This window comes from Mytilus trossulus, unplaced genomic scaffold, assembly GCF_036588685.1.
Source record: "Mytilus trossulus isolate FHL-02 unplaced genomic scaffold, PNRI_Mtr1.1.1.hap1 h1tg000103l__unscaffolded, whole genome shotgun sequence".
Lineage (NCBI taxonomy): Eukaryota > Metazoa > Mollusca > Bivalvia > Mytilida > Mytilidae > Mytilus > Mytilus trossulus.
The window spans coordinates 1,578,720-1,722,898 of NW_026963296.1; the positions used below are offsets into that span (position 1 = coordinate 1,578,720).

At 33.0% G+C, this 144,179-nt stretch overlaps 2 protein-coding genes and 1 long non-coding RNA gene across 5 annotated transcripts; 2 read left to right on the top strand and 1 right to left on the bottom strand.

Moving 5' to 3' along the window:
- The first annotated feature begins 8,516 nt into the window (after positions 1-8,516).
- On the top strand, positions 8,517-49,963 carry LOC134699974 (uncharacterized). Of its 3 annotated transcripts, XR_010103713.1 has the most exons (8): positions 8,517-8,632; positions 32,339-32,400; positions 37,951-38,037; positions 41,896-42,141; positions 45,419-45,501; positions 45,746-45,769; positions 47,657-47,740; positions 49,865-49,963. It is a non-coding gene; the product is annotated as an uncharacterized LOC134699974 (long non-coding RNA). The 3 variants fall into 3 exon arrangements; XR_010103714.1 differs by lacking the exon at positions 41,896-42,141; XR_010103712.1 differs by lacking the exons at positions 41,896-42,141; positions 45,419-45,501 and having other exon boundaries at positions 8,521-8,632.
- A 1,709-nt stretch (positions 49,964-51,672) lies between these two features.
- Positions 51,673-97,474, top strand: LOC134699960 (uncharacterized). The gene is made up of 12 exons (XM_063561362.1): positions 51,673-51,765; positions 52,884-52,991; positions 57,206-57,277; positions 64,276-64,327; positions 84,764-85,024; positions 88,106-88,543; positions 89,450-89,607; positions 90,126-91,352; positions 92,128-92,208; positions 95,583-95,663; positions 96,005-96,458; positions 96,959-97,474. The coding sequence occupies exons 1-12, from the start codon at positions 51,688-51,690 to the stop codon at positions 97,009-97,011; spliced, it is 3,063 nt and encodes a 1,020-aa protein (XP_063417432.1). The 5' UTR covers positions 51,673-51,687; the 3' UTR covers positions 97,012-97,474.
- A 15,337-nt stretch (positions 97,475-112,811) lies between these two features.
- LOC134699933 (biogenesis of lysosome-related organelles complex 1 subunit 5-like) lies at positions 112,812-124,162 on the bottom strand. The gene is made up of 5 exons (XM_063561332.1): positions 124,101-124,162; positions 118,387-118,469; positions 117,683-117,812; positions 116,904-116,956; positions 112,812-113,021 (listed from the first exon to the last, which is right to left on the bottom strand). The coding sequence occupies exons 1-5, from the start codon at positions 124,123-124,125 to the stop codon at positions 112,842-112,844; spliced, it is 471 nt and encodes a 156-aa protein (XP_063417402.1). The 5' UTR covers positions 124,126-124,162; the 3' UTR covers positions 112,812-112,841.
- Positions 124,163-144,179: the final 20,017 nt, after the last annotated feature.

Sequence of the window (144,179 nt, forward strand, 5' to 3'; positions counted from 1 at the left end):
TTCTGATTTTTTTTATTTAATATAGGATTTCGATATATTTTTCTCTAAATGAACTTTATCTTATACTTAATAGAAAAATGAAATAAAAAAATGGGGTCACCGTTCATTTACGCTCACAATCTGCCTCCAAAAGAAGCATGCATTTTTGTTAATGTCCTTTTTTTCTGTTGAACTAATAGGAGAAATATTGGTAATATCAAAATTAAAAAAGAACTAAATTACAGAAATCCCTTAAGTTTTACAATTATTTAGTTTGTGTACAGCTTATTCGAAAACATTAATAAAAAATATAGGTCACCGATGAGTTAAAAAAAGATATTTCAATTTTAATGCCAAAAAATTACATTTTTGCACCAAAGGGAGATAATTTGGAGCTTTTTCAATGATATCTACATTTTCAAAGTCAGTTGGGGCCAACACGAATTGACTTTTTGGAATGATTTTTGTGCAATATGATAAAGTAACAACTTGTTAAGGTAATTGATAAAATTTGTAATGAAAAAATAAATCTTTATTTTTTTTCTGAAAATCTTATACCCGCGAGCCTCCTTAATGATGAACTCGTGATAGAAACCAGGTTTAACACTTAATATTTCAGACGCGCTTATTGTCATCACAAGAATCGCCAGTGACGCTCAAATTAAAAAAAAAACCTGATAGCCAAATTAATTATTTCTGATTTTTTAATTTCATCGACATTGATTATTTGTCATGTAATAAAATAAACGCAATCTTGCGTCCTTAGTGACTAAATGTTAAATTTAGGAACATTCAAACCTAGTAAACTTTTTATAGCTGAATATGCGGTATATGGGCTTTGCTCATTGTTGAAGGCCGTAAGGTGACCTATAGTTGTTTGGGCTCTTGTGGAGAGTTGTCTCATTGGCAATCATACCACATCTTCTTTTTTATATATACACTGCAATTAAAAAGTACGTATTGTTATTATAAACATCGGAAAATATATTAATGAAAAACATATTCTTATTCATTTAAGATGTTTATTATATTATATCATATTAAAATTTATGTTACTTGTATGCTGGAGAAATTTGTGAAAAAAAACCGTTCAGTTACACCAATCTCACGTTAGGGAGTCAAATGATGACAGCTGCCAAACAAACAATATTTTGCTTAAGAATCGGTTTTATTTAAATATAAAAAATAGTGAGAGGCCAAAAAATTCCAAAAAGATTTTGAGACCCTCGTTGATAATCAATTGTAAATGAAAAGCAGTATCACATTTTACCTTTATGTTTGTTTATTAATGCTTAATCAAAGATTGATCAAATGTATTGAAACAATCCTTATTTGCCTCTTATAGTTGATGAGCTTCCCTCGAATTTATTTTGTAACCCGGATTTGTTTTCACTCAATCGATTTATGACTTTTGAACAGAGGTATACTACTGTTGCCTTTATTAATTTCCTCTTCCTAGATTGTTTTCATTATTGAGTCAAGGAAAGTAAACACTGTATTAGTGTCGTTCGTCATAGCACTATTCTAAAAAATAAATCATCAGAAACTCTACAAACAAAACAGGTGTAAAAAGTAAAATCACAAAAATACTGAACTCAGAGGAAAATCAATTTGGAAAGTCCATAATCACATGGCAAAATCAAAAAACAAAACGCATCAAAAACGAATGGACAAGAACTGTCATATTCCTGACTTGGTACAGGCATTTTCAAATGTAGAAAATGGTGGATTAAACCTGGTTCTATAGCGCTAACCCTCTCACTTTAATAACAGTCTCATCAAATTCCGTTACATTTACATGATGCGTTAAATAAACAGTCACAATCAATAAAATAGTCAAAATATGGGAACATCAGTCATCATCGTATAACAATTTAACAGGACACAACAACATATACTATCTACGAACACATGGATTGAAAGTATGAGAACGCGTGAAGGGCTTTATCACCTAAAGGAACTCCGTCAATGAGATAATACGATATAAACTGTACTGGAATGGTGATCAGATGCACAAGTGATATCGGAAAAGTTCCTTAAGTCGTTACTACAATAATAATCCCCTTCGCTTTTCATGAGTGCCACATGTGCAGCAGGATCGGAGTACCCTTCTGGAGCACTTTTGATCATTCTTTGTGTTTGATAGAGTTTTTGTTGCTTAGTCTTTAGTGATCATGTTGTGTGTACTATTATATGTCTAATATTTATCCTTTCATTCATTCTTAGTGCAGTGTTTATGAGTTCATCAATCTTCAGTGGATTCAATCAACAATATGACAACTGGACACATTACACAAATTCGTCACGTCCAATTTGAATTGTTTTATTACTCTTTCATTTCAAAATAATATTTAGACCAACATTTGAATATATATATGCTCTTTATTGAAAGCTTTATCGTACTGAATGATCTTGGTGCTTATATGACTGTTCCATCATGGAATTATTGCAGTTTCAGGAGCTTAAAGCACCAAGACGACCTAGGTGGTGTTTAAAATAGACGTACCTTTATAGAGGTATATTTGCGAAAATACCAATCAACGGACTGTAAATTTCCCGAGCAACTAAATTTGCATCCAAGCTCATTTGTTCTACCAGGGTAATCATTTGTTAAATGATTCCGCACAATAATGTGGCCCGTCTTTTTAACACGATCACTGACCGGTAAAATACAAAAGACAAACTATTACAGTAGAAATTTGTGTAAGTTGTTTTGTGTTATCTTTCCCTCATTCCCCCTCTTCCTAGCCGTAGCTGTGTACGCTTAATACTTATGTTATTATATCACATGCTGATATTGATACATAAAATTGAGAATGGAAATGGGGAATGTGTCAAAGAGACAACAACCCGACCATAGAACAGACAACCGCAGAAGGTCACCAACAGGTCTTCAATGTAGCGAGAAATTCTCGCACCCGGAGGCGTCCTTCAGCTGGCCCCTAAACAAATATATATACATGTATACTAGTTCAGTGATAATGAACGCCATACTAAACTCCAAATTGTACACAAGAAACTAAAATTAAAAATAATACAAGACTAACAAAGGTCATAGGATACATATAATCTTTATGATTGTTTGGTCATTTTTGATTATATAAAATTTATGAGATCCAATTTCTTGTTTGTTGTTTATTTTAGTTAGATCAGAAAATATTTATTTTAGTACGAATGATACTGATGTCGAAAATAAAAATGAGCCATCATTGTCCCTTTACGTCTAGTAGCAGAGTGACACATCAAAACATGGTCGCTTATTATGAGAGTTTATTAGACCGACACACATAAAGGCTGAAAATCCACATACATGACATGAGTTAAAATTTCATTTACTGCCATTTTATATTAGTCCTGTCGTAGAATTTTCTATGGTGCATATTTATGTTTTAAATTGCTATATATAGTGTATACGTAGTTTCCGATTTTTGGTTTTTCGCCATCTGACACGGAAATACTTACAATGAATTCCCGAAGGATGATTATAACATGGTTTTACAATAAAAACGAAACCACAATAAGTACAGTAGGCTTCTATGCAACGCCTATCTTAATATTAGACGATAATACAAATTAAATGAATTGGAAGATTTTCGAATGCATGTGGCATTTTTTTAATTGTATTTTACAGTTTGTCGAAGTGTATAAAATTTCTTGCATATTGCATTCATAGTATAATTTCACAAAGCATATCTGAATGGTAACTGCGCAAGCAATTGTATAGGGGAGGGGTCTCATTGACTTTGTTTTCGATTTTCAAGCAAAATGACTTGACTTTTCACGTGTAATGCTTACAAACTAGAGGCTCTGAAGAGCTTGTGTCGCTCATCTCTATTTACTGATGCTATGGAAATCATGTAAAACAAGGTTTAAATCATAATTAATAGTATTAGATATTAGATATTATAACGATATCTAAGATATTAACAAAAAACTGCAAAATTTCCGTAAAATTACTAACTCAGGGGCAGCAACCCAACAACGGGTTATCAGATTCGTCTGGAAATTTCAGGGCAGATATATATCTAAATCTGATGAATATTTTTGCCACCTGTCAGATTTGCTCCAAATGCTTTAGTTTCAGAGGTATACACCAAATACTGCATTTTACCCCTAAGTTCTATTTCTAACCATGTCGGCCATGATGGTTGGAAAGCAGGGTAATCAGACACATGTTTTTTTAACAAGATACCATTATAATGAGTATGGCCAATTATGGTTAAATTTGTCTTAGTAGTTTCAGAGAAGATGTTTTTTTTTTAAATTTACGAAAAATTGTTAAAAATTTAATATAAAGGGTAATAACTCCAAAAGGGGTCGACTGACAATTTGTTCATGTCAACTTATTTGTAGATTTTACTTTGCTGAACATTATGGCTGTTTACAGTTTACCTTTATCTATAATCATATTCAAGATAATAACCAAAAACTGCATAATTTCCTTAAAATTACCAGTCCAGTGGCAACAACCTAATAATGGGTTGTCGGATTCGTCTGAAAATTTAAGGGCGGATAGATCTTAACCTGATGAACATGTTAGAGGGAAATTCCGCGATTTTTTACTAATCATCTAATTATGTTCATCTTAACATAAAAAACACATTTACAAAGTTTTAAATTTATATTCCTTCTAATAACGGAGAAAATCAAGTATTTGTAACTTTTTTGGTTGAATTCTCGAGTGGGTCGTGACGTTTTAGCCCGATTTGTTGAATTCTGGGAAAAAATAAAATATGTTTAACTCTTATAGCTTATCGACAATATACGTAATTAAAAGCGTACAGCTGACGAATGGTCGTAGTTATTAACCACAATATAAGAATGAACGAAAATGAATATGCATATACCATTTTGTATTGATTGAATTAAACTCCTATAAAATTATCTCTAGTAAATGTTTTCGAATAAATTTCATTAATTATTGTTGAGATTTTTTACTGATATTGAACTGAAAATATTTCAGTTCTATTTACCGTTATTGTTTTGATAATCATTTCAATGCAACTAATGTGTGAGCAGAGTGTGTATATTATTTTGTAAAGGTCACTGTATATTTCTCGGCTTGAGGTCAATTCGTTTACCTTGTAGCTATTTAGCCGCAGGTGTGAGTTCAAGCGTACACAGGTATGAATGTTGTTATTTGGAAAGGATAGACAGAAAGGATTAGAAAGAGTATGCTGTATTTAATACACTAAGATTAAATACACGATGAGAATAAAGAAACAATAATTAAATTGTGTAAATTAATTGAAAATAAAATTCAGATTCATAATTCCGAAAGTGTATGAATAAAAGGAAACAATTTTGGATTACTTTCTTAGCGGCAATTGGCGTAAAGATTCAAATATGAAGCAAAAAATAGTAGTTTTAATCTTTAATAAAAACTAAATGCAATATTTCCCAATTTGATATACCATTGCACATCTGTTTGATATCATTGACTTTACCGGAATTTCTTAACTTGTATTCAAATCTGGCTGTGTTTAATGCTCATAAAACTATCGCAATTTTAAAGTTTTTAATTGAAAAAAATAATAACATACAACATGCATGATTTTTTTTTTAGTTTCTTTTTAACATTTCATTCTTACATAATTAAATTCATTTGACAAAATATTATACACGAACTTTTTGTGAAAAGAATATCAATGATCTAAGCTAAGGCATTATTTATTTTTTTGAGGATTTTTGTATATTTTTTTTTAATTCTATGATAATATTTGTGCAATCACTACACAAATGTACCACTTGAGATATTGTCTATTTATTGACTAACATAGTAAAACATGTCAAGTTATATAATCGTTAAACAGGAAGAGATAGAGTTTATGTTAAAAGTCAAACACACATCGGAAAACCATTTCCGGAATATGAAACTACCTGGCGAATGTTGAATATGATAGCCGTCATTAATCCAAATAAGTAATACAGTAGTTGTAATGAAACTTATATTTTAGTCATGCATAACTGAGACTGACGAATTTAGAATAGTTCGTCCATACATCGTTGTTCTTGAAACAATCATTATTAGTATACATGTAACTTTCCTGACGTATAAGCGCCATTGAGGATGAGCTCTAGAGAAAGCAGAATAGTAGCGTTTCGTTAGTTTGTTTGTTGGGAAAGGAGAGGAAATGCAACCACTTGTACAGATAAACGACAGAATTACCATACAAGCATTTATAGTCAACACAACCAGAAATAGTTCCCATCGTTGGACGGGGAATATGAAGGCTTCCAAGAATGAACAAGTGACATGTCTAACTCTGAACAGTTAGAAATCGGACTATCGACATCGACCGCTTGTTCTTGATATTTGAAACTGCATGCATATATACGTATACGTTTATGATAGTGATGAGTTCTTGCGTCTGACAAAAACTAAATTCCGTCATGGTTATATCTTGCCATAAGTTTATATTGGTTTGTAAGGTGCTTACTCAAAATCGTTATTTGAAGATGTAGATTCATTTCAATACAGAAATTTCGTCTATAAATTAAGTTTCACAAGTGTATACCACGGAGAAGCTCTGAAGGTACATTACTCCCATTTTGTTTGGGTGTGAACCATCGATGTTTACAGCAATATCAAAGAATAAGATGATGATGGTAGAAAGAACTATGGGCGTCATGTGGCAAATATTACATGCATATCGGACCATGAGTTGTCAATCTGTATGAAGAGATTTCCAATACAACCATATTATTGAGAAGGAATGTTTACATGCTATACTCTCTTACTAGTATTACAGGGTTCTTGTGGCGTCCACCTTAGACACACATCTTTTTAACGATGTTTAAAAAAAAGACAGAACCAATTTAATGTCATATTTTCCTTGAATACCAAGAAAGAAAATAAATCCCGAAATTAATTTGAAACTTTGATACTCAATAGTTTCCCCGCAAAATATTCACATCCCTTGGGGATAATTAGTGTTCGTCCAGTGGCATATATAACAATTGTGATGACGAATTCCTTCCTTTGTTCGAGAACAATCTTATTGAAATATAAATCTGTGATTTTACTATGTCCACAACTTCGATGAACCAAAGCAAATTATACATCGACCTGTATTTAAATCAAATTGGTTCTCTTCTTCTTCTTCTTCTTCTTCTTCTTCTTCTTCTTCTTCTTCTTCTTCTTCTTCTTCTTCTTCTTCTTCTTCTTCTTCTTCTTCTGGTATACACTAGTCTATCGACATTCGATGATTACATACTGTTGGTATACGTGGACTAGTCTATTTACAAAACTTTTACCCAAATTTATTCAAAATATATGTTTTTTTCTTATGTTCAATGTATACATGTACATATTTTAAATTGCGCTATAGTTTCGTAACTTTCTACCCAGTCGTAAAAACGAATCGTCGACAAGTGCGTACATTTTTTTAAATCATTATTTCTGGTATGTTCCAATCTGTCCTTCACTATTAACAATGAGTATATTTTACATTTTCCCAAATTCACCCTTGGAAAAAATATTTAAATAGATTTTAATTTCATCAAATCTTATTTTTTGGGTATTATTTATATTTTTATGAATAATATTCTTTACACCAGAAATGTTATTTATAAACAAGCGTATGAGTTTAGTAATTACAAGTAAGACCAAGTTGTTTATTATACATCTGATAAATCAAAATGGAAAGTTATAAGTTATCGGCCGTGTACACTGATCAATACCTGCAGAAGTGAAACGATGCATGAACTTACAAGCCCGACAGGAAATCGCTTGAATACCTGGACGTTTCACCTCACACCCCTCACAATACCTTTGGAAGTAATACCTTTAGCCATGCTGGTGATCAGATGAGGGAAGATCAGAATTTATTTGAAAAAACTTTATTACTTTAAAGAATTATGAACAAATTAGATTTTCGAAAACAAATTTCACGGAACACTTATTTATGATTTCAACTTTAACATTTTACCTAATTCCAATATTCACAGTTTAAAAACAACAGACCATGGTAATTTAAAAAAATAAGAATATTCTCCGTATCAAGTTAGTTAGCCGGATAAAACAACCGTACGATTGACAAGATATCGACACGCAATTACGACTACATCAGTAAATGTAGTTTTGTTCCTTTGTGGTTTATAAACATATCGTTGTTATAAATCGGGAAAGAAGACAAAATGGCCGAACGCACAAAATTGATACTCTTAATTTAAAATCGATGGTGATCGCTTATCTAGCGGAATAAAACTTTAATATCTATGAATTTGAGCATTTTTATACAGAATGAACATAATATCAATTTTTGATTTTTTTGCGAAGTTTCCCTTTAAACGCTGGGAAATTAAACTCTTCAATATTTTACTCGTTCTCCGCGGGAACGCTACTGGTCAGAAGTGCACAAGAACCGTGACAATCTAGCAAAAATGAAATTAAATTTCCTACAAATGTATATATCATGTTATCATTTCCCTCTTAACGACTAATCAAATTCGACATTTTGCAATAAGAATTATGTGTTAAATAAGTTTGAAATGGCGCTATGCAAATACATTTATTGCGTACAAATCTCAATCGATTAGTCAACAGTACGTCAGTTTTCACTACATATATTCACTTCCTGTGTTCATTACTAATCGAACTCTTCCTTCAAACTGAGGCCTTTTAAGGCAACAAGACGTACTGCCCAGAACGGTAAATATGATTAATTACATTGTATATGATCATTTTCCCTCACTATGTTCAGATTTTATTTCAACTTTAAAGAAAGATAATTAAAGATCTTTTCAAGCAATGGTAAAAAAGGAAAATTAAGAAATGTACTGTTTTCAAACGTTTCTAAAAAAAGCCTTAACATATGATTTTGTAAAGCATATACATAAATGAAATAAATATTATAATGATTTTTAAAGTAAACAATCACAATGAAATGGACAACCGGAAGATTTCATTAACGACATTTTGTTAGGAAAAGAATGAATTATTTTGTTGAAGCCTATCGAATAAGGCAGAAATCAAGCCTTAAGCTTATAGTTCTGAAAAATATCAAACCCCTGTCAAAAACTGTATAGGTACATGATTGTCAACAGACATTTTAAGTTATCAACATTTATTTTACTTCAATTCATGAGAAAAGAGCTAATTCCTGGAGAAACGGAAACCTCTTATCATACATGTAATAACATCAAGGAAGACGGAAATTCGAAATTAAAATTTAAACTTTGAACTGTGTTATAGTTTTACATTATTAAAACGGAAATGTTTTCATCAACAATATATCAATTTTGAGAAAAATCTATGCATTGGTGTTTGGCGATTTGATCATGTTTAGACAAATTTAAGAACGTTTTCGCCTATTTAATGTGGTTTCTACACGAATGTGCATCTTCTTTTAAAGATCACTTTAGTTATATTTCAGAAAATTAAACATAAACCCATAACTTTTTTCCATTTTCAGTTATAGTACAACGAGCCAAAGTTTATGCAAAATGTTAACAAAATCTGTTACATACCTCATTTTAAATACTGCATACCTTTAAATATTAATTGAAAGTATTGTTTATAAAAACTACCGACAGAGTGTTATATAGACAATAACTGTTTAGTGTCAGCTGTATTTGTAGGAGGCTGAGAAACAGGTGTAATGCGAGCTTTAGCGATTGCCGAGCTATTACTCCTGTTTCGAGCCGAGTACAAATACAGCTGATATTTAAAGACACAAAACAGCTATTGTCTTTATCCTGCAATTAGTTTTGATATTATTTTTGCTTTGAAAGACAGAAAAACTCACATTTATTGCATTTATTTTCGATTTAAAATCCTTTGAGGCCCGCGTAATAATAAAATCACACATTCAGCTGAAGACGGCATGAGACGGGTTCGCAGAAAATAATTTCGAATGGTCAACTATAATTAATACATCGTTTAAAGTAAATACATATTTATTATAACATAACAATTAATTTCAACAGTAAAAATAAATAACAAAACATTGTCCGATTTAAAAACAAAAGTGTATGATTTGTCCTACGCTTCAAAATTTTGAACTGAACATGACATTCACTGAACATGCTGAAATTGACATTTTTGCATGGTTGTTTTTGTGTGGTACACGTTTACACATTCAATGTTTTCACTCGATGATTGGCGCCGTAGAAAATGGAGTTAAATCCTGCTGTTCAAGTAAGTCTGTGAGCAGAAAATGGGATTAATTCGTATTGCTCTAAAGAAATGCTTGAAAACAAACAGAACGTAAATTAATTTATAGTTCACATAAGTTTAAGCAATACGTTATTGGAATGCGACTGCAATATACATTATGGAGTCTACACAAACGTAGTCCGGCGGTGGGTTGGTTCTAAAGCGATATCTGCATAGTATACAAATACAGCCTAGCGATATATGTTGGGCTTTATCTGTATAATAAGACACCCAATTGCAGGATAAAATATTAGTTACATAGTGTGTTAGTGAGGTCACTAGCACACTATGTAACGAATTTATCTTACCGACTATTTTTATTTGTTGAATTTAGACTAAAGTTGTCTTATTTGCTATCATAACACATCTTCTTATTTCTGTATTAAAGTGTTCAAGTGTTCAATTTTAAGAACCTTCTTCAATTGGTCTGCACTTAAAAAATAGTGTAAACGATAAATATCTATTATATAACAATATTAAACGGAGCTTTCAATACTTTTAAATAATCAAACAGTGTCGTATATCTACTACTAACCGTGTATTGAAATAAGTCCCGCCTCCCTACTAACCTAATATGGAATATACACGGTCACCTCGAGGTCGCTTTTAACCAAACATATTCCTAGAAATGTATAGGAGGTAAGATAAGTATGAGTATTTGTATTGTGCATTGCCTAACAATGTATTTTCAACACACTATTAAGATAAATAAGAACTGAATGTTAAAAAATATTTACAATGCGATAAAAAATAAACGCAATATTTCGCTATAGACAAACTAGCTTCACCGAGCGTGCATCTATCCAGGTGAAATCGGATGCAGATAAGAAACTTTTGCAGCTCATTTTACATGAATTTTGCTGCCTTGTAAATGATTCAAATTAAGTTTTGAAAAAGTTCTTGTATTGTGCTACATATAGTGGTGGATCCAGAAATTTGCATAAAGGGGGGTGGGGGCACTGACTAGCTAAGAGGGGTCCGATCCAGGTTCTTAAAAGAGGGACACTGACTGCCATAGAGGGGCCCGATCCAGTCATGCTTCAGTGATTCACTATATAATCAACCAATTTTTACAACAATAGAGGGGGCAATAGAAGGGGGGCAGGGCATTTCGCATTGAAATGCAACGAATATAGTATCGAAATAGATAACTGATGCGCTCGATTTTGCACTTCAGTAGAACGGTTCCTCAGTTTGGTGTCACACCACCAAATCATCCAATGAGCATTAAGAACAAGTAAAACCTACTCTGACAAAACTTGTTCAGTAGAACAGTTCCTCAGTTTGGTGTCACACCATCAAATCATCCAATGAGCATTACGAACATGTAAAACCATCTCTCACAAAACTTGTTCAGTAGAACAGTTCCTCAGTTTGGTGTCACACCATCAAATCATCCAATGAGCATTAAGAACATGTAAAACCATCTCTGACAAAACTTGTTCAGTAGAACGGTTCCTCAGTTTGGTGTCACACCACCAAATCATCCAATGAGCATTAAGAACAAGTAAAACCTACTCTGACAAAACTTGTTCAGTAGAACAGTTCCTCAGTCTGGTGTCACAACACCAAATCCTCCAATGAGCATTACGAACATGACAAACATACTTTGACAAAACTTGTTCAGTAGAACGGTTCCTCAGTTTGGTGTCACACCACCAAATCATCCAATGAGCATTAAGAACAAGTAAAACCTACTCTGACAAAACTTGTTCAGTAGAACAGTTCCTCAGTATGGTGTCACACCATCAAATCCTCCAATTGGTCTATAGTGCTTCGATTTTGACGGAAACCAATTTGTTCGTCGACTTATATGTTATTGTCATCTATCCATTGCACAAGCCTTTCATTTAAAATATTACAATAAAGTTTATAGGAAACACACGCTTATGCAATTCCTCTGTAAGACAAGGGGTCGCGCGGATCTGTCATGTTTGCTTTAGGTATAGGATTGATAATAATTTTGTCTTTTAATTGGTGTTAATTGCAATATATTAGTAAAAACTGATAGCTTTATTGACGATTAAGAAGATCTGCCACACTGCAATATTTTGGCCTTAATGTTATTTCTTAAAAATGCAACGACCCATTTTAGAAAAGTAAAACCTGGAAATTATTTTGAAGAATAAATTCATCGTTTGTGTTGTATGAAATAATTATTTATGGTGACAACACCAGTGTTTAGTTTTAAATATTTCACGGTTTTACTTCGATTGACATCAGAAGAAGTGTGATGTCTTTTGCGTCACTTTTAAATTTACGACAGGCTCCCGTTCTAGAACAAAAACTATTTGTAATATGCTTTATTCAACTCAAATGTTCGGATTTGTGTACCAAATTCTATTGTCAAACTTTAGAAGAAGAAATTAAAAGCAATAAAAAAACTTCGGGCTTTGGAAAGTATGTTTTTTTCTGATTTTGTTCTACATGCCTATAGTTTGTATAATATCAAGCATCGTCACAGAAAATAGGTATTTCGTTGATTTCGGTGAATGATAGAGCTGAGAATATAAATTTATTTGTGAAAATTGCAGGCACATTTTCATTGTCTTGTTTTACTTTTTAGTTGATGATTAAATTGAGAATGGAAATGGGGAATATGTCAAAGAGACAAGAACCCGACCAAATATGTTAAAGGATGGCTGCTTAACGTCAAGTGGCAAATACATATGCATATATAAAGGACGAAAACATGCTGATGGAATATAAATATTGACACTGCTTTGTACTGGAACGACACCACTTAGCCGGATGTGTTACATGCTATATCACAACGGTAACTGTCCGCACTACCGGCGCAGGACGACACATATATACATGTATATACCACCTTACTCATACACATTATTCTGACTCCGAGACTACCAGTCTTTGCTCTTACTTCTAAATACCACGTGCTTAGTGGAGAAGCAGCAAATGTCAATCATAAAGTTTTTTGTTTGACACGGTCAGGGTTCGAACCAAAGACCTCCTGCATTCGAGACGAATGCGCTACCACGAGACTATGGAGGTGGTGTTTTAAATGAAATATATAGGATCTAAAATATATATATATTTTTTTTTTATTTTGTAAACTTTATAAAATATTAGTATAACAAGTCCTCTCGGCAATTCTAGAAGTGTATTATGCATTTCTTGCTTCTGCCCCTCCCCTTTTTCCATCCCCCACACACCCTCACACATACACATATTTCAGTTCTTTGCTACGCCACTGCTTATATATACCTCCTTTAATTTTTATGATTATAACGAAAATATGAAATATTAGGAAAGAAGATTTTTTAAAAGTAACGGGAGATAATGCTCTACTTTTAGCAATTTTAAATCAGAAAAATCGATGTAAGTTTCTTAAGGTAATGACATTCAATCAGTATCGGTATATATTCTTTACATACATTAGGTTTAAAAATACCGTTGAATGATCATATTTGTCAGATCAGTTTATGTTGTACCCTGTCCAAATGTACTTTTTGATGATGATGCTAAACTATGACTGTCGTAAAATGTCTGTTTATGAATATGGACAACATTTTGTATTCTCGTGTGCTCTTTACAGGTCATGAACTTTACTTGGAATAATCAATTCAGTGGTACAAAATGTATGTCCTTTAAAAAGTAAAACGCTTTTTGCAGAGAAAAAACAGATTTCAAAACGTCTGTTTTTATATTAAAGGTACTAAGTATATGCATAAACTCGTCATAGATTTTGATTAACTCAATACCTATACTACACAACGATTCTAAAATAAGAATTTTAGGATTAAAATATCTTTAACTTGATGTTCCCAGTACTAAAAGTGCATGCTATTAGGAAAATAAGGAGAAACTGTATCATTTTCGAGCATAAATAGACAATTTTATCATGTTTGAGGAAATGGTGTATTTTCAAAAATTATAGTGAACCTAAATTACTTAAGGAAGAGACCGATTTCATTGAACAGCAACTCCTCTACAAAAACAAAAAAAATTAGAAATACTAGTGATATGAAGTAAAAAATGAAGTGTTTTATACTCCTTGAATTTGTCTTTTAAATAAATATTTTTCGCCAATTTTTGAAAAAATATTCAAATTCGGAGACCGTTATCGATCCGTGTCTTATACGCTTTTATTCATGCTCAGTGGACGTAAGACCCGTGAAATTTAAGACACAATTTATGTTAAATATGATTAATCTAAATCAACCAGCAGCATATCAATGCAAAATTTGATGAATCGTCACTTATCCTCTATATTTGTCGAGGTTGGGGTGCGAATGCACGGACGCAAAAGTTTTTTTTCCCCCGTTTTTATTGGACAAAAACTTTATTCTGTTTCAATTGGAAACAATTGCGTCTCAGTCACATACAGGAAAAGATAATTATTATTGAAAACGGAGAGTTAAATTGTTCCCTTTATTTTCAATGAAAACAGAATTCTCTTTTCAATTTAACATCTATAATATTTTTTTGAGACATCTGAAATGAACCAAAATATTACTACAATACGCATAAGAAATCAAAAAGATAGGTTAGTAAAAGCGGTAACACAGGAGAGAAGGACGGACTGTCAATTGAAAAAAGATAAGACAGATATTGGTGCACATTTTGATTTACAACAGGCCACTTACGGACAACTCAAAGAGGTTTTGCAGTTGCAAGACTTCTTAAGAGCATGAATCTCCCTTTGTGAGTTATAAGTTTTGTGTCCATATTTATACATTCGGTCAACACCGTGGACTGAAAGGACAGACTGATATAGGACTTGCTTATATTTTATCACAATATGGCACTTATTCTCTATGACTATGACGTCAAGGAACAACGTCACAGCCGAAAACAACATAAATAATAATAAATAAATAATAATAAATAAGCTTTATTTAGAGTCGGCATGGTATATAAAACATAGACAAAACATAAGCTCTATAATGAGCTTTTAACCGATCCTTGGCAGTCAAATGTACTGTTTCTGCATCGGCCAAATCGGCCCTATGGCAGAAAGAAGGTTAAACAAATCTACCGAATAACAAAAAAAGTTATGAGCATGTATATGTCGTCCGGTCAACCGTCCTGTCACTATCCGGACAATCGTCCTGTCATTAGTGCAACCCGGTGGCGATGATACACAGTGATCCCGAACCCTTTAAAAGATCAATTGAAGAAAGAAAAAAAATCAAGCATATTCTGATGACGTCTGTTGAAATTAAACCTATTATTTGTAGATATTCCCTAGTGTTGTTCTTTAGACAGCAAAACTTGAAAAAAGTCCTATCAGAAAAATTTCCGGAAACAAGTCCTGAAACGAGTTATATATTATGCATAGTAGGTACATAGTTTCCCGCCGCCTGTCAAAGTATGTTTTCTGTAACGAATGTGAAAGAAATGGTAAGAATAGACGGTTTTTGTCAAACATACTCAAAGATATATCAAATATGTTGTGAATACACAAAGAAGTTTGTTAAAATAAGACGTGCAAGTTGAAATGCTGGTCCCAGCTGGTGTAGTGGCCTTTTTTTTACCTTAGGGCCCCTATACTTTAGAGCTATATCCTACCGTAGTCTAAGGTCGTTCATCTTGTCAGTTCGTTAGGTATTTGTGTTTGAACTTAACACACGGGGAAACTCTGCATTGATGTCACTACGGTACTTCTGGCGTAGAAAAACAGTGCAAAATACGTTTTTTCTCCACTTTTGAATAAAAAAACATTTCTAAAGGTAAGTTTTCATTGTTGTTCTCAATTATTGCCAAAAAATGCCAATTTTCTAATGCCCGTTTCAATCCCAACTTCCGAATATTTAAAAACATTCTAGAACTTCACAAAATCCCCATTTCCGGCCTCCATTGCTTTGTGTACATTCCATTCAGCGTCATCAATCTTGTGGCAGGCAATACAGGTCAAGCAAATCGTATTTTTAGGAATTTATAAATGACATGCTCCTTACCTCTTTCTCAATTTTCCCGCGAAAAAAGCCCAACCAAAATAAAAGGAAAACCATATGAAAAAACGATGTCCATGCCATAATTTTGAACAGGCATATAGAGTTGGTTAATAAAAAACAATTTACATTTATTTTTCATAGAATTTTCTTTTTATTCATTATAAAAAGATCGATATTCTGACCATCACGACTGTAGGTAAATATTCATACAAAATTCCCTTGATGTCAAAAGGGATGGCAAAACAAGAGTTTTCCTGTTGAATAAAACCCAGAACTATTGCAAAATATTTTGAAGCAATATCCCAGAAAGAAATAACGTAATTGCCGTAGACTGAAAAATCCCCTAATTGACAGTAGAGCAATTTGATTGGATATAACGAATTGACATCACGTGATTTTGACGCCATTGAAATTTTAATGTAAACAAACAAGGTCAGAAGGTTCCGTATGGGACATCATCGTACATTTAGTTACTGACAAACAATTACGAGTTATCAAGCTTGCCAGTGCATGGTTATAAAAAATTAAAGCTAAGTCTACAGAAAAAATAAGAAAAAAAATAGCCTTAGTATAACGACTTAGCATTACACCTGGATACTTAACTACCCCCACCCCAAACCTAACCCTAACCAATACATAAATCACCACTAGCCCTAACCCTAAAACCTAACCCTAACCTAGAACATCCCCTAATCTACAAGTAGTACCCCTGACTGACAGTGAGGCCACTTTTAGAAAGTTTGCTATAGCTTGCTATAGTAATAAACTTTCTTAAGGCATCGGCCTTTAACCGGAAGTGAGACAGACTATCTTACTTTAGGAAGTGTTTCCTACTTCTAGATAATGTAGTACTGGTGTTTGAAAACTAAGAATAGAAAGATGGTTTTGACATTTTGAGCTCTTCTATTTTGATAGCATACAGCTTAAATTAAAATGTACTGAATTTTCATCGATAAATCAAATAATTCAAGTTTGTTTTGAAAATGGCGATCACTAATACTACTACGCGGAAAGTAAAATCAATACACACACGAGACAGCAGTTTCTACGTTATTCTTTTATCCGTATTCTCCAGACATGCGTCAGATCCATATATGTGTGCCTCCAAACAGGAGTACTATATTCCTGGTTTCAAAGGTTTCATACCTTTCTCCGGTTGAAGAGGAAATTAATACCAAGTTTGAAATTTTTCATGAATGAACATTTTACCACGCTGACTCTGATTTTTACAAATGATAAATGAATACGTAAAAGCCAGAGAGTATCGGAAGTAATATGGTATCTCATCTCAGCCCACAACAAACTCGGCCTTTTCCATATTCGGCATTAGAAAATCAGACTATAACAAAATTTGTAATTATACTGCTTGCTACGTGTATAAACATGATTAAGACTCCTAAACAAAGTTTTTGCTCAGTTCTTATTATTTTTCTTCTTGTGGTCTATTTAGGTGTATTTTGAGGGGCCAACAGAAGGCTATATATATAATCCTATTGGATTTAAAAAAAAAATGAATGACTTAGGTCCGAGACCACAATTATTCCGTAGTGCATTTCTTTAAGAACATAAATCAAAATTTAAAAAATCCCACCAGCGCTTTCTCAATGAAATTTTCACAGTGTGTTGTACTACTTTTGGGACAAATTATATCAAAATTATAGAAAACTTCATCGACTCTAACTCAAAATATGGACAATTTTATGTTTAGGGCGTCTTTTGACAGCTTCCGAAGTGCTCATTTTTAACCTTTTTTAGCTGGACCAAATCACTACTTTCATTTAAAATTCTGGACCCAATTTTTTTTACAGTGTAATTTCACCCCGTACTTGCAATTTGAGGCATAAAACATGGAGAAATATATTTGGAAGGGGTTTAAAAATTAATGGCAAATAACCCACTGTCAACACTAGGGACTATATTAGTGGACAACGAAAATCAAGGGAAGACAATTGTGGTCTCGGACCACTAGTCTATAATTTGAAAACAGTAAGTGACAGACACACATGGTTTTCAGTAATGATCACAGGACCATAAAACAAATCAAATTAAATTCAGGTTTAGTCCATGGGATCAACCCGACCAACCCCTCATGTTTGAGAACTTAAAAACAGTCAAGATCCCCACTCCTAAACCATATATATTCTTATATGGTACAATAAAACAAATCAAATGAAATAAAAGGCAAGTTCCCTGGGGTCACTCCCATGCCCTTGTTGTTTGAGAACTTGGTAACAGTTGAGTTCCCCACCCATAAACCATATATATTTTTGTATTGGACAATGAAATAAGTCAAATGAAATATATAGGAACTCCAGAGGGTCAGTCATCCCAACCCTTTCATTTTGAAAACTTGTCAAGTCAAGATCCCCACCCCTAAACCATATATATTTTTTTTATGAGGCAACAAAACAAATTAAATGAAATAATAAAAGTGGTAGTCGGGTCAGCTCCACCCCTTCATGTTTGAGAACATGGAAATGGTCAAGATCCCCACCCCTAAACCATATATAGTGTGTATGGGGCAACAAAACAAATCAAAAGAAATAAAGTGGGAGTCCCTTTGGGTCAGCCCGGGCACTCGTCTTGTTTGAGAACTTGAAAATGGTCAAGATCCCCTACCCTTAACCATATACATTCTTGTACTGGACAATAAAACAAATCAAATGAAATAGAAGGCAAGTCCCCAGGTGTCACTCACACCCCTTTTTGTTTGAGAACTCGTAAAGAGTTGAGATCCCCACCCCTTAACCATATATATTCTTGTATTGGATAATAAAATAAATCAAATGAAATAAAAGGCTAGTCCCCTAGGGTCACTCTTACCCCTCCATGTATCTCCTGTCTGTAAACTATCTAGATCCCCACCCCTAAATCATGAATATAATTATTGCTGTACATGATTTCAAAAAGATTTGATTGACATACAGGTGTAATACCTATAGCATGTATAGTCTGGCTCAAGCTTTGCAGTCCGTCAAAAAATTGCGATTGTTTTTTTATTTGAGCAAATATTTGTTTCAAACAGTGATTTTCTTAAAGAAAATAAAATTACAACACGTTACCCAAAGTAATCAAAGGGAAATAACTCCTATGAAATACACTGACTTTGACTTGCAACCACTGCCGCTATGAACTACGTGTTTTGGCAAAGAAAATAAAAATTAAAGGCAGGCCTGTGATTAGGGTTCTGTTACCCCATCCTTTACAAAATATTTATATTTTAAAAACGTTTACCTTTTCAAACATTCCGTAAAAATGTTACCTTTTCTCAAACAGTGTAGTACAGGTACTAAAGTTTCAAAAGACAGAAATTGGTTGAAAAAAACAACTCGGAACACCCAGAGAGATGACGGACGAAGAGGTTATGGGAACTTTATTGACCTTATCATATATTTCTGATAGTTTTCCCGACCGATTCACATATATATATTTCCAAGCATAAATCTGTTATCTATTCTAGTGGCACGTTCTATCACCTTGTATAGTAAATGCCCCCCTTTTTTCCTCATCAAAGATTACCATAACTGTTACAGTTCTGTATCTAAAAATTAACATTCGTCACTTCCTCTGATTAATTTGCATTTTCCTTGACTTCCATAATTGCGAATCCACCTCAACGTTTTTTTATGTATGTCTAAAAGATTTTATAATTCCTTAAAAGTAATTATCATTAGAACTTTGTTTACTCTCCAGGATTTAATAAAAAAAAGACTTGTTCAAGTTGTTCCGCTAGGGAGGCTACTCTATTCCTTTGCGAATGAATCCATAGGTGAGAGAATTGCGACTCCAATAGAATATATTTTGTTTGATAAAACGTGTTCGTTTTTATCCGATAGTTTTTTTTTATCATGTTTATAATCATGATAATTATTTTAATTAATATCAATAATTTATTGAAGTTCCGTAAGCATCTATATCAAGATAACAAAAATCCGGTACATATTGACAGGAAAATGTTAGGTGTTGTGTGTATTCTTACCGATAAGGATCGCTAAGGCTTTATAGCTCAAAAGGTTATGTCTTAGCTGGGACTATTATACTAACGTTAGTAAAATAGTCTTAAGCCTAGGCTCTTGGTGATTCTTTCCTCTTGAATTAATGAGAAAACATTCAGAAGTATGGAGTGAATACGGATCACTTTACATTCAATTTGTTATATAATAGAATGCATATTTTTTTAAATTACACACTGAGTATAATTTCAGGAATACTGTGGTTAACAGTAAAAAACTGAAATATACACGTGCAGGTCCGTATAAAAAAAGATGTGGTATAATTACAAATTTTCATTATTTTATCATAATTGATACCCACACTAAATATTCAAATGCATCTACAGTTGAAAACCAACAATTAATTCATCCGTCTCAGGGATGATTCCACTTTATAGTTTAGGGCCCCTTAGCAGCCCTTATATCTGCCAGCAGCCCCAAAAAAAATGTTGGTGAATATAAATTCCCAATTCCGGAAAATTAAATAAAAATCGGTATTTCCGGAAAAGTTTCAGTCACTGATTACGGCAACTATAATTTTTCATAGTTTGTCATCAAAACGTAGTAAAATCCGGATAAGAATACAGCATGTACAGATTACGATCGCATTTTATTAACAACAATTTAATTATGTCAACGTGAGGTAAATAATTTTAGCAGCCAGATTCAATTGAATAAAATTTGATGGGAGTATTTGAATTCGCAAAAGTAGATCGCTCAGCAGGTTGATCAAAAACATGCTTTTTGTCAAAATTGGTGTCAAAGCAGACCTCGGCAAAGAACAAATTCAAATTTTGATATAACATTGATAAATAAATTTAAGGGGCGCCAATCTTATAAAAGCAGATTGCCCAGCAGAGCCGGTTGTGTAACTTGATTAAAACTTGTTTTGTAAAAGAAATTACTTTATATTTTGCTCTATTTCCTCAAAAGACAACAGTTTGAGCGTTTTTGAAAATAATGTTGATGATGGACCATTCATGAAATGAGGTCCCCCCTCCACTGAAATACGATGTCATCATTATGGAACTGTTTCAAAAGATATAAAAATGATCCAAATAATTTTAAAGTTCACTGGTGCCTGGTGCAATTGCTGTAAATATCTTATCAATTAAGTATATCACCTTTTGTAATTGCTTTTCTGAATTCATCAATTGGCCAGTTCAATTTGAAATCCATTTGAATCAAGGTATTAACGTTTATAAAGATGATCTGTTGAAAAAATACAGAATGGATGATTTTTTTCAGTGGTTAATATGGCAAGCCGTTTTGTTATTTAATCTAACTCCAAGATATCTCATAAACTTCATAAGATATCTTATATAATAGTTTGTAAGATATCTTATAAAGTTTATAAGATATCTTACATAGTTCATGAGATATGTTATAAAATTTATGAGATATCTTATATAGTTTATAAGAAATCTCATATAGTTTTCTTTATCAAATATCTTATAAATTGTATTAGATATCTTATAAACAATATGATATATCTTATAAACTATATATAAGATATCTTATATACTATATATAAGATATCTAAGATAAGATTCTTATTTATAAAGTATATTTATAAGATATCTTATATCTCTAATTCTTCATTTATTTATCCCTTTCTGTACCCATTGTATAAAAAACATTTAATCAACGTGTGGTTCGTTTGATCTCAGTACTTCATTGGTTAAAATCCGATTATGACGTCAAATGTTCTTGCTTTCCTCAGAATTTTAGTAATTATAGTTTCAGTGGAAAATGTAACAAATTTTATGAAAATCGTTAAAAATTTACTATAATTTTCATGTCGGGGCGGGACCTTTTAAAACCGACTATTTTTCACTGTTAAAGGTCTTGTGGTTGTCTATATGTGGCGCTTATATCTTTTTGATTTGGCCTCTCTTGAACAGTTTTGTCATTGGCAATCATAATACATTTTTGTGCATTGTTCGAAACATAAACATATGTAAATTTCGGTGAAGACATATGAATGTGTTCTTTACAAAATTATACTTTGCATTTGTGTAACAATTTTTCATTAATAATTCATTTTCGTCGAGCCGTCGAGAGAGACATATGGAACATGTATTCTGTTGTCGACGGTGGAGATGTCCACAAATATGCACTCTGTGGGTAAAGATTTTTAAATGTTGATAACTTTCTTAAACTATCATGCATTTCTCCCATACTTTGACAGAAGCTTGTTTATGATCATTAGATACAGGTAGTATCCAGAAGTTAAAAAAAAACCCAAAAAAACCCTACTTTTTTGTCCGTTTGTTAATCATATAAAGACTTAGTTTTCCTGCCAATTAACATTTCATTCACTTTGTGGTTACAGCTGAATGCATTGAGTGTGTAGACAAAGGTAATATATTTGGTGAAACAGATACATTGGATTTGTTACCTGTCGGGCTAGTCTAATATTAAAGGAGGGTAGTTTACCTAACATAATAATGACTTCACTGTCCAGGTAAAAAGCAAGCTAACAAAAGATATTACCTTTGTCTACACATTCTATGCAATCGGCTGTAAAGATTTTAAAATCTTAATAACTTTCTGAAACAATCCTAGATTTCTACCAAACTTGGACAGAAGCTAATTGTTTATGATAAAAAAAAATAGTATCTAGTATCTAGTTTTTCTGTATGTTACTTATAAATGGACTGAGTTTTTCTTTCAGGCAACATAACATACAGTCTGCCGTTAAAGTTCTTAACACATTTATAAGATTTATAAAGTAATGTAGGCAGGACACTGCCACTGGATCCGCCACTACAGAAGTCTAAAAGTCTGAACTTTTACTCCACATTCTCCAAAAGTATGACTTGTGTCTTAATTTTTCTTGACAAATTCTCATTTATATCAAATTTGTATGAAATTTACTTGACATATTCTCGACATTCTGAATAGGGTCTTAAAATGTCTTGACATATTCTTGACATTTGAAAACTGTCTTGAAATTTCTCAACATGTTCTCGACATTCCTATTTTTTCTCAGTATGGCTTTACATCATGTACATATTCTGAGCATTTTGAATTGTGTCTTAAATTTACTTGACAGTTCTGAGTTTTACAAATCATGACCAATATTCATGGGGAGCGTCTAAACACCACCCAGGCCGCCTTGGTGCACTAAGCTCATAAAACTGCACTAAGCCCATGATGGGATGGTGCTATGGATAAAATAAACATACTATCGGACGTAGTTTTTCATGAAGATTATTTATCTGAATTTTTTAGTCTTTAAAAATTGTAGTTAAGTCGTAATTTGATTTTTTCTGTCATCAAAGGTTTTGTCCGACGGCACGTGCCAGTAGTTAACCAGGTAATAAAATCAGTGATCCATGAAGAAATAAAGAAACAACACGGCTTATATATAATTACACTTTCTTGTTTGCCGTGTTATATATTTAGTTTATGCGGGTATTTTGTTTTTGTAGGATTTAAAACAAAACTTTGTATTTCTTTATTTTGTGTGTGTATTTTCGGGTTATTTTGACTTTATGATACTTTTGTTTGTTTTTAATCAATACTTCATCGTAATTCGAAAGTGCACGACAAACGACTATTATCATAAATTCATTAAATAAGAGCCTTCCCAGTGCAGAAATAATCAAATCAAATAATGTTATTGCCATATAAATCTGTGAGATGTACGGTTTAGTATTATTTAAGTTTAAGCATGTCATCTTTAGAAGTACCTTTCCACTCCGAATTGATTTCCATTTTCTATAAAAGTTATATATAGGGCAGTTAAGAAAAAAGTGTCTTTCGTCATATATATATCTCATTACAGAATTTGCAATATCTCTGGGTTATGTTTTACGTAAAATTCTTGTTTCAAGTTTATCTTAATATTTTTGTATATGAAAATTTAATTACTTTTTTTTTCCAATAGATTATTGAAAAAGACATTGCAATTAACTTTAATTTGCTTTGTTATGTTATTTAATGCTGTACCTGTATTTTGTACAGTTGTTATTATTTCTGGATCAATATCTAATTCTGTTAAAATATATGTAAATGGGAAGAGGAAGAACTTTTTTTTTAAATTCTATGGAGAAGTTCATTGATTTATTTATTCTGGAAACCGAAAATTGTTGAAGAAAAATATTAATTTTCCCTATATATTCAATGTAATATAGTACCCTATCGGAACATTTTAAAAATTGTTTTTTCTTGAAAACGAATTCGTTTTTTTTTGGTTTTTTTGTTGTTTTTTTTACATTTTCTGATATATATTTTCAATATCTAATTGTGTTTTCTTAATTCGAAAAAATCTATGGACTGGTCATTTACTTATTTTTGACCTTAACATACATATATATACAGAAAGTACCTAGAGCATTTGATGAAAATATCTCTCTAAAAAGGGTCAGATTCAGATTCAATATTTTATTAAAATCTGTACACTTGTAATATAGATCCTGAGACAAATTGTTATATATATGTGTTATAGTAGTCTCAGATAGATCTAATCATTTTAATAAAAAAAAAAAAAAAAACATTGAATAAAACAGCAAGTTTGTAAATTAAAATACAAGTGCCATCCTATAAAGACATATGAGAGACTATAGAAATCACTCTATAATCATGATAATTATCATTTAATGAAGCTGGCTTGTCATGTTTTGGATTTTTTTGTCAGATTTTTCGGAATCCTCTGTTTTTTTCCATTTGAATGCGTTAAACAAATTTGCCTGTTGTTGAAAATGGGTTGCATTGAACCCCAAGGGACGCCACATTTTAACTCTTATATTTGAAATAAGTCTGTGTAAATTTGTATTTATTCCTGCAATTATTGAAACACTAAATGTTGAAGAATATAAGGAAAGAAATAGACAACAATATACTCCGCATCGAGTAAAATTTAAGCCAATTTCTATTGTTTTTACTATTATTTCCGCAAATCTTTTATTTCGAAAAGCGCAAACAAACACTTTTTCCAAAAAAAAATATTCTCACAAAGCATCACAGGAAACAGACCTTTTATTATTTCTAATTAGGAACAAAGAAAATAATTCACTAGTTAAAAGATAAGCCCTCAGAACTGATTGGATCAATTAACAAGGTGATCAGACATATACACAAGTAGAGCACGCGTCACGTTAAAAGTCTTAATAACTTTTAAATCTCTTTATATCATCGAACCAACTTTTGACATATGTTTTTGAATATAATGATTTATCTTAATTAATGAACTTGGTGCATATATAACCTTTGCTTCATATCCTTAGTGCAGTATTTTTAAATTCGTCAAGCTTCATTGGATTCAATCAACAAAATGACAACTTGACACATTACACAAAATCGGCGCGTGCCATATAAAATGTTAATAACTCTTTTATTTCTGAATATATTTATACCAAAATTTAAATATATGCTCTTTATTCAAATCTGTATCGTACTGAACGACCTTGGTGCTTATTTGACTAGTCCATCATGGGCTTAGTGCACTTCCTGGAGCTTAGTGCACCAAGGCGGCCTAGGTGGTGTTTAGACGCACCGATATTCATGATATAACTTTAATCTTTATTTCTCTTTATATAATATGCTGTTGTTTCAAGTTACACTTCAAAAATAGAAGTTGGGCATGTAAAATAATTTAAAATTTGGGTTTATAAAATATCTTTACAAATGCATATATGGCTATGAAATCTAATGTATAAAATAATTCAAATGTGGGTGTGTTAATTAATATAAAACAATTTAAAATTGGGCTTTTAAATAATTACAAATTTTGATTCCTAAAAGGCTAAATCTTATAAATTAAATGATTAAAACCAAACATACTGTAGACATATTTCAATCTACATTAATTCATAATATTCAATATTTATATGGTAAATAAATATTGTACCAAAATGTGGCTTATATAAATTTATAGCAAATCATTCATTTAACAGAAGAAAACATTGTGTAATGTCATCTGTTGGAATATACATTAAGTTTATCAAATGGACAGGATGTTCCCACACAATTAAGGTATTCCACACCCCAGAGTACAAAAGTCACAGAAAAAAAGTCATGGAAAAAAAGTCACAGGAAAAAAGGTCACAGGAAAAAAGTCACAATATATTAATATATTTTTTGTATGAAATAGTCATATGGTCTGCACATACAGTTATTAATAGGAGAAACTTTCCAAATAATTTTTTTTTTTTATGGAAATGGTTATATGGTCGCACATATATATGAATATATTGGAAAACATTCACAATGTTGGCATGACACGGGTTATGTTCTTCTCATATATGTTATGATGGTATGATACTAAACCCCTTACGGGAAGGATTGTGCCTGATGTTCATATGATGAAATCGCATTGTTGGCATGACACGGGTTATGTTCTTCTCATATATGTTATGATGGTATGATACTAAACCCCTTACGGGAAGGATTGTGCCTGATGTTCATATGATGAAATCATAATCTTTCAGTCAGTTTAATTGAAGTCTGGAGCTGGCATGTCAGTTAACTGCTAGTAGTCTGTTGTTATTTATGTATTATTGTCATTTTGTTTATTTTCTTTGGTTACATCTTCTGACATCAGACTCGGACTTCTCTTGAACTGAATTTTAATGTGCGTATTGTTATGCTTTTACTTTTCTACACTGGTTAGAGGTATAGGGGGAGGGTTGAGATCTCACAAACATGTTTAACCCCGCCGCATTTTTGCGCCTGTCCCAAGTCAGGAGCCTCTGGCCTTTGTTAGTCTTGTATTATTTAAATTTTAGTTTCTTGTGTACAATTTGGAAATTAGTATGGCGTTCATTATCACTGAACTAGTATATATTTGTTTAGGGGCCAGCTGAAGGACGCCTCCGGGTGCGGGAATTTCTCGCTACATTGAAGACCTGTTGGTGACCTTCTGCTGTTGTGTTTTTTTTTTATTTTGGTCGGGTTGTTGTCTCTTTGACACATTCCCCATTTCCATTCTCAATTTTATTATACAATAAATATTTTGTATGGAAATTGACATTTTTTAATTCATTTTATACGACTAGCTTTGGAAATTTAGATATAAATTGCAAAACATTAAAATGAAACGTGTACATGCTGGTGTACTATTGATACATGCATGTTTTCAAGGATTTGTTGTAATTATTTTTGTTTTATATATATATATCTCTTATGAAATGAAAGAGATGTGAGTTAAACAGCAACAATTTCCTTCAATTCGAATTCAAGTTAGAAGTTCATATATGACTTGATCACAAGTTATTTTGATTTTTGAAGATAAAGTATTATTCCTTCAATTCAGTGTTAAACAAACAACTCATTGCCATTAATACTAACAGGGACTGTTGATATTGATGTGTGGCTTCTTGTGACAACTTCTCCCTTTTGTAGACCTACCAATGAAATACAACTTAAGCTCAATATTAAATGAAAGGAAACAACCAGCTTTCCCTGTTTGATAAAAAGTCAATTTTGAAAAAAAGAACATATTATATTACGCTTTTATTAGTTTATACTAGAACACACCCGCGAAATCGCAGGCATATACAGCTTATGAACTGTTGTAGGATGATTTTTGTCGAGCCTGCAACTTTTGTTGCAGAAAGCTCGACATAGGGATTGTGATCCGGCGGCGGCGGTGGCGGCGTTAGCTAACTTCTTAAAAGGTTTATATTTTAAAAGGTAGAAGACCTGGATGCTTCATACTTTTTATATAGATGCCTCATGTTACGAACTTTCCGTCAGTCACATGTCCAATGTCCTTGACCTCATTTTTATGGTTCAGTGACTACTTGAAAAAAAAGTTAAGATTTTTTGTAATGTTAAATTCTCTCTTATTATAAGTAATTGGATAATTATATTTGGTGGTGCGTACCTTGCAAGGTCCTCATGCCCGTCAAACAGTTCTCACTTGACCTCGACCTCATTTCATGGATCAGTGAACAAGGTTAAGTTTTGGTGGTCAAGTCCATATTTCAGATACTTTAAGCAATAGGTCTAGTATATTCGGTGTATGGAAGGACTGTAAGGTGTACATGTCCAACTGGCAGGTGTCATCTGACCTTGACCTCATTTTCATGGTTCAGTGGTTATAGTTAAGTTTTTGTGTTTTGGTCTGATTTCATATACTATATGCAATAGGTTTACTATATTTGGTGTATGGAATGATTGTAAGGTGTACATGTCTAGCTGACAGTTGTCATCTGACCTTGACCTCATTTTCATGGTTTAGGGGTCAAAGTTAAGTTTTTGAGTTTTGATCTATTTTTCTAATACTTTATGCATTAGGTCAACTATATTTGGTGTATAGAAATATTTTATGATCTATATGTCTGTGACACAGGTTTTATTTGACCTTAACCTCATTTTCACGGTCCATTACTAAGTGTTAAGTGTTTGTGTTTTGGTCTGTTTTTCTTAATTTATAAGCAATAAGTCAACTATATTTGTTGTATTGAAGAATTGTTAGCTGTACATGTCTGCCTGACATGGTTCATCTGACCTTGACCTCATTTTCATGGTTCATTGATCAGTGTATTGTTTTCTTGGTTAATGTTGAGTTTATGTGACAGTTGTAATAAAGCTTTATATTTTGATCCATCAACATAATATCAATGATTAGTAAAGAAGGTGAGACATTTCAGCGTGTGCACTCTTGTTTGTAAAAGATATTATGTATGGAGAATTACATAATGGGTATCAAAAGCCCTCTCCCTTTTTCTAAAGTCTGATATTTGTTTCCTTTCTGTTAAATTCAATTATATTTGTGTTTCTGGCCTACGATCACAATTATTCTTCTCCTTTGCTACAATGCTTCTTTTGGTAAAAGTCAAATCAAATTAAAAATTTGCACCTTTTCAAACATGAAATAAATGTAACTGCTTATATATAGACCATTATTAGTCTAAAAAATATGCTTCTATGACAATCCATCAGTGCTTTTTTTTTGAGAGCCTTATTAACATGCCAATGGTAGGATTTGAATCATGTATAAATGACTAATACCGACTAAGGCTTATTTGAGGGGTTGTCGGAGGGGTCCTGATCCTGAAATCCCGGGCTTAAAACCATGAAATCCTGAGATGCAGAATTTAAAGAAATTCATATCCTGAAATCGAAAAATATATTCCCGGATCCAGTAAGGATCAATCCCCAAATCCCGACGCCCTGAAAAAGGTCCTGCCTCCCTCTAATCTCTATCTTACTTTCATTTTTGCCAAATCACTATTTTCCCTTATAACAATAAATTTGTATGCCCCAATTATGGGCATTATGTTTTCTAGTCTGTGCATCCCTGCGTTCGTCTGTTCAGTCGTCCGTCCGTCCGTCCGTCTCGTTTTTCTGTCCCACTTCAGCTAAAAAATGTTGGTCGAGGTAGTTTAAGATGAAGTTGAGCATGTTTTACTTATTTTAATATATATGCAAGTGGAATGACCCCTTAAATACTGAGTAAACATTTTAAAGAAAACAGTAAACAGAATCAGGGACTTTCTATACTTACATAGAAATTCCCTGACAGAATACAGAGAGTCTCTATATATTAAAGTAGAATAATCGTAGCTTGCATGTAGATAAACGCGAAAAATATTTGTCCTTTCTAAGGAGGTATAATAGTTGTGATTCTTGCGATCTAAACACCATGATATGGAGAACGCTCTACGATTGGTTGTACTTGTGTCTCATGTTTTACTTATTTTAATATATATGCAACTGGTTTGACCCCTTAAATAGTAAACATTTAAAAAAAAAAACAGTAGACGGAATACAGAGAGTCTCTATATATATTATAGTAGTATAATCGTAGTTTACATGTAGATAAACACGAAAAATAATTGTCCTCTCTAACATATCTAAGGAGGTTAATAGTTGTGGTTCTTGCGATCTAAACACCATGATATGGAGAACGCTCTGATTGGCTTATCTATTTTTCATTTTTGTTATCTATCATACGATTGGTTGTATTTGTGCATGTTTTAAACCGGAAGTCTTATCTATGACTAAAAGTCAGTCTGATGACGGAATCATATCTGGACTCCTTTTTTGTTGTTTTTCTCCCAAAATAACTCAATCTGAATAATCATAAGAATGGATCAATCGTAACTACTCGGCCATTCTCGCTATGCAGTACAATAACTTTCTTCGTGCAACCAGAAAGGCCGAGTAGTTCCGATTGAAGAATGGATGACAAATGCGACCATGCATGTTACCTATAGGACACAGAGGCGTGATGATTGATTTATTGTGGAAGGAAGAGAAGCGAAACACAAAATGAGGTCTTCTCGTTTAATAGTATAGATATACTTCCTTTATGGTTTTTAAAGATTAAACTTTACCACTAAGAGTAAGTAATCTGATACAAGTATATTATGGCTTTTTTTCTATGCATTCAAAAACACCAGTTGAATCATTTATTGCATACATGTACATAGTTACTTTTTCATGTGCATTCCAACATACTTCTGATAAATAATTTTACTAAAAAATATTGTGACTTTTTTTCCTGTGACTTTTTTTCCTAGTGATTTTGTGACTTTTTTTCTGTTTACCGTACACGCAACTGTCAAATAAAAGTTACTGCTTTACCTGTAATAAGCCATACAACTTATCAGTTGATCGACCATGCCACTTCAATTGTAAAAGTTTGTTCATAGATAGATGAAAATGAAAATCATCATTTTGATGAAAAAAAATTGAATTAAAATTGATTTTCTTTATCAAAATTATGAAGTTAATTATTTTAACATAAAAAAGCAATGAATATTTCCCCAAGATTAAAAGAAAAGTATTATCTACTCCAGGAATAATAAAAAAAAAATGTATTTATAATTGGTCCATTTTCTATAGAAATCATTGGTCTTCTGAAATCGATCTCAAAAAGACATGCATAATATAGACCTAAACATTTTTTTTTCCGGAAAGAGTTATCACATATATTTATGTTTGTTAAAAAATAATAAAATTCAACACTCAAATTGAAATATATATAAAATGTTTTTTGGTTGTCCTAAAAAATGAATAAAGTTTTTGAATCAAGATCGGAACAAATTCTTTGACCTTCACGAAAGCCCCCTCTCTTTTTTTAGCCACACACACACAGAAGATGAATTTTGGGGTCCAAATGAGATGCATGTTGAATTTTGTTTGTCAGTAACTTCAACTTATATCCCAAGTAAAAACAATTGATTCAACGTTTAATAATAAAAAAATCAAAATTAAACTACATGGAGGATTATTCAGGGTATTCCAACTTAGTTGCACCAAAAGGGTATCTTACTATACCAAATTAATCGTTGATTCTTCAAAGTTTAGTTTAGCCATAATAATTAAGTATATAACAGCAATAGAATGTCATAATCAGTGTAGAATAAGTCTTAAGGCGAAATTCATACTGTTGAGATAGTGTCAAGACATATTTAAGACTGTCAAGAATGTGTCAAGACATATTCAGACATTATCAAGAATGTCAAGATCGAGACAAATAAAAGACAGTCAAGAATTGCTGCATGTTTATCTGGTGGGGTAAATGTGCTCGTTTTTGAGTAAATTGTAAAACTTATTGGAAACATGCATTTTTCATATAGATAAGACGGTTGGTTTTCCCGTTTTAATGGTTTAACACTAGTCAATTTTTGGAAGCGCCAATGCTTCGTGTTTAAGTCTGTACTTTGATCCATAATGGTGGACTTGTACTTATTATGACTATGATGGAGAGTTATCTCATTGACACTCATCGGACATATTCTTAAACATCTTTTACATCCCAACTTTGTATGTATTACAGTGCCAATTTCTTATTAACTGGAGATAACTCATTTTAAGTTGGCAAAATATTATTCCACATTGAGGTTGCAATCATAAATATCCGAGATTCTTTTCCCCATCTGATATATGCTGATGTTTGCTATTAGTTTTCACCCCCCCTCCCCTCCCCCTTTTCCCCAGAAAAAAAGATTAAACATTGCATTAATCATAGCGGTAAAAAAAATATAATGTTTTTAAGGCAGACAGGACCCCCTGAGCCAGACTATAGATGTCACTTGTACATATCACTTTACTAGACCAGACCAATTTGTATTGGACTTTGCCCAATGTCAGGCGACAGTGGGAATGACTAATTTTGAATGCTTTGTTTTGGAGCTTTATTTCATAGCAGCATCCTGTTACAATTATTTCTTGTAAAAAGTTTTTTTTTAAGTAGGAAAAAAGTTAACCAGGCAATCTACACGACAAGTTACTTGTCACAAGCTTAAAAAGTATATACATGTACATATTCAGAAATGGTTCAACCAATATTTATCTAAAACTAAAATTGAGCTATTTTATATTTTCAGTTTAAAGATCTACTGTTCGTTTTTATTTGATTCAAGTCCAGTCAGTTTATTACTAATTAAAGGTAAGTGAACATTATAGTCAAACTGTATTGGAACAATATTTATTTCATCAAATGAAATTCAGAAATATATTTCAATTGTAAAAGTTAAAATTAAAAAAAAAGAGATAATCAAGAGCTAGCTGGTTCATTCTAAGTAGCATTTCACCAGTGCTTTTTTTAGCTCACCTGACCCAAAGGGCCAAGTGAGCTTTTCTCATCACTTGGCATCCGGCGTCCGTTGTTGTCCGTCAAAGCTTTTACAAAAATCTTCTCCTCTGAAACTACTGGGCCAAATTTAACCAAACATGGCCAAAATCATTATTAGGGTATCTTGTTTAAAAATTGTGTTCGGTGACCTGGCCATCCAACCAAGATGGCCGCCACGGCTAAAAATAGAACATAGGGGTAAAATGCAGTTTTTGGCTTATAACTCAAAAACCAAAGCATTTAGAGCAAATCTGACAGTGGGTTAAATTGTTTATCAGGTCAAGATCTATCTGCCCTGAAATTTTCAGATGAATTGGACAAGCCGTTGTTGGGTTGCTGCCCCTGAATTGGTAATTTTAAGGAAATTTTGCTGTTTTTGGTTATTATCTTGAATACTATTATAGATAGAGATAAACTGTAAACAGCAATAATGTTCAGCAAATGAAGATTTACAAATAAGTTAACATGACCAAAATGGTCAGTTGACCCCTTTAGGAGTTATTGCCCTTTATAGTCAATTTTTGACCATTTTCCGTAAATCTAAGCAATCTTTTACAAAAATTCTCTCCTCTTAATCTACTGGGCCAAATTAAACCAAACTTGGCCACAATCATCTTTGGGGTATCTAGTTTAAAAATTGTGTTCGGTGACATGGCCATCCAACAAAGATGGCCACCACAGCTAAAAATAGAACATAGGGGTAAATTGGCCCGGTAAAATGCAGTTTTTGGCTTATAACTCAAAAACCAAAGCATTCAGAGCAAATCTGACAGTGGGTTAAATTGTTTATCAGGTCAAGATCTATCTGCCCTGAAATTTTCAGATGAATTGGACAAGCCGTTGTTGGGTTGCTTCCCCTGAATTGGTAATTTTAAGGAAATTTTGCTGTTTTTGGTTATTATCTTTAATATTATTATAGACAGAGATAAACTGTAAGCAGCAATAATGTTCAGCAAATAAAGATTTACAAATAAGTCAACATGACCGAAATGGTCAGTTGACCCCTTTAGGAGTAATTGCCCTTTATAGTCAATTTTTGACCATTTTTCGTAAATCTTAGTAATCTTTTACAAAAATCTTCTCCTGAAACTACTGGGCCAAATTAATCCAAACTTACCCACAATCATCTTTTGGGTATCTAGTTTAAAAATTGTGTTTGGTGACATGGCCATCCATCCAAGATGGCCACCACAGCTAAAAATAGAACATAGGGGTAAAATGCAGTTTTGGGCTTAAAACTCAAAAACCAAAGCATTAAGAGCAAATCTGACCAGTAGTAAAATTGTTTATCAGGTCAAGATCTATCTGCCCTAAAATTTTCAGATAAATAGGACAACCTGTTGTTGGGTTGCTTAAAACTTTACACATGTCTTTGTTGTATTAATCTAAAGATCTGTATACTTTTTGGTGATGATTCAAAATTTCATTTTTGAGTTAGGCCACGGTTTTTTAATTTGTTGGTTTACGGATTTTCTCCATGAAAAAGTCGGGTCGGTCGGTCGGGAAAAAAAAGAAAAAAAAAAGATCTTACGAGACATAAAACTGATATGCAAAATAAATATATATATTTCACCTTTCTAATAATATGTTTGTCATACTATTTTGTCATCATTCTTAAATTTTAGTTCGATGAAATACTATTGCTCAGCTGTAAAAAAAACATCGCATGACATTGTCTAATAATTTCCCGTAAAAAAGGGGTGCACGGACATAGACGAAATTAAATCGTCATTTCACAGATAATAAAAAGAGATTCACGTCAGTAGCTCTTATTTAAAACTTGTTGGTGAATAATAATAAGCACGAAAACTGAAAGACAAAAATGTAAAAACGTCGTACGAAAATAAGTTTCAAAAACGTAATAGACTCGTCCACTGGAAAAAACAGAAATTATATCGGGTTAAATAATCGTTGTCATGCATTCCCGTTTTTTATCAAAATTGACGATATATTTTTATCATCTATGAAAACAAGAAAACTTCAAATGATTTTTAAAATTCAGTACTTTAACTCGATGTCTTGAACTTCCACCTGTCCACATTTGGACAAGTCTATTTCTATGAGAACAGACATCTTACGGACTGGTGACAAATGAAGGAAACGAACTTATTGTGTAACTGGTTTTAAACACAGGTTTGGTTCCGCAAAATTATTCGCAAACGACATTTCAAGGTCATTAATAATTGATTTGTCTATTTTTAGAAACGTAACCTGAAAGTTTCATTTTTCACAACAGAAAGTGTCATCACTTCTGTAAGTGATTAATGCATTTCATTTCATAAAAAAAGGATATTTTAATTATTATTTTTAGGGATAATGCATTTGATATGGTCGGCGGGAATAAAAAAGCATGAAAAGTCAATTTTATTTTTATTCTGGAAACCGGCAAAATCGGGTCGGTGGATCTGTAAACCAACAAATTAAAAAATCCTGGCCTTATTGAGTTATTGAGTATTTTGTAAAAAAGGGGGAGGTTTTTTTTACATGTTGTGCCGTATCTCAAAAACAATTTATGATTATTGCTTAAAACTTTACACACTTCTTTTTTTATATTAACCTAAAGATCTGTATACTTTTTGGTGATGATTTAAAACTTTATTTTGGAGTTATTGAGTATTTTGTTTAACAGGGGAGTTTTTTTTTACATGTCGCGCCGTATCTCAAAAATGATTTATGATTATTGCTTAAAACTTTACACACTTCTTTGTTATATTAATCTAAAGATCTGTTTACTTTATCATGGCGCAGCTGTTTATTGGTTATTATCTTGAATATTATTATAGCTAGAGATAAACTGTAAACAGCAATAATGTTCAGTAAAGTAAGATTTACACATAAGTCAACTTGACTGAAATAGTCAGTTGACCCCCTAAGGAGTTACCGTATAGCGGGTTATTTTCACGGGTGTAAAATTTCGCAATTTTCATTGAATAATGTATACGAAAAATTTTGGCGGTTATTATTTTGGCGGATTCAACATTTTTAACATTACCTTCGCATGTACACTTTTAAATTGGCGGAATTTATTTTGGTGATTTTGTTCTATCCGCGAAAATAAGCGAAAATTTACACCCCGCGAAAATAACCCGCTAAACGGTATTGTCCTTTATAGTCAATTTTTATACGACGGCAAATTTTGAAAAAATTTTCGTCGTATATTGCTATCACGTTGGCGTCGTCGTAGTCGTCGTCGTCGTCGTCGTCCGAATACTTTTAGTTTTCACACTCTAACTTTAGTAAAAGTGAATAGAAATCTATGAAATTTTAACACAAGGTTTATGATCATAAAATGAAGGCTGGTATTGATTTTGGTAGTTTTGGTATCAACATTTTAGGAATTAGGGGCCAAAAAGGGCCCAAATAAGCATTTTCTTGGTTTTCGCACTATAACTTTAGTTTAAGTTAATAGAAATCTATGAAATTTTGACACAAGGTTTATGACCACAAAAGAAAGGTTGGGATTGATTTTGGGAGTTTTGGTTTCAACAGTTTAGGAATCAGGGGCCAAAAAAGGGCCCAAATAAGCATTAATCTTGGTTTTCGTAAAATAACTTTAGTTAAAGTAAATAGAAATCAATGAAATTTAAACACAATGTTAATGACGACAAAAGGAAGGTTGGTATTGATTTTGGGAGTTTCGGTCCCAACAGTTTAGGAATTAGGGGCCAAAAAGGGACCCAAATAAGCATTTTTCTTGGTTTTCGCACCATAGCGTTAGTATAAGTAAATAGAAATCTATGAAATTTAAACACAAGGTTTATGACTATAAAAGGAAGGTTGGTATTGATTTTGGGAGTTTTGGTCCCAACAGTTAAGGAAAAAAGGGGCCCAAAGGGTCCAAAATTAAACTTTGTTTGATTTCATCAAAATTGAATAATTGGGGTTCTTTAATATGCCGAATCTAACTGTGTATGTAGATTCTTAATTTTTGGTCCCGTTTTCAAATTGGTCTACATTAAGGTCCAAAGGGTCCAAAATTAAACTTAGTTTGATTTTAACAAAAATTGAAACCTTGGGGTTCTTTGATATGCTGAATCTAAAAATGTACTTAGATTTTTGGTTATTGGCCCAGTTTTCAAGTTGGCCCAAATCGAGGTCCAAAATTAAACATTGTTTGATTTCATCAAAAATTGAATAATTGGGGTTCTTTGATATGCCAAATCTAACTGTGTATGTAAATTCTTAATTTTTGGTCCAGTTTTAAAATTGGTCTAAATTAAAGTGCAAAGGGTCCAAAATTAAACTAAGTTTGATTTTAACAAAAATTAAATTCTTGGGCCTCTTTGATATGCTGAATCTAAACATGTACTTAGATTTTTGATTATGGGCCCAGTTTTCAAGTTGGTCCAAATCAGGATCTAAAATTATTATATTAAGTATTGTGCAATAGCAAGTCTTTTCAATTGCACAGTATTATGCAATGGCAAGAAATATCTAATTTCACAATATTGTGAAATAACAAATTTTTTTTTAATTAAGAGTTATCTTTCTTTGTCCAGTATAGTAAGCAAGAAATATCTGCAAGAATTTTTTTTAATTGGAGTTATCTTTCTTTGTCCAGAATCAACTTAAATCTTTGTTATATACAATATACAATGTATATTCACTTTTTCTACCAACTGATAAATTTAAATAATCTTTACCATTCAGTGATAACAAGCAGTTTTTTAACATCTTAATATTTTATGATGTATTTAAATGAGTAGTAATTGTTGCAAACTTCATTAGAATATTCTAATTGAAATTAGTTTTGGAATAAGGGAAAGGGGAATGTGAATAAAAAATTGGGTTCAATTTTTCTCATTTGAAATTTCATAAATAAAAAGAAAATTTCTTCAAACATTTTTTTGAGAGGATTAGTATTCAACAGCAGTGAATTGCTCTAAGAGAAAACAAAAATTTTAAGTTCATTTGAATACATTCATTCTGTGTCAGAAACCTATGCTGTGTCAACTATTTAATCACAATCCAGATTTAGAGCGGAATCCAGCTTGAATGTTGTGTCCATACTTGCCCCAACCGTTCAGGGTTCAACCTCTGCGGTCGTATAAAGCTACGCCCTGCGGAGCATCTGGTTAACAATTTTCATAAAGTTTGTAAATTTTTACTAACATTTTCCACTGAATCTACTGGGCCAAGTTCATTATAGATAGAGATAATTGTAAGCATCAACAATGTTCAGTAAAGTAAGATTTAGAAACACATCACCATCACCAAAACACAATTTTGTCATGAATCCTTCTGCTTCCTTTGTTTATTTGAATATTCACATAGACCAAGGTGAGCGACACCGGCTCTTTAGAGCCTCTAGTTTCTTTTTTAGCCATATTTTTATTTTGAACTTCTATTATTTGTATTTATTAGATCCGTGTCCAGTCAATGTGATCCTTCTACAGTCAAGTTGTTATTATAATCAATGTGATCCTTGTACAGTCAAGTTACTATTTATAGGTAAGTGTACATTATATGTGAACTATATAGGATCAATTACTATTGAAATTTGTTTCAAATGTAAAATGTTCAAACTCTATAGGGGGAGATAATGTGAAATGTTCAAACTCTATAAGGGGAGATAATGTAAAATGTTCAAACTCTATAAGGGGAGATAATGTAAAATGTTCAAACTCTATAGGGGGAGATAATGTGAAATGTTCAAACTCTATAAGGGGAGATAATGTAAAATGTTCAAACTCTATAAGCATGGTAAGGGGAGGTAATGTAAAATGTTCAAACTCTATAAGCATGGTTAGGGGAGATAATGTAAAATGTTCAAACTCTATAAGCATGGTAAGGGGAGATAATGTAAAATGTTCAAACTCTATAAGCATGGTAAGGGGAGATAATGTAAAATGTTCAAACTCTATAAGCATGGTAAGGGGAGATAATGTAAAATGTTCAAACTCTATAAGCATGGTAAGGGGAGATAATGTAAAATGTTCAAACTCTATAAGCATGGTAAGGGGAGATAATGTAAAATGTTCAAACTCTATAAGCATGGTAAGGGCAGGGTTTCCGCTGGTGGTCGCCATTTTCGCAATTTGCGATAATTGTGGCGATAAAAATTCGTCATTTGCGAAATAATTTGGCGAAAAAAATATATAAAACGATCTATTTTCCTCCATCTTGTTTATTTACTTTTTTTTTCGAGTTTCTCGGACTTTACCTGATCAGACAATACTCGGAATTCACCTTGACCTCATTAAGAATTGGACAGAAAATCAATAATCAGCTGATTGCATTTTATAGCTATTGACAACAAAGGACTAATTAATAAAGGTGTTGATTGAATTGTTTGACAATTGATATTGTTAAATGGCTTCCACTAAAAGTCACATACAGAATTTATTTACCACTTTGAGACGTTCGTGTTTGAAGCAAACTTTTGACGTCTCTTCTCCTTTTAAAGATAGTTTAGAAAAGAAAGATGCTGTTGTGACGAAAAATGTTCAAGCAAGAAAAATCTCTGATTTAAAACCTTAATTATCCTTTGACTTTAATATAGGTAATTTATCAGGGAGACTATTTTAAAGTCGTTTGAGTGACACACGTGTTTCAAGCATAGTTTTACATCTCAACTTTTTCCATTTACGATGGTCAAGAAAAGAAAACTGTCGTTATGAAGAAATCCATCCAAAAGGTTGGGAACAACCCCTCGAATGAGAGTAACCCTTCAATGTTATGACTACACATGAAATGAGGGCTCAATTTCATGTGATAAAAGCATTTGTTTTGTTGTAAAAACCACTTCTTAGTATAATAGGGCACACCAGTATTTTTCTTTTAAAGAAACCTTCCCTACGAACTATACTGGTATTATATGAACAAAACATGTCCATTAATTTTGTTATATTCAAGGATTTATATCTTCTTTATTATTAAAGTATAGTGGGCCCCTCATTAGGAAAGTTGTTTAAAATACAATGAATAATTTTCCCTTTTAAGTTAAAAAAATCCATGTTGTTTGAAAGTAAATGTTTAGTGTTTATTCATTAAAATGTAGACTCTAAAATAAGTTTCAGAGAATAGTCATAGACACAATGGGACAAAATCATCTTTTTTAAGGAAGGGGGAGGAAGAAAAAAAGGTAAATTTTAAACGAAAAATATATTTATGTTACTTGGTGAAAAAAATAATAATGTGGCGAAAAATATATTGTTTTGGCGAAAGAGTTGGCGAAATAAATAATTGACCCAGGGGAAACCCTGGTAAGGGGAGATAATGTAAAATGTTCAAACTCTATAGGGGGAGATAATGTAAAATATTCAAACTCTATAAGGGGAGATAATGTTAAATGTTCAAACTCTATAAGCAGGCCTCGACAATAACACTTGTCCGATTGTCCGGTACCAGAGGGAAAAAAGGTTGGACAAGTAAAAGCTGTATCAAGCTTGTCCGTCGGGACAAGTACATTATTATTCTGCAGAAAATAAATTTAATTCAACTTTGATGAACAAAGTAATTATAAACAAAAAACAAGAAAACAAATATTAATTTGACATGTTTCTGTATTCTGTTTATTCAATTGCAAAGCCTTTTCTTAAACATGTTTACTTGCAATCGATAATTTTTAACTGGTTCTTTGTCAGGTACTTTTTAACAGGTAAAACTAAAAGGTATACTATTCTGGGAAACCAGTCTTGCGCTTTGTAGATAAGGTAACTTTACAGTACAGTTCGTCACCTCAGAAGAGTTCAGCTTTAAGTTTAATAGACAGTTTGGCACCGTAGGAGACATATTTAGTAGACATGATTGATAGACAGTTTGACAAGGCAGGAGACATTTTGGTACCAAGACAAATCAGTACCTCATTTTGCTACCTTATTTTGTTCCTTATAATAAATACAATACTGGTAATATAATTTTTTTACAAAAATATTTATTTTTATTTACCATAAAATTCACAAAATCACATTTGATCATAAGTAGAAAAAAACATTACTTGCAATATGGTGACCTGTAGTTGTTAATTTCTGTGTCATTTGGTCTCTTGCAGAGAGTTTTCTCATCGGCAATCAGACCTCTTAAGATGGCTTATCTTCTTCTTTTTATTGATTGCATTTGAATAAACTTTTTTTAACTTAAAAAAACCCAAAAAGAATACAAATCCAATGCGTGTACAGGCTTATCAGATGGGGCCTCATGATTAGAGTCTGATGAGACTGGCATTGATGAAAACTAGAACCTAATTCCTGTGACATGACTAGTTTCGCAGTTGTACTTGACTCATATTTTTGAAAAGTATTTCAAAAGAAATAAATCAAATTCTGTTATATCGTTTAAATTCGTTTTGCTCCTTTAATCAACTTAAAATGTAAAAAGGTTATTTTTAATAGAAATTTTTGGACAAGTTGCAATTTCATTTGGACAAGTAAATTTTGGTATGTACTTGTCCTACAGGACAAGTTGAAAAAAAAGTTATTGTAGAGGCCTGATTAGGGGAGATAAGGTAACTGTAAAATGTTAAAACTCTATAAGGGGAGATAATGTAAAATATTCAAACTCTATAAGGGGAGATAATCAACATATAGTTTTTACATTCAAAATACCACCAATGTTTTTATAGTAAACAAGACACAAAGAATGTGATAACATCATTACAATGTTATTTGTCTTCAAATATAAGCATTGAACTTGTGCTATAGAAAAATAAAGTGAGATATATGTCAATGACAGCAACCCAACAAAGCAAGAATGGAGATGTGTACAAGTCAATATATAGTCAATGATTCAAAAATAACCTCATATAATAAGGTCTTCATTTTCATGAAGCGGGCCATTAAATTTAGGATTTATTCATGTTAATGAAATAATTGCACATTATACCTTTTTATCCCACCACGGGTAAATTATGACGTGATTGGTTTAACGCCGTCACATGGTGACCCCCTATGGATCTGTATGGGGTTAGTAAATTTCATATGGGTTCATGACGTCTGTCTTTTTTTAATGGTGACGTCATCTATTGATGTTGTTGTATTTCATTGTTTATTTTTATACAAAACACAGCAGGAAAAGTCCCATGTGCGATAAATTCGTTATATCGTATATATGGTGCACTACTTACCCCCTTTGGCCTCAGCCCCTATGGATTTTACTAACCCTCTATGGATCTGTAGGGGGTCAATAGCGAACCATTTAACTTATAACTGTAAGTTTATTTTATTGAAACAGGGAGATAACACACACACATTGATATGTTTATAAGAAACATTCATAACAAGTACGAATGAAGTATTTTTTAGTCATACTTCAATTTTACATATATATCGTGCTTAAACAAGTAATCAGATTTATAGTTATTTTTCACAGATGCTTTAGATGATGGCACAACCTAACTTATAAATTAGGCTGACCGCAGAGGTACATTCATCAGTGTTTATTTATTAGTATGTATTGTATAAGAGAACAAAACAAATCAATCCATAACGACTGCCACGTTGATCTTCATGGTGTTGTGTGTTGTGTTAACTTTTAGTGTGGGAGGTGGTGGGTTTGAACCCTGGACAGTTCAACCAAAGACTTGAAAAATAATATTTGCTGCTTCTCCAAAATAAGGTAAATCAATACAGAGTAAGTAGTTTTCACATCTGCTATACAGCAACTTCCTGTTTTCACATCTGTCATACAGCCACTTCCTGTTTTCACATCTGTCATACAGCCACTTCCTGTTTTCACATCTGTCACACAGCCACTTCCTGTTTTCACATCTGCCATACAGCCACTTCCTGTTTTCATATCTGCCATACAGCCACTTCCTGTTTTTACATCTGCCATACAGCCACTTCCTGTTTTCACATCTGCCATACAGCCACTTCCTGTTTTCACATCTGCCATACAGCCACTTCCTGTTTTCACATCTGTCATACAGCCACTTCCTTTTTTCACATCTGCCATACAACCACTTCCTGTTTTCACATCTGCCATACAGCCACTTCCTGTTTTCACATCTGTCATACAGGCACTTCCAGTTTTCACATCTGTCATACAGCCACTTCCTGTTTTCACATCTGCCATACATCCACTTCCTGTTTTCACATCGGCCATACATCCACTTCCTGTTTTCACATCTGTCATAGAGGCACTTCCTGTTTTCACATCTGTCATACAGCCACTTCCTGTTTTTATGCCCCACCTACGATAGTAGAGGGGCATTATGTTTTCTGGTCTGTGCCTCCGTTTGTTTGTCCGTTCCTTCGTCCGTTCATTCGTCCCGTTTCAGGTTAAAGTTTTTGGTCGAGGTAGTTTTTGATGATGTTGAAGTCCAATTTTAATGTCAAATTAGAGTTCTGACCCCAATTTCACGGTCCACTGAACATAGAAAATGATAGTGCGAGTGGGGCATCCGTGTACTGGGGACACATTCTTGTTACATCTGCCATACAGTCACTTCCTGTTTTCACATCTGCCATACAGCCACTTCCTGTTTTCACATCTGTCATACAGGCACTTCCTGTTTTCACATCTGTCATACAGCCACTTCATGTCTTTACATCTGCCATACAGTCACTTCCTGTCTTTACATCTGTCATACAGTCACTTCCTGTTTTCACATCTGTCACACAGCCACTTCCTGTTTTCACATCTGCCATACAGTCACTTCCTGTTTTCACATCTGTCATACAGCCACTTCCTGTTTTCACATCTGTCGTACAGCCACTTCCTGTTTTCACATCTGTCGTACAGCCACTTCATGTTTTCACATCTGCCATACAGTCACTTCCTGTTTTCACATCTGTCATACAGGCACTTCCTGTTTTCACATCTGTCATACAGGCACTTCCTGTTTTCACATCTGCCATACAGCCACTTCCTGTTTTCACATCTGCCATACAGCCACTTCCTGTTTTCACATCTGCCATACAGCCACTTCCTTTTTTCATATCTGTCATACATCCACTTCTGTTTTCACATCTGTAATACATCCTCTTCCTGTTTTGCATCTATCATGCATCCACTTCCTGGTTTCACATCTGTCATATATCCACTTCCTGTTTTCACATCTGTCATACATCCACTTCCTGGTTTCACATCTGTCGTACAGCCACATCCTATTGGTTGATAGTATGAAATTGTACAACACTCATTGTACAATTAAAATTTCTTTTTCTTGGCTTCTATGGAAGGGAATGATTTTATATTTGATGAACTGCTTGAAAATGTTGATTTGTAGCTAGAATGTTAGCAATTTTTATGCCCCATTTATGGGAATGTTTTTTGATCTGTGGATCCGTCTGTTCGTCTGATCTTTCGTCCGTTGGTCCGTCTGTCCTGATTCAGGTTAAAGTTTTTGATGAACTTGAAGTCCAATCAACTTGAAACTTACTACACATGTTCCTTATGATATGATATTTCTAATTTTAATGCCAAATTAGAGATTTTCCCATTTCACGGTCCACTGAACATAGAAAATTATAATGCGGATGGGGCATCTGTGTACTTAGGACACATTCATGTTGTTTATGCTGTGCAACTTCTTTTTGTTACCCAATAGTTTGAAATAATTCAAATTCATTGTATAAAGAAAATGTTCATGAAAGTTCATGTGATGAATAACAATGATACATGTATTCCTAGACTAAAGAATAATGATATAAAAAATTACAGTTTGTCAGACAGCCTTCAACAATGAACAAAACCCATACCATATGACAATTAGGAGTTGTCGTATGATTAACAATGATACAATTATTCGTAGACCATAGGACAAAGATATAAACAATTACAGGTCGTCTCTCAGCTTTCAACAATGAGCAAAACCCATACCATATGATAATTAGGGGTTGTGGTATGATTAACAATGATGCAATTATTCCTAGACCATAGGACAAAGATATAAACAATTACAATTTGTCTAATAGCCTTCAACAATGAGCAAAACCAATACCATATAATGATTAGGAGTTGTGGTAAGATTAACAATGATGCAATAATTCCTAGACCATAGGACAAAGATATAAACAATTACAATTCGTCTAATAGCCTTCAACAATTAGCAAAACCCATACCATTTAATAATTAGGAGTTTTGGTATGATTAACAATGATGCAATTATTCCTAGACTATAGGACAAAGGTATAAACAATGACAGATCGTCCAACAGCCTTCAATAATGAGTAAAACCCATGCCATATATTAATTAGGAGTTGTGGTATGATTAACAATGATCACTTTCCCTTTTGGGATGATGATGTGCCTTTGGCACGGTGTTATATTTCACACCTCGTTCGCTATGCCTGTGTCTGTTGTGACGTTTTAGATTTTAACGAACGTAATCTGTGTATTACTGGAAAATTATTAAGCCAGGAATTTCGTTATCACAAATTACTTAAAACCTTTATTGATGATACAATTAATCCTAGACCATAGAACAAAGATATAAACAATTACAATTCGTCTATCAGCTTTCAACAATGAGCAAAGCCCATACCATATGATAATAAGGAGTTGTGGTATGATTAACAATGATACAATTAATCCTAGACCATAGGACAAAGGTATAAACAATTACAGGTCGTCTAATAGCCTTCAACAATGAGCAAAACCCATACCATATAATCATCTGCTAAAAGCCTTGGTATGATAAAATGTGAAACATTTGAAAAGAAAAAAAGTGAACAGCCTACTTTGTACAACAATGAAGGAAAAACAAATATGGTACACAGCCTCTAACTAAATCCACTATGTTATAGGTCCTGTGCATACAGAATAAAAAAACAAACAATTGAATTTAATTTGACAGTTCAAGTTGATTATTGATAGTGTTTTAAGAAACTGTAACTTGATATTTTTTGTGTTTCTTAAAGCTGGTAAAAACATTTTTTAAAATACTTAGATCTGGGAAAGTGCAATAGATGTTCTGGTGTTCGATGAAAAGAGTCCCACCCTGTTTGTAGAATACATTAGTACCTCATTTAGGTATGTGATCAGATCTTCAAGGTTTTTAGTTCAGTTCAAATAGTTATGATAGTGCAGAAAAGTTGAGATAAATGACTGTTTCAATGCTATTATTATTTAATTAAAATTAGTATCTAAAATATTAGGTCAGTATATTACATCCAATAATGATCAGGTATTTTTAATTGGCAGTAACTATAATACATGTACCTCAATGATAACTAAACAGTATATATTGAATATGATTTTTCTTTTCTATTTTTAGGATATAATGGAGGATTGGAATGAGGTAAGATTTACCTAATAGTCCCCTTGTCATGTTTGGTTTTGTTCCCCATTATTGTACAATTAGATACAAGTATGTGATAATTTAAGATAAAAACTAGAATTCTAGGTGAACTACAAAACTAAGTATACTGATCGAAGAAAACAGATGGAACAAAAAATACAAAACATTTGCTAATAAATAATAGCAGAAATCCTCTTAATTGTGTTATCCATCTAGGAATTACACGGTTGACACTTAATCTTCTTATCTTCTACTCAACATGAGTGACACTTACTTGCTTATCTTCTACTCATTACACGGGTGACACTTGATGGTTTTATCTTCTACTCATTACACGGGTGACACTTTATTGTCTTATCTTCTACTCATTACACGGGTGACACTTAATTGTCATCTTCTACTCATTACAAGGGTGACACTTAATTGTCTTTTCTTCTACTCATAACATGGCTGACACTTAATTGTCTTTTCTTCTACTCATAACATGGCTGACACTTAATCGTCTTATCTTCTACTCATTACACGGCTGACAATAAATCGTCTTATCTTCTACTCATTACACAGGTGACACTTGATCTTATCTTCTACTCATAACATGAGTGACACTTAATTGACTTATCCTCTTCTCATTACAAAGGTGATACTTAATCGTCTTATCTTCTACTCATTACAAAGGTGACACTTAATCGTCTTATCTTCTACTCATTACAAAGGTGACACTTAATCGTCTTATCTTCTACTCATTACACAGGTGACACTTAATTGTCTTATCTTCTACTCATTACACAGGTGACACTTTATCGTCTTATATTCTACTCATAAATATACGCATATATTCCAATTACATGCTATTTAAGGAACTCCTCTCTGTCTGAATGTTACATGAAATAAGAATACTACTGATTTATGTAGTCATTGGGTTTAAATTAGCGGTGGTCCTAGATCTGAGACCTATCAGATTAGCGTTCGGACTTCGGATTTGGTTATTAGCTGCATCCGTCAGACTTTTAATTTTGATGTGGTAATGAGTCACGATAAATTAGCTTTGTGATTAAATTTATTTTTAACTTAGTAATCTACTTCCTGGTTCATTAATAGTACAGCGTGTCAGATGACAATTTTATTGGTGCTTTCGTCAAGTTCGTGTTCTTCATATTAACGCATGTGGTTGTCAACGTTGCTAAACCATGAGTTTGTTTTGCTTAAGCATCACGTCTTCTTATAGAAAAACAGGTGAGGCCGATGAAATTCTGGCTACTTTGGGTGTAGCTAAACTAAAGAAGCAATGAGAGTTTAAACAAGGATAAAAGATATGATCGCGAAAAATGTAAGCAAAAATTTAAGTCTCATTGGCAGAAAGATCACCATTGGCTCCAATTTGGAGAAGCTTCCTGAACCATGACCTGTAATTATAAAATACCTAACCCACTCTGATAGGCATAGTGCTTTAGTGAGAGGGTCACAAAATCTTTAAAATTGATCCAATCAAAAGTCAATGTTTGGACCTTTCATCCTAAGGTGTGGACCTTCCACTTTACTGTTATTAAGGTCCAGGACTTTTCAGGGAAAAATGTTGATTTGAACCACTGAATCATTGCTTTACAGAAGAATAAAATTGAATGGAAATGGGGAATGTGTCAAAGAGACAACAACCCGACAATAGAAAAAATAACAGCAGAAAGTCACCAATAGGTCTTCAATGTAGCGAGAAATTCCTGCACCCGGAGGCGTCCCTCAGCTGGCCACTAAACAAATTTATACTAGTTCAGTGATAATTAACGCCACACTAATTTCCCAAAAGAAGAATACATATAAATTATTACCTGATTTAACAGTAAGGACATTCATTACAATCTATTAAATGTAATTTCTATGTTTTACTTACAGAAACTTGTTACAGCTGCTAGGGAGGGAGATAAAGAAGCCTTAAAATTGTGCTTACAGAATGATGTAGAAATTGATTATCAAGGAGTAAGTGAAAAAGTCACATTCAAAACTACCTTATTTTAATACTTTATAGAAAAATCATTTTAAGATACGTCGTCTGATGGTACAATAAACATGATAAAAGACACAAAACTACAGGTTACTTGAAAATAAAGCACAGTGAAACAGTGTAAAACTACATGTTACTTCAAAATACAGGATATTGTACATAAACACACCACAACAATTGACTTTAGAACATAACAGATTGTACACCAGCAGTATAAAACACACAACTACAAGTTTCTTCAGAACAGAACAGATTGTACACCAGCAGTATAAAACACACAACTACAAGTTACTTCAGAACATAACAGATTGTACACCAGCAGTATAAAACACATAATTGCAAGTTACTTCAGAACATAACAGATTGTACACCAGCAGTATAAAACACACAACTACAAGTTACTTCAGAACATCACAGATTGTACACCAGCAGTATAAAACACACAACTGCAAGTTAGTTCAGAACATAACAGATTGTACACCAGCAGTATAAAACATACAACTACAAGTTAGTTCAGAACATAACAGATTGTACACCAGCAGTATAAAACATACAACTACAAGTTAGTTCAGAACATAACAGATTGTACACCAGCAGTATAAAACATACAACTACAAGTTAGTTTAGAACATAACAGATTGTACACCAGCAGTATAAAACACACAACTACAAGTAACTTCAGAACATAACAGATTGTACACCAGCAGTATAAAACACACAACTACAAGTTACTTCAGAACATAACAGAATGTACACCAGCAGTATAAAACACACAACTACAAGTTACTTCAGAACATAACAGATTGTACACCAGCAGTATAAAACACATAATTGCAAGTTAGTTCAGAACATAACAGATTGTACAGCAGCAGTATAAAACACACAACTACAAGTTACTTCAGAACATAACAGATTGTACATAAGCAGTATAATACACATAATTGCAAGTTACTCCAGAACATAACAGATTGCACACCAGCAGTATAAAACACATAATAGCAAGTTACTTCAGAACATAACAGATTGTACACCAGCAGTATAAAACACATAATTACAAGTTTACTTCAGCACATAACAGATTGTACATTAGCAGTATAAAACACACAACTACAAAATACTTCAGAACAAAACAGATTGTACATTAGCAGTATAAAACGCACAACTACAGCTTATTTCATAACAAAACAGATTGTACATAAACAGTATAAAACACACAACTGCAAGTTACTTCACAAAACAACAGATTGTACATTAGCAGTATAAAACACATAACTACATGTTACTTCTGAACATAATATACAAATATATCTGTATCGAAACTGATATATATATCATTATACTGAATTCAATACTAAATCAAAATCTGTTTTTAATTTAACAGTTTTAGTGAGAGAAAAAAAATGCATAAAGGTATTTTTTTTAAATAATTGTTTTTGTTTGTTTTGAATTATAGTTGAAAAAATTCTTACTTTGAATATTTACAAGAACATGTTTTACACCAAGGTTTTACAGCGGAAGTAAAACAAATATCACACATGTATGTTATTGCTTCACTTTGACCACATTCCTTAATATATACAAAATTATGTTGTTAATTAGACAGGTTGAATGGACAACAAATATTTGTAATAATTATATAAAGTGGGGTCTCATTTTGTTTGTCTCCTTGTACTAAATCAGGAAATGTAACTATTTTTCATATTTCTTTGAAAAAGTTACTTTTTAAAAAAATAATCATTATTCTGAATCATGTTAATCAGACAGATTTAATCATTATATCAACAAATACTTGTTAGGATTATATAAAGTGAGATGTCATTTTACTTAGAGAATTGTAATGAATCCATTGATGTAAATATTTTATTCATTTCTTAAAAAAAAATTAAAAAAAATAACATTACAGTTCTGATGGAAGTTTTGACATCTCACAAAAAAAAAACATGTTTATTTATTGTTTATGATCAATATAAATACAAGTGTGACTGGTCATTTTATTCAGTTTTGACCACTGATTCATGTGATATATATTTTGTTTATATTTATTACACAACATTGTCCAGTTTATCAGACAAGTTTTGATGTCAGTTGTATTATTCCAGTATGATGGAGAGACAGCATTAATGGTGGCTACCAGGAGAGGACACATGGAGGTCTGTAGACTCCTCATTGATACAGGATGTAAGATCGACATCATAGAAGTATGTTATCTACTTAGTCTGATCACATTACTATTAATCTACACTAATTCCTGTTGTTAATTAGACAAGTTTAATTAACAAATATGTGTAAGAATCATATAAAGTGGGGTCTCATTTTGTTTGTTTTGTTCTACTGAATCCATTGATATAATTATTTCACACATTTCTTGAAAAAATTTTTTTTTTAAGATATCAGGTTTAATGGAAGTTTTGACATTTCACAACAAAACATGTTTATTTATTGTTTATATACAATATAAATACAAGTGTGACTGGTCATTGTATTCAGTTTTGACCACTGATTCATGTGATATATATTTTGTTTATATTTATTACACAACATTGTCCAGTTTATCAGACAAGTTTTGATGTCAGTTGTATTATTCCAGGAGTATGGATGGACAGCATTAATGTTGGCTGCCAAGGAAGGACACCTGGAGATCTGTAGATTCCTCATTGATACAGGATGTAAGATCGACACCACAACAGTATGTTATCTACTTAGTCTGATCACATTACTATTAATCAACACTAAATCATGTTGTTAATTAGACAGGTTTAATGAACAAATATTTGTAATAATTATATAAAGTGGGGTCTCATTTTACTCATAATATTGTTCTTAATTAGAAAATATTACTCCTTTTCATGTTTCTTAAAAAAAATATTTTATTAAAATGAATAGTTATACTGAATCTACACTAATTCCTGTTGTTAATTAGACAGGTTTAATGAACAAATATTTGTTATAATTATATAAAGTTGGGTCTCATTTTACTTGTTTTGTTCTACTGAATCCATTGATATAATTATTTCACACATTACTTGAATTTTTTTTTTTTTAAGATATCAGGTTTAATGGAAGTTTTGACATTTCACAACAAAACATGTTTATTTATTGTTTATGTACAATATAAATACAAGTGTGACTGGTCATTGTATTCAGTTTTGTCCACTGATTCATGTGATATATATTTTGTTTATATTTATTACACAACATTGTCCAGTTTATCAGACAAGTTTTGATGTCAGTTGTATTATTCCAGGAGGATGGAGTGACAGCATTAATGAGGGCTGCCATGGGAGGATACCTGGAGATCTGTCGTCTCCTCATTGATACAGGATGTAAGATCGACACCACAACAGTATGTTATCTACTTAGTCTGATCACATTACTATTAATCTACACAAAATCATGTTGTTAATTAGACAGGTTTAATGAACAAATATTTGTAATAATTATATCAAGTGGGGTCTCAATTTTCTCGTATTATTGTTCTGAATCAGAAAATATTACTTTGTCATGTTTCTTTGAAAAAATATTTTATTAAAATGAATTATTATACTGAATCTACACTTAATTCCTGTTGTTAATCAGACAGTTTTAATAAACAAATATGTGTAAGAATCATATAAAGTGGGGTCTCATTTTGCTTGTTATGTTCTACTGAATCCATTGATATAATTATTTCACACATTTCTTGAAAAAAATATTTTTTTAAGATATCAGGTTTAATGGAAGTTTTGACATTTCACAACAAAACATGTTTATTTATTGTTTATGTACAATATAAATACAAGTGTGACTGGTCATTTTATTCAGTTTTGACCACTGATTCATGTGATATATATTTTGTTTATATTTATTACACAACATTGTCCAGTTTATCAGACAAGTTTTGATGTCAGTTGTATTATTCCAGGAGTATGGAGCGACAGCATTAATGGTGGCTACCAGGTATGGACACCTGGAGATCTGTAGACATCTCATTGATACAGGATGTAAGATCGACATCACAAATGTATGTTATCTACTTAGTCTGATCACATTACTATTAATCTACACTAAGTCATGTTGTTAATTAGACAGGTTTAATGAACAAATATGTGTAAGAATCATATAAAGTGGGGTCTCATTTTACTTGTTTTGTTCTACTGAATCCATTGATATAACTATTTCACACATTTCTTGAAAAAAATATTTTTTTAAGATATCAGGTTTAATGGAAGTTTTGACATTTCACAACAAAACATGTTTATTTATTGTTTATGTACAATATAAATACAAGTGTGACTGGTCATTTTATTCAGTTTTGACCACTGATTCATGTGATATATATTTTGTTTATATTTATTACACAACATTGTCCAGTTTATCAGACAAGTTTTGATGTCAGTTGTATTATTCCAGGAGTATGGATGGACAGCATTAATGTTGGCTACCAGGTATGGACACCTGGAGATCTGTAGACATCTCATTGATACAGGATGTAAGATCGACACCACAACAGTATGTTATCTACTTAGTCTGATCACATTACTATTAATCTACACAAAATCATGTTGTTAATTAGACAGGGTTAATGAACAAATATATGTAATAATTATATCAAGTTGGGTCTCATTTTACTCATATTATTGTTCTTAATTAGAAAATATTACTCCTTTTCATGTTTCTTAAAAAAATATTTTATTAAAATGAATGATTATACTGAATATACACTAATTCCTGTTGTTAATTAGACAGTTTTAATAAACAAATATCTGTAAGAATCATATAAAGTGGGGTCTCATTTTGTTTGTTTTGTTCTACTGAATCCATTGATATAATTATTTTACACATTTCTTGAAAAAAAAATTTTTTTAAGATATCAGGTTTAATGGAAGTTTTGACATTTCACCAAAAAAAACCGGTTGTTTATTTGTTGTTTATGATCAATATAAATACAAGTGTGACTGGTCATTGTATTCAGTTTTGACTACTGATTCAAGTGATATATATTTTGTTTATATTTATTAAATAACATTGTCCAGTTTATCAGACAAGTTTTAATGTCAGTTGTAGGATATGTTGTATATTATTGATATTGACAACAAAGTATTGTACATAATAGTTACATGTTATTTTGTTATATAATAGAGAGATGGATACACAGCTTTACATTGGGCTGTTCGGGAGGGATATCTACAGACCACAAGATGTCTGGTAGAACAAGGAGGTGCCAGTCCCTTGATTACAACACATGAGGTAATATTTTATAGTATATAATAGTGTTATCTATTAAGTAATGAATCACTAAAATTATGTATGGTTGGTCAAATGTTTTTTTTCAAGACTTTAGTCTTTTGATCATTTAAATTTAACTTTAAATATGAAAAAGTTTCATAGAAGGGCGTGGATGGGGTATACAGATATATGAGAGTGTGGATGGGGTATACAGATATAGGAGGGTGTGGATGGGGTATACAGATATAGAAGGGTGTGGATGGGGTATACAGATATAGAAGGGTGTGGATGGGGTATTATATAGGAGGGTGTGGATGGGGTATACAGCAGGCATGATTCCAGGTGTTTTCAAGTGGGTCCCTTGAACATCAAATTGGGAATTTTTATCCAAATTGGGAATTTTTTATGCATACAATCTGAAACGAAATAATATCATTTTCCTGACCTGTAAAAACGGAAAATGTATATTAAGTTTCACCTGAACACTGCTTGAAGAAATTATTGGATTCAGACCAGGGAAAATGTAATACATGAATACCATGAATACCATTGCACATGATGCACTATCATCTTAACTTTGGTAAACAAGGCATATATACCAGCTAACATAAACCTATGGCACTTAAGCAGTTTAGCTATTTATTCGAATTTCAAATTATCTCAAATTATCCCATAATATATAAGATATCTTATATAACATATTAGATTTTTATAAGATATCTCATTTAATATATGAGATATCTTATATATTTTTTTTTTAAAGATATCGTATATTATATATTATGATATATATAGATTCTACCGCTCCATTGAGTGTAATACGATATTTATCCACTCGAGACAGTTTAAAAATTTTCAAATTTAAAACGCAAGGCTTGCCCAAGCATTTTAAATATTTAAAATTTAACTGTCGAGAGTGGATAAATATCGTATTACACAAATCTGTTTCTCTAATGATTTTCTAACATTATGCAGGCACACTTATTCCTTCTTTTCAAATGATCTGCAAAAAGATGTGTTCTTTCTATATGACGTCATCAGGCATGTTCGCCTTTTTTTTTTGCCGTCACAATGGGAAATTCAGAGGAAAGCAAGAACATTCGACGTCATAATCGGATTTTAACCAATGAAGTACTGATAACAAACGAAACCACAAGTTCATGATTATTTTTTTTTTATACAATGGGTGCAGAAAGGGATAAATTGACGAAGAATTAGAGAAATAAGATATCTTAAATAATCTTTTTTATAAGATATCTTATATAATAAAGAAGATATCTAATATCTATTATAAGATATCTTATATAGTATATAATATATCTTATAAATCTACTTTATATAATGTATCTTATATATAGTGTATAAGATATATCATTTTGTTTATAAGATATCTTATACAATGTATAAGATATCTGATAAAGAAAACTATATGAGATATCTTATAAACTATAAAAGATATCTCATAAATTTTATAACATATGCATGTAAGATATCTAATAAACTTTATAAGATATCTTATAAACTTTATAAGATATCTTACAAACTATATAAGATATCTTATAAAGTTTATGAGATATCTTGAAGTTAGATTAAATAACAAAACGGCTTGCCATATTAACCACTGAAAAAAATCATCCATTCGGTATTTTTTCAATAGATCATCTTTATAATTAGTTATCAAAGGTACCAGAATATAATATAAACTTACCTTGATTCAAATGGATTTCAAATTGAACTGGCCACTTGTCGAATTCAGAAAAGCAATTACAAAAGGTTATATACTTATATTTAAAGCAATAGCACCAGTGAACTTTTGTCTTTTGAGGAAATAGAGCAAAATATAAAATAATTTCTTTTACAAAACAGGTTGTAAGCAAGTTCCATAAATGGCTCTGCTGGGCGATCTGCTTTTATAAGATCGGCGCCCATTAAAATTTATTCATCAATGTTATATCAAAATTTGAATTTGTTCTTTGCCGAGGTCTGCTTTGACACCAATTTTGACAAAAAGCAGGTTTTTGATCAACCTGCTGAGTGATCTACTTTTGGGAATTCAAATACTCCCATAAAATTTTATTCAATTGAATCCGACTGCTAAAATTGTTTACCTCACGTTGACATAATTAAATCGTTGTTAATAAAATGCGATTGTAGTCAGCATTCTTATCAGGATTTTACTACGTTTGACGACAAACTATGAAAAATTATAGTTAATACCGATTTTTATTTTATTTTCCTGAATTGGGAATTTATATTCACATACATTTTTTTGGGGCCGCTGACAGATTTAAGGGCCGCTGAGCGGCCCTAAACTATATAGTGGAATCATCCCTGTGATGTCTCATGAGTTATATTTAATGAAGGAATATAATATGGTATCTGTAAAAACAAAATAAAACACTCAGCTGCTACTAGTACTAATTGTAAGATATATGTAACAAAAGTCTTTTTTGTAGTTTGGCTTAAATTAAAATATTGTTTGTTTGCCCTTTACCGACCGACCCTATAAATTTGTTCAGCTAAAAAATATTTTATTTGTATTTACAAGTAAGATTTTATTTTAATTTATTTTGTCATTCCTACCAAAAATCTTATATTTGTATTTCCCGCTCAAAACTTTTTTACCAGAATCCTCGGGTTTTATCTTTCCTGTATAAGGTCAAGTCCGTTTGGTATCACTTGAGCGTTTGACATGAACACTTGCATTTAGAGTTTCAAATCGATGTTGAAAGCTGAAATCATGATATGACGAAAGTTACTCTGTGTCTTTTTACTTGAAGAGCAGGGTTCATTCAAAATGTTCGTCCAATACAAAATTGTCAACGTGTGCACAAAATATTTGTATCCCGTTATGTTGGGATGGCCTTTGGTGATATGTAGATCAGGATGATTATGTTTACGATGCCTTCGACTAAACTGGTTAGCCGTTCCATCTATAGCTTAGCACCGCGGTCTATATAATTAGAGACAAGAAGAATTTTAGCGACAAGAAGCGTCAAGAAGAATGAATTTAGCAACAAGAAGTGACAAGAAGTGTCAAGAAGAATGAATTTAGCAACAAGAAGCGGCAAGAAGACTATTTAGCGACAAGAAAACTTAAAAAAATTAATTATAAAAATAATTAAAAAAAGGTCCTTTAAACAAACAAAATATTGCTGATGATATATGCTAACTGTCATCAATATTATTCAAATTTAATTTAATTCTGCCAAACATCCTTTTTTGAAAGAAATTGTTCAGACCACAGCCAGGCAAAACAGCAAGTGTTATCTTGACTCATTTATTCATACCTTTCACATTGCTGAAAACAGTGCATACATGATCTTTAACATATGTTGTCTAATAAAAACTATATAATCCCTTTCTTCTTCACAAATGTTTAATTCTATCAATAGTATATATAAAAAAAAAAATGATAGTCGCTAAATAGCCTTCTTTTCGCTTCTTGTCGCTTAATTTATTCTTCTTGTTGCTTCTTGACACTTCTTGTTGCTTCTTGATGCTTCTTGTCACTTATTAGAGAGACCCTCGCACCGAAGTCAGTGTAGCGATAAGTGAACACAACAGGGGTCCAGTTAAGCCTTCGACCAGCATATTATATATATCTGACATGAACCAAAGGTCTGTAAAGTGGACAATATTTGGCAGTAAAATCGCCAAGTTTTTCCATACAGATCATTTATAAATGCAACGTAAGATACGTGACAATTGAGTTTCAAGTCTTGTAGCATTTTTATTGGAAACACAGGCACACACAAAAATTTAAACTCTCTAGGGACTTTTTCTACTAGTAATGTATGTCTGCCTGGACATATTTTACCAGGATAAAGTTATCTCTTACAGAAAACCTTTAGGTCAAGGTAAGCATACGACGGAAGTAGAATTTGAAACTCTTAAAAGTTCCAGGCATATAAACGTTGAAAATATGCTTATTATACTTATAGTCCCAGAAACTTTTTAGCAAAAGCATGAACTTAAACAAAAGCAATACATTTGTACAAACAAAAATTACATCAGGCAGATTTTGTTTCTATAAAATAAAATATTATACCTACCTGCCTACCCATGACAAAAAATGTACCGAGCTAAGATATTTTTTGGGAAAGAAAAATAAAATATTTTACCTACGTAACCTACCCTGTTTCAAAACATAGGGTCGGAAAAGGGCAAACAAACAATATTTTAATTTAGGCCTTATCAGATGAAAGCAATATAAAGATTTGTCTGTTTTTCAGGGTGAGACTCCATATGATATAGCAGCCAGATGGAAAGAGAGGCAGTATAAAGAAGTGATGGAATACTTACAGGTACATATAGTGATAGATATATATGGTGTTGAATTGCATATGCTTACACTTATAATGAATCAAATAGAAAATCAGTTACAAAAAATAAATAATATAAACTAAGAAATTAAATGCCACAAAACCAAGATACTTCAGGAGAGATATTTTATAAATTAAACATTCTTTAAGTCTTGAACAAAAAATTTCAAATTCTAATGAAATTATTTGTTATCACAATTTTGATTGAACAACATGATATATTGGAGATCCTAAATTCCACGCTTTAACGGACTTTAACTAAACTTAGTGGAATAGCCTTCATTTTTCAATTCAAGAATTTATTGTTGTGTCTTTTATTTCATTCTAAAGTTTTTCGCATTTATTTTTATCTTGCTTAAAGATATATGGATTGATATTTGGTATATAGTTCCACCATGACAAATTACAGATCCAGTTCAGATTTGGTTCCAGTCTGATGATTTTTTGCAGAGTTTTGTTCCTTGGACTTCGAAAAATTCATGCAAATATTCAGTTTTCCACACTTTTTATATGACCGCAAAAAACTTGCGTCGTATAATGCTATGGTGTTGTCGTCGGCGTCGTCCGAAGATTCATTTTGTTTCCAGACAATAACTTTAGTTTAAGTGAATGGATCTCTAAGAAATTTCACCAGAAGGGTTAATACCACAAAAGGAAAGTTGGGATTTTTTTGGGGGTTATGGTACCAACAATTTAGGAATTAGGGACTAAAAAGGGGCCAAAAACAAGCATTTTTGTTGTTTCCGGACAATAACTTGTGTGTTAGTGTATAGATCTCTCAGAAATTGTACCACAAGGTTCCATATCACAAAGGGAAGGCTGGGATTGAGTTTGGGGGTAATTGCTTCAACGGTTCAGGAATTAAGGGCAAAAAATGGGCCAAAAACAAGTATTTTTCTTGTTTCCAGACAGTATGGATCTTTCTAAAATTGTACTACAAGGTTCCATACCACAAAGGGAAGGCTGGGATTAATTTCGGTTCGCGGTAATTACTCCAAGGGGGACAGGGTTCAAAAAGTTTGGGGGGATTTTTTTGGGGGGTTCATATTTTTTTTTTCAAAATTTTTGAGAATTCAAATGATTGCACAGTATTGCACAAAAGCAAGAAATCTTCAATTGCACAGTATTGCGCAATAGCAAGAAATTTTCAATTGCACAGTAATGCGCAATAGCGATAGCAAGAAATCTTCAATTGCACCTTATTACGCAATAGCACAGTATTGGGCAATAGCAAGAAATCTTCAATTGCACAATAGCAAGAAATCTTTAATTGCACAGTCTTGCGCAATAGCAAGAAATCTTTAATTGCACAGTCTTGTGCAATAGCAAGAAATCTTCAATTGCACTGTATTGCGCAATAGCAGGAAATCTTCAATTGCACAGTATTGCATAATCGCAAGAAATCTTCTATTGCACTGTATTGCAAAATAGCAAGAAATCTCCAATTGCACAGTATTGTGAAATAGCAAGAAATCGTCAATTGCACAGTATTGCAAAATAGCAATAGCACAGTATTGCACAATAGAACAGTATTGTGCAATAGCAAGAAATCTTCAATTGCATTGTATTGCGCAATAGCAATAAATCTTGAATTGGCCAGTATTTTTGAGAATTCAAATGATTGCACAGTATTGCACAAAAGCAAGAAATCTTCAATTGCACAGTATTGAACAATAGCAAGAAATTTTCAATTGCACAGTAATGCGCAATAGCGATAGCAAGAAATCTTCAATTGCACCTTATTACGCAATAGCACAGTATTGGGCAATAGCAAGAAATCTTCAATTGCACAATAGCAAGAAATCTTTAATTGCACAGTCTTGCGCAATAGCAAGAAATCTTTAATTGCACAGTCTTGCGCAATAGCAAGAAATCTTCAATTGCACTGTATTGCGCAATAGCAGGAAATCTTCAATTGCACAGTATTGCATAATCGCAAGAAATCTTCTATTGCACTGTATTGCACAATAGCAAGAAATCTCCAATTGCACAGTATTGTGAAATAGCAAGAAATCGTCAATTGCACAGTATTGTGCAATAGCACAGTATTGTAAAATAGCAATAGCACAGTATTGCACAATAGAACAGTATTGTGCAATAGCAAGAAATCTTCAATTGCACAGTATTGCGCAATAGCAAGAAATCTTCAATTGCATTGTATTGCGCAATAGCAATAAATCTTGAATTGGCCAGTATTTTTGAGAATTCAAATGATTGCACAGTATTGCACAAAAGCAAGAAATTTTCAATTGCACAGTATTGCGCAATAGCAAGAAATTTTCAATTGCACATTAATGCGTAATAGCACAATATTGCGCAATAGCAAGAATTCTTCAATTGCACCTTATTACGCAATAGCACAGTATTGGGCAATAGCAAGAAATCTTCAATTGCACAATAGCAAGAAATCTTTAATTGCACAGTATTGCGCAATAGCAAGAAATCTTAAATTGCATTGTATTGCGCAATAGCAATAAATCTTGAATTGGCCAGTATTGCGCGATAGCACAATATTGTGCAACAACATAGTATTGCGCAATAGCAAGAAATCTTCAAGTGCACAGTTTGCACAAAAGCAAGAAATCTTAAATTGGACAGTATAATATTGCGCAATAGCAAGAACTCTTCAATTGAAAATAAATACAAATCTTTTAACCAATTTCAATGGGATTAATTTAAAGTCATTAATTTTTAGCTCACCTGGCCCGAAGGGCCAAGTGAACTTTTCTCATCACTTGGCGTCCGTCGTCTGTCGTAGTCTGTCGTCCGTCGTCGTTCACTTTTACAAAAATCTTCTCCTCTGAAACTACTGGGCCAAATTTAACCAAACTTGGCCACAATCATCATTGGGGTATCTAGTTTAAAAATGTGTCCGGTGACCCGGCCAACCAACAAAGATGGCCGCCATGGCTAAAAATAGAGCATAGGGGTAAAATGCAGATCAAGATCTATTTGCCCTCAAATTTTCAGATGAATTGGACAACCCGTTGTTGGGTTGCTGCCCCTTAATTGGGAATTTTAAGGAAATTTTGCTGTTTTTGGTTATTATCTTCAATATTATTATAGATAAAGATAAACTGTAAACAGCAATAATGTTCAGCAAAGAAAGATTTACAAATAAGTTAACATGACTGAAATGGTCAGTTGACCCCTTTAGGAGTTATTGCCCTTTATAGTCAATATTTAACCATTTTTCGTAAATCTTAGTTATCTTTTACAAAAATCTTCTCCTCGGAAACTACTGGGCCAAAATAAAACATAGGGGTAAAATGCAGTTTTTGGCTTATAACTCAAAAACCAAAGCATTTAGAGCAAATTGATGGGGTTAAATTGTTAATCAGGTCATGATCTATCTGCCCTAAAATTTTCAGATGGATTGGACAATCCGTTGTTGGGTTGCTGCCCCTGAATTGGTAATTTTAAGGGAATTTTGCTATTTTTGGTTTTTATCTTGAATGTTATTATAGATAGAGATAAACTGTAAAGAGCAATAATGTACAGCAAAGAAAGACATAAAAATAAGTCAACATGACCAAAATGGTCATTTGACCCTCTAAGGAGTTATTGTCCTTTAGAGTCAATTTTTTACAATTTTCATAAAATTTGTAAATTTTTACTAATATTTTCCACTGAATCTACTGGGCCAAGTTCATAATAGATAGAGATAATTTTAAGCAGCAAGAATGTTCAGTAAAGTTAGTAAGATGTACAAACACATCACATCACCAAAACACAATTTTGTCATGAATCCATCTGCTTCCTTTGTTTAATATTCACATAGACCAAGGTGAGCAACACAGGCTCTTAAGAGCCTCTAGTTGGGGGTTCTAACCTTGTAATACTTTTAAGCTCACCTGGCCCAAAGGACCAAGTGAGCTTTTCTCATCACTTGGCGTCGGTCGTCCGTTGTTAACTTTTACAAAAATCTTCTCCTCTGAAACTACTGGTCCAAATTTAACCAAACTTGGCCACAATCATCATTGGGGTATCTAGTTTAAAAAATGTGTTCGTTGACCATGCATACCAACCAAGATGGCCGCCATGGCTAAAAATAGAACATAGATGTAGATTTTGGCTTATATCTCTGAAACCAAAGCATTTAGGGTTAATCTGACATGGGGGTGAACATGTTTATCAGGTCAAGATCTATCTGTCCTGAAATTTTCAGATGAATCGGCAACCCATTGTTGGGTTGCTGCCCCTGAATTGGTAATTTTAAGGAAATTTTTCCATTTTTGGTTATTATCTTAATATCATTATAGATAGAGATATACTGTAAACAGCAATAATGTTCAGCAAAGTAAGATCTACAAATAAGTCAACATGACCAACCCTTAAGGAGTTATTGCCCTTTATAGTCAATTTTTTACATTTTTTGTAATCTTTTACAAAATCTTCTCCTGAAACTTCTAAGACAAATTTAACCAAACTTGTCCACAATCATCACTAGGATATCTATTTTTAAAAATGTGTGTGATGACCAGGCCCTCGAACCAAGATGGCCGACATGGCTAAAAATAGTACATAGGGTAAAATGCAGTTTTTGACTCATATCTCTGAAACCAAAGCATTTAGAGCAAATCTTTCAGGATAAAATTGTTCATTATGTGAAGATCTATCTGCCCTGAAATTTTCAGACCAATCAGGTAACCCGTTGTTGGATTGCTGCCCCTGAATTGGTAATTTTAAGAAAAATTTTCAGCTTTTGGTTATTATCTTGAATATTATTATAGATAGAGATAAACTGTAAACAGCAATAATGTACAGGAAAGTAAGACCTACAAATAAGTCAACTTGACCAAAATAGTCAAATGACCCCTCAAGGAGTTATTGCCCTTTATAGTCAATTTTTAACAATTTTCATAAATTTTGTAAATTTTTACAAAATATTTTCCACTATAACTACTGGGTCAAGTTCATCATAGATAGAGATAATTGTAAGCAGCAAGAATTTTCAGTAAAGTAAGATCTACAAACACATCACCATCACTATAACACAATTTTGTCATTAATTCATCTGTGTTCTTTGTTTAATATGCACATAGACCAAGGTGAGTGACACAGGCCCCTTAGAGCCTCTAGTTTGGATATTGGGCCCCATTTTTAAATTGGGCTACATTGTGGTCAAAAGAATCTAACATTAAACTTTGTTTGATTTCATCAAAAACTGAATTATTGCGGCTGTATGATATGCTGAATCTTATTGTGCATATAGATTTCTTATTTCGGGCCCTGTTTTCAAGTTAGTCCATATTAAGGTTTGAAGGGTCCAAAATTAAACTTTGTTTGATTTCAACTAAAATTAAATTTTTGGTGTTTTTTTTATATGCAGATTCTAACCATGTTGTTAGATTTTGGATATCAGACCATTCTAGGTAAATTAAATGTCCCATTTCGAATTTTTAAGGTCTTTGACCACATTTATTTTGTGTCAGAAACTTATATTTTGTCAAAATTTGATCACAGCTTGAATATCGTGTCAAAAATTGCCCCAACTGTTCAGGGTTAGACCTCTGCAGTCGTATCTGGCTGCAATCAGCGAAGCATTTTATTTCTATCATGCTTAAAGATATTGATTTGATATTTGTTATATAGATTACAACATGACAAGTTAGAAATCCAGTTAGAATTTTGTTCCAGTAAAAAGAATTTTTATCCGGTAGGGTACTGTGTATTGCCATTCAATGCTCTCTTACCTCAAAAACTTTATGAGATAGGTAAAAACTGTTTGAAGCAAAAGGGGTCAGCAATACATGATCTACAAATTGTCAATATGGCCATAAACAATAGACCATAGAAGTTATTGTTCTTAAATGACATTTTTTACTGATCTTAGTGCTTTTGCTCATTACCTTGAAAACTATAATAGAAAAGTATTAACTGTAAACAGCAAAGATAATCAGAAATGCAAGATCTATAAAATTGCCAATACAACCAAAACAACTGGATGACTTCTAAGGGAATTATAGCCTTAAACGACAAGACATGGCTGCAATATAGTTAATAATCATGATAATAGAACATGAGGGTAAAATGTGTTAATTGTCTTAATCCTTGAAACCACAATAGGTGGAGAAAATCTGTCGGGGGCAAAATACTGATTGTCAAGATCTACCTACCTCCTATTTTCACCAAATAATCTTGTTGATTATTCTTCCAACATTGAGCTTGTGAGGTGCGTTTGACTCCAGTCTTGATTAACCTTCGGTATGTCCTGGTTTGCTTAGGGTACTCAGGCTTCCTCCACCAATAAAAACTGATTTTCACAATATAGCCAATAACACTGAAATTAGCATTAAACACCAGCAATTACTCAATCATTGAATTAAGTAATCAATCCAATTTAGTTTTAGCAAAAATGCCAAAGTGAACGATACAAGTTTTTTTTGAGCCTCTTGTTTGTTTTTCATTTATGCTTTTTATCTTTAAAACCATAAAACTTGGTCAAGGCAAAATAATCAGTAAGACAGGTTTTGGTCCATAGTTTCCATTAAACACAAATATTCTTGCTGCATTGTATATTTTTTTTGGGAACAGATAAACCAGGTTTAATCCACCATTTTCTACATAAGAAAATGCCAGTACCAAGTCAGGAATATGACAGTTGTGTCATCCATTCATTAGATGTGTTTGAGCTTTTGATTTTGCCATTTACTTAGGGACTTTCGGCTTAGAATTTTCATCGGAGTTTGATAATTTTGTTATTTTACTTTTTATATACCTGCAAGGGGATTTTCCAAATTAAAAAAAAAACTGTTCCCTTTAAACTATATCTCTTTTACTCTGAGCAACACATTATCCTGAAAATATAAAAATGTGTTGGATATATTTTATGTAATGTGGAACATTGGTATTACATATATATTGGTATTATGTCATTGTATATTATTTTTTGGGGGGGTTTATATCTTAAAATTTTAATAGTTCTTCAAGGGACATGTGTGACGATGTATTCACAGTGCATATTACTTATTTTTTAGACTGTCATGTCAGAGAAATCTCCAGGTGTGACTGCTGGTCAAGGGATAGAAGGTAATTTTCTTTAACTTGTTTTATTATTATATATATATTATTCAAACTATTCATTAGTTTTAACACATTACATGTTATGACATAAACCAAAATATTGTCCATGTAAACAGCAAAACAGTCACTATAAATATATGATCAATGTCATTGCACACAGAGTTATTGCTTTCTCCACGAGTGAATTGATAATACGAGTGACATTTCTCTATAATCCTAAGAATATGTGTCAGTTTTGAGATAATTTAATAAACTAAGTCGTTGGCACAAGATGTGCTTTTTCTACCTTTTCTATTCCTTGTTATAAAAAGAAATTTTATAAACTGGTGTCAATTGTTTATCGGGATACAAAATTTAAGAAAGGGACAAATGATTCAAAGATTCCGACAAGGAGCCAGTTCTGCCATTTGTGACTTCTCAACCCTTATCGCTTCACTAACAAATTATGTTAACGTAAGTGGGCGAGAATGCCAGAGTAGTTAAGATTGCTTTTTAATTGGTGCTTTATTTTAAGAACGACAGTAGATTTCTTTAATTTACAAAAATAGATTTATAAATGACGCAAAACTAATTCATTATTTAGGGTAAATGACGCACTTGAGGCTTAAATTAAAATATTGTTTGTTTGCCCTTTACCGACCGACCCTATAAATTCGTTCCGCTAAAAAATATTTTATTTGTATTTACAAGTAAGATTTTATTTTAATTTATTTTGTCATTCCTACCAAAAATCTTCATGATCTTATATTTGTATTTCCCGCTCAAAACTTTTTTACCAGAATCCTCTGGTTTTATCTTTCCTGTATAAGGTCAAGTCCGTTTGGTATCACTTGAGCGTTTGACATGAACACTTGCATTTAGAGTTTCAAATCGATGTTGAAAGCTGAAATCATGATATGACGAACGTTACTCTGTGTCTTTTTGCTTGAAGAGCAGGGTTCATTCAAAATGTTCGTCCAATACAAAATTGTCAACGTGTGCACAAAATATTTGTATCCCGTTATGTTGGGATGGCCTTTGGTGATATGTAGATCAGGATGATTATGTTTACGATGCCTTCGACTAAACTGGTTAGCCGTTCAATCTATAGCTTAGCACCGCGGTCTATATAATTAGAGACAAGAAGAATTTTAGCAACAAGAAGCGTCAAGAAGAATGAATTTAGCAACAAGAAGCGACAAGAAGACTATTTAGCGACAAGAAAACTTTAAAAAATTAATTATAAAAATAATTAAAAAAAGGTCCTTTAAACAAACAAAATATTGCTGATGAAATATGCTAACTGTCATCAATATTATTCAAATTTAATTTAATTCTGCCAAACATCCTTTTTTGAAAGAAATTGTTCAGACCACAGCCAGGCAAAACACCAAGTGTTATCTTGACTCATTAATTCATACCTTTCACTTTGCTTAAAACAGTGCATACATGATCTTTAACATATGTTGTCTAATAAAAACTATATAATCCCTTTCTTCTTCACAAATATTTAATTCTATCAATATTATATATAAAAAAAAAATGAAAATCACTTTATTACTGCCCGTATATATATCTAAAAAAATAAAAAGTTCAATGTTTTTTAGCTCACCTGTCCCACAGAGCCAAGTGAGCTTTTCCCATCACTTGGCGTCCGGCGTCTGGCGTCGTCGTCCGTCGTCGTCGTCTGTCGTCGTTAGCTTTTAGAAAAATCTTCTCCTCTGAAACAACTGGGCCAAATTTAACCAAACTTAGCCACAATCATCATTGGGGTATCTAGTTTCAAAAATGTGTGGCGTGACCCGGTCAACCATCCAAGATGGCCGCCACAGCTAAAAATAGAACATAGGGGTAAAATGCAGTTTTTGGCATAAAACTCAAAAACCAAAGCATTTAAAGCAAATCTGATCAAAAATTGTTTATAAGGTCAAGATCTATCTGCCCTGAAATTTTTAGACGAATCGAACAACCCACTGTTGGGTTGCTGCCCCTGAATTTGTAATTTTAAGGAAATTTTACTGTTTTTGGTTATTATCTTGAATATTATTATAGATAGAGATAAACTGGAAACAGCAATAATGTTCAGCAAAGTAAGATTTACAAATAAGTCAACATGTCCAAAATGGTCAGTTGACCCCTTCAGGAATTATTGCCCTTTATAGTCAATTTTTATCTATTTTTCGTAAATCTTAGTTATCTTTTACAAAAATATTCTCCTCTGAAACTACTGGACCAAATTAAACCAAACTTGGCCACAATCATCATTGGGGTATCTAGTTTCAAAAAGGTGTGGCGTGACCCGGCCAACCAACCAAGATGGGCGCCATGGCTAAAAATAGAACATAGGGGTAAAATGCAGTTTTTGGCTTATAACTCAAAAACCAAAGCATTTAGAGCAAATCTGACATGGATAAAATTGTTAATCAGATCAATATCTATCTGCCTTGTAATTTTCAGACAAATCAGACAACCTGTTGTTGGGTTGCTGCCCCTGAATTGGTAATTTTAAGGAATTTTTGCTGTTTTTGGTTATTTTGAATATTATTATAGATAAAGATAAACTTTTAACAGCAAAAATGTTCAGCAAAGTAAGATTTACAAATAAGTCAACATGACCGAAATGGTCAATTGACCCCCTAAGGAGTTATTGTCCTTCATAGTAAATTTTTAACAATTTTCATAAAATTTGTAAATTTTTATTAACATATTCCACTGAAACTACTGGGCCAAGTTCATTATAGATAGAGATAATTGTAAGCAGCAAGACTGTTAAGTAAAGTAAGATGTACAAACACATCACCATCACCAAAGGGTGCTATAAACAGTTTCGTATAAAAAACTAGGGGTTATTCCCCCGACTAAAAATAACCATGGAGGGAAACCCCTGTTTATTTACTTACTTGGTGAAAAAGTATCATGTTTTTTGTATTTTATTGTAAAAATTAGTTAATTAGCTTTCAATTAAAACAGGTTGAATGATTAAAATAATTTTAAAAATTATATTAAATATACATGTTTCAAGGGGAGACAACACTGTAAACAGTGAAAATTGAAAACTTATTTGCAGCCACTGTAGCAGCAATAACATTTAGGAGACAACTTGATTATACTATTTCTGGATCATTATTCCTTTTTTACAGCTTTATAACAATTATCAGTGAAGTATTCCACAGATAGTGACATACTGAATTGCCTACAGGTCCATTTTAATACGATCGCTGGTTGTATATTGGTATAACGTTGGCGTCTTCGTCGTCCGAAGACAATTGTTTTTCGCACTATAACTTTAGTAAAAGTAAATAGAAATCTATGAGATTTAAGCTTATGACCATAAAAGGAAGGTTTGGATTGTGTTCTGGAGTTTTGGTCCCAACAGTTTAGGAATAAGGGGCCAAAAAGAGCCCAAATAAGCATTTTTCTTGATTTTCGCTCAATAACCTTAGTATAAGTAAACAGAAATCTGTTAAATTTTACCATAAGGTTATGACCACATATGGAAGGTTGAGATTAATTTTTCGAGTTTTGGTCCAAACAGTTAAGGAATAAGGGACCAATAAAAGGTCCCAAATAAACATTTTTCTTGGATTTTGCTCAATAACTTTAGTATAAGTAAATAGAAATCTACAAAATGTTGGAGTTGATTTTTTGAGTTTTTGTCCAAACAGTTTAGGAATTAGGGACCAAAAGCTTTCAAAATTAAACATTGTTTGAAATTCATCAAGCCAAATCAAACCGTGTATTTAGATTCTTAGTTGTTGGTCCTGCTTTCAAATTGGTCTACATTAAGGTCCAAAGGGTCCAAAATTAAACTGAGTTTGATTTTAACAAATAATGAATTCTTGGAGTTCTTTGATATGCTAAATCTAAACATGTATTATTTTTTTTTTTTTATGGGCTCAGTTTTGAATATAAAGTTTTAAAATTGGTCCAAATCGGGGTCCAAAATTAAACTTTGTTTGATTTCCATAAAAAATAAATTTATGGGTTTCTTCAATATGTGGAATCTAGCCATGTATTTAGATTTTTAATATTTGGGGCTGGTTATCAATATGGTCCACATTGAGGTCTAAAGGGTCTAAAATTGAACATTATTTGATTTCATCAAAATATGAATTCTTGGGGTTCTATGATTTGCTGAATCTAACCATGTATTTAGATTTTGGATATTGGACCATAATCATGATAATAAATAATGAATGTACAATTTAAAATTTTTAAGTTTAAGTTCTTAGATCACAATCATTTGTATAAGAAACTTATGTTGTATCAACTATTTAATCAAAATTCAAATACAGAGCTGTTTCAAAATTAAATGTTGTGTTCATACTTGCCACAACTGCCCAGGGTTAGAGCTCTGCAGTCGTATGAAGCTGCGCCTTGTGGAGCATTTGGTTAAAACAATTTCCGGATATCATTTGTGACATTAATTACACCGAAATATCACATTGAAACTCTGAGTATTAAAAACTTTCAACTATGAAACACAAGGTACACGTTAGACAGAAATTGATCAATAAATTGTGTAACTGTCATCTAAAACATATTCAAAGCCTAATAGAGCTCAGAAAAAGAAAAACAACTTGTGAATATAAAAAAGAATGAGACAACTACCCACAAAAAGACCAAAATGACACAAACATGTGAAGTTCCCGATTCCTATTAAGTCAGGAAAATAAATATCTAAGCCAGGAAAGGGAAATACTATAAGAAATTTCCAATGGGTAGGCTTCTTTTGTAAAGTTTTGTTCTAACATTTAACAGTGGGCTATCTTATTTTATTTTTCTAAACGGGTAGAATATTCAAGCCTGAATGTTATTCAAAAAACCCTGTTAACCTATTTTTTTTCATATTTCATATGAAGTGTATCAATTTTCAAAGAATTAGAATGTGATTGGAATTTTCAAAAGTAGTATTTTGCTCTTTGAAAGATTGGAAGACAATAATTTGCTCAAGAAGAAAGAAAATTTCCATCTGCCTTTGAGTTTTGTCTGACATATATGTCACATTGATAAAAGTATTTTGCATAAATATAGACCAATGTCCTAATTTTGGCCAAAACACTGCATTGCCATCTCTTTTTCCCTATTCTTGTTTATAAAATATATTGTTTAAAAACATTTTTTTAAAATTTTTTTATTTAAACATATTTATTTACTTTTTTACAACTGTATCATGTCTCCACATATATTGATGTGATACCGTCAAAACAAAATGATTTATAGTTCAAACAATTTAAAGTAAACACATGTATTAAAAATAACTTGAATACACGCGGATCTAGTCATGTTGGGCCAAAGACAATAAGTATCTATAAAGGCAATTAGCAATTGTCTCTATATATATAAAAAAAAACACTAAAAGAAAATATCAAACTTTTTTTTCTTTTAAAATTAATTGAAGTATGAATACGAGAGAACAACAGTAGCACTGCCATTGATACTTAATAAAATTAGCAACTGCCTAACGTACACTACATTCCAAAATTACGGTTTTTCAACCAAGATGTAGTACTTTGTCCTCTATAAACCTTTACTTAAATTGAATTGAAGAAAAAAAAATACCAAATTATATGTTCAGTTTTGATTCAAAAGAGTTTTTCCTTATAATTACTCAAGGTATACCCTGTAAAATAAATTGATTCTGAAAATCCCCAATTTTTAAACATTAAACCCAAATTTTCCATAAATATAATGAATGTAGGAATTAATGAACCCATTTTGTTTATCTCTGTATTTAAAGAAAATCATTTGAAGCATCCATCTGAAATTTCTTTAATTTTAGTGCCTCTCTATTTCTACTTTTTTTCGCAAAATAAATAAAAAAATATTGTGTCACTACCTCCCCCCCCTTTCTCTCTTTTTTTAAAGATTTGCATTAAGTTTTTTTTATTGTTAACCATAGGTCAGTCATCTGAACAAACATATTCAACAAACACCAACATCAATATAACATGTTAGTTGGTTTATATGGTGGAAATTGTCTGGTATGTTAGCAAACATATGAATAATTGGCCTACATGAACAGTTTACATCCATAATATGACCCAATTTAAATTATCCGCCATAGATTCAAAATATGTTTACCCAGAGATATTTTTTCATTAATGATTAGCTAAATACCTTATCTTTAAATGTAGTGTGTCATTTTTTGGCTATATTTCTGCAAAAAATATATTTTACGGACCAAATTTGGTCGAATTTGACTCTTTTTGCTTAAAATCCACAGTACCTGAAACAGCTATTAGCTCTGATATTCTATACTGTATTTCACCATATATGATTTACTTTAATGAATATATTTTTAAAAAGCATATTCTGTTGTTTATTTAATGATAAACTATTTAAAGCTATCTGCCATGATGAATTAGCTGTTCATAAATTGAAATTAAGTCATTTTGAGGTAAATTTTAGCTTGGATGCTAAGGAAATCTATGTTCCTTAGCAACCGACAAGAAGGATTGGGATGATTAAGATTTTATACTGATTTTTATGAATAATGCAACTTACTTTGATGTTAGAGGTAGTTTTTCTATCAACTTTTTTTTTATGTGGCCAGCTGTTGGTTGATGCATACAGATAATTGATGTTAAGATCTGGTCGTCATCTGCTCATAGAGGGACATTTTTTACTCGTACCAGTATAGTATTTATTTCTTCATTCATTGAAGAATAAGGATTCAATATTCAATAATACTTTGCTATTTATAAAAACCACATTTTGGTACAAGAACTGTTTATTTACCACATTAACATTGAATATTATGCATGTAGAATGAAACATGTCTACAGTATGATTGTTTTTTATCATTTGATTAGCAATTATTTAGAAGATTTAGGAATCGTCATTTGTAATTATTTACAAACCCACATTTAATGCGCATCTGGTGCAGGAAAATTGGTACCGTTAATGTTATTAAATTGGTTTATATCAACATACCCACATTTGTATTGTTAATACTTAAAATTTCATAGCCATATTTGTATTTATAAAAATGATTGTATATCCAAATTTTCAATTTATATTAACATGCCCAACTTTTGTAACTTGAAACAGCAGTATATTATATAAAGAGAAATAAAGATAAACTTGTATTATATATATTGAACCAGGCCTCGACAATAACGCTTGTCCGATTGTCCGGTACCAGAGGTACAAAAGGTCGGACGGACAAGTAAAAGCCGTACCAAGCTTGTCCGATGGGACAAGTAGAAGCATTCTGCAGAAAATAAATTTTAATCAAACTTTGATGAAGAAAGTATAATTATTAACAAAAAACAAGAAAAGAAGATTTGTTTGACATCTTTCCTTTTTAAACTGAAACTAATTGAAACTTTTATTTCTCAAGACCCCTCAGACTTGCAATCGATAATTTAAAACTGGTTCTTTGTCAAGTACTTTTAACAGATAAAAAGCACACTTTTCTCAGAAACCAGTCTTACCGATCCCATTCAACCATGCGCTTTTTAGATAAGGTAACTTTCAAAGACAGTTTGTCACCAGCTCGGAAATGATTCGGCTCTAAGTTGTTTAATAGACAGTTGGGCACTCTAGGAGACATATTTCATAGACATGATTAATATACAGTTTGGCAAGGCATTAGACATTTCTGGACCAAGACAAATCATAACTTCTTTTCCTACCTTATTTTGTTGCTTTATAATAATTAATACCAATGTCCATACCCTATTTTTTAAATAAGATGAGGAAATTATTTACCATAAAAATCATCAAATCCTGTTTGATCTTTATGTAGAAAAATCAATACTTGCAATGCAGTGACCTATAGTTGTTAATTTCTGTGTCATTTGGTCTTTTGTCTCATTGACAATCATACCTCATATTCTTTTTATTGATTGCATTTGAATAAACTTTTTTTTTAAATCCAATGAGTGTACATTTAGAGGCCAATCAGATGGTGCCTCATGTGCAAACTATGATAAGACTTTAGCATTGATAAAAACTAAAACCTAAGTCCTGTGACACAACTAAATTCAGTTGTTCATGGCTCATATCTTTTAAAAGGATATAAATCAAATTCTGTTCAATTTTTATACGACCGCAAATTTTGAAAAAAATTTCGTCGTATATTGCTATCACGTCTGCGTCGTCGTCGTCCGAATACTTTTAGTTTTCACACTCTAACTTTAGTAAAAGTGAATATAAATCTATAAAATTTTATCACAAGGTTTATGACCACAAAAGGAAGGTTGGTATTGATTTTGGGAGTTTTGGTCCCAACATTTTAGGAATTAGGGGCCAAAAAGGGCCCAAATAAGCATTTTCTTGGTTTTCGCACTATAACTTTAGTTTAAGTTAATAGAAATCTATGAAATTTTGACACAAGGTTTATGACCACAAAAGAAAGGTTGGGATTCATTTTGGGAGTTTTGGTTTCAATAGTGTAGGAATTAGGGGCCAAAAAAGGGCCCAAATAAGCATTATTCTTGGTTTTCGCACAATAACTTTAGTTTAAGTAAATAGAAAATAATGAAATTTGAACACAATGTTTATGACCACAAAAGGAAGGTTGGTATTGATTTTGGGAGTTTAGGTCCCAACAGTTTAGGAATAAGGGGCCAAACAGGGACCCAAATAAACATTTTTCTTGGTTTTCGCACCATAACTTTAGTATAAGTAAATAGAAATCTATGAAATTTAAACACAAGGTTTATGACCATAAAAGGAAGGTTGGTAATGATTTTGGGAGTTTTGGTCCCAACAGTTTAGGAATAAGGGGCCCAAAGGGTCCAAAATTAAACTTTGTTTGATTTCATCAAAATTGAATAATTGGGGTTCTTTGATATGCCGAATCTAACTGTGTATGTAGATTTTTAACTTTTGGTCCCGTTTTCAAATTGGTCTACATTAAGGTCCAAAGGGTCCAAAATTAAACTTCGTTTGATTTTGACAAAAAATTAATCGGTTGGGTTCTTTGATATGCTGAATCTAAAAATGTACTTAGATTCTTGATTATCGGCCCAGTTTTCAAGTTGGTCCAAATCGGGGTCCAAAATTAAACTTTGTTTGATTTCATCAAAAATTAAATAAATGGGGTTCTTTGATATGCCAAATCTAACTGTGTATGTAGATTCCTCATTTTTGGTCTTGTTTTCAAATTGGTCTACATTAAAGTCCAAAGGGTCCAAAATTAAATTTAGTTTGATTTTAACAAAAATTGAAATCTTGGGGTTCTTTGATATGCTGAATCCAAACATGTACTTAGATTTTTGATTCTGGGCCCAGTTTTCAAGTTGGTCCAAATCAGGATCTAAAAATATTATATTAGGTTTTGTGCAATAGCAAGTCTTTTCAATTGCACAGTATTGCGCAATGGCAAGAAATATCTTATTGCAAAATATTGTGAAATAGCAATTTCGTTTTTAATTAGAGTTATCTTTCTTTGTCCAGAATAGTAAGCAAGAAATATCTAATTGTAAGAATTTTTTTATTTGGAGTTATCTTTCTTTGTCCAGAATCAACTTAAATCTTTGTTATATATACAATATACAATGTTATTCACTTTTTACTACCAACTGATAAATTAAAATAATCTTTACCATTCAGTGATAACAAGCAGTTTTTTTACATCTTAATATTTTATGATGTATTTAAATGAGTAGTAATTGTTGCAAACTCCATTAGAAATTTTAATTGAGATTAGTTTTGGAATAAGGGAAAGGGGGATGTGATTAAAAAAATTGGGTTCAATTTTCTCATTTGAAATTTCAAAAATAAAAAGAAAATTTCTTCAAACATTTTTTTGAGAGGAATAATATAACAGCATAGTGAATTGCTCTAAGAGAAAACAAAAATTTTAATTTCATTAGAACACATTCATTCTGTGTCAGAAACCTATGCTGTGTCAACTATTTAATCACAATCCAAATTTAGAGCTGAATCCAGCTTGAATGTTGTGTCCATACTTGCCCCAACCGTTCAGGGTTCAACCTCTGCGGTCGTATAAAGCTACGCCCTGCGGAGCATCTGGTTTTAAATTCATTTTGATCCTTGAATCAACTTGAAATGCAAAAAAGGTTAATATTAAGATTTTTTTTGGACAAGTTACAATTTCATTCGGACAAGTAAGTTTTGGTATGTACTTGTCCTACTGGACAAGTTGAAAAAAAAGTTATTGTAGAGGCCTGTGAACGTTATTTGTAAAACTTAAAATTGTCAAGAAAATTTGAGACACAATTCAAAATGCTCAGAATATTTCAAACCATCCTGAGACAAATAAGAATGTCGAGAATTTGTTGAGGAATTTCAAGACAGTATTGAAATGTCAAGAAATTTTAAGACCATATTGGGATATCGAGAATTAGTTGAGTAAATTTCATACAAATTAATATAAATCCTAATGTCGAGTAATTGTTATCAAATTAAGATAAAAATTGGTCTTTTTAGACTTTTGGACTTTTGTAGTGATATTGCTACGTATTTGTTTATTCTAAATTGGCTAGAGGTATATGGGGAAGGTTGAGATCTCACAAAACATGTTAACTCTGCCACATTTTTGCGCATGCCCCACTGGTCATTAACTTCTGGCCTTTCAAGGTTAGTATGCATTTTTTTGTTTCAGAGTTTAGAGTCGCGTCCATTTTCTCTGAAGCTGAAGCCTGCCTCTGGTTATGGGATTTTCTCGCTGTGTTGAAGACCCGTTGGTGGCCTCGGGCTGTTTTTCTGATATTTGTTCGGGTTGTTGTCTCTTTGACACATTCTCTGTTTCCATTCTCAATTTTATTTATCACAATCTTTCTCATGTAGTCTAAGCAATAGTATAAAAGTCAATTGACCATGATAGAGAGGGGCCGGGCCAAAAAATCTCCGTTGTAAATGAGATGTGTCAATGTTAATACCACCGCTTATAAAACAAAAAAGCAGACAACATGGAATTGGGGTATATAAGCGCCCTTTTGATTTTACTGAGTATGAGTTGATGTTTTCAATATTCAGTTTTATTCTTACACCAATTTTAAATGAATATGAAGGACAAACCTTTCGCTGCTGGTAAAACTGTTTACTTTTATATTATGATTTTTTTCAACTGAGGGGGCATTAAGTGTTACCTATATCCATCTGTAAAGTCCGTGTGTACGTCCAACAATTAGTTTCTGTTCTCTAACTTCAGTTTGCCTCAACTCAATGTTATGAATCTTATGCACAATGCTTATTACCACAACACACAGATCAAGTTTGAGTTTGGGTTGCTTCACTTTAACTTTCTTGAGTGATGTCCCTTTATAACGTTATATTCAAGTGGGGGCATCATCTGTGTTCCAATCCATTCCCGATTTATTTCCCATTATAATGGAAAAGACAGGATATGGGGTATCAATTCATGACACAAAATAAATACACAGTCACTTGAAAAATCTAAAAGCAAAGAAGCAGCACCTTTGTTTTTGTTCGCCACAAATTGACACTGACATGCATGGAGCAAACATTCTCATCTCACTTATTACTGGTTTTTACATATTTTTCTACGACCCCAAACAATTTGAGTTCGTATATTGCTATCTCGTCGTTGTCCAAAAACAATAACTTAAGTATAAGTAAATGAAATGCTATGAAATTTAAACACACAGTTAAATACCGCAAAAGGCAGTTTGGGATTGATTATTTGGGTTATGGTCCCAACTGTTTAGAAATAAGGGGCTAAAAAGGGGCCATTTTCTTTTTGTAGTCCGGACAATTACTTGTGTAACAGTGTATAGATTTCTATTAAATTGTACCACAGGTTCCATACCAAAAAGATATCACAAAGGGAAGTTTATGATTGACTTTGGGGGTTGTGGCCTAAACCGTTGAGGAATTCGGGGCAAAAAAGGGAGGGGAGGTTTTCCTGGTTAATGGTAAATTACTTAAGTTTTGGTTAATGATCTCTATGAAATTGAACCACAAGGTTCGTTACCACAAGAAGAAGGTTGGGTTTGAATTGGGGTTATGGCTCAAATCCTTCAGGAATAAGGGGCAAACAAAGGTTTTTTTATTCTGATTTTTGGACAAATAGTAAAGTATTAGTCAATGGATCTCTATGAAATTGTGCCACAAGGTTTAATACAACACACCGAAGGTTAGGGTCAATTTTTGGGGTCATGGCTTTAATTGTTATAAATATCAATTTTTTTTGTACAAGGGTTAAAAACAGGTAGGATGCGACGCAGGGCATAGCATGTCTTATCCTGTTTCGAGCTGAGTCCAGATTAATTTTATATTTCGAGACAATGAATAGTTATCATGGTTATTCTATACATATATGATAGATTTGAGATATATAAGGCTGTGTTCACATTGACCAAAACTCGGTGTAACTCACACATAAACTAAACATAATTACGTTCCCATTGATAAAACTCAATGTTTTGTCTACATGCAGTCGATAGTCGATGTAGGCTTTGTGTAGGTTAAGTTGTGGTGTGAGTGCCAATGAGACAACTCTCCATCCAAATAAGTGTACACAAAACTAGGCATTCAGAACTTTAATTTTCCCATGTATATTTAAAAAAGAAACGATTTTTATATAAAATTGATACTTTTAACACTTATTAATAAAGTTCTTTACAGAAATATTTGTCTATAAACTTGATATATTTATTTTTTATAAAAACACTTTACGTAGCCTTATTAACTCCTTATCAAGACATCCATCATCATTGCAGAACACATAATTCATTTGAAAAGGTCTTCCTGAATCGACTGGACGTACGCACTAACAGAAATATTTGCCACTGGTCTTTACTCAAACAATGATTCACTCATAAATGCATTACTGAAAAGGGTGAGGTTAATTGTTTGTTTGTGTAGTATCTCAGATCCGTTAAAATACAATTAGAAATTAAAAAAAAATGTTACCCTCCTCCCTTTGCCAAATACTCCTTGGAGAACAAATACTATTAATTGAAACAAATGGAAAAGATAGAAATGTAGTGATCCTTAACATCGCAATTCTTTTTCTTCGTCTGTAAGCAGGCTAATGCAGCCTACGTTTTTAATGCGTAATCGAGACATCTTCAAAAGACTTTCTCAAAGGAGCAACCACTTTACTTAAAAAAAGGGGTGTGTTGGGTTCTGAGACAGAAATTTTCTCGCACGACAGTTTATATTTAGTTTTTTTTTCGATGGTACCAATTCAATATCTAACTATTATGTAGAGGGGAACTTTCTTATTCAGAATATTTGTTTATTCTTATCATCTGTATGATAAGTCAAATGGTAATTCCCTAATTGCTGGAAAAGTTGTCCGAAAAATTGCATTCGGTTCTACGTAATGAACATTTAAATGACATAAAGTTTACAAGTGTGAACCAATCGTATGTACAGGTAACTAAACAAGGTGTATAGATGTGAACAAATTTAATGTGAAACTAGTGTACGTTAAATTAAACCAAATGTAAACATGTTTACTGTGCACGGTGTTTGGTGTGAACAAGACCGAAGACTTTTTTTTATCTATGTACATACATACATAATGAGATTGTCTGACTATTAGATGTCTTTGTTCAATATAAATAATTTGTTTGTATTGACCAGAAGATGATGAGAACAACATCTTGCAAAAAATGTGCTCCGCTTGGAGCTGCTTGATACGACCGCTGTAGTTGAACTTTGAACGCTTGGTACATGTATGGACACAACATTCATGCTTAATACAGTTTTGAATTTGAATTTTGATTAAATATTTGACACAGCATAGGTTTTTGATACAGAATGAATGTGGTCTGAGAATTAAAAAAATTGAAAATGGACATTAACCTTTTATGGTTTAATATCCAAAATCTAAATACAGATTTAGATTAAGCAATGAAAAATCTAATGACATATATATGTAGTTTAAAAAGGAGAAGTGAATTGAAAATGAATGAGGAGGTGAAATAAGATAGAAATATTTTATCTGTATTTTCTTTTGCGTCGCATCCTACCCGTTTCTTTGTACACATTAATTTTATATTTATAACCCACGCAATTTTTACGTAGGGTATAATGTTTTTAACCTGTCCCTCCATCAGTCTGTCCGTCAGGCCAAATAAAATTATATGTGTGGTTCCAGTTACCTTACCTTCCCTACTTTTTAGTCTTAATAATAGCCTACCCTAAATATGTTTTTGTCATTTACCATTAAACACTGTTAAAGTCAAAATGTTGCTCCCTAGACTCAATGTATACCTATCTTACTTTTTTTTTAGATGTTACTGGAACCACACATTCTATTTTACTTGGCCTCACTCCTGTTCTTGTCATTGCATCTCCTCTGAAACTACACAGCAGAATTTCATGAAACTTTGTAGATAATAAGGGCATACTTTGTAGATGTGCATTTCGACATGAAATTATGATTCATTTTTTTTCAAGCACTTATGCCCCTTTGCACTTTTTGGCCTCAATATACCACTGCAACATTTGTCATTGCAACTCCTCTGAAAATACACAACATAATTTCATGAAACTTTGTAGATAAGAAGGACATACTATGTAGACATGCATATCGACAGAAAATAAGAATAATTCATTTTTTTAGCTCACCTGGCCTAAAAGGCCAAGTGAGCTTTTCTCATCACTTGGCGTCCGGCGTCTGTCGTCCGTCTTCCAGGGTCCAGCTTCGTTCACTTTTACAAAAATCTTCATATCTGAAACAACTGGGCCAAATTAAACCAAACTTAGCCACAATCATCATTGATGTATCTAGTTTAAAATTTGTGTTTTTTGACCCGGCCAACCAACCAAGATGGCGGCCATGGCTAAAAATAGAACATAGGGGTAAAATGCAGTTGTTGGCTTATAACTCAAAAACCAAAGCATTTAGAGCAAATCTGACAATGGGTAAAATTGTTTGTCATGTCAAGATCTATCTGCCCTGAAATTTTTAGATGAATCAGACAACCCATTGTTGGGTTGCTGCCCCTAAATTGGTAATTTTAAGGAAATTTTACTGTTTTTGGTTATTATCTTGAATATTATTATAGATGGAGATAAACTGTAAACAGCAATAATGTTCAGCAAAGTAAGATTTACAAATAAGTCAACTTGACCAAAATGGTCAGTTGACCCCTTTAGGAGTTATTGCCCTTTATAGTAAATTTTTAACCTTTTTTCGTTAATCTTCATGATCTTTTACAAAAAATCTTTTCCTCTGAAACAACTGGGCCAAATTAAACCAAACTTAGCCACAATCATCATTGATGTATCTAGTTTAAAATTTGTGTTTTTTGACCCGGCCAACCAACCAAGATGGCCGCCATGGCTAAAAATAGAACATAGGGGTAAAATGCAGTTGTTGGCTTATAACTCAAAAACCAAAGCATTTAGAGCAAATCTGACAATTGGTAAAATTGTTTATCATGTCAAGATCTATCTGCCCTGAAATTTTTAGATGAATCAGACAACCCATTGTTGGGTTGCTGCCCCTAAATTGGTAATTTTAAGGAAATTTTACTGTTTTTGGTTATTATCTTGAATATTATTATAGATGGAGATAAACTGTAAACAGCAATAATGTTCAGCAGAGTAAGATTTACAAATAAGTCAACTTGACCAAAATGGTCAGTTGACCCCTTTAGGAGTTATTGCCCTTTATAGTCAATTTTTAACCTTTTTTCGTTAATCTTCATGATCTTTTACAAAAAATCTTCTCCTCTGAAACAACTGGGCCAAATTAAACCAAACTTAGCCACAATCATCATTGATGTATCTAGTTTAAAATTTGTGTTTTTTGACCCGGCCAACCAACCAAGATGGCCGCCATGGCTAAAAATAGAACATAGGGGTAAAATGCAGTTGTTGGCTTATAACTCAAAAACCAAAGCATTTAGAGCAAATCTGACAATGGGTAAAATTGTTTATCATGTCAAGATCTATCTGCCCTGAAATTTTTAGATGAATCAGACAACCCATTGTTGGGTTGCTGCCCCTAAATTGGTAATTTTAAGGAAATTTTACTGTTTTTGGTTATTATCTTGAATATTATTATAGATGGAGATAAACTGTAAACAGCAATAATGTTCAGCAAAGTAAGATTTACAAATAAGTCAACTTGACCAAAATGGTCAGTTGACCCCTTTAGGAGTTATTGCCCTTTATAGTCAATTTTTAACCTTTTTTCGTAAATCTTAGTCAACTTTTACAAAAATCTTCTTCTCTGAAACTACTGGGCCAAATTTTACCAAACATAGCCAGAATCATTATTAGGCTATGTAGTTTGAAATTGTGTTTTGTGACCGGGCAAACCAACCAAGATGGCCGCTACGGCTAAAAATAGAACATAGGGGTAAAATGCAGTTTTTGGCATATAACTCAAAAATTAAAGCATTTAGAGCAAACCTGACATGGAGTAAAATTGTTTATCTGGTTAAGATCTATCTGCCCTGAAATTTTTAGATGAATCGGACAACTCGTTGTAAGGTTGCTGCCCCTAAATTGGTAATTTTAAGGAAATTTTGCTGTTTTGGGTTATTATCTTGTATATTATTATAGATAGAGATAAACTGTAAACAGCAATAATGTACAGCAATTTAAGACTCAAAAATAAGTCAGAAAGACCAAAATGGTCAATTGACCCCTTTAGAAGTTATTGTCCTTTATAATCAATTTTTTAACAATTTTCATAAAATTTGTAAATATTTACCAACATTTTCCACTGAAACTACACGGACAAGTTCATTATAGATAGATATAATTGTAAGCAGCAAGAATGTTCAATGTAAGATGTACAAACACATCACAATCACCTAAACACAATTTTGTCATGAACTGTCTGCTTCCTTTGTTTAATTCACATATACCAAGGTGAGCGACACAGGCTCTTTAGAGCCTCTATTTTATATGAGTTATGTCCCTTTGCTTTGAACTTGAAATGTTTGCCATAATATACTAAACAGTATTTTGTCATCGCAGCTGAGTCCTTTGAAACCATAAAATCAACATATCGAGACTTTTAAGTGTGTGCTGTTCAGAGATCATGATTTTTATACAACCGCAAACCTCTTTTTTGCGTCGTATAATAGTATGATTTCGTCGGCGTCGTCCGAAAACAAATTTGGTTTCCGGACAATAACTTTAGTTTAAGTGAAGGGATCTCTATTTTACCGGAAGGTTCAATACCATTAAAGGAAGGTTGGAATTGATTTTGAATATTATGGTACCAACAGTTTAGAAATTAGGGGCCAAAACCAACATTTTTGTTGTTCGGACAATAACATGTGTGTAAGTGTATGGATTTCTCTGAAATAGTACAACAAGGTTCCATATCACAATGGGAAGGCTAGGATTGAGTTTGGGGTAAATGCCCAAACGTTCAGGAATAAGGGACCAAAATTAAAAAGAAGCATTGTTCTAGTTTTCAGACTATCACTTGTGTTTAAGTGTATGGATCTCTGAAATTGTACTACAAGGAACCATACGACCAAGGGCAGGCTTGGATTTATACCAAAAGGGGATTGAATTTTTTTTTTTGGGTGTTCATTTTTTTATTTTTTTTCAAAAAATTTCCAATTTTACATTGATTATTTCTGATTTATATAAAAAATCAAAACATACACATGTAAATTATTATATGAAGTATTAGTACTGCGCAATAGCAAGCAATCTTCAATTTCATAGTATTGCGCTATAGCACAGTATTGTGCAATAGCAAGGGATCTTCATTTACACTGTATTGCGCAATAGCAAGAAATCTTCAATTGCATAGTATTGTGCACTAGCACAATATTGCACAATAATGTGACAATATAACAGTATTGTGCAATAGCACAGTATTGCACAATATCACAGTATTGCGCAGTAGCAAGAAATCTTCAATTGAAAATTAGTACAAAGAGTTTAACCCATTTCAAATGTTTAAGATCTTCCACCACATTTATGTCAGAAACCTATATTATGTCAAAAATTTGATTACAATCCAAATTCAGATAGTATCAAGCTTGAATAATGTGTTCAAACTTGCACCAACTGTTCAGGTTTCAACCTCATTGGTCGTATTAGGTTGATCTCGGCATTTTATTTAAGTACATATCTAGGAGATCCTAGTTGGTGTATAGAATGATTGTAAGGTATATACTGGCAGGTGTCATCTGACTGTGACCTCATTTTCATGGTTCAGTGGTGAAAGTTAACATTTTGTGCTTTGGTTTGGGTTTCTTAAACTATGAGCAACACGTCAACTGTATCAATGTATATTTGGTGTATGGACTGATTGTAATGTGTATGTCTGTCTGGCAGGTATCAACTGACTTTTGACTTCATTTTCATGGTTCTTTGGTCAATGTTATGTTTTAATGGTTAAGTTTATTTCTTAGAAACTGTAAGCAATAGGTCAATTATATTTGGTGATTGAAATGAATGTGAGGTGTTCATGTACATGATGAATTTCTAGTTGGGTTTATCTGACCTTGACCTCATTTTCTTTGATTATCTTACGTTTATCTGATACTTGTAGTAAAGCTTTATAATTAGGAGTATCGACATTATATTAATTTTCAGTAAAGCAGGCGAGACATTTCAGTGTGTGCACTCTTGTTTTTCTAGGAGTTATGCCCGTTTGAACTTAGAATTTTGACCTCGATATACTACTGTAAGAGTTTGTCATCGCAACACCCCTGAAATCACATAACATTATTTCATGAAATTTTGAAGAGAGTTACGACATATTACTGTAAATTCAGAAATTATAGCGCGCATTAATTATTGCGATTATGTCATTTTAGACTTAAATGCGATTTTAATTTTTACGATTTTGAGAAAAATTCTGTTAAATTCATATAAAATATTTCAAAATGCGAGTTTAAATTATTACGTTTACAACTCAGTCGCATTTTTCGCGATAATAGAAATCTCGCATTGATTTCTGAATTTACAGTATGTATATGTGCATATGCACAGGAAATTTTTATCAATTGATTTTTATACTACCGCAAAAAAAAATTAGCTGTTGTATATTGGTATCACGTCGGCGTCGTCGGCGCCGAAGACAGTTGGTTTCCAGACAATGACTTTAGTTTACGTAAATAGAAATCCATGAAATATAAACACAAGGTAAAATGTATACATGTATAACCACAAAAGGGGGAATAAACATATTTTGTAAAAAAAAAGGTGGGAGTAAAACAGTTTTTTGGGTGGGGTTGTTTGGAACAAAAAGGGGGCCAAAAGAAATTATTGTAGGGGGACAATTTTTTCCCATTTCAGATTTGAGATATTAAAAAGAAAATGTATTTATAGAACTAATGTTAAACATGTTAAATGCTGATGAAGGAATTTATTTTAGATAATAATTTTAAATTTTGCTGATCAAGGTTTTCTATTTTTAGCCATAACTTTGATGTCATTTTCTATTTAATACTTATATGATGAACTTAAGGTGGTACCTAACACTTTAACTAAAATTAATTTGGCTCGTTTAATTTTCCTAAAATTTTGACACAGTATTTACTTTGACCCTTTGACAAAAATATAAGAATTTCAAAAGATTTGAACCAACAGTTTACTCAGAAAAATTACGCTGGTTATATAGCAGTTTAAGAAATACTTATTTTGATCATTGAGAAGCTTAATATTCCCTTATGAACACAACGTCATTAAAACGTTCTGCCGATTTTACAGAGTTATCTCCCTGTAGTGTTAGGTACCACCTTAAATGTTTTTTTTTTGTGTATTAGAGTTACCCTCCTTACAATGATTTTGTTATAATTTTCTAACATGCAGGAATTAATTCCAAAAAAAGCCAAAACTAGCATTTTTAAAGTTTCCAGACAATAACTTATGTTTAAGTGTATGGAACTCTCTAAAATTGTACTACAAGGTTCCACACCACAAAGAAAAGACTGGAATTAAGTTTGATGGTTAATGATCCAAGGGGGATTCAAAAAGTTTGAAAGGGGTGGGGGGGGGGGTCAAATATTTTTTAAACAGTTTATATTGTTTTTTCAACATTTTTGTGATTTCAAATTTTTGTGACAGAAACCTATATTATAGCAAAGTTGATAACAATCCAAATTCAGATAGTATCAAGCTTGAATATTGTGTCCAGAAAAGCGACGACCTAAGCACATTTAGTACTACAAATGTACAAACGTTCCATGATTTTACAACAGTGTAAAATGAAAAAAAGAAGGATTCAATTTTGAAAATGAAATGTTTATGCTACAATCATATTGATCATGATATAGCAGTTCATATCAAGCTTTGCATTAGTTTTCTATGCATTGTTCTGATATTCTCAAAGGAAGCACATGCAGTCATGAAATAATGAATTTTATTGGTAAATAAAATATAATTTTGGAATGTCTCGTGTCTGTCAATCAAAAGTACCGATTCTAATAAAAAATACATGTAATGTAATTGAATATTAAATATTAACATACAGTGAAAACAGACACACAAAAGAATATTTCCATGTGTATACTTTATTTAATAGAGTAAAGTTATAATGTTATTCTTTATGAAAACATTCTTTACGATAAAATATTTTTGTAGGGGAAATGGTTCCAACTGAAATAAGAATAATGGCTGACAAAAGATCTATTGATTTGTACCTCAAATTACTTGAGTCAGGCTCTGAGAAAAAGAGAGACATACGTTTAGTTGTTGTTGGAAAAAAAGGTGCAGGAAAGACATCATTGATTAAAAGATTGTTCTCTGAAGAAAATACAGATGTAACTAGTACAAATGGAATAGAAATTCACACAATAAAATGCAAAGCAATGTCTGATGATGGCATATGGAATAAAGTAGATGGTATGATATATAAGCTTAAACACAAATGTTTCTCTATTCTTATGAAATCATTTATAATATTTTTGAGTGACTTATTATTCAGCAATATGATTTGATTTGTTAGGGGGTCTATCTATCAATTTCCAGTTTTAAAAGCATAGGTCTTACAAGATCTTATTGAAGGATACATTTCAATGAATCCAGGTCAAGAATTTTCATAAATAGTTCATCCAGTCAGAAACTATGTGAAGAGATATTTATGGTACAAGTGCATATCTGGTACAATAGAAATAGTACCATTAACGTTATAGGCTTTTAAACAGTATCAGAAAAGGTGAACAAAATAACTAAAGCTTGGTTTGATTTTGTCAAAATATGACCAAAAAAGTTCATTGTTACATTATTATTACAATAAAATTGAGAATGGAAATGAGAATGTGTCAAAGAGACAACAACCCAACCAAACAGCAGAAAACTGCCAACTGCCACCAAAGGGTCTCTAACACAGCGAGAAAATCCCGCACCCGTAGGCAGGCTTCAGCTGGATTCTAAATAAAATGTGTACTAGCTCAATAAAAAAGGACGTCACACTGAACTCCAAAACATATAAATGAACTAAAATTAAAAAACATACAAGACTAAATTAACAAAGGCCAGAGGCTCCTGACTTGGGACAGGTGCAAAAATGCGGTGGGGTTAAACATGTTTTGTGAGATCTATCACATTTGCATCCAAATGCATGCAACACATGGTTTGATCTCAGTCAAGATTTTGATTGTGCATGTGCTCATCATGTTCAGTTACTTCAATCCATTTCACCGGTTACACCTGCCTGATTTAAATTTAAATTAATAAGGTGAATATGATCATTGTTTTAATTAATCACACAGAAAAGAGGAATATCATGTGTTTTTAGCTCACCTAGCACCAAGGGCCAAGTGAGCTTTTCTCATCACTTGACGTCCGTCGTCCAGCGTCCGTCGTCGTCGTTAACATTTTACATTTTGAACTTCTTCTAGCGAACCACTGAATGGAATGAATCCAAACATGGCATGAATGTTCCTTATGAGGTGCTGACCAAGTGTTGTTACTTTGTAGCCGATCCATCATTCAAAATGGCCCCCAGCAGGGGACTTAGTTTAACATAGGACCCAATGGGAAATGCATACAAATGACTTCTTTTAGAGAACCACTGAATGGAATGAATTCAAACATGGCATGCATGTTCCTTATGAGGTGCTAACCAAGTGTTGTTACTTTGTAACTGATCCATCATTCAAGATGGCCACCAGCGGGGGACTTAGTTTAACATAGGAGCCTATGGAAAATGCATACAAATGACTTCTTGTAGAGAACCACTGAATGGAATGAAACCAAACCTGGCATGGATGTTCCTTATGAGGTGCTGACCAAGTGTTGTTACTTTGTGGCTGATCCATCATTCAAGATGGCCGCCAGCGGGGGACTTAGTTTAACATAGGAGCCTATGGGAAATGCATACAAATGACTTCTTTTAGAGAACCACTGAATAGAATGGAACCAAACATGGCATGAATGTTCCTTATGAGGTACTGACCAAGTGTTGTTACTTTGTAGCCGATCCATCATTCAAGATGGCCGCCAGCGGGGGACTTAGTTTAACATAGGAGCCTAAGTGAAATGCATACACATGACTTCTTTTAGAGAACCACTGAATGGAATGAAACCAAACATGGCATGAATGTTCCTTATGAGGTGCTGACCAAGTGTTGTTACTTTGTAGCCAAATTTTATCTTTTTTTTTATATGATTTCAAAAACCCAGGTAGAATCAGGTGAGCGATACAGGCTCTTGAGAGCCTCTAGTTTATATTTATCTTTTTAGATTGCCTTTTTGTCACATATCTTTTTTTATACAACCGCAAAAAAAATGTGCACTCGTATACTGGTATGCCATTGGTGTCGTCGTCATCGTCCATAGACACTTGGTTTTCGCACAATAAATTTAGTTTAAGTGAATGGATCTCTATGAAATTTAAACACAAGGTTTTAAACCACAAAAGGAAGGTTGGGATTGATTTTGGGGTTTTGGTTCCAAAAGTTTAGGAATAAGGGGCCTAAAAAGGGGTCCAAATAAGCATTTTTCTAGTTTCCAGACAATAACTTGTGTGCAAGTGTATGGATCTTACTGAAATTGTACCACAAGGTTCTATACCAAAAAAAGAAGGTTGGGATTAATTTTGGGGGATATGGCCCTAATTGTTTAGGAATAAGGGGCCAAAAACAATACTTTTCTTATACTTTGTATAAAATGCTTATTTCTTGACCAATTTCAATGTCCTTTAGTCTTGAATTCTTGGGGTTCTTTAAAATGCTGAATCTAACCGTGTATTAAGTTTTTGGATTTTGGGTCCCATTTTCAAATTGGACTGCATTAAGGTCCAAAGGGTATGTTGACGGATAATTAGAAGTTTTCCAGTCAAAAAATGTTGATCCTTCATGAAAATTGTTCGCTTTTTCTGTTGCTTTTTGTGGACTTTTTGAACTACTAATAAACTTTCAAATATGGTCTAAATCAATTCTGAATGTTCCAAATCAATACTGTTGGTGTAGATTTGGTAGCTAATGCTGTTTTAACATGTGGACACATGGATATAAAAATGTGTTTTGATTTCCAATGAGACAGCTATCCACCAAAGACCAAAGGACAAGAATGTAAACAATTATATATTAACCACACCGTCTCATAGTGATTCAAGTTTTATTTTTCTAAGGTAATATATTGATTCTTAATGCATGCTTTTTTATAATTTTGAGGAATATTGTATTATCAATAGTAGTTTGAAACTTTATTTAGCAAAATATTGATAATAAAGTATGTGTAGAATATGCATCAAGTTTTGTGGTTTTCATCAAATCGGTTATATCAAAATCACAACCAATTACAAACAACTTCCTTTTCAATTGTCATAACTGTTCTTGGGTATTTTTGTTGAACTAATGGTTAAAAAAAAATTGTATGGAAAACATTTATTTTGTAACTGTTTTGCTTATTATTATATAATGTGAGCCTACTCAACATGTATTTCATTTTTTCTATATTATTGTAATTTTCTAATGATAGGAGTCAATGAAGAAACTGAAATTCATGCAAGACTTTTGAAACAATACAAAGGAACAATTGAAGCATCAAAAGAAAAAGGAACACATAAAGCTGTTAAGGAAAACAAACCATCAATAAGTTTTGATGAATCAGAGAAATCAGAGACAGTAACCCAGCAGCCTAAAAAAAGAAAACTTCAAGTAACCACTGAATCTCAAGTTGAACTTCTATCAACATCACAACAACGAAACCAATCATTAGAACAGGCAAAACAGGATATAGAAAGCATGCTTAAATCTAATGTTGATTTCAATGACAAAGAGGAGTATGCCACATTATTGTTGTGGGATTTTGCGGGAGATGAAGAATTTTACCATACCCATCAAACTTTTTTGTCCTCAGATGCAATTTATCTTGTTGTAACAAAACTCAATGAAGCTGACGACAAAAATGCACAAGGTAACATTTCATAGAGATAAGATATGTGAGATTTAAAATATTTTATATTTTATTTAACTTTTTCTTAACTGAAAATGCAAATTGTTGTCTTGAACTATAGATCCCCATTTATGATTCAAGTAAAGAAGGACATATGGGAGGCAATCACTCAATTACTAGCATTAACTGTTCTAATTTTACTGCACCAAATGTGCATTTCAACAATGAATGTCTCTACAGTAGTGCTCGATGCTAACATGTTGAGCTAATGATAGCTTTTGTTTAAAAGAGAGATTTGTCAGTCTCACATAAATGTCATATTTATATATCACCTATCAGTTGTTTTCATTCTTTCATAAGGTAGACAATATGGAAAATCCAAATCTTGTACACAAATGTTTTATGCAGTCGGCAGGTTTTTGGATTGATGTCAGCTATTTTAACACTTCTATTCTTTAAGTGATGTCTAGTTTGCTTAACAATTTCCAAATGTTCAAGTAACCTTTCATTGGAATTGATATTTTTATTTTTTCCCAACATTTTAAAAGTTGTCTCAGATATATCTAGAGAATGTGTAGAGATATAACAAGAGTGATTTATTTTCATACCTAAAATATCACATTAATATATTCCTAAAATAACTTAAGTAATGCGGTATACATATATAATACAATGGTCATGCATGATGGTACCATGATTCTGTCTCCCTTAAAATAGAAACAGTAAATTTGTTACAATTTCTAATAACATTGTAGCGCTGGTGAAAAGAAAACAGCTTGTGATGTGTTGTTCATAATTTCTTTGAATTGATACCCACTTACATAATAGTAAAGCTACTTCTCTGGATTTTTTAACTACAATTAACTTACAGATATTCATGAGACTTTAATAAATGGTGATGGACATCATTATTCTATTTCTTTGCAGATTTATTCCAGTTATGGATGGACTCGATCCATTGCTACAGTAGACTGGAAGAGGACAAAAGTAATTCTGCTGATAGCAAGACAACATCAGATGATCTTGATCCACCAGTAGTTATTGTTGGTACTTGGAAAGATGCTGTGACCTCTGAGTCAGAAGAGGTAATGTTTATGGATTACATGTACTTCTACCGTTAGTTCATTTTTGTACAGACCATCATGTTTTACTGATAGTGTATACTAATGTAATCAGTAGAATTGAGAATGGAAATGAGGAATGTGTCAAAGAGACAACACGACTATAAAACAGAATACAGCAGAAGGTCACAAATAGGTCTTCAATGCAGCGAGAAATTTCCACACCCGGAGGGGTCCTTCAGCTGGCCACTTAACAAATATATATACAAGTTCAGTAATAATGAACGCCATACTAAACTCCAAATCAACATTTTGACAATATCTAATGAAATAACTTTGTCAGTTTGAAGTGTTTCCATGAAAATCGAATCCTTTATCACATTTCACAGAAGTTCTGTTCTTATATTGCTTTTTTTTAATATAATATAGTTATATGATCATCATATATGTTTACATAGCTTAAGTATTTACTTCATGCTTTCAAATATTTTCAAAGCATTCATTTATTTGAACAAACCAACAAACAATATTTTTTTTTCTAGATTGACGATGCATATCGAGAAAAGATTTTTACCTTTACGGAGAATATGTCAGAAGATGAACTAAGACATATAAGAAAAGAATACTTCATTTCCAACACAGAAGATGATCCCAGTGTTTTCCAACAAATCAGAGAAGACGTTCTATATTTAGCCAGAAAAATGAAAACATGGAACCAAGTTTATCCCTTAAAATTTATTCAGCTTGAAAAACGACTTCAAGAAAAAAAGAAGGAGTTACCAATTATTTCCTTTAATGAAATTCAGCACATCTCTACTGATACACATAATCCACTAAATGATGAGGAACTCAGATTGTTCCTGGAATTTCACCATGAGATCAGAGCTTTAGTTTATTTCAAAGATCTTCCTTCTTATATTATTTTAGACACACAGTGGTTGTCCAATGCTTTTAGATGTATAGTCACAGCAAAGAAATTTAGAGCTATTAGTATTAAAAATAGAACAAAATGGGATGAATTGTACAGTAGAGGCAAATTACACAACGAGGTTTTAGACGACATATTTAGTAAAAGTGAAAACACTTTTTCCAACCACAAGGAACACATCCTGAACGTAATGGAGAAATTTGATATCATTATACGTCCAAACATATCAGGAACTGAAAGAGACGCTGTTGATGACAAACATCTTTATTATATACCTTGTATGATTAAATCAGAACCTGAGTGTGATATTTACGAAATATTTAACGTGACAGAATACACATGTACTAAGTCTAACTGGTTATGTTATATGTTTAGGTTTCTACCACCTCATTTAATGAATCATTTAATTGCATCCCTATGCAGGAAATATAAAGTAGCAGAAGTTGTCACAAAGGCACAAAAAAAACAAATTGCTCTTTTCAGAAGCTCAGCTGTCTTTGAGTTAGATAAAACTACCAAATTAGCAAAATTACATATAATGAAATGTCCAAATTGGATTCAAATTCAGGTTTGGCAATTTGGGAAAGAACGTGAGAGAGGTTTGTACAAATACATTGACGATTTTGTGACAGAGGAAATTGTCAAGATAATAAACACAAGATTTAAGATGTTTAATGTGAAATTTTGGAAAAGTTGGGAATGTGGCCTTACAAAACCAGAGTCTGTGACAGGATCAAATGATTTTAGTGAGGAGCAGATTCCAGAATATTACTGTGAAAAATGTACAAGCACCCATATATTCATTAATGATTGGCAAGATCTGACCAGTAGACGATCATGCGTAAGTGGAACATTAGTGCTGTACCTGATTACAATGTGTTTACCTAAACCTTTTTCGTTTTGCATATGTTCACCAGAACTAAACTAATATTCTTCATTGCCATCTGTAGTGTCAATCCCTTTTGAGTACTATATATGTTTGTTGCTTGTTTCCATGGTTGACTTTTGGACTTCTCGATAAAAAGGGGAGACATACATTTTTGTCGAAGTGTTTTGGGTTCATGTGAATTGTTCAGTTACTATAAGAAAGAGCGTTATCTAATTTAGAAAAACAGGAAAATAGATAATTATCAAAGTACCAGGATTATAATTTAGTACACCAGACGCGCATTTTATCTTCATAAGACTCATCAGTGACACTCATATCAAAATGTTCATAAAGCCAAAAAAGTACAAAATTGGAGAGCATTGAGGTTTCAAAATTCCAAAATGTTGTGCCAAAATGTTTAAGGTACTCTATGCCTGGGATAGAAAATACTTAGTTTTAATAGTTTGAATAGAAACAGAGGCTGCATCATTAGTCCAATATTTTTAATAGATTATCAAATTGCATGCAAAAAAGTTGCAATAGATGGCAAAAGAACGAACAAAATCAAAATTCTGAAAGAATCTAACAATGCACTGTCACACAAGAAAAAGACACAAAATACAAACATCAGCACACAAAACACAGCGTAAGAAACAAAAGATTGAGCAACATGAATCACACCTATAATTAATTGTAGCACACATGTATAGTAGTACGAATAAATTAGATTTTTTTAAAATTATTTTAGCTGCCAATTAGTTGTGACATTAAACCTGGACTCAGCCAGAACAGAGATAACACCAGTCACGCCCAAACTACATCTTCTAAGGTAACCAGCAATTGTTTAAAATTTTTGATATTTTTATTTTAAATATTTCAGATAGATATCACCATAAAATATATTCAACCACTGACTAACTTACACATTACACAATGTTAGGCCGTGTTCACATTGATCTAAACTTGGGGTTGTGTTACTGTGATTCACACGTAAACTATACACAATTTGTTATAAACTTAAATGTTTACATGTAGTTTAAATCATGTTTTGTCTGCATGCAGTCGATAGTCAATGTAGGGCTTGTACGAGTTAATTTTACACAAAACAAGGTATTTAAAACATGAGTTTTACCGTTTATGTATTAAGAAGAAACGTTATTTGAATAACATTGGTATTTGTTTATTAATCAAGATTTTACCGAAGTATTTGTCTAAACTAGATGTATTGCTTTGTTATAAAAAAACAACTTTAGATAGCTTTTTTGTACTCCTTATCAAAACTTGTAGCATCATCATTGCGGTACACATAATTCATCCCGAATAGACAGAAACATTTGTCACTGGTCTTTTCTAATTCAACAATGCACTCAAAAATGCATTAATAAAAATGTTTGCAGTAAATTGTAGTGTTTTGCAAGTATCTTAGATTCGGTAAAATGCACGTAGAAATAATAAAAAAAATATCAATTTGCAATGTACAAACGTTCTTTTTAAGCATAAGTCGTAATCGAAGTATCTGAATGCAAAAGCGAAAATAACATTCACCAAATCATCAACTCACTGTATAAGTATATATCTTTCGGAATAATACGTTTTCGCGAGTGTACGTGTATCTTAATTATCTTTGATGTACTGCGAAACACCAAAAAGGGAGATACAATTTTAGTTTTATGAAGGAATGTTGGGGAATAGGATGAAAAATGTTGGCCTGCAGTATTGTTTTTCTTATATTCTCATTCTATTCGGCAAAGTTGATCATCCTGGCTTTTTTTTACTCAAAACTCCTGTCCTATCTTTTTCCAAATTTAAAGCTCAGCCCACCACCTTTTCACAGTTCCTTTACAAATCAAATGGTAATTGCTAGAACAGTGGAATTCGATTCTATGTTATAGATGAAATTAAATTTACATTTGTGAACAACTCTCGTGTACATGCAATTACAGTTAGTGTACATAGGTTTAGGGTTATCACGGCCATTGTGATCTGTAAATATATAAAACACCGAGAAAAAAGAAGTCAAACATAGTAAAAAAGCCCATTGGTGATAGCACATCAACCATATATTTCTTAAATGATTAATCTCATTATACTAATTGCATTACAGTTGTGAGGGTACATCAAAGTGCTATTTCCATTGATCCGGTAATATAGTTTTAATAAACTTAGTTTGTTACATCAATTGAAGTTTTGACCCACTAATTATATAATTAATTTCTTCAAATGTTTTAATCTAAATTTATTCAGATGACTTTTTTAAACGTATGTTTAAACATTGCTTTAATTGATGAATATCAAAAATTGTATCTAAATGTTTTAATATAATATGAATCTTCTTTAACCAAACTTTTCCATAACCATCATTTGAATATATGGTTTAAAAAAATACGTCCGATGACCCCGCCCGTAAACCAAGATGACATACAGGGTAAAAATAGTGCTAAGGGTAAAATTGCAGATTTTGGCTCATATCTCTGGGTCCAAAGGATGTTAAAGTAAATCTGACCAGAAATAAAATTGTTTGTTAGGTCAAGATATATATGCTTTGAAATTTTCAGACCTATTAGGTAACCTGTTGTGGGGTTGCTGCCCCTGAATTGGTAATTTTAAGAACAAATTGCGGCTTTTGGTTATTATCTTGAATATTATTATAGATTGAATTAAACGGTAAGAAGCAATAATGTACAGCAAAATAAGTCTTACAAATAAGTTGAATAATCAAAACGGTCAGTTGACAGTCATTGGCCTTAGTAGTTAATTTTGATAATTTTCTTAAATTTTGTAAATTTTTGTAAATTTTTACTTAATATTTTTCACTGTAACTACTGGGCCAAGGTCATTACAGATAGAGATAATTGTAAGCAGCAAGAATGTTCAGTAAAGTAAGATCTACAAACACATCACTATCACCAAAAACCCATTTTATCTTGAATCTATATGTGTCCTTTGTTTATTTTTGTTAAGCCGTGGCTGTAAATTCGAACTTCAACTTTGACAGGTTCTTTCGACACTGATTTAAAAGTTAACTAGGATTGCCAATTTTCTTGCTGAAGGTCATATATATCTTCCGGGTTCTCCTGCATCCTTCAACATTGTGTTTTTTTTCAGATACAAATACTTTATGTCATGAAACTATTATCACATTTGCTAAGACAAACATCTCTAATGATAAAATGAGACAGGTGTTATCTGTTAAAGGGGACAAAGTCCGTATCAATTATTTGTAATTCTAACATAATTTAATTTTTAAAAAGAAACCGAATTACCAAAACGTTTTTGAAGTAGGTCCTGTTGTTGTGGATTTAAGATGTAACGTAATTGTAGTCATGATCTTGTTTTCAATATAAACAATAACAAATAGCTATCATCAGGTAACGTTGATTTTTTTCGATTAAAATCTTTATTGTGCTCATTCCTGTATATTGATATAAAGATATAAAGATACATATATATTTACTATGTCTCATGTTGTCAAACGAAACTGGAAGAAAGACAGAGATTTCTGGGCAAATGTGGGTTTAAAAAAAAATTCTACTGTAATTGGGGACTTTGACCCCATTTTTTATTTTAGAGTTCACCACATCCATGCTGTCATTGTTGTTATATGTAATCCAAAACTCCTGTAAAAAGGGGGGTTTCAGATGTTTAATCAAATTAGTAATATATTTTGGATTACAACTTAGTTTGTATAAATGATAAGAGGAAGATCCCTATTATATGTTTTAGTTACTATCTATTCATAGCTATATATATATAGGTATGAGGTCAACATTTACTAGACCACCTCGATCGTCTCATGTGCGGGAAGTCTAGGGTTCATTCTCCAGTCTGGTTAAACCATATACATGTACTTTTAAATTGGTGAAATGTCTTCATGTGGACTATTATCTTGCAAACTAGCACGTTAGCATATCCAGCTCAGAGTGTCGGTCTAGCACAAAACATGATTTATTTTACATTAATATATTTTTGTCCTGAATATGCATATTAACATGGCTAAGAAGCTATCTATCATGATCATTATACATTATCAAAGTTACTAATCAATAGATGGTTTGACACAATATTTTTGCCAAATATTATACCTGAAAAGGATCAATGACGAAAATACAAAGGACATTAGAAGCTTTCGTCATTTGTGTTGCAGAGAAAACGATGTTGATGAATGTACACTTGCTCTCTTAAGGTTATTTTCTTTAATTGCAGGTGTTTATCCGTATCAACGCTAGTAATAGAGACATTTCAAATATCCGTGATGAGGAGACAGCAGCAGCCAGTTTGACAGGGGTACGTTATATCACATATCTAGCTTTGTTCTCATTTGCTTGTACTAGTATATTTTATTGCAGAAATTTGTCTCTGTTTCTTTATTACTTTGTACATCATTTACAGATTTCAGTTGTGAAAACGATAACAAATCTTAAGGTGGAGTTATTTTTTGGCTAGCTTATTATTTTTATATTTATTACTATGTTGTTTGTGTTGCTGTGGTGGCATTACTTAACTTATTTGACCACCCATTTAAATTAACAATCGATCCACCAAACAAATCTATTTAGGCCTACATGTCTTATTTTTGGATTTTACATGTTTTGTATCATAATTCTCTACCGAAATCTGTATTTCAGTTCACAAAAGAGGAAATCAATTTTTCAAAGATGGGAATGATAGCGCTGAATATTCTTGCTAATGTTTTATATGATCTATTGAAACCGGATAAACCATGTCTACGTCCAAGGTGTGATTGTGATATAACATATTTGTACAGTGAGCACAGGAATCTTAATAAACACATTCCTAGTAATTCATGGGGTGGTCCATGGCAAAGAATTCAGACTACAGACATAGCTATTGGAGATGATATTGAGCGCATAAGACTGACAAGAAACGAATTACAACATTCTAGAATATTTCATCTTGATGATAAACGTTTTAATGAATTACGTAATATACTAAGCGACCTTTTAAAACGGTTTGATCAACACAGCAAACCAACAAGGCTGTATACAGATCATCTAAATGAGATTTTGGCTAAAACTGTTTCTGTAGAGGAAGTGAAATCTGTTAAAAATCAAATATTAGGTAAATATTCTTTTAACAGTTGGATTTCAGAGCATTTTTTCAACTCCTACCCTCTTATTCACAAAGTTCATTAATATTTTAGTGTATAAGTGTATGCAGACTAGTTCAAATAAAGATGTTCTATGTTCATGCACAAAGATTGGTCCTCCTGTCTGAATTGTTTTACACTCGTTTTTAGGGCCCTTTATAACTTGCTAAACAATGTGACCTCAGGCTCCGTGGTGAAGGCCGTAATGTGACTTATCATTGTTTACTTTTCACACATTTTGACTTGGACGGAGAGTTGACACTTATATCATATCCTCTTATTTCTATATAAACACGTAATAAAACCGCCTGTTGACTTTGATCATAACTATGGTTACGTTGTATGTTAATCACTAAAGTTTCTTTTTATATTGGTCGAAATGTGTATATCTATAAAATTTTAATTTTTGTTAGTAGAATTTTAAAAAGTAACATATTTTATCTGTGCAGTGATATATTTTATTTTATTTCAGGAATGGCTATTGAAGTTGAAATAGAACACCAAATCAATGTTTCAACACAATAGAATAACAAGCTCATCGTCACATTTTGTATAAACAGTTATATATGTATTTTACGAGCAATACGTACACCACTATAGCAATAGATTTACAGAAGACCTATCATTTATGATAATAATCGATCATCCTTATTAAAAGATGGTATGCTGCTGATAAAAATAGAGTCACACAAAAAGATGACCAAGATAAAAATAAAAAAAGAGTGGACCAAAGATGAATGATTTGACTAGAATTCAAAAATGAACCAATAGTGAACTGTTTCAGTGTTATTTTTAAACTGTAAATACATGCAGTAAATACTGTGTCAACATACTATAATATGTATACATGTACAGCCAATACCATACATGTATTAATTATGTGCATAGAATGAATACTTGTAGCTATGAAAGAAATATATATATGTGAATGTAATAATGGAATCTAGAAAAAATATTTTCAGTACAGTGAAAAAATGAGATAAAACAAAATCACAATTAGGAATATTTTCTCTTTGTTTTAGTTGATAAGTTAATTGTGAGTACTCTGTTGTTGGGATGTACAAGTGCCCAGCCAGGTCCATTCTGTCTATTTTAGATGTATTTTATTCATATTTGTTACGTTTAGAAGACATGCTTTTCAACAGACTGTCGGAATTTCAATGGAAACCAATTGTGCCCCTCTTCTTTCCAATTTTTTTTTCTTTTTTTTATGAGGCTGAATTCATACAGGAATTTCTTAGGAAGAAGAACAAGAAGTTAGCAACATCCTTAACTTTACGTTGCGCTATATAGATGATGTTCTCTAACTAAATAATTCAAAAGTTGGTCACTATGTCATGAATGATCATGTATGTTGAATGAATCTATCCCATCGAACTAGAGATAAAGGATACTACAGATACAGTTAAGTCTGCCTTATATTTTGACTTACATCTAGACATTTACAATGAGGGTCGATTAAAAAAAACAACAAAAGAAATGATTTCAACTGCCCAATTCTGAACTTTCTTTTTTATGTTGCAATATTCCAGCAGCGCCTATATCCGGAATATACATCTCCAAACTGATACGATATTCCCGGGCTCGCAATTCCTATCATGATTCAATGGATGGAGGTTTGCTGATTACTGACGCCATAACGCGTTGGTTGACTGTTATGGAATAACTGTTTCATAGATGGTATCTGATATGATCCTCATGTCCTAACAATAATACCTTTTAATTCTACGCTTGTGACCTACTGAATTAGATTTGTAATAACATAAGCAAGACGGTGGTGCCACATGTGGAGATCACCCCCAGTTTTTGGTGGGGTTCGTGTTGCTTAGTCTTGAGTGTTCAAAGTTGTGTCTTCTGTACTATTATTTGTCCATTTTTTTTTAAATGTTTAGTCATGGCGTTGTCAAATTATATTCAATCCTTGGCTTTCGAACTTTTTTCATCAGAGGGTCACTGGCGTATTTAATATGTAACCTGGCTCCTTTTGTTAGCTATTATTCGTATGTTCTCTGTCCTATATGTTCTCCCTATTATTTGTATTGCAGTCCTATCAAGCAATGTCATTTTAATGTTATATTTAACATTGCCATTAAAGCGGGAGGTATGGCATGCCACAAAACCAGGTTCACCCCACCACATTTTTTTTTATCAAAATGTCCTGACTAAGTGAGGAAAATTTTTATATTATAATTCGTTTCTGTGTGTGTTACATTTAAAGGTTGTGTTTCTGTTGTGTTTTAGCTCTCTTATATTTGATCAGATACTGATACGGCGAATTGCTGTGTAACAACAACTTGTTTAAGTAATAGCATGAAATTTAAAAAGAGTAATAGGGAAATGTATAAAATCTTAATTTCCCAGGTTTTGTTTGAAATACTTGTAAGTTTATATTGTGTTAAATAAAAATGAAAATATCTAATAAACCATGCAGGGACGAACTGATTGCAATGTGTGTTTATAAAGCTTTTGGAATTGTCTATATCATTCCTGACAACACATACTTCAGAGATAAGTAATATGTTAATGGTGTATTGACATAAGAGGTTTCGTTAGTAGAAGCCATATAAATTATGTGTACCAATGGGGGAAATGTGAAAAACATTAAAAAAAAAAACGTAGTATATGCCAGAACACACAATTAACAGCTCCTCGTGATACCTTAAGGTTTACCATAACATACAAAAAATGTCAAAAATGTTTACTGTAACCAAGGATAATCCCCCTGGGAACTGAACCGACGGGCAACTCTGAGCCACTGGATCCTATAGTTACCGTATCTTAATGAAAAGGATGCAACCATTTATCAATAATTCTTAAGTATAGCCAGTCAGGTCCTTATTAACTTCCGTACATATATATCAATCATTCTGCCTCTGATGGTCTTTTATGGAACAAAACCGATCAGGCTATGAACATCACCAGACGCAGTTAATTATGTGTTTTATATTTTTATGCTTTCACATATTTTGAAGATACTTTGATATACTGGAAAGCCAATGAACCTTGTATAGGATTAACTGTGATATTTGTATTTATACGACTCCAAAAAAATGCGTTTGTACATTGGTACCACGTCGTCATTGTCGCCAGCATAGTACGAAAGCAATTACTTTCCGGACAATAACTGTAGTTAAAGTTAATAAATCTTTATGAAATGTAAACAGATGATTTGAAACAACAACAGAAACGTAAGGATTTATTATGGGAGTTATGGCTCCAACAGTTTAAGAACAAAGGGCTAAAAAGGGACAAAATAAGTATTTTTTCTAGTTTCCAGACAATAACTTGTGTGTGAGTGAATTGATTTTACTGACATTGTACCACAAGGTTTCATTTGAATAAAAAAGGTTGGGATTGCATTTGGTGGTTATGGTCAAGGCTGTTTAATAATTCTTGGCCAAAAAAGTGACCCAAAACAATACTTTTCTAAAACTCCGTATGCATTGCTTACATCTTAACCAATTTCAATGGGGTTTTATTCTTGAATTCTTGGGGTTCTTAAAATGCTGAATCTTACAGTGTATCAATTTTTCGGAATTTGGTCCCTACTTTTGTATTGGTCCACTTGAGGTCCATACGGTCCAAATTTAAACTTTTTTTGTTTTCATCATCAATCTTAATATTGAGGTTCTTTGATATGCCGCCGAATTAAACTGTACTTTTTTGCAATATTGAGAAAAATCCTGTTTAATCCATATGAAAGATTTCAAAATGCGAGTTTAAAACATTGCGAGTATAACTTATCGCATTTTTCGCAATAATAAAAACATCGCAATAATTTCTGAATTTACAGTATTTAGATTTTTTATTTTTTATCCAGTTTTCAAATTGGTCTACTTTAAGGTCTTAAGGGTTCAAAACAAAACTAAGTTTGATTTTTGGCAAACATTGAATTCCTTGGGTTTATTGATATGCTGAATACGGTGACCTATAGTTGTAAACGTTTGTGTCATTTTAGTCTTTTGTGGATAGTTGTCTCATTGGCAATTGTGGTTCTTTGATATGCCAATTCTGACTGTGTTTTAGATTTATAGTGTCTTGTCCTATTTTCTCATTGGTTTTCATTAAGGTCGGAAGGGTCCAAAATGTAATTATTTTGATAAATAAAACTTGAATACTTGGGGTTCTTTGATATGCTGAATCTAAACATGTATTTCTTTTTTTGAATTAGTGCCAAGTTTTCAACTTGGTCCAAATTGGGATCCAAAATTTAGCTTAGTTTGATTTCAGCAAAAACTGAATGTTTTGGGCTCTTTGATACATTTGTTTGCAAAATCTAACCATGTATTTAGATTTTTGATTTTTTGTGCCCTGTTATAAAACTTGTCAACATTGAGGGCAAAAGGGTCCAACACTTATATTTGTTTGATTTTATTAAAAACTGAAATCGAGGAAAATTCAATCGGAAAGTCCGTAATCATCACGCAAAATCAGATGACAAAACACATTAAACGAATGGACAACAATTTGGTGGGGTTCGTGTTGTTTATTCTTTAGTTTTCTATGTTGTGTCATGTGTACTATTGTTTTTCTGTTTGTCTTTTTCATTTTTAGCCATGGCGTTGTCAGTTTGTTTTAGATTTATGAGTCTAACTAAATTTAAAAGGATCGGCAAATATACATGTCAGGACATAACTTTAAGCCAGTGGTCTACTGTTGCCAATGGTCTTTTAAAAAAAATATATTATTTATTTTATTCCCGTATTTTTCTATTGTGAAGCAGTTTTTAAAGACTATAAGTTTATTCTTAAAAAAAAATGATAGATAATAATTTTTACATTAGGTCAAAAAATTGGTTCTCCATTATCAAGAAAAAAGAAATGCAATGACGGTACGCACAGTATTGGTGAACCCTACTAGTTCCGCGTTTTTTCTTCCTAATTTGAGCATGTCTTTTAGAATAAATGAAAACTGATATGATATGTATTGTCTAAAAGACTATAGTTTTATAGTAATATCTTTGAAATAATAAATTTATAACATAGAATTAAATCAAATAACCCTAAAGGGAAAAAAACGTCAAAAAATATGAGCATAACTTGTAACATGGAAATTGAGTTTTTTTAGTAATTTGAATCAGAATATCTTATTTTTGCACGCAAATTAGTGGTTAATGCTATGTGAAATTTTAGCACAATTCGCTACGACGTCGCATCCGACGTTTTGGGCATTTTTTTCAAATATGCGAGTAAGAAGATGCATTGAAATGATCAAAAAAATCATGTAAAAAGACAAATGAAATAGGGGATAAAAATTACAATGGATTCTACGGTAAGAAATTTTATAGAATGCCATTATATGTAAACGAAAAAAAAACATATATTCTTAATGTGCTTTTAATACCATTTACAAATAGTACAAAAATATGGTTTGGAAGTGGAATTTTCTAATCGAATTTTAACTTTTTGCTTGTCTAGTCCATTTTGTTACCGTGTGCTAATTGCACAAATTATGTACGTTTCCGTAAAGATGTTGTACATTCGAACTTAAATTTAAATCAATTTTGTATCTTATTCTTTAATTATGTATTGTTTTCGTAATGTGTTTTTAGAAGTCTTTCTTATATAAAAAGAATTTTGAATAAATAATGAAAGACCAAAAAATAATAAGAAAATCGAAATGTCTAGTCTGATTTGTTACCGTGCAATCTTGTAACGTTTTTCCGTGATTTTCAACGTAACGTTTATTTTGTCATCTTAATTTTTTTTTGCATAAACTACGTTCTTGTAGGCCAAAACAAATTTAACCACCACTGAAAGAATAAGACTATATAAAGAAAGAAAGGAAAAAAGAAGAAGAGAACAAAAAGCGGGATGCTAAGATTTAGATGCAAACGTTAACACAGGCTTCAATAACTTTCTTTCAACGTTCCGTCGATGAAAATTTCTGACGTTACAAACGTAGCACCAATACTGTGCGTAACGTCAAAGGACTGACACGGACTAGACAAAATCTGATTCAGCTGAAATAAGTGATAAGAAATGAAAATCCGCGAACGATACTAGGCGTTTATCTCGATTTGACAGATATTCGTGATTTCTACACACGCGTAAATAATGGCGTTATAATCATTCCAATCGAAAGACCAAATCAAATACGTTGATGTAGAGCAAGATAACATCAAAAATCAAGAAAATGTATCAGAATTTTTGTATATATATATCACCATGATCATTATACTTTAAAAGATGCAATAACATCTTGAAAAGCTATCTTTTCTTAAGTTAAATTTCATTTTAAAAATGATTTAAATACGCTATTCAAGTGAAATAACCAATCGATCTCCAGAGCCATAGGTGAAGAATGGAATTATTTGTTTGGGGAAAAACACTTATATCTTTGATAAGTTAATTGATGAGGCAAATTGAAGTTGATGCTAAATATATATTAACATTGATAATTGTTTGACAGAAAAGTCATTAGGACACATCAAATACTTTAAATAATTTCTTAACGACTTTTGTAATGTTTTATATTTCATTCCTGTACATTTCATAAAATAGATATAAAAATATGTCCTGTATTTTTTTTTAGATTTCATGATTTTCTATTCTAGTAACCTTTCGCTGAATACGGATTATTAAGAAAAGATAATACGTGTCGTCATAACTTTTAACAAATGTCGCTTTGGAATCAAACAAAAAATTCTCCCTATAATATCTAAAACAATAGCTTAAAAATAACGCAAATTATACGACACATCAGAGACGAGCAAATAAGAAAAAATAAAAAGGCAAAACAAAGTAGAAGAACTAAACATTCCTTAAAGTTTTGCAAAATACAGATAAGGTAATCTTTTCCTCGTGTAAAAAAAGCTTTAGTTAATCAATAAGTATGACTATATCAATGATAATACATGTCACGGCAGAAGATCTAACATTGGGATGGTGTTTTCTCGTGAAGAAATCTTCACCTGCAGTGGAATTTTCTCAGTGGTTGCAAAATAAATCGTTATATATGCCAGGATTGAAATAGTGTACAATAGACGCGCGTTTCATATACTGGTCATTAACATCAAATATATAAAAAGACATATATATATCTAACTGGGGAGATAGCTTAAAACTAACGTAGTACATAAAGTCCAAATAATATAATCATACCCGTTGTTAGATATCACGTGTCGAAAATCTTTACAGCCTCCCAACTTCGTATGATCATTACCAACAAAAAGTTTGTTTTGTCAATACGACTTGTTTCATCCCTTAACAGGTAAGTTGAAAAGTTTTTGCACTATAAAAAAAGAAGTAAAAACTATACATAATACACGAACCAACACGCACGCACACACACACACACACACACACTATTACCGGTAATCACTTAAGCAGGTTAGATAGGTAACGCAGATAGTAAACTGCCGTAAATAAAAATATAAATAATCATTGTATTGAAAATGTTATAAGTCATGATAGGACATAGATTAAAAAAATAAAAACTTTTAAATGCATTTAATTTTACCGACAAAAATATGTTTTCCTTCATTTTGATGTGCATTTTAGTGTGTTCTTACAGCAGGTGAAATTAGAAATGAAAGTTGAAAAACATTATGAGAGATTCCCGTCATGAACAGATTACCACGATGTGTTTTGGAATTCGATAGAGTGGCAAAATACATTTGCACACAATTAAGTGATTAAAACTATGTAACTTATTGATCAAGTACATTCCAGTTGTTTCGTCATTGTATCATTTTGAGAAAATTTGAAAAAAAAACGACTAGAAATTAGGTTGAATACTTAGGGAGGGGGCTAGAGTCCATTGCATTTTCATTTATGTTTGAACATGACAAAGTCAAATTATCTGCGTAACTCAAGCTGTTATAAGTGCTTTTAACTTCATATCGAGTATATATGTAGGTCGTTTATCAGTTGAATAAATTGTTGAACTTTAAGCTCAGTTAAGATTTATAAATCATATGATACTGATATGTCATTCAGTCTGCTTGTTCTCAATAAATATATGATACGACATAAATTTTCTTAATCATATGATACAATGTGATATTTCTTGTATTTTTGTAAAAAAAAAATTATGTCTTCCGGTTTATCCACATACACACCCAATTAGTCTCTCTAACGTACTTGTACCTCTCCAAGGGCGTCATTCGGTTTATCTGCGTGTGCATTGAGTAGAATAGGAGAAAAGCCCGTTGATCGAGTCGGCTACGGTCTGTTAAGAGTAAGAATACCTTTTGTTATTGTGGTGTATGTCCAAAAATCTGAAGTTGACAAATTGATATTTGAACATAAAAGGGGAGGCAATATTATTAAATTTTGGATCAATTTAAAGAGTTTTTGACGGAAAAAGAATATATAGGTATTATGGAGGAGTCATTTGGCACTTCGTTTTAAGAGTAGTTTATGTTCGAAAATCTGAAGTTAAGGTTGAGAAACTGAAATGGACAAATGAGATTAAATGGATAAGGGCAATTTAAGTTAATTTTGGACCATTTATAGAGATTGTGACGGGCAACAATTAAGAAGTTTTATGTTCGGAAATCTGAAGTTAGGGATACAAAAACTGAAAACGACAAAATTAAATCAGGGAGTATGGCACTCGAGGATAATTTCAGACCAATTTATAGAGATTGTTAGGGCAACGGCTATATAAGTTTTGTAGAGAAGATATTGGTGCATTTTTTAGGAAAAACTTCAAATTGGTAATCTTCGAAAATCTGAAGATATGTTTAAAAAAAATTAAATCAAATGAAATTAGCAAATAATGCACTTTAAGATGATGTGTTTTAGAAATAACATATTTAAAAAAAATAATATTTTGTGTACAGTAATTGTTAAAGTTGGAAAGTTCACTGGTTTTTTTAAAGATAAAAGTCAAACAAAAATGCTCAATTACCAATGCTAACATTTATGCAACAAAACGCTACAATTCACTAACTCACAGTCTCAATAACGAATGTGTTCACCGAGTGCTGCAACGCAAGCTCTACAACGACGTGGCATTGACCTGACCAGACGTCGGATACGGTGTTGTGGAATTCTTCTCGCAATGCAATTTCGAGTTGGCGCAGCGTAACTGGTTGTGGCTGTCGTCGTCTTACGGCTTTCCAATTTGATCCCATAAGTGTTCAATTGGACTCAAATCCGGCGAAAAGGCTGGCTATGGTAATGTCTGAACATTGTTGTTGTTGATAAACGCAGTTGTGAGTTGTGCGGGGTGTGCACGAGCGTTATCTTGCTGAACAAGATTAACATCTTGATGTCCAGCCATAAACGGTAGAACGGTCGGCCGTTAAACTTCATCAATGTAGCGTTGAGCGTTTAAATTGCCATTGATAGTGATGAGAGGAGTTTTATAGTTCTATGATATTCCTCAATCGATCTCGTAGATGCTGTAGACGAATGTATCGGTCCCGTTGGGCAGTAGTTGCTCTCTGTCTTCCGGGACGTGGTCTATTATCCAAAGACCCAGTTTGGTTGAATATTTGGATAAGTCTGGTAATTGTTGAGGCTGAACAATGCATTCTGCATGCAATTCGCCTCCTTGCATCATGCCCCAAACTTCATGTCTCTGGTTGTCTATTAAAGTCTTGGCATCTAAGGCTTAGTTTATTGCAGTGGCTAACAAAAAAGGATGGGAAAGTTCACTTCTTAAGCGAGGCTTACCAAAACACACAATGAGAAAATCAGTCGTGCGTTAAATAGCGGTGCACTCGACTCAGCCCCCTTTTTTGTAACCAAGCACGTAACTTTTTTTCTATAATCATTCAAGTTGCCGAAAGAAAGCTAACGATTCATTTTCTAACCGATATAGGTAATCATTTAAACAAATATATATAATTAAAAATATTTGAAATTTCTGAAGTGTTGCGTTTTAATTGGCACTCAGTATATTATGTATGCACTTATCAAAACAATGCGCAGAATTTTTTAAATACAAAAATACTTGGCATGAGTAAAGTTTTATCCTGTCAAGTACTATCGACAAAATTTTACAGACAATTTCATTGCATATTAGACAATAAACATCACTGAAAGTTAACAAATCAAATGTTCACCTCTTTTTTGTTACCTGTGTACAAGCTTTAGTTACCGTAAAACCTGAAGTTTCCAAAATATTCTTTGAAAACACCAAATAAAAGTGATTACAAACAAACAAGATATATGTTTATGACCCAGAATTTTGTTACTGCAATGAAATATAGGAAGAATTCCCTACAACTGTCAAATTCCACCTCTTTTTCGTATACAACCGGATGTGACGTTCTATGATTTGGTAATTTGACACCTACATGTAAAGTTGACTTTTTTTTTTGAATAAACTGAATGTGATTGCCTTCCTTTGTAATACTGGTTATTCCAAGCATTACTGTCAAGTTATGTCATAATCAGTTCAATAGTTTGAGAAAAATATAGTATAATGTAAGACAATATCTAAAGCGATTCGAGCAAATTTTTTCTAAAAAATCCAAACCAATCCGCATCATGATAGAATATAGTGTGAACCAATAAATGATCAGGCGTGTGCATCTCTCAAGGTGAAATCGGATGCATGTCAAAAAAGATATTTTTGTAGCTTAATCTATGCAAGAGTTGAGGGACAGTGTAACATATTGATTGGGGCATGAAATATGTTTGTAGCTACAACTACATAAAGTTGGAATAAAAGTTTAACACATTCATATCAATTGTATGAATTTTTATAAATTAATTTGTATGATTTCAAGATAATTATGGTTTTGATTTGCTTTGAAATCTTTTTTCGTCTCTCTCATTGAGTCCATCAGGTTCAAGAGTTCGTAACTGGTGCATCCGAAATCTCTCTCTTTTTTGTCATCCTTGTGTATCCCAATTTTGATTTTTCTCAATGATTTGAAATGTGACGTTTTCAAAATCATGTCCTGCTCTTAAAAGGTGTCTTGTAATTGGGCAGTTCCTTTCTTTTGTATAATATGACCGATGGTTATTTAGTCGGATGTTAAATGGTGTTTCTGTTTCACCAACATATTGTAATTTGCAAGTTCCACACGTTAGAACATAAATGCAATTTTGCGTTTTGCAATTTGATGTTATAAATATGTTGTAATTTTTCTTTGTGACTGTGCTGATGAACTGGGTTTCTATATTGGCGACTTTGCAGCAATTACAATTGCCCCTTCCGCATTGTTTATAACCTCCGATTGTTGATATCTCCCGTTTAGATACTTTGGATGATACTAGAATATCTTTGAGGTTTTTTGTCTGCGGTAAGCCTTATATATATACAACTCGTCTAAACATCAACCCAACAATGTTAGATATGTAAATTTGCTTTCGCAAATTTTTGGTTCTTCCCTCTCCGGGATTCGAACCCATGCTACTGTGATATCTTGACACCATATCGCCTGCACTGCAGCCGTCCCGCTAGACCACACGACCACCTGGGCTCTCAAAAAAGAGCTGTCGCTGGCCATGTGTTACTTTTTTACGTCAGTGTTAATCTAGCGGCGTACTACAGTACATGATATATAAGGCATGAAGATGTTATTGTTACAGATCAGCTAAATTATCTATAGTAAAGGATCCTACAAATTAATGTAAGATACAGTCACAGAAAATAATTATATTCATAAGAACGTCTGAGTCAGTGACAACCCTACAACAGATGTATCCATCGGATCGCCATCAATGATGGTGATACATGGCTGTGTACATAATGTATATACAACTCGTCTAAACATCAACCCAACAATGTTAGATCTGTAAATTTACTTTCGCAAATTTTTGGTTTTTCCCTCGCCGGGATTCGAACTCATGCTACTGTGATATCGTGACACCAAATCGCCTGCACTGCAGCCGTCCCGCTAGACCACACGACCACCTGTTATATATATATTTTAATTGAACACACTAACATCCTTCCCGATACATGCGATAGTATTTGAACAACCAGTTAGTGTTGAATTTATTGTCCTCTTTGGTTAGCTTTGGGATTTAGTTCGATTATTGTTAATGACTGTATGATACTTTTGTTGTTATGAGTAGAACCGATCCGACTGTTTCCTTCTTCAAGAAATGTACCTTGATCAAATTCCTTTATAACTTGTGGGTTAGACTTAGTGGTTCAAAATCTTAATTCATTGCCCGACACATCTAAGCAGACCAAAAGAAAACAAATGTCTAACCGAATTGCAAAGCAATATTCGTGTGACTGACAGCCGTCATGTTGGTACTAAACAGAGTCTGTTTGAGGTACTGTAGATTTGGCCGACACTCATTTGTTAACTTTTCCAGTTGTTGTCATATTTTAAAATGGTCATATGCCTGGTTTTCGTGTCTGTCAGTATTACAATATGTTTTGTTTTCTTTTCAGAATTTTTGAATGTTTACAGAGGACATGCTGGATAGTGATGTATGAATTCGACTAGATAGTGGTGCATGTATTCAATTTCTAATCGGCATGGTCATATGTTGGGTGGGTTTGATATATTGTATGCATGAGAGCGTAAACGTGAATGATTTTGTATAAAAGCATTTCTCAACTTCTTACTTCATTAACTACATATATGGTCCATGATTCTCAATTAGGTGAGTTCATGAGTCCAGGACTCAAGAAAATACGTATGGACTCACCATTTTTAAAACTGGTGAGTCCAAAGATGCATCAATATTGTAGAATTTTGTATAAACTGAACACACGTATCATCATTTTATAGCAAAGGTTTAAAAGTAGTCTGAATATTATATTATTTCATTTTTCTATTAAATCATGGAGACTAGAATAATAAATAGTATTGCCATAAAATATCTTTTTTTACTGTTGGACTGACCATGCATAAAAAAGCCATCTGACTACTGTGTAATTCAAATAGAAAGACTATGCAAGAAATGTAAAGGGTCAATATTTTGAATAATGAAACTTCTTACCAGAATAAAATTGAGAAATGAAATGGGGAATGTGTCAAAGCGACAACAACCCGAGCATAGAGCAGACAACAGCCGAAGGCCACCAATGGGTCTTCAATTTAGCGAGAAACTCCCGCACCCGTAGGTGTCCTTCAGCTTGCCCCTTAAAAAATATGTATACTAGTACAGTGATAATGGACGACATACTAAACTCCAAATTATACACAAGAAACTAAAATTAAAAATCATACAAGACTAACAAGGCCAGAGGCTCCTGACTTGGGACAGGCGCAAAATTGCAGCGGGGTTAAACATGTTAATGAGATCTCAACCCTCCCCCTATACCTCTAGCCAATGTAGAAAAGTGAACGCATAACAATACGCACATTAAAATTCAGTTCAAGAGAAGTCCGAGTCCGATGTCAGAAGATGTAACAAAAGGAAATAAATAAAATGACAATAATACATAAATAACAACAGACTACTAGAATGCAGTATCTTTTAGCTAAACAGACATGTACACTTAACAATCATTCCATACACTTTATAGTTGACCTATTGCTTATAATGCTTGAAAATCAGATACAAAAAAAAAAGAACAACAGTGCGCACGCTGAAATGTCTCGCATTCTTTACTAACCATTGATATTATGTTGATAGTCCTAAATATAAAGCTTTACTACAACTGTCACATAAACTTAACATAATCCAAGAAAACGAGAAATACATGTGCATCTTACACTCATCAATACACTTAATATAGTTGACCTATTGCTTAGGCTTTCTAAGAAATAGACTTAACCAACCAAGAAATCTAAACATTGACCAATGAACCATGAAAATGAGGTCAAGGTCAGATTACCATACCAGGCAGACATTTACATCTCACAATACCTCCATACAACAAATATAGTTGACCTATTGCTTATAGTTTATGAAAAACAGACCGCAAAACACAAAAACGTAAACAAAATATTGCCATACACCAAATATAGTTGACATGTTGCATATACTTTTAGAAAAAAAGATAAACCTCAAAAACTTAACTTTGACCAAAAAACCATGAAAAAATAGGTCACGGTCAGATCACACCTGTCAGTTGGACAGGAACACCATGCAATCATTTCATACACCAAATATAGTAGACCTATTGCATACAATATAAGAAAAACAGAGCAAAACACAAATAAACCTTAACTATAACCACTAAACCATGAAAATGAGGTCAATGTCAGATGACACCTTCTAGGTTGATATATACACCAAATATACTAGACCTACATGTATTTCTTAAAGTATCTGAGATATGGACTTGGCCACCAAAACTTATCCATGTTCACTGATCCTTAAAATGAGGTTGAGGTCAGGTGAAAACTGTCTGACGGCCATGAGGACCTTGCAAGGTATGCACATACCAAATAAAGTTAGACTTTTACTCATAATAAGAGAGAAATTAACATTACAAAAAATCTTAACATCTTTTTCAAGTCGTCACTGAAGCAGGAAAACTAGGTCAATGACAATGGAGGTGTGACAGACGGAAACTTCGTAACATGAGGCATCTATAAACATAGTATGAAGCATCCAGGTCTTCCACCTTCTTAAAATGAAGAAGTTAATTTCACCGCTGCCGTTGCCCACAGATCACAATCCTATGTCGAGCTGCAACAAAAGTCGCAGGCTCGATAAAAATTAACAATGAACAATGGAAATGAGGTCAAGGTCAGATAAAATCTGCCAGTCTGACATGTACCCCTTACAATCATTCCATACACCACATATAGTTGACCTGCTGCTTGTATCTGTGAAACAGACCTAATCACGTAAGGGGCACTTATAATGAGGTCAATGATAATGAGCATATGACAGTAACCTTATAACATACAGTATCTGCATAAAACATATGAAGCATCCAGATCTTCTACCTTCTGAAATATAAAGCTTTATACCAATAGTTTACACCCCAGCTGACACAAGATAGTAATATGAATGTCTCACATACTGCAACTAATATGTCACTGGCGAGCCAAACACCTTTATAATTATGTGCTAATCAGTAAAAACTCCTTCCAAGGATTCAGTGGTTATCATTGAATGGAACTAGTTGACAACAAATACTGTACATTCAAATACAAATAATGCTATACAAATACAAGGTTTTACTGTTTTGAAAACAATTCCATCCAACTTTTACAAAAATATTAACAAATTACTCAATTTGCAATATGACAGAACCTCCTTCAATTCAATGATCAGGCATTTATATATGAGAGTGTGGTTAGGCAGCAACCATTTGATTTTCTGAGAGGGGGGGAGGGGGGGTCTATGGTTTTTTTTGGAAAAAAAAGTTTGTTTCCAGTTTTTGAAGAAAAAATAATTTGTTTTTGATTCTGATAAAAAAAAATGTTTGTTTCACCCTCAGCTGCCAATATATGTAATGCTATTAAAAATTGAAAGAAAAAAATGTTTTCAACTTGTCGCTAAAAAAAAATTGTCCAGAAAAAAAAACATAGCCCCCCCCCCCCCCCCCCCCCCCCCTCGAAAATCAAATGGTTGCTGCCTTAGAGGTTTACAGAATAGAGATAGTGGGTAAATAATATATATATGTATAAACATGATAAAAGAGAACCGGATGTTCCACAGGGCACAGCTTTATACGACCGCAGAGGTCAAACCCTGAACAGTTGGGGAAAGTATTCAATTTTGACATAACATTCAAGCTGAATTTAGCTCTGAATTTAGATTGTGACTAAATAGTTGACACATCATAGGTTTCTGACACAGCATAGGTTTTTGACACAGATTGAATGTGGTCTAATGAACTTAAAATTATGTTTTTTCGCTTTTGCAATACACTATGCTGTTGAATATCAATCCCCTCCTTAAAAAATTTTTGAAGAAATTTTCTTTTTAATTTCCGAATTTTTGAATTGAAAAAATTGTATCCCCCTTCCAATTTTTTTTAACCTCTGCTTTCTTCCAAAAATAATCTCAATTCAAATTTCTGAAGGAGTTTGCAACAATAACTACTCATTTAAATACATCATAAAATATAAAATTATAAAATGCATAGTCATTGTTAATATTAAAAATAATTAATTATAGTATAAACGTTAAATAACTTTTTTTACAGCTTATCATCTAAGGACAATCATCATTTCTTAATACATTATTTTCAAGCAGTGTAAGGGAGGTAATCAATAAAATTAAGAATGGAAATGGGGAATGTGTCAAAGATATATATAACAGTATTCTCCTTGTTGAAGACCATACTTTGATCTACAATGGTTTACCTTTACAAATTGTGACTTGGATGGAGAGTTGTCTCATTGGCACTCATGCCACATCTTCTTATTTTTATCTATAAAAAAATAAAGAATATGGAAATGAAAGACCTTCATATATCAACATCTGTAAAATGTCAGTCACTCACACAACAAGTGTTTAAAAAATTCAACATTTTAATTTTAATAATAAATTAACAATATAATAAACAAATATCTGTTTGTGTCATACGCTTGCCATGGTTGAGTATCCTAACTTATCCTCTAAGTCTTCATAATGTGTTTTGAGACGTTCCACTTGCTGATTAAAGTCTGTATCAATCTCATCACAGTTATGATACTGTTTCTTTAGGAATTCATCCCATCTCTCTTTCCTTGAGACTCTGTTCTGTAACAGCTGTTTATTCTACAATGAATAAAAATATCATATGGGATTTTGTAAAAAAGGTAAATTTACAATTCTGAGTGCGTTACTAAGCAAATTGATAGATTTTCATCTATATATTTTTATGCCCCATTTATGTGCATTATGTTTTCTGGTCTGTGTGTCTGTTTGTTTGTCCTTCTGTTCATCCATCCTTCCGTTCGTTTGTCTGTCTTCAGGCTTAAGTTTTTGATCGAGGTAGTTTTTGATTCAACTTGAAACTTAGTACACATGTTCCTTATGATATGATCTTTCTAATGTAAATGTCAAATTATTGTTTTTACTCTGATTTCATAGTCCATTGAACATAGAAAATAATAGTGTGGATTGGACATATAACGATCTTAGTTAAAATTCTTTGTTTCACTGTGCAATGTTTCATGTGTGTACTACAAGAACTCAAACAATATGTCGATGTATATCAAATCAATGTAGGTAACGTAACGGTACCCAAATTGCAACGAGTACCCAAATTGCACCTATTTAGCAAAAATAGCAGCGGAAATCTTAAAAATCTCCTAGAGACTAAACAATTTGTATTTTTATGATTTGATACTATACATGTCTTTCAAAATAGGTAAATATATTTAAATATACACAAAACGTTCACATTATTTATCAACAGATGAAGTGTTTACTGAAAAAGCAAAATGTACTGAAAGGTCGCCATGCGACGTCATCAAACGTCATCTTTTTGAAATTAGAAAATACAATATGTTTCAAGTATTCATTTCTTAAAACTAGAGGCTCTCAAGAGCCTGTGTCGCTCACCTGTTACTGTATTGACTGATGTCGGTCATCTTGGTTGGTAGGTGGGGTCATTAGACACTTTTTTTAAAATAGATACCCTAGTAATGATTGTGGCCAAGTTTGTTAAATTTGGCCCATAGTTTTAGAAAAAAAGATTTTTGTACAAGTTACAAAAATGACGAAAAGTTGTTCAATATTGACTATAAAGGGCAATAACTCCTAAAGGGGTCCTATAACAATTTTGATCATGTTGACTTATTTGTAGATCTTACTTTGCTGAACATTATTGCTGTTTACAGTTTATCTCTATCTATAATAGTATTCAAGATAATAACCAAAAACTGCAAAATTTCCTTAAAATTAACAATTTTAGGGCAGCAACCCAACAACGAGTTGTCAGATTCATCTGAAAATTTGTGAGGGGATAGATCTTATTCAGATGGACATTTAAATCTTGAAAGAATTGCCCTAAATGTCTTAGTTTCAAAGATATAAATCAAAAACTACATTTTACCACTATGTTCTAATTTTAGCCATGTCGGCCATTTTGTTTGGTAGGCGGGGTCATCGGACACATTTTTTAAACTATATACCACATTGATAATTGTGGCCAAGTTTGGTTAAATTTGGCCATGTAGTTTCAGAGAAGAAGACTTTTGTACAAGTAAGAAAAAATGACGAAAAGTTGTTAAAAATTGACTATAAAGGGCAATAACTCCTTAAGGGGTTGACTGACAATTTTGGGCACGTTGACTTATTTGTAGGTCTTACTTTGCTGAACATTATTGCTGTTTACAGTTTATCTCTATTTATAATAGTATTCAAGATAATAGCCAAAAACTGCAAAATTTCCTTAAAATAACCAATTCAGGGGCAGCAACCCAACAACAGGTTGTCCGATTCATCTGAAAATTTCAGGGCAGATAGATCTTGACCTGATCAACAATTTTGTCCCATGTCAGATTTGCTCTAAATGTTTTGGTTTCAAAGATATAAGCCAAAATATACATTTTACCCCTGTGTTCTATTTTTAGCCATGGCGGCCATCTTGGTTGGATGGCCAGGTCACCAGACACATTTTTAAAACTAGGTACCCCAAGGATGATTGTGGCCAAGTTTGGTTAAATTTGGACCAGTAGTTTCAGAGGAGAAGATTTTTGTAAAAGTTTACGGACGACGGACGACGGACGCAGTGTGATGAGAAAAGCTCACTTGATCTTTCAGGTCAGGTGAGCTAAAAAGAAGAGTAAGCATGGACAAATATCCAATTGTTCAAAATATTTGAAAAAAATAAACAAAAGCACTGTTATTCGACTTTTGACGATGCGAATTTAAGCATGGATGCAATTTGAGTACTCCTCAGTACAGAATCATTGATGGTTTGGAGGTTAGTTCAGACCAATTTTCTATGATTCCATATGAATTGAAAATCAAATTGGTGTACCTATATAGTAAAGAAGGATACGGCTACAAAATAAACACAAAATGGAAACTTTTGTCTTAATCATAAAAAATCGTAGTTGAAAAAACTGTCAAATAGGTGCAATTTGGGTACCGTCACGTTAAATGTATTAATTAATAACATTACCAAAATTTAGAGTTGTGGTAAATAAAGTATATTTACTAATTTCACATTTATTCTAATGGTAAGTGAATCTTTGGAGGGATCATTGATGGTTTTGTTTTTCCTAAGTTTGCTAGTTACTTTTAATACACCACAAGGTAAGAAATACTTTGTTAAAGAAGAGTTATCTCCCATATTTGGTATTAAAATAGAATTAGAGGCTCTAAAGAGCCGGTGTCGCTCACCTTGGTCTATGTGATTATTAAACAAAGAAAACAGATGGATTCATGACAAAATTGTGTGATGGTGATTTGTTTGTAGATTATACTTTACTGATCATTCTTGCTACTTACAATTTTCTCTATCTGTAATGAACTTGGCTCTTTAGTTATAGAGGGAAATATTTTGAAAATATTACCAAAATTTACCAAATTCATGAAAATTGTTAAAAATTTACTATAAAGGGCAATAACTCCTGACTTATATGTAGATCTTAATTTGCTGAACATTCTTGCTGTTTGCAGTTTATCTCTATTATATAATAGTATTCAAGAAAATGATCAAAAACAGATAAATTTCTTTAAAAATTACCAATTGGGGGGCAGCAACCCAACAACCAGTGGTCCAATTCATCTGAAAATTTCAGGGCAGATAGATATTTACCAAATAAACAAGTTAACCCCTTGTTTAATTTGCTTTAAATGCTTTGGTTTCAGAGTTATAAGCCAAAATCTACATTTTACACCTATGTTCTATTTTTAGCTATGGTGGCCATCTTGGTTGGTTGGCCAGGTCATCGCACACATTTTTTAAACTAGATACCCTAATAATGAATGTAGCTAAGTTTGGTTAAATTTGGTCCAGTGGTTGCAGAGGAGAAGATTTTTGTAAAAGATTACAAAATTTAAGAAAAATTGGTAAAAATGACTATTAAGGGCAATAACTCCTTAAGGAGTCAAATGACCATTTTGATCATGTTGACTTATTTGTAGATCTTACTTTGCTTAACATTATTGCTGTTTACAGTTTATCTCTATCTATAATAATTTTCAAGATAATAAGTGAAAACGGACAAAATTTCCTTAAAATTACCAATACAGGGGCAGCAACCCAACAAAAATTTGTTCGATTCATCTGAAAATTTCAGGGCAGATAGATCTTGACCTGATAACCAATTAAACCCTGTCAGATTTCCTCTAAATGCTTTGATTTTTGAGTTATAGGCCAAAAACTGCATTTTACCCCTATGTTCTATTTTTAGCTGTGGCGGCCATCTTGGTTGGTTGGCCGGGTCACGCCACACATTTTTAAAACTAGATACCTCAATGATGATTGTGGCCAAGTTTGGTTTAATTTGGCCCAGTAATTTAAGAGGAGAAGATTTTTGTAAAAGCTAAAGACAGACGACGCCGGACGACGACGACGGACGCCAAGTGATGAGAAAAGCTCACTTGGCTCTTTGGGCCAGGTGAGCTAAAAATATGATTGCCAATGAGAAAACTCTCCACCAGACAACTAAAGAATGATGTAGAGGTTAGAAATTAGTTCACCTCAAGTATTTCACCATCTTCAATTTTTCTGCACATTTCTGTTGCAACTTTTACTGAAATAAAACAAAGAAAAATTTAAAAACCAGAACTCTCCCCCTGGATCCGCCAATGGATAGATAGTTGTCTTATTACCATCACACCACATCTCCCTACCGGTATTTTATTTCAAGTTAGTGTATGATATGTCAAAGTCCAATAACTCTGCAATGACTGCCACAAATTTTAAATAGTACACATTTTTATTTAGGGGCCAGCTGAGGCCCAGAAGTGGGTGTGGGATTTTTTTTCTGCATTGAAGACCTATTGGTGGCATTTGGCTGTTACCTCTTTGACACTTCATTCCTCATTTCAATTCTCAATTTCAAGTTAATTGTCATCCCTTAATACATCATTGTACATGCATTAAAAACTGTCTAAGAGAAATGTTACTTTCAAAATATAAGCATCTTTATTTTGAATACAACTGATTTCTACAAAATTTGACTGTGTAACCCATTATACATACAGTACACTTTGATACTGCCAATTTAGAAAGTAATGTGTACATTGTCATTGGTAAATAAAAATTTACCGATTAATGGTAAAAGTTAATGAGATTGCTAAATTTTACTGAAGTAAGGCCAAATAAAATTCAAATTGTTTCATGTTGCCTACCGTACCTACCTGCCTGAAAAAAGTATGACACAAGCTGTTGTTTTTTTTTAATTTTTTTTATAGATTTTTTCCTGCTCTAACATTATTTTCCTTTGTAAAACATACAATTTTGTTATTGGTCATACCTTTGGCAGAAACATCAGGTAAGAAGACCTGCATAGCTTTCAGACTCTCCAGAATCAGTTTCTCGTTCATTTCTTTAACATTGTCTAAAACTTTTTCTAATCGCTCTGGTTCCCTGTGTTGTCTTTTATCCTAAAAAAAGCAAAACAAAATAAATAACAGCATCTGAGTCTGATATTACACTTGACTATTTTACAGATTAAGATGTGGGCTGTCTTTAAAAGATCTCTAATAAATTTATAAAAATATTGTTCAGATCCTGACAATAGTTCAATACTACATTTGTAATTAGGTTATTGGTGTCTTCTTAGTCTTTAAAGGACAGTGCTAGACTAAAAAATGTTGGCCATGTAGTCTCTGTCCTTTCAAAAAAAAAAATATTTACTCTATTTGGTCCTGCCTTTTTTGTTACTTTAATTACATATCCTAATTTGTTTACATAAATTGTGATCATGACACTTTTTATATGAAGTAGCTCATCCTTCCTTTTCTTTTTAAACTCAAAACTCCTATCCTGCTTTTTTTTTAAATTTCATCCTAGCTTAGGTTTGTTTTTCAGCTGTTTGAATGTGAGTTCCTATTCTTGCTAAACTCACCCAGCATTTGTCCCATTAATTAATAAAAACCTCACAATCATTTGTGAATTTACAGTAGAAACTCCCTTGAGATCTGATCAGTGATGAACAGGATTCTAAAACATACTCACCTCAAATTCTTGTACGAAGTGGTTGATATGTCCTTGTAACACTGGTCTGTGGTCCAGTAATCTTGCATGAATCTCATTCACTTCTATGGTTTAATTATGAAAAACATTCATTAATACAATAATATTGCATTTCTTATGTAGCAGGAACGATTCTGCCTAAGATTCGGGGATGCGGACCACAGCTAATTCTAGTTTGTAAACTGATGTAATGGAAACGACTGATGCCAAAAGTGATGAGCTGTAATAAATCTAAGTGAATAAAAACCATAAACTGAAAACAATATATAATTAATTAACAAAATACATCTTTTATTAATGTAAAGCCAAAAGTGTAGAAAAGGAGCATTCATTACGACTTGAATTTACCGTACTGAGGAGGCATGTAGCAAAAGCACTAACCTATTGGAAACTGGTTGGAAAGCTTGGCTTTCCTTAGTGGGACTGAATGTCAGTCCTCAGAGGATTCAAAATAAGAATCTAAAACTAGTTTATATATAAAATATATAAATCTCTCACAGAAGGTATCCAAAGAATTTGCAACGATGCTTAAACTTTACAATAAAAATAAATACCTTTAACTAATGATTTCAAATAGCAAAAGCTATGCAATTTAACAAATATGTACTGAATAAGCTTAATCTAAATCATCAAATTAAGAAATATGAAATTTATAGTTTTAAACAAGGGAAATAATTATGACATAATAATCCTAACTGCTACATTCCTCCCCCCTAAGACAAACAATAAATTTCATTAATAAAGTCTACAAACTGAAATGTCTATCATATTCATGTTTCTGCATCAACATGATCAATACGCACGCAAAATCCAAATGTCAGGATCAAACATTAAATCCAAAATATTCATCTTTTAAAGTCGAATCACGAGAATGTTCAATGAGATCACAACACCAGTCTGATACCCTCCTCCTTCCTTCGGAAACAAATGTAAATGGAATAACATTTGGAAATTAATGTACATCAGATTAAATGTCTTTCAAGCAAGGGTCAAACTATCACTTTTAAATAAATGTCACTGTTTAACGTATACACAAACACACATCGGCATCAGTTTCAAAGAATAAGGGACGCAACTTGAGGTCTTCGTGGTAAGTATTCTTCAGATTCCATGGTACGGCATATATTGTAACGGCACATCTAATGTTAAATCCATGAAAAGTTATACCAGGCAATGTCCACCAATGTTGATCTCACAGTGGCACATTTGACTTGTACCACCGGGTTCTTTAACTGCACTCCAGCGTTGTTGATAACGGTAACACAGACCTTGTGCCACCGGAGATGGATCGGGTCCATCTGTATGCAAGGGTCTCAAATAAAGTTGGACGATGTCCATCTTTTTAGCAAGGTTCTAAATAATGGATAAGATCCATCTGTATGAGCTAGAAGTGTTCCTAACTTCAAGCTTAACGTTCTCTCTATTGGTTTCTGCCATGACAAAAGTCAAGAAGTCGGTCTCCCGTAAACTCTCTAAATAATAAATATTTAGCTAGAGATTACAATCCAGACAAACGAGCAACAACTCATAAAACAAGCCAATTCCTACTAATACTAGCTAACAGTCTACACTTCAAACTACACAGAAGATCAGCCATAATTCAAGTTAATAATGAAAATGAAGAATAAAACAAGTTGGGATGTGAAACATCCCTCCCTTTAAAAATTATAACCAAACAGTAAAAAACTGAGACGCATGACACCTCCGAGAACATTGAAATAAAACCTAAAGTAAAACTGAATATTTTCAAACAACACAATGTAAAAACAAACATTAAACAAAGGTCACACAATCTGAACTACATAAATTGTGATTTAAATCAGTCTTCGACATGCCGCCTATTTCTGAGAGCTTTACTTCACTATCTGCAGACCTTGCATCTCTATCATGAGCAATAAAAGACGCATTTGAACACTTAGACCTGACATGACCTAACTGATGACATTTAAAACATCTCTTAGGTTTACGTTTCCTTCGTGATCTCAATCGCCTCCTCAATATATTAATTAAAATTTCAAAACTGTTATGAACTGTTTTACAACAATCTAAACTTTCTGACTCGCCAATAGTCTCTGAATCACCCGAAAAATGAACAGCTTCATATTCAATAGCTAGTGATAAAGCCTCCTCTAAACTATGAGGGTGTTTAAAAGTGACAAATTTAGCCATCTCAATATTCAAACATGATGAAAATAAGTCAGTAAAATACAAATCCAAATCGGAAAAATTATCAGGATAAGCCTTATGAGCTAGTATCTTAAAACGCTGACCAAAATCAGAAATTGTTTCCTTTTCTTTCAAACTACAAACTCGCAGTTGAAATTTAAAATATGCCACCCTCTCCTTAGGATTAAACCTCTGAATGAGAATATTTTTTAAGCAGTCATAATCGTATAACTGTGGCCTCTTTAAGAAACGTAAAATAGTTTGAGCATCACCTCTCAAATTCATTACCAACTGACATGCCATCTCAAATTCATTCCACTGATTCCACAGAGAAACAGTCTCAAAATGCACAAAATAATCTGTAATATCAATGCTGATACCATCAAACAAACAAGGTTTTTCTTCAAACCTAATCATAACTAAATATACATGTAGAAAATGAACCAAACAATGAACATAAAATACCCCAGAAATAACTATTCAAAACTGGTCTGCTGAGGACTGTCATATCCAATTCCAACAAGAATTGACTCAAATGTCTGCTACATTTCTTAGTATAATTTTGTTCAGTTACAAACCAGAAAAGCTGCTTTAGAATTCCACACCCCACCCGCACTACCAAATGTAGCAGGAACAATTCTGCCCAAGATTCGGGGATGCGGACCACAGCTAATTCTAGTTTGTAAACTGATGTAATGGAAACGACTGATGCCAAAAGTGATGAGCTGTAATAAATCTAAGTGAATAAAAACCATAAACTGAAAACAATATATAATTTAATTAACAAAATACATCTTTTATTAATGTAAAGCCAAAAGTGTAGAAAAGGAGCATTCATTACGACTTGAATTTACCGTACTGAGGAGGCATGTAGCAAAAGCACTAACCTATTGGAAACTGGTTGGAAAGCTTGGCTTTCCTTAGTGGGACTGAATGTCAGTCCTCAGAGGATTCAAAATAAGAATCTAAAACTAGTTTATATATAAAATATATAAATCTCTCACAGAAGGTATCCAAAGAATTTGCAACGATGCTTAAACTTTACAATAAAAATAAATACCTTTAACTAATGATTTGAAATAGCAAAAGCTATGCAATTTAACAAATATGTACTGAATAAGCTTAATCTAAATCATCAAATTAAGAAATATGAAATTTATAGTTTTAAACAAGGGAAATAATTATGACATAATAATCCTAACTGCTACACTTATTTCAAATTCAGGAATCATTAATCAAATTATAATTTGAAACAAGTTATCCAATGTTTTCACAATAAACTTTTGACATAAATTTCAGTTTGTTGGCATGATATGCCTCATCGGGCCTTTTATAGCTGACTATGGGGTATGGGCTTTGCTCATTGTTGAAGGCCGTACAGTGACCTATAGTTGTTAATGTCTGTGTCATTTTGGTCTTTTGTGGATAGTTGTCTCATTGGCAATCATACCACATCTTCTTTTTTATACTGTAGAAATTATTGACGCAAAAAAATCATAATACATGCTAACCCTTCATTGTACCTACCCTAATTTGTGTGTCTTTAGCCTAAAACTTTTTATGCTATTTTAGATCAAGCACCGTTATAATCAAGACTGATTCCCTAGTGATAACCAGCTAAAAAATGTCCGTAAATTAAATAATATTGCCTATACCTTCATACCCTAATTTTTTTCAACACGTTTTAAAGAAAACACATGCATATTTTTTGGCCTAAGCAAAGACTGGTATTCCTTGTTAGTGAAGGGTATTACTGAAGTTCATGAAAAATCAACATGTTACACATGTTAAAGTTGCAGCAGTTTTTAATGACTCTAAAACTTAACAGAGGTCTCAGCATTGGATTTTAAATACAGATGTGCAGCTAGGATTTAAAACCATCCTCACACAATGTCCCAGTCTTGTGAAAATATTGATCCATGAATAAAATTCTCATCATATCATTTACATATTTTTCTATTATCAAATATAGAGTATGAATATATCAAACTTCTACTTAATTAATAGCAAGTGTAGAAAAACACTTAGATTAATATCATCTTTTATTAATCAATCTTTTGAATTAAGGAAAAATGTCCTTATAAATGAGTAATATGAACAATTTGAAGCTATACCATACAATATACTTATGTTGTTAGTGTGTTCTTAAAAATTAACCTATATATATATATTGATATATTTATAACTGCACATTTCATTGTTCGAAATATGCCTATTGATCATATTCTATAATCATGGTAGTACTGTTTAACATTATATAAATAACACATAGCTGAGAGGGTGATAGAGCAGATTGGTACCCCGAGAAAACATTGTCAACCGCGGCGAAGCCAAGGTTGACAATGCTTTTTCAAGGGGTACCAATCTGCTCTATCACCCTCTCAGCTATTTGTTATTTAATTTATTATACTGAACGTCCTACCGTTTTTATCTTTTACAGATTAATTTTATTTCAAAAGGATTTTCTATGACGTCACGTACATAACAACGTTACGAGTATTAGACATAAACAACAAGATGTTTTTTTTATTTTATTTTGACAGTGAAATAATAAAATTTGATCCAAAACGTAAAACTTAAGCATTGTATTGAACTACTTGATGTAAATTCAATCCATTGTCCTTTAAATTGTCGGTTTTTGATTGGTTTAGACGAGAGGGTAACATTCAAAAAAATTGTCACCCTCTCAGCTATGTGATAGAGTAAAATGACACCCTCGTATTAGCCAATCAAAATCTGGCATTTTAACTTGAAGTATAATAAATGAAATTGCTGCATCATAACTATTTGTATACTAGTTGTATGGGCAGTTGTCAATTATTGTAATTGAGTTTGTGCCAATACAATATTTGTATTTTTATATATATTTATTTATTATGTAAAACTGCATACAATATACAGATCCCGTGCTTGTATTTCCTATCATGATTTTTTTAATAGAGGGTTGTTGCTCACAAGGAAGCTATTAAACCAAGAGTTCCAAATGGTGAAGTTGAAATCATCCTTCGTAAATTTTACGGATGCCATACAGAGTTGGTTGGTTGGACCGTTATGGAATAACCGTTTTACAAATGATATGTTCCTTACGTCATAACTACAAACCCCTTCTCTTTCATGAATGTGACACCGAATTACTGAATTAGACTATTTACCGGATTTGTTATCACACAAGCAACAGGATGGTGCAACATGTGGAGCAGGATCTGCTTACCCTCTCGGAGCACCTCATTTCACCCCTAGGTTTTGGAGGGGGGGGGGGGTCGTGTTGTTTATTCTTTAGTTTTCTATGTTATGTCTTCTGTACTATTGTTTGTCTGTTTGTCTTTTTCATTTTTAGTCATGGTGTTGTCAGTTTATTTTCGATTTTAATATGAGTTTGACTGTCCCTCTTCAACAAACATGATAAAGTCTCAACGCAAGAGTAAGGATTTGAGCTTGAGTATTCCCACTCACTGGTAAATAAAAACACAAATGTTCAAAAAGGCAAACATATAACACGATGTGAATAAGACAAAAACTTATAACGTTACCCTTAAATATTGTTTGGTCAATCATGTTTTAGAGAGAAAGCCCCGCCCACTTTTTGTTGTATCAACTTAAAAATATTTCTTTACAATCACAATAAAAGTAGCCTTTTTCAAACGCGTGTATGATCCTTTTTGGAGTCTTAAACCGTAATAGGATTTTTTCCGGAAATAGATAAACATTGATTATACAAGTTTGAGCTTTCTAAAAAGTGGTGCACTGCTGCGCTCTGTCCAACTTGTGACATTGTTAGCAAACAAAATCGTGCATATTGTAGATAAATAAATAAATTCAAAGTGTATCAATAATTCAGTGATGTTTCAATAATAAATTTCAGTGTGCAATATTCGGTTACACGCCATTACTCCGACAGCCCATTAGTCCGACAATTAACCCAATAGTCCGACAACCCATTGTTCCGACAGCCCAATACTCCGACAACCCATAAGTCCGACACTTATTAAGCCAAGTATTAGGGCATCAGGGTAAAATAAAACTTGTCTGTCTGTATTATTATGTTTAGATATGTAATAATATATTTTAAGAAATAACTCCGTATATGATAACATAAGGCTGAGGTAGTTCGAATCTCGGTTCGAATACTTTCTATACACTCAATTTGAAATCTGTATAACTTGAATACTTCGTTGTTGAGTTGACTTGTGGATCTGAAAAAGCCTCACACCGTATAGCTGACTTATATAAACCTTGAAAAATCATTGTATTGTAGTTCCTGCGAAAAATGTGACGACTGAAATTTTCAACTTGGCTGTCACGTGAAAAGTGTTCGGTAAACAAGAATTTGTTGAGTAATGAATATAAGAAAACGTATCACACGATATAGCCGACTTCAATAAACCTTTCAGAAATCCTTGTAATGTCGTTCATGAAAAAGATGCAACGAAAATATCCATGGGACGGAAGGACGAACTGACGGACTGGCTGACTGACGAGTGGACGGTTGGATGGACGGACAGACAGAGATAAAAAAAAAAGTATATTCGCACTTTTGCGAAGCGGCGGTATAATGATTGGGTCAACATTAAGACTTTACAATACTAATATCGTTATATTTAATATGATATAATTATCTTCATAACACCGTAAGCCTCAGTCACAATCGGAGCCAAAACAAAATGGAAAAAAATCCAACTAGCACATTGATATCAAATAACAGTCAGTGTCAAACCAAGTACTACATAATTCAAAAGAACTAACAATATAATCATCATTTGTTTCCCCTATAATAGTAAAGTTTTCTTGTGTTTACATGAAGATTTATCATATTTATCTAACTTTTCAAAGTTCTGACATGTGTTAGACTGAATATGCTGAAAGAGTTCCTCTCTCAAATTTTGATAATGTGAGCATTCGATTGAAAAATGACGCTCATCCTCAACTTTATCAGCTGTACAATACGATTTTTTTGAACATCTGGCATTTTCAATATGGGTGAGCACCGATTCTTAATTACCATATGAACTTCCTTTCTTAAAATCAATGATATCTAAATATTTTTCCCCTTGAAAACAATCTTTAAATGAAAAATAAATGTAAAGTTTGCCACAAAACACATAATGTAGTAAGTTTTTACAATTAGACAATTTGAGAAAGACACAAGATGGACAAGAATGTCACATATTGTCTTAGATTTCTAGTTGTTATTTATGGAAAGCCACAGTGAACACCCCCCCCCCCCCCCCCCCCCCGATTATTATTATTTTTCCCATTAGAAATGCATTAAAATTAATTATTCGGCGGCCTTCAAATTCCCACCCGCAAATTATCATTATTCCCGCCCGAAGATTTTTATTAATCCCGCCCGCAGATTATTATCCTTCCCGACCGCAAATTATTATCATTCCAGACCGCAAATTATTATTATTCCAGCCCGCATATTCATATTTCTCTATTCTTTTTGCGGCGGCCGCAGTTTAATTTAACAATGTCAACAGATTATTATTACACAAACCCCGCCTTTTTACACAAGACCGAAAGATTATTTCAACACAAAACCCGCTTTTTTACACAAGGCCGACAGATTATTTCAACACATAACCCGCATTTTTAACAAAAGGCCGAAAGATTATTTCTAGCCAATCAAAAAAAATCGGGCGGGAATCCTCTAAACCAAAAGCAAAGCCGAAAGATTATTATTTTTAATGCATTTCTAATGGGAAAAATAATAATAATCGGGGGGTTCACTGTGGCTTTCCATAAGAATAGATACAAATAATCTTTCGGCTTTGCTTTTGGTTTAGAGGATTCCCGCCCGATTTTTTTTGATTGGCTAGAAATAATCGTTCGGCTTTGCTTTCGGTTTAGAGGATTCCCGCCCGATTTTTTTGTGACTTTTTGTCCTGTGACTTTTTGTCTGTGACTTTTTGTCCTGTGACTTTCTGTCATACATTCTAATATAAGACTCTGCAGGTTCATATCATCATATCATTTACATTCAACGTTTTTTTATCGGATATTTTTTTTTTACTATCAATGTTGAATCTGCGGTTCAACATTGATAGTAAAAAAAAAATATGGTGGAGGGGGGAATTGGGGCGCCAACTTTTTGTGGTCGAAATTGGGTTGATTATATTGGGAATCAGTGATGCATGGCTGGAGCCCACTTTTTTTGTAGGTCAGTACGAGGACCCCCTTATGAAAAGTTCTGGACACCCACTGTTAGGAATAACTTAGTCATAGGAATGTACAGGAAATAAAGTATGTCCTATCCTATTGAAGCAGGGACTTTCTTGTCTGTCTGTCTGTCTGTCTGGCTGGCTGGCTGGCATTTAGTTTAACCTTATATACTGGCTGGCTGGTTGGCTGGCTGGCTGTCTGTTGTGCATAATATGCGTCTTATATTCGATGGGATGTACAGGGGTCCCTAATAGCCACTCTAGACATGTATTTACAGTGTCTTATATAAGGTTAAACTAAATGCATGCAGTATGTGGATTCCCAGTTACATCTTAATAAAAAATAGAGTAGGTAGTAGGGATTTTTTAAAATTCTATGTTTGTTTTTTTTATATTATGTCTATGGATGCAACATTCTGACTTTAACAATGCTAAGTGAAAAATGACAAACAAAGTCTCTAGGAAGGCTATTATTAAGACAAAAAATGTTGGGTAGGTACTAAATTCTTCCCATTTATTCTCTGTAAAATCCATACAATATGTGTCATGCTTTACAATCAAACTCAGTGACCTTCATGTATCATTTGTCTCTCTACTCAACAAAATTGGACTTTTGTATGCTTATATAGCTCACAGGAGCCCGAAGTGCCACATTTGAGCTTATGCCATCACTGGGCGTCTGTTGTCGTCTTTAACTATTTAAAAAAAATCTTCTCCTCTGAAACTACTGGTCCAAATACCTTCAAACTTTAACTAAATGTTCCTTCGGGTATCTAGTTTATGAATTACATCCGAAGTTTTGATCCATCGACAAACATGGCCACCAAGTCTAAAAAAAAGACCATAGTGATCAAGATCTATCAGCCCTGAAATTTTCAGACGAACCGAATAACCCATTGTTGGGTTGCTGCCACTGAATTGGTTATTTTATGGAATTTTTGCAGTTTTTGGTTATTATCATGAATATTATTGAAGATAAAAAAAAAAAGATGAACTGTAAACTGCAAAAAAGTTTGTATGATCAAAATTTTCAATTGAACTTTACGGACAATGATACACACATTGATTATATTTTCTGGTTTGTGAGTCAAGATGTCTGTTCGTTCGTCGTACCGTCCGTCCGTCGTCCACACTTCGGACAATTACTCAAAAACACTTTCACCAATTTCCATGAAACTTAAGTGAATTGTTTATATCTATTGACGTAAGCTCCCTATCGTTTTTTTTTAATTTCAGATTTTAAGTTTTGGATTTATGGGGCTTTACTCATAAAAAAGGGGGGATTTTCAACACTTCGGACAATAACTTAAAAAGGTCTTTCACCAATGTCCATAAAACTTTGGTGAATTGTTTATATCTATTGATGTATACACACATTGATAATTTTTTTTGGGACGAACTTTTTTAATGATCCCTGCTCTTCAAGTATAAAGACACAGAGTAACGTTTGTCACATCATGATTTCAAAGCTTTCAACATTGATTTCAAACAAATGCTTTGAAACTCTAAATGCCAGTGTTCATGTCAAACGCTCACGTGATACCTTATACAGGGAAGATAAAACCTGAGGATTCTAGTAAAAAAAGTTTAGAGCGGGAAATACAAATATAAGATTTTTGGTAGGAACGAAAAAATAAAATAAAAAAAACTTGCTGGTAAATACAAATAAAAGATTTTCAAGTGGAACGAATACATAGGGTCGGTCAGTAAAGGGCAAACAAACAATATTTTAATTTAAGCCTCGGTGGTTAACATATAATACAGTACTCCTATATACCGTATATCAACAGTATTTTTCTATACCTACCGTCGGTGGTTAACATACAATATAGTGCTCCTATATACCGTATATCAACAGTATTTGTCTATACCTACCTCGGTGGTTAACATACAATATAGTCCTCCCTTATACCGTCTATCGACAGTACCTGTCTATATCTACCATCGGTGGTTAACATGCAATACAGTCCTTCTAAATACCATCTATCAATACTATTTTTCTCTACCTACCGTCGGTGGTTAACATATATTCTAACATGACGTCCTTCAAACGCTTTAAGTACACACCCGTGGTAAAATATGAATATATTGTAAGGGCTGTTCCGATTGTTCTCCCACGTCATATGTTTTTTTTATGAATGAGCTACTCGACGTCAAATAACAATGACGTCAGAATATTATTATTAGCAATTTACGGGAAAGTACACGCTTGGAGTGAAACGGAAAATCATCACAACAAGGAAACGTAAACAAATGATGCTAACATGTGTTATATTAGCCATTTTTGCATACATATGAGACATATAAGTACAATAATAGTTAGATTAATCTAATATTATCTAAATATGTTATCATAAATAGTTTAAGCATCATCATTTATTCAGTTTGCTCCGTTATTTTACGTCAATTTAATAGTGCGTTTATTTATTGGAACGGCAAAAAATGCCATCACCTAGAGCGCTTCGATTCAAAATAATTGCCGTATTTGTCCTATTAGAATCGAAATAATTCATGGGGGCTTGAATATATCTAGATTTTACCACGGGTTGTCCCTTTATGCCGATATTTTACCCCTCGCTATCGCTCAGGGTAAAATATTTGTCATAAAGGGCCAGCCCGTGGTAAAATCACGATATATTCAAGCCCCCATGAATTATTTCTTAACCCTTACGCTGCCACGCCAATTCGATACTTTGCCAAGACAAATTTTGGGTATTCAAAAAACAACTGTACCTCTTATGACGTCCACAATAAGAGAGCGTCACGGAAAGGGGCACAGCCGGAGGTATACAAGCATGTACCGTGCCGCGAACAACAACTGTCTTTGGTTTTAAAAATCGTTTTGATCCGAGGTGCAGCAGAAGAATTGAATGTGGGTTTTAAGTATTTGAGGGGTTCCGTAGTTATTTTAAGCGATGCATTTTTTTCTTTAAATTTGAATCTAATAAAAAAATCAGTTAAACCTGAATATTGAAAATCTAAACATTTAGCCCTATTTTACATCAAGAATGATCAAGAATGTGTTATCAAAATCCGAACTATTTTAAAATTTACATGTTTATAATGAACAGTTGTAAAAGCTGATTTTGAACATGCATGCGATATCTATTCATAAAAACATTTTTTATATAAACTTATTGGGGATTTCGGAAATGACATGAACAGTTTATGTTGTGTGGTTTTGAACTAGCTTTCAGTGTGCGAATACTGTCAGATCTAACGTTACACTGTGTCTTATTTGTGTTTTGTTTATTGATAATTGTTTTGGTTTAAATATGCCGAGTAATAAGGGACCCAGATTTAAAATAAAAAATCAAACTGGTTTCTGAATTCCATATTTGAATTTCCTGTTAAATTGTAATACTATTGTTATAATTTTCAATAATACATATTTTGTTTATAAATTGTGTGCCGGTTCACCACTGTGTGACCACTGTCCTATGTGGGAGAAGGGGGAGTGCACCCACACACATATTTTTATTCTATGTTTGTCTGTCACAATTCAGTCCAAATAAATAAATGATCACTTTCATACATAGAAAAACCTATTATTTCGAGGTAAAATGCATATTTTCCGCATATATTATACAATACGTATACACATTCCTAACCTAGTATGTCTCTGTTGATGTACTTGACTTTGTAAACATTAAGTTTACATAGTTCACATTATAAAAACATTGTTTTATTTTATTTTCAAAATGTACTGACAAATTACATGACGTCATCAAAAAGAGTGTTATTCGTGACGTTTATGTGTAAGACGTTGAAATGAAGTTGATTGCAGGTACTTGAATACCCTTTATCAGTATTGTAAGTAACGGTAATAGTTTTATGAGGGGGAAGGGGCATGACATTTTTCGGGACGTCCGGATCCGGGAATTCTTTTGTCGAAATTCGGGATATCGGAATTTGAATTTCTTTAATTTCGGGACCTCGGGATTTCATGTTTTTAACCCCGGAATTTCGTCCCCCTCTCTTTTCATCGATTTGCATTGTGAAAAGTGTAATTCATTGCAAAAGTTCTTATTCCATCATATCAGAGTTTCATTTTTTGAAATATATTGATATTTGCTGAAATATGTTAAATTTAAAGAAGGTTTTATTTTGGAAACAATATACTAAAATATTTGCTCTGTTGTTGTATAAACTTGGAAGTATTGTGTCGAAGTCTGTACACTATTTTTTTGATAAATAGTGCCGAAGTCAACAATATTATTTTCAGGCAGCAGGTCGTCAGCGGAAGAATAAAAGAGCAAACGACCGTTCACTATAACTATGATAAAAAGTCACAGAGATTTATTTCAAGGACTTTCAAGCTGCAGGGTTTGCAATTTTTTTTAAACTATTGGAATAATAAAATAAAAAAAACATAATTAACATCATTGAAATGAAAAGTCTTATTTAAGAAATTGAGTTCCTCATTTAAACTAGTATCACGTCTTTTCATCATAGTTTAAAAAACAAAATGATATTAAAAAAAGAAAGAGGGGAAAGATGTGCTATGATTGCCAATGTGACAACTTTCCACAACAGACCAAATGACACAGAAATTGATAACTAAACTGGTCATCATAATCTGTCTTCATTTAACATATGCACTAGTTCTATATTTTTTTTCTTTTAACTTATAAAACCCAGCTCTCCTTGACTGGAATAATTATGTTAGTTTTAAAAAGACTGACGGTTAGTTGTCCTGCTTGCTTCTTTCACATATTTCTTGAAACGGCCATTATTCTACGATGGTTTCTACATGTATGACGTCATATTTTGATATTACGTCAATGTCATATAACGGCGGCAATGAGAAGTCTGATAATTGTAACAATTGTAATAAACCGAAACATTCAAGTATTTCAACCCCGTGTCGAGCCTCAATGTAATACCGTACAAATCTGTGACGTACCGTGTATTGTTACAGAACAGACAAAATAGGCAACCGTTGTCAAGCCTAAATAAAGCCCGTTGGCATTTGAAAGGAGTACAGAAAGCCTAAATATAGGCTTTACGGCATAGTAAGGGTTAAATACAGTGCACCTATATACCGTATATTAACAGTATTTGTCTATACCTACCGTCGGTGGTTAACATACAATACAGTCCTTCTATATACCGTCTATCAATACTATTTTTCTCTACCTACCGTCGGTGGTTAACATATAATACAGGGCACCTATATACCGTCTATCAATACTATTTTTCTCTACCTACCGTCGGTGGTTAACATATAATACAGGGCACCTATATACCGTCTATCAATACTATTTTTCCCTACCTACCGTCGGTGGTTAACATATAATACAGGGCACCTATATACCGTCTATCAATACTATTTTTCTCTACCTACCGTCGGTGGTTAACATATAATACAGGGCACCTATATACCGTCTATCAACACTATTTGTGTATACCTACCGTCGGTGTTTAACATACAATATAGTTCTCCCTTATACCGTATATCAACAGTATTTGTCTATACCTACCGTCGGTGGTTAACATACAATATAGTACTCCTATATACCGTATATCAACAGTATTTGTGTATACCTACCGTCAGTGGTTAACATACAATATAGTGCTCCTATATACCGTCTATCAACAGTATTTGTGTATACCTACCGTCGGTGGTTAACATACAATATAGTGCTCCTATATACCGTCTATCAACAGTATTTATCTATACCTACCTCGGTGGTTAACATACAATATAGTACTCCTATATACCGTCTATCAACAGTATTTGTCTATACCTACCGTCGGTGGTTAACATACAATATAGTGCTCCTATATACCGTCTATCAACAGTATTTGTCTATACCTACCGTCGGTGGTTAACATACAATATAGTGCTCCTATATACCGTCTATCAACAGTATTTGTCTATACCTACCTCGGTGGTTAACATACAATATAGTACTCCTATATACCGTCTATCAACAGTATTTGTCTATACCTACCTTCGGTGGTTAACATACAATATAGTGCTCCTATATACCGTCTATCAACAGTATTTGTCTATACCTACCGTCGGTGGTTAACATACAATATAGTGCTCCTATATACCGTCTATCAACAGTATTTGTCTATACCTACCGTCGGTGGTTAACATACAATACAGTGCTCCTATATACCGTCTATCAACAGTATTTGTGTATACCTACCGTCAGTGGTTAACATACAATATAGTGCTCCTGTATACCGTCTATCATCAGTATTTGTGTATACCTACCGTCGGTGGTTAACATGCAATATAGTGCACCTTTATACTGTCTATCAACAGTATTTGTGGATACCTACCGTCGGTGGTTAACATACAATATAGTGCTCCTATGTACCGTCTATCAACAGTATTTGTGTATACCTACCGTCGGTGCTTTACATACAATATAGTGCTCTTATATACCGTCTATCAACAGTATTTGTTTATACCTACCGTCGGTGGTTAACATATATTCTAACATGACGTCCTTCAAACGCTTTAAGTACACACCCGTGGTAAAATATGAATATATTGTAAGGGCTGTTCCGATTGTTCTCCCACGTCATATGTTTTTTTTATGAATGAGCTACTCGACGTCAAATAACAATGACGTCAGAATATTATTATTAGCAATTTACGGGAAAGTACACGCTTGGAGTGAAACGGAAAATCATCACAACAAGGAAACGTAAACAAATGATGCTAAAATGTGTTATATTAGCCATTTTTGCATACATATGAGACATATAAGTACAATAATAGTTAGATTAATCTAATATTATCTAAATATGTTATCATAAATAGTTTAAGCATCATCATTTATTCAGTTTGCTCCGTTATTTTACGTCAATTTAATAGTGCGTTTATTTATTGGAACGGCAAAAAATGCCATCACCTAGAGCGCTTCGATTCAAAATAATTGCCGTATTTGTCCTATTAGAATCGAAATAATTCATGGGGGCTTGAATATATCTAGATTTTACCACGGGTTGTCCCTTTATGCCGATATTTTACCCCTCGCTATCGCTCAGGGTAAAATATTTGTCATAAAGGGCCAGCCCGTGGTAAAATCACGATATATTCAAGCCCCCATGAATTATTTCTTAAATACAGTGCACCTATATACCGTATATTAACAGTATTTGTCTATACCTACCGTCGGTGGTTAACATACAATACAGTCCTTCTATATACCGTCTATCAATACTATTTTTCTCTACCTACCGTCGGTGGTTAACATATAATACAGGGCACCTATATACCGTCTATCAATACTATTTTTCTCTACCTACCGTCGGTGGTTAACATATAATACAGGGCACCTATATACCGTCTATCAATACTATTTTTCTCTACCTACCGTCGGTGGTTAACATATAATACAGGGCACCTATATACCGTCTATCAATACTATTTTTCTCTACCTACCGTCGGTGGTTAACATATAATACAGGGCACCTATATACCGTCTATCAACACTATTTGTGTATACCTACCGTCGGTGTTTAACATACAATATAGTTCTCCCTTATACCGTATATCAACAGTATTTGTCTATACCTACCGTCGGTGGTTAACATACAATATAGTACTCCTATATACCGTATATCAACAGTATTTATCTATACCTACCTCGGTGGTTAACATACAATATAGTACTCCTATATACCGTCTATCAACAGTATTTGTCTATACCTACCTTCGGTGGTTAACATACAATATAGTGCTCCTATATACCGTCTATCAACAGTATTTGTCTATACCTACCGTCGGTGGTTAACATACAATATAGTGCTCCTATATACCGTCTATCAACAGTATTTGTCTATACCTACCGTCGGTGGTTAACATACAATACAGTGCTCCTATATACCGTCTATCAACAGTATTTGTGTATACCTACCGTCAGTGGTTAACATACAATATAGTGCTCCTGTATACCGTCTATCATCAGTATTTGTGTATACCTACCGTCGGTGGTTAACATGCAATATAGTGCACCTTTATACTGTCTATCAACAGTATTTGTGGATACCTACCGTCGGTGGTTAACATACAATATAGTGCTCCTATGTACCGTCTATCAACAGTATTTGTGTATACCTACCGTCGGTGCTTTACATACAATATAGTGCTCTTATATACCGTCTATCAACAGTATTTGTTTATACCTACCGTCGGTGGTTAATATACAATATAGTGTTCCTATATACCGTCTATCAACAGTATGTGTGTATACCTACCGTCGGTGGTTAACATACAATATAGTGCTCCTATATCGTCTATCATCAGTATTTGTGTATACCTACCGTCGGTAGTTAACATACAATATAGTGCTCCTATATACCGTCTATCAACAGTATTTGTGTATACCTACCGTCGGTGCTTTACATACAATATAGTGCTCCTATATACCGTCTATCAACAGTATTTGTGTATACCTACCGTCAGTGGTTAACATACAATATAGTGCTCCTATATACCGTCTATCAACAGTAATTGTCTATACCTACCGTCGGTAGTTAACATACAATACAGTGCTCCTATATACCGTCTATCAACAGTATTTGTGTATACCTACCGTCAGTGGTTAACATACAATATAGTGCTCCTAAATACTGTCTATCATCAGTATTTGTGTAAACCTACCGTTGGTGGTTAACATACAATATAGTGCTCCTATATACCGTCTATCAACAGTATTTGTGTATACCTACCGTCGGTGGTTAACATATAATATAGTGCTCCTATATACCGTCTATCAACAGTATGTGTGTATACCTACCGTCAGTGGTTAACATACAATATAGTGCTCCTGTATACCGTCTATCATCAGTATTTGTGTATACCTACCGTCAGTGGTTAACATACAATATAGTGCTCCTATATACCGTCTATCAACAGTAATTGTGTATACCTACCGTCGGCGGTTAACATACAATATAGTGCTCCTATATATTTATACCGTCTATCAACAGTATTTGTGTATATCACCGTCGGTAGTTAACATACAATATAGTGCTCCTATACACCGTCTATCAACAGTATTTGTGTATACCTACCGTCGGTGCTTTACATACAATATAGTGCTCTTATATACCGTCTATCAACAGTATTTGTTTATACCTACCGTCGGTGGTTAATATACAATATAGTGTTCCTATATACCGTCTATCAACAGTATGTGTGTATACCTACCGTCAGTGGTTAACATACAATATAGTGCTCCTATATACCGTCTATCAACAGTATTTGTGTATACCTACCGTTGGTGGTTAACATACAATAATATAGTGCTCCTATATACCGTCTATCAACAGTATTTGTCTATACCTACCGTCGGTGGTTAACATACAATATAGTGCTCCTATATACCGTCTATCAACAGTATTTGTGTATACCTACCGTCGGTGGTTAACATACAATATAGTGCTGCTAAATACTGTCTATCAACAGTATTTGTGTATACCTATCGTTGGTGGTTAACATACAATATAGTGCTCCTATATACCGTCTATCAACAGTATTTGTGTATACCTACCGTCGGTGGTTAACATACAATATAATGCTCCTATATACCGTCTATCAACAGTATTTGTGGATACCTACCGTCGGTGGTTAACATACAATATAGTGCTCCTATATACCGTCTATCAACAGTATTTGTGTATACCTACCGTCGGTGGTTAACATACAATATAGTGCTCCTATACACCGTATATCAACAGTATTTGTGTATACCTACCGTCGGTGCTTAACATACAATATAGTGCTCCTATATACCGTCTATCAACAGTATTTGTGTATACCTACCGTCGGTGGTTAACATACAATATAGTGCTCCTGTATACCGTCTATCAACAGTATTTGTGTATACCTACCGTCGGTGGTTAACATACAATATAGTGCTCCTATATATATATACCGTCTATCAACAGTATTTGTGTATATCACCGTCGGTAGTTAACATTCAATATAGTGCTCCTATATACCGTCTATCATCAGTATTTGTGTATACCTACCGTCAGTGGTTAACATACAATACAGTGCTCCTATATACCGTCTATCAACAGTATTTGTGCATACCTACCGTCAGTGGTTAACATACAATATAATGCTCCTATATACCGTCTATCAACAGTATTTGTGTATACCTACCGTCAGTGGTTAACATACAATATAATGCTCCTATATACCGTCTATCAACAGTATTTGTGTATACCTACCGTCAGTGGTTAACATACAATATAGTGCTCCTATATACCGTCTATCAACAGTATTTGTGTATACCTACCGTCGGTAGTTAACATACAATATAGTGCTCCTATATACCATCTATCAACAGTAATTGTCTATACCTACCGTCGGTAGTTAACATACAATATAGTGCTCCTATATACCGTCTATCAACAGTAATTGTCTATACCTACCGTCGGTAGTTAACATACAATATAGTGCTCCTATATACCGTCTATCAACAGTAATTGTCTATACCTACCGTCGGTGGTTAACATACAATATAGTGCTCCTATATACCGTCTATCAACAGTATTTGTGTATACCTACCGTCGGTGGTTAACATACAATATAGTGCTCCTATATACCGTCTATCAACAGTATTTGTGTATACCTACCATCGGTGGTTAACATATAATATAGTGCTCCTATATACCGTCTATCAACAGTATTTGTCTATACCTACCGTCGGTGGTTAACATACAATATAGTGCTCCTATATACCGTCTATCAACAGTATTTGTGTATACCTACCGTCAGTGGTTAACATAAAATATAGTGCTCCTGTATACCGTCTATCATCAGTATGTGTGTATACCTACCGTCAGTGGTTAACATACAATATAGTGCTCCTATATACCGTCTATCAACAGTAATTGTCTATACCTACCGTCGGTGGTTAACATATAATATAGTGCTCCTATATACCGTCTATCATCAGTATTTGTGTATATCTACCGTCGGTGGTTAACATACAATACAGTGCTCCTGTATACCGTCTATCATCAGTATTTGTGTATACCTACCGTCGGTGGTTAACATATAATACAGTGCTCCTCTATACCGTCTATCATCAGTATTTGTGTATACCTACCGTCGGTGGTTAACATACAATACAGTGCTCCTGTATACCGTCTATCATCAGTATTTGTGTATACCTACCGTCGGTGGTTAACATACAATATAGTGCTCCTATATACTGTCAATCAACAGTATGTGTGTATACCTACCGTCGGTGGTTAACATACAATATAGTGCTCCTATATACCGTCTATCAACAGTATTTGTGTATACCTACCGTCGGTGGTTAACATACAATATAGTGCTCCTATATACCGTCTATCAACAGTATTTGTGTATACCTACCGTCGGTGGTTAACATACAATATAGTGCTCCTAAATACTGTCTATCATCAGTATTTGTGTATACCTACCGTCGGTAGTTAACATACAATATAGTGCTCCTATATACCGTCTATCAACAGTATTTGTGTATACCTACCGTGGGTGGTTAACATACAATATAGTGCTCCTATATACCGTCTATCAACAGTAATTGTCTATACCTACCGTCGGTAGTTAACATACAATATAGTGCTCCTATATACCGTCTATCAACAGTAATTGTCTATACCTACCGTCGGTATTTAACATACAATATAGTGCTCCTATATACCGTCTATGAACAGTAATTGTCTATACCTACCGTCGGTGGTTAACATATAATATAGTGCTCCTGTATACCGTCTATCAACAGTATTTGTGTATACCTACCGTCGGTGGTTAACATGCAATATAGTGCTCCTATATACCGTCTATCAACAGTATTTGTGTATACCTACCGTCGGTGGTTAACATACAATATAGTGCTCCTATATACTGTCAATCAACAGTATGTGTGTATACCTACCGTCGGTGGTTAACATACAATATAGTGCTCCTATATACCGTCTATCAACAGTATTTGTGTATACCTACCGTCGGTGGTTAACATACAACATAGTGCTCCTATATACCGTCTATCAACAGTATGTGTGTATACCTACCGTCGGTGGTTAACATACAATATAGTGCTCCTATATACCGTCTATCAACAGTATTTGTCTATACCTACCGTCGGTGGTTAACATACAATATAGTGCTCCTATATACCGTCTATCAACAGTATTTGTGTATACCTACCGTCAGTGGTTAACATAAAATATAGTGCTCCTGTATACCGTCTATCATCAGTATGTGTGTATACCTACCGTCAGTGGTTAACATACAATATAGTGCTCCTATATACCGTCTATCAACAGTAATTGTCTATACCTACCGTCGGTGGTTAACATATAATATAGTGCTCCTATATACCGTCTATCATCAGTATTTGTGTATATCTACCGTCGGTGGTTAACATACAATACAGTGCTCCTAAATACTGTCTATCATCAGTATTTGTGTATACCTACCGTCGGTAGTTAACATACAATATAGTGCTCCTATATACCGTCTATCAACAGTATTTGTGTATACCTACCGTGGGTGGTTAACATACAATATAGTGCTCCTATATACCGTCTATCAACAGTAATTGTCTATACCTACCGTCGGTAGTTAACATACAATATAGTGCTTCTATATACCGTCTATCAACAGTAATTGTCTATACCTACCGTCGGTAGTTAACATACAATATAGTGCTCCTATATACCGTCTATGAACAGTAATTGTCTATACCTACCGTCGGTGGTTAACATATAATATAGTGCTCCTGTATACCGTCTATCAACAGTATTTGTGTATACCTACCGTCGGTGGTTAACATGCAATATAGTGCTCCTATATACCGTCTATCAACAGTATTTGTGTATACCTACCGTCGGTGGTTAACATACAATATAGTGCTCCTATATACCGTCTATCAACAGTATTTGTGTATACCTACCGTCGGTGGTTAACATACAATATAGTGCTCCTATATACCGTCAATCAACAGTATGTGTGTATACCTACCGTCGGTGGTTAACATACAATATAGTGCTCCTATATACTGTCAATCAACAGTATTTGTGTATACCTACCGTCGGTGGTTAACATACAATACAGTGCTCCTATATACCGTCTATCAACAGTATTTGTTTATACCTACCGTCGGTGGTTAACATACAATATAGTGCTCCTATATACCGTCTATCAACAGTATTTGTGTATACCTACCGTCGGTGGTTAACATACAACATAGTGCTCCTATATACCGTCTATCAACAGTATGTGTGTATACCTACCGTCGGTGGTTAACATACAATATAGTGCTCCTATATACCGTCTATCAACAGTATTTGTGTATACCTACCGTCGGTGGTTAACATACAATATAGTGCTCCTATATACCGTCTATCAACAGTATTTGTCTATACCTACCGTCGGTGGTTAACATATAATATAGTGCTCCTATATACCGTCTATTAAAGTATTTGTTTATACCTACCGTCGGTAGTTAACATACAATATAGTGCTCCTATATACCGTCTATCAACAGTATTTGTGTATACCTACCGTCGGTGGTTAACATACAATATAGTGCTCCTATATACCGTCTATCAACAGTATTTGTGTATACCTACCGTCGGTGGTTAACATACAACATAGTGCTCCTATATACCGTCTATCAACAGTATGTGTGTATACCTACCGTCGGTGGTTAACATACAATATAGTGCTCCTATATACCGTCTATCAACAGTATTTGTGTATACCTACCGTCGGTGGTTAACATACAATACAGTGCTCCTGTATACCGTCTATCATCAGTATTTGTGTATACCTACCGTCGGTGGTTAACATACAATATAGTGCTCCTATATACTGTCAATCAACAGTATGTGTGTATACCTACCGTCGGTGGTTAACATACAATATAGTGCTCCTATATACCGTCTATCAACAGTATTTGTGTATACCTACCGTCGGTGGTTAACATACAATATAGTGCTCCTATATACCGTCTATCAACAGTATTTGTGTATACCTACCGTCGGTGGTTAACATACAAGATAGTGCTCCTAAATACTGTCTATCATCAGTATTTGTGTATACCTACCGTCGGTAGTTAACATACAATATAGTGCTCCTATATACCGTCTATCAACAGTATTTGTGTATACCTACCGTGGGTGGTTAACATACAATATAGTGCTCCTATATACCGTCTATCAACAGTAATTGTCTATACCTACCGTCGGTAGTTAACATACAATATAGTGCTCCTATATACCGTCTATCAACAGTAATTGTCTATACCTACCGTCGGTATTTAACATACAATATAGTGCTCCTATATACCGTCTATGAACAGTAATTGTCTATACCTACCGTCGGTGGTTAACATATAATATAGTGCTCCTGTATACCGTCTATCAACAGTATTTGTGTATACCTACCGTCGGTGGTTAACATGCAATATAGTGCTCCTATATACCGTCTATCAACAGTATTTGTGTATACCTACCGTCGGTGGTTAACATACAATATAGTGCTCCTATATACTGTCAATCAACAGTATGTGTGTATACCTACCGTCGGTGGTTAACATACAATATAGTGCTCCTATATACCGTCTATCAACAGTATTTGTGTATACCTACCGTCGGTGGTTAACATACAACATAGTGCTCCTATATACCGTCTATCAACAGTATGTGTGTATACCTACCGTCGGTGGTTAACATACAATATAGTGCTCCTATATACCGTCTATCAACAGTATTTGTCTATACCTACCGTCGGTGGTTAACATACAATATAGTGCTCCTATATACCGTCTATCAACAGTATTTGTGTATACCTACCGTCAGTGGTTAACATAAAATATAGTGCTCCTGTATACCGTCTATCATCAGTATGTGTGTATACCTACCGTCAGTGGTTAACATACAATATAGTGCTCCTATATACCGTCTATCAACAGTAATTGTCTATACCTACCGTCGGTGGTTAACATATAATATAGTGCTCCTATATACCGTCTATCATCAGTATTTGTGTATATCTACCGTCGGTGGTTAACATACAATACAGTGCTCCTAAATACTGTCTATCATCAGTATTTGTGTATACCTACCGTCGGTAGTTAACATACAATATAGTGCTCCTATATACCGTCTATCAACAGTATTTGTGTATACCTACCGTGGGTGGTTAACATACAATATAGTGCTCCTATATACCGTCTATCAACAGTAATTGTCTATACCTACCGTCGGTAGTTAACATACAATATAGTGCTTCTATATACCGTCTATCAACAGTAATTGTCTATACCTATCGTCGGTAGTTAACATACAATATAGTGCTCCTATATACCGTCTATGAACAGTAATTGTCTATACCTACCGTCGGTGGTTAACATATAATATAGTGCTCCTGTATACCGTCTATCAACAGTATTTGTGTATACCTACCGTCGGTGGTTAACATGCAATATAGTGCTCCTATATACCGTCTATCAACAGTATTTGTGTATACCTACCGTCGGTGGTTAACATACAATATAGTGCTCCTATATACTGTCAATCAACAGTATGTGTGTATACCTACCGTCGGTGGTTAACATACAATATAGTGCTCCTATATACTGTCAATCAACAGTATTTGTGTATACCTACCGTCGGTGGTTAACATACAATACAGTGCTCCTATATACCGTCTATCAACAGTATTTGTTTATACCTACCGTCGGTGGTTAACATACAATATAGTGCTCCTATATACCGTCTATCAACAGTATTTGTGTATACCTACCGTCGGTGGTTAACATACAACATAGTGCTCCTATATACCGTCTATCAACAGTATGTGTGTATACCTACCGTCGGTGGTTAACATACAATATAGTGCTCCTATATACCGTCTATCAACAGTATTTGTGTATACCTACCGTCGGTGGTTAACATACAATATAGTGCTCCTATATACCGTCTATCAACAGTATTTGTCTATACCTACCGTCGGTGGTTAACATATAATATAGTGCTCCTATATACCGTCTATTAAAGTATTTGTTTATACCTACCGTCGGTAGTTAACATACAATATAGTGCTCCTATATACCGTCTATCAACAGTATTTGTGTATACCTACCGTCGGTGGTTAACATACAATATAGTGCTCCTATATACCGTCTATCAACAGTATTTGTGTATACCTACCGTCGGTGGTTAACATACAATATAGTGCTCCTATATACCGTCTATCAAAGTATTTGTTTATACCTACCGTCGGTAGTTAACATACAATATAGTGCTCCTATATACCGTCTATCAAAGTATTTGTTTATACCTACCGTCGGTAGTTAACATACAATATAGTGCTCCTATACACAGTCTATCAACAGTATTTGTGTATACCTACCGTCGGTGGTTAACATACAATATAGTGCTCCTATATACCGTCTATCAACAGTATTTGTGTATACCTACCGTCGGTTGTTATTATGCAATATCAAAACAAACCATGTTCAATCGGCAGTCCAAATTTTCGTATCTATACTTCACTCTGAATGACCGATGACAGTAACATTAAGTCCCTATTTTATCTATTAATTAGTTTTTCTCCCCGAACTTTTCTGAAATATTTGCGGCTGTACTGATGGCAACAACAATCAATCAATTTCTTGAGGGGCTTCTTAATCTAAATATCATATTATTTTTTAATCTAACAAGTAATATGTGATCGGTGAATGTACGTTTGACAATAGACCACTTTCGAGTTCATCCGTCACCGGAAAAAACTCGTCAATTATACGCGCCTTTATCACCGTCATTTTTGCGTTTAGGGGCGTCGTCACTTTCATTTCAATGTTGAGCGAGTGGTTGGAAAACTATAATTCTATATTGTACGAATTATTCGGCAAATTTAATTCTAAAAATTGACAACCAGCACTGGTGTCATTAGGGAATTGTCATTAAGTACCTACAGAACAACCATTATTTCTAGTTTATCCTACACAGTGACGATCACTAAGACGCTTGATGAACGTAAATATTGCAGGGATACAGGCGAGCCCCTCGATCTGGTAAATGACGTCATAAAGGCGTGTATAAGTTACGAGTTTTTTCCGGTGACGGATGAACTCGAAAGTGGTCTATTACGCCAATTTTGAATATATCGAAAAATCATATTTGTTTTCATTTGCGCACATTGACAATTTTTTATTAGCGCCAAATTAATTCGAAAGGTTAGATCTGATAAATTTAGATGATTTTTTTTTTTTTTAAACCAAACGCAGCAGTTCAATGAATACAAGATATCATATAGATAAATGTGTATATAGACATATGTTGAGCTCATGGGTGTCATCATTTAAACACACGTCTGGTACCCGAACATTTACTTTAATATATGGAACCGATGCCATAAAGAAAATACAGGCATTAACTTGTAAAAATGATAATCAGATCTCTATTGTT

What these genes read in the sequence shown, in the direction of transcription:
- LOC134699960 (XM_063561362.1), top strand. Translation starts at nt 51,688, where the DNA reads ATGGTGGCTACCAGGTATGGACACCTGGAGATCTGTAGACATCTCATT. An exon ending in CCCAAACTACATCTTCTAAG is followed by an intron (nt 92,209 to 95,582) that starts GTAACCAGCAAT and finishes CTTTAATTGCAG; the next exon opens with GTGTTTATCCGTATCAACGC. An exon ending in CAGCAGCCAGTTTGACAGGG is followed by an intron (nt 95,664 to 96,004) that starts GTACGTTATATC and finishes TCTGTATTTCAG; the next exon opens with TTCACAAAAGAGGAAATCAA.
- LOC134699933 (XM_063561332.1), bottom strand. Translation starts at nt 124,125, where the DNA reads ATGATTGACCAAACAATATTTAAGG. An exon ending in TGACCAAACAATATTTAAGG is followed by an intron (nt 118,470 to 124,100) that starts GTAACGTTATAA and finishes ATTAAACCATAG; the next exon opens with AAGTGAATGAGATTCATGCA. An exon ending in AAGATGGTGAAATACTTGAG is followed by an intron (nt 113,022 to 116,903) that starts GTGAACTAATTT and finishes TATTCATTGTAG; the next exon opens with AATAAACAGCTGTTACAGAA.